The sequence below is a fragment of the Cupressus sempervirens genome, chromosome 11, assembly GCF_028749045.1.
Source record: "Cupressus sempervirens isolate cs-2001-9-10 chromosome 11, ASM2874904v1, whole genome shotgun sequence".
Taxonomy (NCBI): Eukaryota; Viridiplantae; Streptophyta; class Pinopsida; order Cupressales; family Cupressaceae; genus Cupressus; species Cupressus sempervirens.
In genome coordinates this window covers 705,341,916-705,486,094 of record NC_143128.1, presented here as the reverse complement: position 1 = coordinate 705,486,094, position 144,179 = coordinate 705,341,916, and the positions used below count along the sequence as shown (strand labels likewise).

Genomic DNA, 144,179 nt, shown 5'->3' with positions numbered 1-144,179 from the left:
CCTTCAGGTGATATAACAAATCCCAAATAGACTAACTCCCTTTTTGCAAAGACACACTTCTTTATATTAATTAATAGTTTCTCTTCCCTTAGCCTTTCAAGGACACTACGAATATGCAGTAAATGTTCTTCCAAAGTCTTGCTGAAAATTAAAATATGATCCAAATAGACAATAAAAATTTTTCCCAAGAACTTCTTAAGTACCTCATTCATGAGCCGCATGAAGGTGCTTGGGGCGTTCATCAATCCAAAGGGCATGACTAACCACTCATAAAGACCCTCCTTGGTCTTGAAGGTTGTTTTCCACTCATCTCCTTCTTGAATCCATATATGATGATAGCCACTTTTCAGATCTATCTTTGTGAAGTACTGAGCTCCACTCAAGCAGTCCATAAGATCATCCATCCTTGGTAAAGGAAATTGGTACTTGATGGTTATCCTATTTATAGCTCGAGAATCTATACACATCCTCCACTCTCCATATTTCTTTGGTGCAAGTTCTGCAGGTACTACACATGGACTCAGGCTCTCTCAAATCAAGCCCTTCCTCAACAGCTCCGGAACTTGTCTATTTAGATCCTCTGTTTCAGTAGGAGTCATCCTATGAGAAGCCTTGTTAGGAAAACTAGCTCCTAGAATCAGATCTATCTGATGACTGATTTGCCTTATTGGTGGCAATCCATCTGGAACATTATCAGAGATATTATCTCCAAATTCCCCTAGTAAATTTGAAACTTCAAATGGTATTTCACTACTACCTTCTTTATCTTTCCTAGGAATCAAAGCATAGCACATACGCTGATGTTTCATGCCATCTAAAAACTTCCTTCCATCAATAAGACAAATCCTAGCACTGCTATATACCTTTTCACCTTCCTTTTTCATGGGCTTCAATTTGTGGCAAACTCCATCCTTTGTCAGAGAGTACGTGTTTGCATGTCCATCATGCATTGCATGTCTATCAAACTACCATGGTCTACCCAATAATATATGGCAAACATCCATCGAAATAACATCACAAAGAACTTCATCATGGTAACTCCCAATTTTGAATTTTACTAAACATTGTTCACTTACCAGGACCTTATGATCATCTTTTACCCAAGAAATCTAATAGGGCTGGGGATGTTTCTCCCTCTTGAGCTTCAGCTTAGAGACCATCTCTTCTGATACCAAGTTATCAGTGCTACCACCATCAATGATCACATCACAACATTTATCCTCACACTTGCATCTGGTACGGAACAAACACCTCCATTGTCCTGATTCATTTTCACTACTTAGTAGGACTCTTTCATTTACCAAGGTCTCTCCTCTTTCTGCATCCTCTGAATGTGATGATTGTGCATCCTCATCCACATGAGCAACCCTAGCTTGGCCATCAGTTCTCCTATCTATCCTTCCTTGTCATTGAGGGCATTCAAAGGCACAATGGCCTTCTTCATTGCAATGGAAATAGGTACCACGGAAGACTCCTCTTCCTTGTCCACATCCTCTACCTCTTCCTCTTTGATTTCCAAAGTCTTGATCATGGGAGCGGTTGAAACCCTCATTCCTCTGGTTTTTGCTATTACCCACATCTTCATTTTTCTTTTGGGTTTCATTGCGGCCTCCAGATGATCTACCGCTTCCCCTTCCTCCTTGACTGCACCCTCTTTGTCTTCCTTCAAACCTTTTATTCAGCTTCTCTTCAACTCGTAGGGCAAACTGGTATGCCTCTTCAATGCTGGTCATTCTTACCAGACTTAATTCCTCCTGGATGCTAGGTCACAACCCCCTGATATAACGAGCAACCTTCTCCTTATTTGCTTCTGTATGCCCCGCTCTAATCAAGAGTCGGTGAAACTCCTCTGTATATTCTTGGACTAATCTTATTGCTTGCTTTAACCCATGCATCTTCTTAAACAGATCAAGCTCATAGTCCACAAGAGTGAACTGCTTCTTCAATTTGTCCACCATGCGATCCCATCTTGTGATCTTCTCCTTTCCTCTTCTAAGTCTTTCTAGTTGAACCTCTTGCCACCAAATTTTGGCATGGCCTTTCAGTTTGGCCTTTGCAAACTTAACCCTATCTTGGTCCCTTATATCCTCATACTCAATGTATTCTTCTAGTTCATTGATCCAATCGATCAACTCATCTGGTTTCAGATTTCCTGAAAATATACCCACTTCAATTGTAGGTCTTTTTCCAAACTTAGTAATGGCCCTAAAAAGCCTTTCCTCTACAGGATTCAGAACTTCCTCGTCAACTTCCTCTTTTGGTCCCATTACTTCCTCTTCATTGTCATCCTCACTATTGTCACCTATGGCAACATTTTCTCCTCTACGAAGCTCCTCTTGGAATGCTTGTACCTGCCTCTGGAGGGCTCTAACCTCCTCAAGATCAATAGCTCTAGCCCTTCCACCATGCTCTCTTCATGGAGGCATCTTCTAACTCGATCCCACAACCACACAGTCCTGGTGCAAACTGCCTCACAGTCGGCGCTCTGTCTACACACTTAGGAAAACCCGCTCTGATACCACTTGATGGAGACACAACCCAAGAACATAATGGAACCAACAGAAAGGGAAAATTATATTAACTGAGAAAATAAGCTAGTACAAATAGTGTAGAGAAAATAAACTTCAAAACATGCCGAAAGGCTTATAATAGCATAAATCTGGAGAATATTTCTCCTTTTAGCACCCCCTCTCAAACTCCACTCCGAACTGCCTTTTACAATGCCATAAATCTCCTTAAATAGACCCCAAAGGGTTAAGGACTAGGAGTACATTCTAGAAAGTGCTAGTAGGCATGCACTGATGAAATAGAAGGTTCTGAAAGCTGCGTTAGAAGTCGGTGCAAATCTAGAAGAATCCAGAAACGGTAATGAACTTCCGGGAGGTATAACTTTTGAACCGTAGCTCCGATTGATGAACTGTTTACCTTTTTGGAAAGCTCTCAAAGTGCTCTATAGCCCTATGGACTAGCTTAGCTCGTCCCCCATTTTTTGACCCTTTTTGAGGTCATTTAATGCCCCAAACCTGGCTTTGAAGCATTCTTAGGAGGTCTCCAAAACTCAAAAAATTGCAATAACTTTCAAACCGTGGGGCCTATTGACCTGATTCTTTTTTTGGAATGCTCTAAATCATGATTAGATTCATCTAGCCAATTCACACCTTCTAGTTTACCGAAATGATGACCCAAATACATGCTCCTATTTTTTCAAGATTTTCAAACACACCGATAGTTGAACTATGGGAGTTGGAATCTTTATTTGAGCCAAATGGGTATCCAAAAATGTAAAGACATGAAACAAAAACTAAGTCTAATTACACTTTTTTGGGTGACACAGGATTGCCCTTATACCTCTGGATGCTCCTGCATCAAAATTACAATTCTTGATTCATAGATATATAACTAATTACATGTAATATCCCCAGCTATAAGGCCTTCTCAGTTAAGGCCAAATATAATTAGCAATTAAAAAATACAATCAATTTTTCAAGATCCAACTTACAACAAATCTTAGCTAGTCTAGATACACAACTAGATAAGAACACCAAGAAGAATCCACACCAAGAGATCCTCTAGTTCTTAAGCCACAACTCTAGCTCCTCAAATTTGCATCTATCCATCATTCCATCCCCAAACTCAATAATGAGTAAAAGAATCCAGAAGACTCCTAATTATACCAATCTAAGCCACAAGTTAGCCTAGAACACAATTAAATACAAATACATAAATTAAATGCCACAAGTCGGCTTGCAACAACAATTAAATGTCTAGAGATTGATATCCAAGTAAAATCATGATATATCCTAGCTCCGATTGAATTAAAACTCATGCTTAAAATTATTAGTAGAAATCTAGGTCCTATTAATTAAATGTAAAAAGTCTAATTCCCCAAGGAAAAGTGTGCATCCATCTTGAAAGTTACACATAGCATATTGTCATGTGCAATTGCCAAAAATTGATACTTTAGGAGAATTGCCATATCTCACAGCCTATAATAAATTAGAACATGTACTATTGATAAAAGGAATTAATCTAGGCCCTCCTTAGTACCTAAAGTGTTCATACTTTCATTCATTAAGGATAATTAGTTATACACTCTACAATAGGCACCCAGAAACTAGAAAAACACAGTTCCAACAACAAGGTAAAAATGGTTCAAACTTCAACTCAATCCATCCAATCTCTATGCAATCATGAGGAAAGGTTCTCCAATGTGTCTCAAATACATCCCCAACCATGAAAACATAGCTGCACCAAAATCCAAGCTCTATGCTCCTCAAAACTTGACCAAAATCTCTCCAAACATGTAGGATCATAGGAAAGGCTAGGATGCTCTTGCATTAGGCACCCTAGGTTCAAAAATATGTTCTAGTAATTGGAAGAAAATTATTAGGATTCAATACATAAATCCAAAACTGATTGTTCACATACACATCCTCCAAGTGTTCATCTTGCACACTCTTTCACTTGTTTTTCTTCTTCTTTTTCTTCACATCCACCACAAGTGTTCCATAAGTCTACTTTCCATGTTGATCTCCAATCTTCTTAGAATCTACCAACTCAACTTGATTGCTAGTACTTAGGTGCCTCCTAACAATATCTTCATTCTACAAAGGAATTAGCAAAAAATTCCTACCACCTTTCTCAACAATAAACACATTCCTAACACAATCATGCACAACCCTGCAATCATACTGCCAAGGTCTGCTAAGTAACACATGACAACTATTCACATCAACAATATGACACAACACTTGATCCTTATAATACCCAATCTAGAAATCAATAAGGAATTGGTCCCTCACTTCCAAAGCATGCTCACCTTGATCCTATAAGGATAAGGATGTTTTATATTTTTTAAACCAACTTTTTGAACCATCTCTTCAACAATAAGGTTATCAGTACTACCACCATCCACAATCACCTTGTAGATTTTGCCACCAGACTTACAAAAAGTCCTAAACAAACTAGTCCTCTGACAAGAATCTAATGTCCTCTCACCAACTAGTACTCACCAAGCCAAAAAACTCTCTCCTTGCTTAGGCTAACTATCCTAGACTATAAACTCATTCACAACAATAGTTGTCCCCACAATCGGACATTTAAAAGATCTATGCCCTTCTTGACCACACTTGAAACAATTACCTCTAAATCCACCTCCACTTGTCCTTCATTCCTATTCAATAGGTTTCGGTTCACCTTCAGCTTTCAGTTTAGCTTGTACTGAACTATCCTGCTTCTCCTTCCCTTGGGAACTACCTTGATTCTTCTTCTTTAGCTTCTCCTCTACTCTCAAAGCATACTAACAAGCATCCTAAACTAAAGAAATATTCAACATACCAACCTCATCCTAAATATTGAATCTCAAACCATTAATATATTGAGCTACCTTCTCTTTTGACAACTTGTAGAGCTCCCCAGTATAATCTTTCATAGTCATATTCTTTTATTTCAGATTCCACAACCTCTTAAACAACTAAATATCATAATCAATAGGAATTAACTTAGCCTTCAACTTAGTGACCATCAATTTCCATCTAGTGATCTTCATTTCAGCATCCTCTTCTCTATCTCTTTGTAGTTCTTTCCACCAAAGAGTAGCATGTCCCTTCAACTTAGTTTGTACCAAACTTACTCTAGGTGGATGCTCAATATCATCAAGCTCAAAGTAGTCTACCAATTCACCAATCTGATCAATCAAGTCTTCAAGATTCAAAGTACTTGAAAAATTAAAAACCTTCATCTTATGCTTCAACTTCAACTAAGATCTAGGCCTAGCAAAATGACCAGCCCTAGTTTCAATAGGTCTCTCCACACAATCATTTTTGTACTCACTAATAGATCAAATAGCTTCAAATTCTTCAGCAACTTCCTCATGACTTCCTTTAGTACCCACATGTCTAGGTAAACCACCTAAAACACTTACAATTTCAACAATCACGTCACTGTTCATCAATGCAATCTTAGATCTAAATTTTGCTCTCATCTTCTCTAAGATCTATTCTTCTACAACATCACTAAGAACATTAATTACCCTAGGGTCCAATATTATTGGAGGCATCTTCCAAAATTTTAGCAAACCTTAAGCAACAAATAGACCAATCAAGAAGATCAATTGGCCACAATATCAACCTTCTTCAACCCAAGTCCTGGTGCAAACTACCTCAACTTTAGTGATTTGCCTACACACTCAGGAGTAACCTTCACTTTGATACCACTTGAAATAATGAAAGGTAGTAGTATCCCCAAATAATATTTCCAATCCACCAACTATACAACCACACAATGGAAACACAACAACAAGAAACAATAATGCAAGATCTAAAACCAAATTACAATTCTTGATTCATAGATATATAATTGATTACATTCAATATACCTGACTATAAGGCCTTTCAAGTTAGGACCAAATACAAACATAAATTAAAAAATACAATTAGATTTATAATGTCCAACAAGATCCAACTTATAACCAATCTCAGCTAGTCTAGATACACAACTAGATAAGAACACCAAGAAGAATCCATGCCAAGAGATCCTCTAGTTTCTAAGCTGCAACTCTAGCTTCTTAAATTCTCATCTATCCTTCCTTCCATACCAAAAATCAATAATGAATAAAGACTCCATAAGACCCCTACTTATACCAATAGGAAAAAATTTAGCCCAAAACAAAAATTAAATACAAATACATAAATTAAACACCACAAGTCATCTTGCAATAATAATTAAATGTCTAAAAATTGATATCCAATTAAAATCATGATATCTCCTAGCTCCAATTGAGTTAGAACTCATGATTAAAAATATAGGTACAAATCTAGTTTCTCTACAACTTATTAAATGTGTAAAGGATAATTTTCTAAGGAAAAGTGTATATCCATCCTGAAAGTCACACAAAGTAGACTATCATGTGAAATTGCCAGAAATTGATACTGGAGAATTGCCATATCTCCCAAGCTATAATGAATTAAGGTTTGTGATTCTGGTAAAAGGAAATAATATAGTCCCTCTTCAATTTTTTAAGTGTGAAGCCTTTATTTCATTAAGGATAATTAGTTATACACTCTACAATAGGCACCCAAAAACTAGAAAAACATAGTTCTAGCAGTAATGTAAAAACAGTTCAAACTTCAACTCAATCCATCCAATCTCTATGCAATCATGAGGAAAGGTTCATCAATGTATCTCCAACACATCCCCAACCATGAAAACATAACTCCACAAAAATCCAAGCTTGATGCTCCTCAAATCTTAACCAAAATCTTGCCAAACATGTAGGATCATAGGAAAGCCTAGGATCCTCCTGCATTAGAATTCTATAGTGAAAGGTATTTCATGATCTTAGTTGATGATTCTTCTAGAATGATGTGCATTACATTTCTTAAAGAAAAATTTGAGGCATTTGATAAGTTCAATATATTCAAGAATAGAGTTGAGAATGAGTCAGGTATGAAGATTCAATGTTTGAGATCAAATGGAGGAGGAGAATTTACTTCAAATGAGTTTAACATCTTTTATGAAGCTAATTGAATAAAAAGATAGTTATCAACTTTGAGAACCCCTAAATAGAACACTATAGTAGAGAGAAGGAATAGATCAATAATAGAAGCAACAACAACTATGTTAGCTAAGAATGATGTATCCAATATATTTTCAAGAGAAGCTATGAATACGATAGTCTACACTATAAATAGAGTGAAAGTCAGGAAAGACACAAACAAAAACCCTTATGAATTATGGTTTGGTCACTCACCTACTATTAAGTATTTCAAAATTTTTTGTAGCAATTGTTATATCAAAAGAGATTATGATATTTGCAAGTTTGATGCTAGAATTCATGAAGGTATATTTCTCAGTTATTAATTGAAAAGCAAGGCTTCTAGATGTTATAATCTAAGAACTAAGACCATTATGGAAAGTGTTAATGTGAGAGTTGATGAGAAATTTAGGATACAAGAAAGAATAGTTGATTACAATTTAGATGATGAGAATGTTGTTACCAAACCAAGGAATGATGAAGTATTCTTTGAGAATAATGACAATTTGCAGAATTAAGGAGAGCCAAGGCAGGAACAAAGCTTGGAACCTTCAATAAACCTAAGAGTTGAGATAGCAATTCCTACTTTAGGTAAAAATATGACAAATAATCATCCACCTGAGTAGATCATCTGAAGTAGAGATAAAGGTGTGATGATAAGAAGTAGAATCAACAAAGAACTATATTTGATATCTCAAGTTTAACCTAAGAATGTAGATGAAGCATGTAAAGACAAATATTGGAATCAAGTTATTAAAGAGGAATTGTATTAGATAGTAAAGAATGAGACATGAGAATTGGTCCCTAGACCAGAAAATAAGAATGTGATAGGGACTAAATGGGTATTCAGAAACAACATGAATGAACAAGGTAAAGTTGTAAGGAAAAAAAAAGATTGGTATTTAAAGGATACTCACAACAAGAAGGAATATATTATGATGAGACCTATGGTCCTAAGGAAAGAATAAATGACTTAATATTATTCTTAGCATATGCAAAATATAAGAAATTCAAAGTATATTAGATGGATGTTAAGTCAAAATTTCTAAATGAAGAATTTGAAGAAGAGGTATACATAGAATAGCCTGAAGGTTGTCCTTTGATAGATGACAAGGACATAGTATGTAGACTCAAGAAAGCATTGTATGACTTGAAGCAAGAACCTAGAACCTAGTATGCAAGGTTGGACAAGAATTTGACAAAGCTTGGATATGGCAAAGGTATGTTAGGTAATAATCTATATTGGAAAGAAATTGATGATGAATTGATGATTTTGGTAATTTTTTTGATGATATCATATTCAGAGGAAATGATGATGAAAGTGACAAGTTTGTAGAAGAAATGAAGAAGGAATTTGAATGAGCATGATAGGAGAGATGAAATATTTTCTAGGATTACAAATTGTGTAGGACAACAAATGAATCTTTATTTCTAAAACTAAGTATTTGAATTATTTATTGAAAAGGTTTGGTTTAAAAATATGTAAACCCATTGGAACACCTATGGTAACTAGACATAAGTTATCTACAAAGGATGAGACACCTACTATTGAGAAGAAGAAGTAAAAATCTATGATTAGAGGATTGCAATATCTAACTCACACAAGGCCTAATATAGCAAATGTAGTTGGAATTGTTGCAAGATTTCAAGTTGATCCCAAAGAAGCACATGATGCATTAGTCAAAATGATATTTAGATACCTAAAAGGAACACCATAGTTTGGATTGTGGCATGATAGATCTTATGATTTCATTCTATATTCTTATACTGATACTGATTGGGTACAGAGTATGGTTGACAGAAAGAGCACCAGTGGTGGAGCCTTCTTTCTTGGAGGAAGACTAGTTTCTTGGCTAAGAAAGTAGGACTACACCTCACAAAGAACAATGAAAGTAGAATTTGTTGAAGCAAAAAACAATTTTAATCAATTTTTTTGGATGAAACATGTTGGAAATATATGATAAGCTAAGTTACTAAGAGGGGAGGAGTGAATCAGTAACCTATAAAACTTAATCTTTTATTACCAATTAATCCTTCATGTGTATTCTAATCTAATTACATGCATGAGAAACTAAAAGCATTTACACATTCATAAAATTTTGACACATAATATGGTGACCTAGACACCTTCCAAATAGAAAGTAAAACTGGGGTGGGGATGATACCCACAATCTTTAGTACTATAGTATAAATTTTGCCTATTAAGGCTTACAATGATCACTTTTGATGATTTGCCCTTTTAGGAGAAATAAGGACTACTAGGTCCACCTTGTAAAAGGACTTATAAACATACAATGAAATATGCACACTCAATAAAGAGAATTAAAAAATATTGTTAAGTCTACCTTGTGAAAGGATTTAACTTATCCACCTGTTAGGATAAAATAGTGGCTAATCTCTAATCTGCAACTTAGTTTGTTGAATGAGTTACCTTTAGGTCTAATAATTACCTTGCTATGATAGATAAATCTTTACTGCTACTTATATTATTGTTGCCTTGTACTTCATGTTGGTGTTTGAAAATGTTATCCAGTTTTCAATTACCCTGATGAGAACAAAACACATCTAGGGGTAGCTAACTCCCATTATCAACATGCCCATTCAGACACTAGGCCAACTATAAGACATGACCCTTCTTCTTCTTCAGGCTTTGCAAAACCTAGGCGGGTAGACCTATAGATTCTTTATATGGTACCAATTATCAAAGCATATACTGAATTTATTATGATAGTAGATGAAACCCCTAATATCTCCTAGTGGCTTATGAAACAACATAGATTCTACAATAGCTAGGTACAAACCTATATTATTCATAAACTAATTGAGGGTTTAAACTTTTATGTCCACTTCAATATGAAGAGAAAAATGACTGACTTATATTGAGAAAAGACAACATGTCCAATATGCAGAAAAAACTTAATGATCCTACAAATGACCAGTGCCTTATCCATTAGGGAAATCCTATACTTTAGAATTACGCATCCTTGAACATCAATCAACATATGGCATATGTTGAGACATTTATGTTCGGTCTATTCACCTTATGAATTAGACAACAATATCCAATATAACCCCATATTTTCACACATCCTTCTTAATGAGTCTGTAACCTTATCTGAAACCACAAGCAATTATATGACTCCTTGAGTCAAAGGCAAGCAAACTTCAAACACACAACCAGGAAATTGCAAATAGGTTCAAGCACTTTGTTCTTGAACATATAAGATTACAAATTCAACAAGAAAGGAGACATAATCATATTGAAATTCAAAACCTTCTGCACATTGTATTTATCTCCTTGAAATAAGTACATTAGGAATGCATAAAACAAGATACAAGATCACACTACTATATTAGAACTATATATGAAATTCATATGCTGTTCATACAAGATATACTGGGTGTGTGGCTTTCACAGCCTGAGTAGAGCTCCAAGAACTGGAAAAAATAGAAAACCAACCAACAACCTACAACAGAGAAAGAAAAGAAAGATATAACAAAGAAAGAATTCTCGAATTCATTATATAGCTAACATCTATCCACTGGGAAATCAATCTTTTTCAACTGAAAGCCTCTTTCATTTCTTTACCCATCTGATCTGATTTGATCTCATTATTACCTTGTAACTGATTTGCAAAATATCCCCTGCTGAATGATGAAATCCCTTATTTGCTAAATATTTGATTTGCATCAAAATGCTGATAAAACTTAATTTAACTGACTTAGAAATGCCCCCAATTGAATTCTCCTTGTCTTTTATGCACATTAAAGCTATTAACTTGCCAAAAATCACAACTAAACATTGACACCTAAAAATGGTTGCAAGATAAGAACCTAAGACAAAACCTTCTATAGTAGGAACCAATAGCATTTTGTGTAGAAACTGACTCCAAAAATGGATAGCTCATCTTTTCTCATTTTCGACGGTATATAATATTGCCCATCTGGCCTTCAGGAAACTCCCTGAATCTCATTTTAAAAAATGACTCCTCTGCTAGAACACTCAGGGTCTGCAATTTTGAATTTAAAAATTTTTGAAAAATTTTAAAATTTTCTAAAGTCCAACTTTAGAAAAATACCTCTTAGATTTAAAATGACTGAACGTAACACATTTTCTTAAAAATAATAATAAAATATTATTATTTTTTATTTCTTAATACTGCCCTTGCTTTATAATTTGGGTCAACCCATGTTTGACTGAGCCTTTCTACCATGTAGCAGCCTTTGATTGGCCAACCACTACTCTCAGATGCCATGTCAGCATCGCAGGGACCCAATGCCACGTGTCAAAAATGCGCTTCCCTTCATTATTTAAATTCCTGCAACTCCATTTTGCAGGGAAGCGCCGCTCGTCCCATCTTGCCATGTGTCAACATCTGGTGAACCTGCCTAAACCTGCCTGAACCTACATGTCCTCGCCATGTCACTACGTCTAGGACCTACGATGCCACATGTCAAAAATGTGCTTCCCTGAATTATTTATCTCGTGAGCAACTTGGAAATGCGGGGATGCGCACACTGTCAGATGTGGCCACATGGTGCAATCTTGAATAATCTCCATTCTGAGCCCCACATCTTGCTGATGTCATCCATGGGTACAGGGCACCCACCATCGATTGCTACCTTTACAAAAAGCTTGTGTCTTAAGACAATGTTCTTGCTGCAAGCTATTGTATTTAAACATTTGAAAAGTCACCACATAACCAATATGGGACAAATGCTTTGCCCTTTTGACTATTTTCGGCATGGGAGGAACTCTCTGCGGCTTTGAATCTTCATGTGGACGCTGGTTCTTTCAATTTTCTTGGATGCAGCTACTCAATGACGTCTCCCCTATTGTTTTGTTTCATGTGAGTTCTTTTGATCACTTTGGACTCTTCTTTTGCATGAGCTTTATTTCTTTAAACTTGTTGGCGGTTCATACTTCTCAAACGTGGGTGGCTCTATTTGATTCAAACTATGACCTATCCTTTCCTTTGCCTGTGTGGGATATTTTTCCTTATTGATTGCGAGGTAGAATATGTAGGTCCTTTTAAAATTCACTTCACCTCCAACAATGAACCTCCTACTACGTGGGCTCCCTCTTCATTCTGGGTGGCTTTGTGCTATGAATGCTCCTTGGAAGACTGCAGCTTCAATGTTTTTAGCACCTTGCCCTGTAATGGACGCATCTCTTTGTGTTTGTTTGGTGGTTTGATTCCCAACTCACATGGCTTGCTCTCATAGTAAGAAACTAAATTCATAGACCCTATTTTTTCTCCCTGCGATAACATCATTCTTCTCTGCCTTTGATTGCTGAAGGGACATGTTCCTTAAAACCTACGGGTTCCTCCTTATAGCCTACGTGGTCTTCTTATTCATTGTGCTATTCTTTGCCCCTCTGCTCACGTGGGTATTTTCTCTGTCAAATCATTTCCTATGAAATTTCCTTCCTCTCCTTCAACGCGATCTGCTACTTGATGGGTTATTTGACTTGACATTATCTCCATTTACCATGGTGGGTGTTGCCTTATTCTTCTTTGAATATCCTATGTAGACTTGTCTTTAACATGTGTGGAATTGGGACATCTTTGAAGTTCTACTCTTTCTTATATGGTATTCTTCGTTTGTTCCTTTGAAACACATTTGTGTTGCTAATTGTAACATCTCCCCTATGGCTGCTTCCCTATGGTGTGGAGTGCTTCTTTTACTCTATGCGAGCATGGCTTGTTTGTTTCATGCAGGGACTATCTTCCTCTGCATGTGAGATGCTTGGTCTACATGCTTTCACATCTTGTAATAATAAAAGTCTTCTCAAGAATATCCACATACCTATTTTACTCCTTTATAAACTTTAATTTGCACAAAAACTCAATCAACCTGATGAAACCAGTCGAGGGGTCCGACTAAATTTTTTTTTGTTTACGAACAACTGATCTGGAAAAGTGATTCATTGACATCCTCGAACTGAATGGAATCAAATTTGATGACTGAATCATTGCTAAAAACTTATTATAATTATTTCCACGTCACTGTGAAATCATTGTCAAGAGGCCTGTTGCCTACCTTTAAAAACTAATTCAAACATCTGACAGAGACCCGAAACTCTAGATATATCATTTCTCTGACATGTTCAACAGGCCTGCAAGATCTCATTGCATGACAACATCGGGGTCAAAAGATATCAACCTCCGAAGTTGCCTCCTTAAAATTACCTATAGAGAAACATGTCAGAAAGCTAGAAAGTGCATTTGGAAATGGCCTAGGAAACTAGGAAAATGAGCACATGGGGAAATGAAAACTGGGGCGTTAAATATTTTTCATGAGGACATTATGAATCTACAATTTGGGCTCATGAAAAATAACTAGGCGAAAATGGCGAGCGTTCAAATTGGGCTACTTGGATTTGTAGGGCAGAGGACATCAGTAAAATATCATTTTTTACGAATGGAATGACCCTGGAAAAGTGTGCAAACGGATTCATCAAGATTTGGAAACTGGCACACTTGGAGTATTTTCAATATAGAACATAGGGAAGCAAACCATTCGATCTCACCTATCACGAATCAGGAGATATGATGTCATGAATAGGGGTTTCAATCAATCTACAAATGCTGACACCAGTAAAAAGTTAGAAATTCCATTTGGAATCGCATTTGAAAACTGATCACATGGATTTTTCATAAGCTAAAACTTGAAACATAACAAGTCTCTGATGTGTACAATGCAACGCAAAAATAAATTCAAGATTTTGGTCAACTGGATCAAAGTTATAGCGTGTCAAATAGGGACTCCCAGAATTAGGTGCAAATTGCAAAAGCATGAAAATAGTAACTGACCAACTTCGAGGGATTCAAAACTTAGACAAATGTATTTGAAATGACTCAAAATCTAAAACATAGGTTCTTAGGTATGGATTCTAAACACTCCCAAAGTATAAAGTCACAAAACATTTCTGGGTGCAAGATATTCAGTGGAAAATAGGGCCTCCTGACGCTGTTTGATACTTAGGGTGAAATGCTGATATGGCAAATGCTCAAAATAGGACTTTGTCAAATGACTCGGAGTGATAGATTATTATCATGGAACACCATTAGGGGTCTGAGATGGATAGCTAGGTACATAGGCATTAAAAGCGTTTATAGGGCTCAATTCATTAATGGTGCTCAAAATTGACCATGCAATTTTGAGGGCCAACACTTCACACTTCTACTTCTTACTTCCTATTACATATATTATTATTCCATATTGTTGGATGTGATACAATACATTAAATATATACCAATCCAAATTACAATTTATCAAAGTTGGCTACAAAACAAGATTATACAAAATACACAAAGTTAGCCCAACTATAGGAACTAGGGTTTTGAAGACAAACTCAATGAGGTTCTAATACTTGGCATCCATTGTCAATGCTTGACATCATCATGCTCTTGGTAGACATAGAAGCTTAATCCATATTGATCACTTCCAAGTAGTCTGAACTTAGTCTGCATTAGTGACTTAATGAATACTATGAAACTCAACATATAAACTAAATCACTTAATTCACACTGCATAGCTTGGTCAATTCTATTACTATGAGCTTGGTATAAAATAAATCATTTGTTTGACACTAAGTGGCTCGGTCACACTGGATTCACATCCCTAAAACTATGAACTCTGTAAAAACTATAGAACTTGGTTTGCATTGAGAAACTTAGTAAACATTAAGAAGCTCAATTTACATTGATAATCACCAACCTTGTAGAAATTGCTTGACAGAAACTAAATATTGTTCCTAGTATTCGGCAACAACTATAGAACTTAGTACAATCTAAAATAGTTGGTTAACACTATTAACTATACAATAAGCTTGGTAGATACTTATGATCTGAATGAGTTTGTGTCAATAATAAAAAAACTTAACTAAAATGTTAACAATCTCCCCCTTTGGAATTAGTGACAAAAACGCTTATCAATCAAAATTGAATTCTCAAAAAGTTCCAAAAATAATATTTATTCTTCAAACTATGTCTTCAACTTAGTAGAGTACTCTATTTTTGACATTTTTCAAAATTATTTTTGTAAGAGATGTTTATTTGAATATCTTTACATATATAATATGATGCTATTCCCTCATACATATATATTCAATTTATTATATACATCTTCTCATGTCTTATATTCTTCTTCATCTTTATAACACATCTTCTCCCCCTTTGTATATTATGTCTTATATTATATCTTCTTCTCTTTTACAATATGCTATATACATATTTCTCCCCCTTTCTGACATAAATGCCAAAGGTCTATTTTACATAGTTGTTCCAAAATGTGACAAGAAATTAGAATGTACCTTTAGAATTAGTATCATTGTCTTTTCCCAATTTTCTTGCAACACATTGCTTGTGTGCAATGCAATCTAAACTTTTGCTAAACGTTCTATCATGTGATCAGTAATAGAGAAGTTGTTATCATGGGTGAGGGTTTTAACATGTGAAATATGTTTCTACAATGCATCAATGTTAGGGAGAATCATTCCTTCTATATCTACAAGTGTAGCTGTTATCCTAGCTTCTTCTCTTAGCAATTCTTCCTGTATATCAGTTATAAATCTGATCTTTGTATAGAGAGAAAAACTATAGCTTAGGTCAAGTGTTAACTATTGTGCATTTTCCTTTAGATATTCATCAATCTTGGAAAGTTTGTCTTTGATTTCCTTGGTGAAAATGGATGTATCAAAGATTTTACTAAATAGAGAAGTTACATTGTTGCAAGAGGTTTCTAATGAGCCTAGAATAGAAGACAAATCTACTTGGTGTATTGTAATCTTTTGTGCTACTAGCTCCAAAACTTTATTCTCAAATTTCTTCTTTGATCTCTACAAAAATTTCTCTTGTCCATTCAAATCTACATTTAATTTTTGGACCACTTTTGCTAACTAAGCCAAAATTGATTGAGAAGTGTCAACCTCTATGTTGAGTGCCTCTGCAAGAAAGTTCTTTGCATTTTCAATAACTTGAAACTCTTTGTTCCTTTCCTTTCTAAGCCTCTTCTACTTAGCTTTCTTCTATAGTAGCTCTCTCGCTATATGTATCTAATCAAGATTTAGGTTGGAGATATCCCAATTTGGGATAACTATATCCTCATCAAGATGAATTTCTTCTTCCCTTTCTTTTCATTTTTTGAAAACTTTTTTACTCTATTGAGGCTTGGTCTCAACTATCTTTGTACTTATTATTTGCATGCTTGGAATAGGAATAATGCTAAAAATAGTAGGACTAGTAGTAAATGTAGATATAACACTCATTGAAAAAATACCTTGTGTGACCAAAATTAATGGAGGAGGAAGTGTTGATTGCTTGGTAGATGAAGTGCTTGTCACTTTTGTCAATGAAGTACTAAGATAAATAGGTGTAAATATTCGTTGAGTGTTTGAACTATCAATGTTTGACACAACTAATTCTATAGTAGCTTTCTCTAAGCTTGATGTCTTCAATGCTTCACTCAGAGAATGAGAAAGTGAAGTTATGAACACTACCACAATCTTCTTAAGGTTGGGCTCTTCAATATTCTAAACCTCAATGAGATCTTCCTTAGTAGCTTCTTATTCTTGTTCCTCATCATCTATATTGTTATAATGTGTTACCTCTTCATTATTAATTTCCTCTTCCTTGTCATCTTCACCATCATCTTTATCCTTGTCACTGAAATTACAAACAAAATCACTCTATTTGTGAAGATTATAAATGTTCTTCCATGTGTTGGTGTCATTTCTTACCACATGTTTAATGTCATTTATCAATATTAGACAAGTGTTAAATCTCAAAGTAAGCTTCTCTTCATTCTTTTTGATGGTTTCTTTGACTTCTTTATCACTTAGACTTGACATGAGTTCCCTTAGAGTCTACTCATAAATATCTTTTGTAGTTTTTTTTTGCATGCTCCCATCTTGGCTTAATTTTCTCTATTAATTCATTGGGAAACTACTATAAAAGTTGGTTTGGAGAGTATTTCCATTTTCTTAGCTTTGACATGATTATGTCTTCAACATTTTTCTTCTCCTCTATATTTCATATTTTATATCTTAATGATTTAAAATTTTTTATGCCAGCTCCCAAATCAATTTCTTTCAATATTTCTTGAAATACGGGTGGAGGCTTTTTGAAAATCACATCTCCTTCTTCTTCACCCAACTTCAGTTTGTTTCTGGATGTCCTTCTTGTAAACACTATAGTAGATGCCTTTGTAGGTTTGGTTATAATAACCTTACATTTCTTCTTTACTGGATCTTCTTCTTGTGAATTTTTTTCATATTCTACATCATCTTCTTCTATGTCATCTCCTTTACCCTTAATCAATAAGAGAGTAGAACTTATTGTTTCAATTTTACTATCCTCTTTTTACCTTTGTTGACTACCCGAGGGAGTTTTATCTCAATTTCAATTCTTAATTTAGGTTCCTCATATGTGCCAAAATATGTAGCTTTTGGATCAACTAGCTCATTTAATAATGCTTCAATAATATGCTTGGTTTCATTAATATTAACCTCATAACCTAGAAGCTTGACCTATACAATTCTTGGTTTTACTACTCATATATACACTTTATCACAATCAATCATGAAAAAAATATCATCTTTGTAGTCTTCAAAAAGTTTCTTTAGGATTCTAAATCTATTATTCATCTTATCCTTAAATGCATCAAAATAGTTGTCCATTATACTGACATAGTTTTCACCCATTTTTGCTATGTACTCATTGATTTGGTAAAGAATAGGTGCATCTTTTCTCCATATAATTGTACCTTTTGATGGGAAGAAAATTTGGACAAAGAAAAATCAATAGGTTAAGAGTGAGCCAAACTTACAAGGGTTATTCTTTGAAGTTCTGATGCTTTCCATATTTTTGTTGAACTGATTCAACATCAACATGGCAAGGTCAAATGACATGTAATTCTTGACCACTTTGAACATGAGATCCACTGCTTCACATGACACACTGTTTAGATAACTAAAGTTTCATATCATATGTACAATTACATGTATCAAAATTTTAGTTCCATATCAATGATACAACTAATATTCATGCCCCTTTCATCCCATCTAGTAAGGGTTTTCTTCTCCAATTCCACCCAACTTCGGGTTTTGGTGGTTTTCTCATTGGCTAGCATTTGAAGCCCTGTAATCTAATGGATCATTTTATTTTTTATTGCTTATTACAATAGGTTGCTCCAATCCTAACTTCATATTATTCACATGGCTAAGAATAAATCTTATCCACTTAATCTGAAAATCTTGTGGCATGTGTGGAATGTGAGTGAAACCCTTCACTTCTAGGTGTTGATATTCTGGTTTTAACATGCCATTCACAGACAACTTCTCCAATGATTCATCCATTTCTATGGTTCCTATGTCTTGTATAGAAAATTGAAAATGTTTCATCAAAAGTACCTTTGGTGGAATCTAGGATTATGCTACGGTGGTATCAAGGGTTTTTGCAATAGCTAGAGTAAGCTTGAAATTAGGTGCTTTCCATTCAACACCTTGAACCAACATCTCTGACCCTTTCTTTGTTTTGCTACTTGAGTATGCCATTGCTTGGTAGGGTTTTCAAAAACACAAAAAATATTTCAATAGTAATTTGCATAGTTCACTTGGATGCACTAAAATCACTCTGTACAACTAGCTTTTGAAAATTTATGGTGACAAATGAATTCAAATTTTCCCTTTTAATCAAATTTTTCCTTTCAATTGCCATAAATGCCTAGTACAATCACTTTCTTAATGATAGACTTTCTTCCACTTGGCTTGCACTGATTTCTTAGTAGAGTCATCCATGACTTAGTGTCAACACAACAGTTTTAGTAACTCCTAGCCTTGCTTGACAGGGTATTGCAACTTGACCTCACTCGGTAATGACTAGCATTTTCTTTAGATGTTTAGTGATACCTTTTCATATTAAATGCTGATATGGATCTTTCTTTTTTGTTGACTAGAATTGATGCAGGATGTCTGCTTTAGAATCCTAGTTCTAGTTCTCCTTATGGGAGATCAAGTAGAAATTCTTGAGTCATCCAATTCTTAAGTGATATGTTCTTCATTACTCAGACTTGCATTCTCAAAAAAATTTGGAATCCATTGCTGTCCCATCTTCATTCTAATGTTATTAGCCTTGGCTTTCTTTTCATCTTCAATTCTTCCAATATTCATATAGGTCTTGGCAAGATGACCAAGTTCTATACAAATAAAACATCTCCTAGTGCTGTATTATGTCCTCATGTGATGTTTTACACAATTCATTCCAATGTGTCCAAATTCTCCATAGTAGTGACATTTGCACCAAGTGTTATATTCCCAACCAAATAAAGCTTTTACAAACTATTCTCTTGGATTCAATATCTTAGTTTTGCATTCAAAAGATGTGTGCCCATGCTTCTTGCATTTGTGACATTTTCCCTCAAATTTAGGTTTCTCTTTGCATTCATTAGCTCTATGACCATGTTGATTTCAATTGTAACATTTTCTATTGAATTTAGCTTTTCCATTGCTCCAACATTTGTTTGATGTATGACCTAACTTACCACAGTGACTACAAGTAGGTCTTTGATTCTTTTGAGCTCTTTGCTTGGATGATTCACCTTCTTCTATGTATCTAATTCCTACTTTACCCTTTTTTCTTTATTAAATTTTCTCATTCAATTGATTCATGTCTACTTGAGATTTCATCATCCTCTCATTGATTTTCCTTTCCCTGTTTAGATCATTCTACAATCTTTCATTATGTAATATTAAACTCATGATATCTTCATACGCATTGGTGATCTAATCAATAAAGTCTATATATTAAAGGGATAGATGCTGAATTTCATTACTCTTATCCCTCTAACTCTTCTTTTATTTTGTTTTTCTATTCCATGACTTCACACAGTCTTATTGACTAAATTTATTGCTCTCTTTTTAGTATTCTTACTTATTCTTGAAGTGTACCATTCTTTTCTAACATTTATTTGATTTCTTCATTGACTTCATTTGAATTACTTTCTAAATGAATGTCTTCAATTCTTTCTTTGATGTAGAGTTTTTCATTCATCTGTACTACAAGATCTTTTCTTATTTTCAAGGATTGAGAGAGTTGCTCCTTTATTTTCTTATGTTGCCCAATAGCCAATTCAAAATCTAACTTTTCATTGTCAATAGCCTTATCAAATTTGAATACCTCCATTGCCTCTGATCTTTTCTCAAGTTGTTAAACCTATTTTATAGGAACCACAAAGCTTTAATACCAATTGTTGGAAATATATGAGGCTAAGTTACTGAGAGGGGAGGGTTGAATTAGTAACATATAAAACTTAATATTTTATTACCAATTAATCCTTCATGTGTATTCTGATCTAATTGCATACATGAGATACTGAAAGTATTAAAACATTCATAACACTTTGACACACAATATGGTGACCCAAACACCTTTCAAATAGAAAGTAAAACTAGGGTGGGGATGATACCCACAAGCTTTAGTACTACAGTATAATGTTAGCCTAGTAAGGCTTACAATGATTAATTTTGATGATCTTCCCTATTAGGAGCAATAAGGACTACCAGGTCCACCTTGTAAAAGGATTTATAAACATACAATGAAGTATACACTCGATAAAGAGATTTACAAAAGATTCTTAAGTCTACCTTTTGAAAGGATTTAACTAATCCACCTAGTAGGATGAAATAATGGCTAATCTTTGATCTAAAACTTGGTTTTCTGAATGAGATACCTTTGAGTGTAATGATCACCTTGCTATGATAGATAAATCTTTGCTACTCCTTATACTGCTATAGCCTTGTACTTTACACTTCTTCTTCTTATTGTTTATTACATATATTATTATTCCATGTTATTGGATGTGATGCAATACATTACATATGTACCAATCCAAATTACAACTTATCAAGGTTGACTATAATAAAACTTTACATAAAATACACAAAGTCGACCCAACTACAGGAACTCGAGTTTTAAAGACTAACATAGTGAGGTTTTGATACTCAACATCCAATGTCAATACTTAGCATCATCATGATTTCAGTAGACATAGAAACTTGGTCCATACAATCACTTCTAAGTAGTCTAAACTTGGTCAACACTAGTGAGTTGGTGAATACTATGAAACTCAACATATCAATTGAATCACTTGATTCACACTACATAGCTCAATCAATGTTATTATTATGAGCTCGATATGAATTGAATCACTTGGTTAACACTGAATAGCCCAGTCAACACTAGATTCATATTACTAAAACTATGAACTCGATAACCACTATAAAACTCAATTTTCACTAAGAAACTTGGCAAACACTAAGAAGATCGATTCATACTGATAATCACCAACATGGTAGAAGTTTCTTGATGTAAATAGAATACTATTCCCAGTAATTGGTAGTAACTATAGAACTTGGTAGAGTCTAAAATAGTTGGTTAACATGATTAAGTGTACAATAAGCTCAATAGATACTTACTATTTGAATAAATGTGTGTGTCAGTAATAGACAAACTTGATTGAAATGTCAATAGAAATAGATGCTAAAGGAAATAAGGATAGAATTCAATGAGCCTATTACCATACATTATGAAAACATAAGAAAATTAATATGTGTAAGAATCCATTGTTGTATTCTAAGACTAAGCACATTTCTATCAGGTATCACATATTGAGAGAGAAAGTTGTAGAAAAGGAGATTAGATTGGAGTATGTAAGCACTAAAGAGAAGATTGAAGATATCTTCATTAAGCCTCTTCCCAAAGAGACTTTTGAGTATTTATGAGGTATGCTATGAGTTATACACCTTCCTACATTAGAGTAGATGATGCAAGAAGTGTATTAGTCCAGTGTAATAGAGCACTATTATTTGTCTAGACTAAATGGTGATGCTTCCTATATAGGGGAGTATTGTTAGTGTAAATAATTAATTATTATTACACTTTACTTAAGTTTAATTAGGTTAATGCATTATTTTATTTATTAGATTAGACACCTTGGAGTATGCATACTCATATAAGTTATCTTGTAGACAACATATGAGTTAGCATCTCTAATTTAGCACGTGGTTTCTACAACACAGGAGTTTGCATATTTATCTAATTTGTCATGAAGACAACATAGTTGTTCACACTCTAATTAAGCACATGATGTCTACACCATCTCTTTATGTGACACACCTATGTAAGCATTACCCTCTCATCATTGCACTAAATTTTGTGTTCAATGGAGGATAATTCACTCTTGGTTGACATGTGCTTAGTTGTGAGTCTTATCATTTCGTTGACTCCTAGTCATTCTAGAGGCCTTTATATTTAGGTACTCCTAGTATATATGTACATCAATTCATTTTGATATTTTTATTCTAATCATACTTTATTGGTCCATATTGTGCTAGTGCTTGAGCTTCTTGATCCTGGGTGATTTTTCCCTAAGAAAATTTCTTACATAGTATTAGAGCTAAGGGAGCTTCTCTTTACATAGCCATTGGAGATCATTTTTGCTTCACCTCTCGGAGGACCATGATTTAGATCTAGAGTATCTACAATTATTGGGAGAATCTATAGCCAAAGAGGGCCTCACCATTACATTTGAAGTGTTTATTTGGTGAATGTTGACTATAAATTTTCCTACCCTAGGCCATAGTCAAATCTGAGGCAAAATTTTTTGCAAACTGGAACTCAAAGGCCTGATTTGCAAAATTGGTATGATCTCTTTAGATCTCTACAATTAATTTTCAAATCTACATTTTTATTGGCTTCTCTAAACATGTCTTATTTGAATCTGCATTTTTTCTTTTTCAATTTGAATTTTTATTTTTGAAATTTTGCGAAAAAATTGGCCTTTTAGGCCAGTAGGAGATTTTTTTTGCAGGACAAGATTGGAGCTTGCTAGTGCAAATCAGATATTGGCATCACATTCAAAAGGTCAAAAAACCCCCAAATTAACTTTTGTTTCATGAAAATTGAACATCTGATGTGAAATCTAGAGTCAATTGATTGTTGGAGGTGTGACGATGGTGATTCAGGAAAAATAATTGCATATGTGATTTTCAAACAATGATATCTCCCTCATACAGACTCCTTTTTCCGAGAAATTTTTTATTTTGGGTAGAATTTTGTGATCTACACATTGGTGCATGATGTTTGAGATCTCTGTTCCTAAATTTTTATATAAATTGTAAATCTTAATCTTGATTCGTGCAACTTCAAAGGCTTAGTTTGGGCTCATCTAAACACATATGCATGTTCCAATTTTTTTTAAGTGTATAATTTTTTGTGTACTTTCCAGATCTATAATTAGATTATAGGATTGTGTGGATAGAAATTCCACTTTTAGAAATAGGTCTATTTTTGCATTGTATTACTTTGACTAAACTTCAAATTTGTTGTATATCTAAGCTATATTACTAAGTACCATATTTGAACTCCAAAAGGAGGTTGTAAATAGAAAAATCACAAGCCCACTTTTGTCCATTTTGACAAGTGGCCTATTGTAAATGTACTACATATAAATTTCCAAAAGAATCACTTTTGGGGGGGTTCTTTTATTGAGTGAATGGGGGGGGTTGTGTCTTGTGTTCTTATGTATCTCTTTCTCTATTGTGCTCTTTTAATTTTTTGCATCATGGGTTCACCTAAAACTCTACTTTTAACTTCACAGAATTATACTACATGGAAAGATATTGTATGGAGTAGACTAATAGAAAAAGGTTTAAATCTATATGTTGATGGTACAATTGTAAAATCTACTGACATTGGTGCACAAGTTGATTGGTAAGTTATAGAAAACTAGGCTTTAGGAATTATTACGAGTTGTGTTCATAGAGATCTCTTCTTTCACATTTCCATCTTTAAGGATGCCAAGGGTGCTTGGGAAAAAATTGAAGGCTTGTATGGTAAGGTGGATGAGGAAAAGGGATTCCCAATTGAGGATGATCTACTTCTATTGGATCCTAAGAATTTTGACACAATTCAAGACTATGTCAACAAAGCCAATGAATTGAGAGCACTACTTAAGGATTGTGGTAATCATATGAAGGATGATAGATTGATTTATCACATCTTGAAGAGGCTAGTTTTAGAGTATGCATCTTTTGTTTCAAGTTACAATGCTCACAAGTTGACCATGGGAAGTGCCTTCACTAAGCCTTCATTTGATGCATTTGCAACAATGTTGATGTTGGAACAATCCAAGTTGATAGATATGGGAATTCTGAAGTCATCCAAGTCTATAGCATTGGTCGCTAGTAATGAGAACCAAACAAATCAAGGGGGAAAAAGATTCACCAACAACAAGAAAAAGCAGTGGAAGCCAAAATCACAATCAAAGACACAAGAATCTTCCTCCTCACAATAAGGCAATTCTTCTTCCAACAAAAAGGGAAATGACAAGAAGAAGGATAAACTATTTTTTGCATATTTCAAGAAACCAAATCATGATGAGCATCATTGCAAGAATAAGAGAATAGATGAGCTGGAAAACTTACTTAGGAAGAACAAAATCAATGTGCCACACATTTCCAAGGATTCAAATCCATCCACTTAAAAAGGAAAAAGGCAAACATTTATGACAATTTCAAGTTAATTAGGGGAATGGATTCTTGACTTAGGTGCTTCACATCATATGGGTTTTTCAAAAGGACACTTTTCTTCATTGAAGTAGTCTAAGGTACCTCACATTTTTGTAGGGAATTATATAAAAGTAGAAGTTAAAGGGAAAGGACAAGTTGAGATGGAAAATGAAGAGTTTAAAGATGTTCTCTATGTTCCCAACCTTAGCACTAATCTCCTTTCAATTTACCAAATCACTCACTATGGAGGTGGAAATAAAGTTGAGTTCCTTCTTGATTTAATAATGGTGTGAAATCTTAAGGATGATTCATTGCATGTAGTGGGTAAAGTCAATCATGACACAAGGCATTATTATTTCTCCTAGATTGTGCCTAAGTCTCCTTCACATTCCTTTTTGAAACATTCACAATCACAAAGTAAATTATGGCATGAGTGGTAGGGACATCTTGCCTTCCACTATCTTCATCAAATTAGCTCAAAAAATATGATCAAAGGTCTACCTAAAATTAGCTTTTCTAAGGGTGAATGTTAAAATTATTCAATGGATATGCATCTAGAAGAGAAGTTTGATAAAGGGAAGTCTTGGAGAGAATCAGTTGTTCTTGAGTTGGTTGACATGGTTCTAGCAGGCCCTTTTTTAGTAACATTAGTTAGCCAAGGTCGCTATGTTCTCACTTTAATTGATGACTTTTCACACTACACATGGGTCTACTTTCTTAATCATAAGAATGAAATGTTTGATAAGTTTCTAGCCTTCAAGAGTCATGTTGAGAAGAAATCAAGTGAAGCCATCAAGTTTCTTCATATGGACAATGAAAGTAGATATGTGAACTCAAGACTTAGAAATTTTTGTGAACTTGAGAGTATTGTTCAAATTCAGAATCCTATAGCATTTAGTGCATAAAAGACAAGTGTTGTAGCAACAAGGATTAGAACTCTTAAGTCAATGGCAAGTTGCATGATTCAAGCTATGTCTCTTGACCCATCAGTTGAAGTAGAAGCTATAAGTAATGCCAATAAAATCATTAATAGGTCTCCTCATAATGTCTTAGATGGAATGACTCATTTTGAGGCATGGTGCAGAAGAAAACCAGTTGTGAAACACTTTAGAGTTTTTGGTTGTCTAGCATGGGCACACATATCTTCAAGGAAATGCAAGGCATGACCACCATGGCATTCTACTTTCATTGGATATGACAAAAATGTTAAGGCATATAGACTTATGGATCCTAAGACTCATGAGATATTCAAAGAGAGGAATGTTCACTTTGAGGAAAGTTCACCTAGCTTATCCTCTAATCCTCTCTATACTTCATACATTGTTGAAACTGATAGTGACAATAGTGATAGTGATTCAACAAGTTCACTTGTGGGGATCCTATTGACATATGCAAGATGATGTCACAACATCAAAAAATTCCATATGCATACATTGCTATAGTGATAGGTCCATGCAATTCAGTATAGTAGCGTACACCTTGTCTTCCAGTTATAGAATCAGGGGATTACAACATAAAAGATATTTTGGGTTTGTTTGTGGAGTCCTAAAAGATAGATTTGAGAGACACTATTGATGATATACATCTTCTCCTTGATGAAGAAGATCCTTCTTTAGTTGTTGTGAGGGTACACTTTATCCCTCTTGTCCATTCTCTACATGATTAGTCTTACAAGGTTGATATAATTGTGGATCCTTATGAACAACAGCTGTAGGAGGTCTCTTTATCATTTAAGGAGATGGTTCTTTGGGATATGTTCTACATCCATCATTTCTAGATTTGAATTTGTTCTTTTTAGCAGTGTTGGAAGGGGTGACTGTTAGTATCGACATAGGGACAATTGAGTAGGTTTCAAATACACCATTAATGTTCAAGATTCTTTCTACACATTAAGGAAGCATCTCATATGTACCTATGACATTGTTTGAGCCTAAAGGGAGGAACATTATTCAGTAGTCATGGACCAGCTTCTTCATTCATCTTGGAGCAGCTGTCATTGATTGGCATTCTACATTTGGTGGGGGGGGGGGAGACTACTTGTCTCCTCTCTTCTTCTTCTTCTTCTTCTCTTTTATGGGGGGACTTTTTCCTCTTATGGGGATTTTTCCTTCTCATAATTCTCTATTGCATATACATGATGTATGTTGTAAAGGGGGGGGGTGGTCTTAATTACTCCATCCATCCATGCATCTTGTTTTTCTCATCTCTCTTTTTGGGGAAGGGTTTTTCCCATGAGGTTTTCCCTCTTTCTCCATTTTTAAAGAGATTGCATTGCATTTGTACATGGGTACCTAACATGGCATAGTAGCTAAGACCCATCATGCATTTTCATTATAGCTTTAATAAGTTTAAGTGTATTCCACTAAGTTGCGCTTAGGGGGGGTGTTAGTGTAAACTATTAATTATTATTACACTTTTCTAAAGTTTACTTAGGTTAACACATTATTTTATTTATTAGATTAGACACCTTGGAGTATGCATACTCATATGAATTGTCTTATTAACAAAACATGAGTTAGCAATTCTAATTTAGCACATGGTGTCTACAACATCTCTTTATGTGACATATCTATGTAAGCATTATCCTCTCATCATCGCACTAACTTCTATGCTCAATGGAGGATAATCCACTCTTGGTGGACATGTGCTTAGTTTTGAGTCTTATCATTTTGTTGACTCCTAGTCATTCTAGATGCCTTTATATTTAGGCACTCCTAGTGTGTATGTACATCAATTAATTTTGATATTGTTATTTTGATCATACTTTATTGGTCCATATTGTGCTAGTGCTTGGGCTTCTTAATCTTGGGTTGTTTTTCCCTAAGAAAAATTCTTACAAGTATCTATGATGAACAAAGTTATTTAGAAATATTATTGGATGTTGTTTTTGAATAGTGTCTTTGGACAATTGAGCTAGTCAAAAATAGTTGTACAAATTGTTGGTTACTGAAACCTTTGACATTGATGTCAATGGGGGAGACGTTTAGCATGAAAAATAGTTTGGAGAAGTATATCATGGAAAAATAAATTGATGTAAAGAAAATTGAGGTATATCAATTGGGGAGAATGATTGATGAAGAGAATTTGAAATGAAAAATTAATAGTCTTTTGTAGTTGGTATTCTTGGAACTAGATGTTTTTCATCTATGGTGCCATCAATGCCAAAGGGGGATGTTGTTAGAAGCATGAATGCTAATATTATTCCTCTAGGGAGTATTTTAGGAACATTATTAGATCATTATCATGATGATACGTTGCATTAATGATTGTGTTTTCATTGATGTCAACATAGAAATATTCCATAGTATTTGACAAAGGAATAACAAAAAGATCAAGTTGGTATGGATTGATAGTTGAGCATCTTCACTAAGAGAGGCTAAAGGGAGATACTACTAAGTGTCTAGTATATGTAGCTAATTTCAAAAGCATAAGATAATAAGTTTGGAATAAGTTATGTAAGTTTTGGTAAAGACTATTCTGAGATAGAGTTTATAGAGGCATGTTCTTGTAAACTTGTTATATATCTTAGCAAGTTTATTACTCTGAGAAGTTGAAGTTACCTATGTGAAGAAAACATGTTGAAGATGATGTGGCCAAGATCTCTTGTTATAATGACACATGTATAAAAAGATATCTAAGTTACAAGATGGAAGATTAATGTTATCGCTAAGTGTAACATGTTCTTAAGGTGGTCCTATAATAATTAATTGAGAAGGTGTAATAGCGAACTTAAGGAATTGTTTTATGGACTCAATATAAAGAAAGGACATTTTCCTTTATCATGAGAGGAGAATAGATAAATGAATATGTGTGATGTAAAAATGATTGTAAGTAGCACAAGAGTAGAATAAAAAGTTGAGTAGAGTAGAGTGAAGGTGAAGGAAAATTTGTTGCTGATGCTTTATTTTGTGATCCAAAGTTGGATACTTGGATACAAGGTTTGTGACTTGGTCTACAAGGTTTGACAGTGATTGGTCTAGTTGATAGGACAAAAGAAAGAAGTTAAAGTACAATTCATACAATTATTTTGAAAGAAAAAGTTGAGAGATAAGTTGGACTTTGATTTTGGTGATCTTTCCCCAAAAGCTATTTGAATAGTGGGTCCTTCTATCTTCTACACCTCCTAACAGATTTGGCACAACTCATAATAGGGTTTGAATCTTCTAACAAGGATTCAAAGTCTCCTAATAGGGACTCATATGTACTAAATATTGTAATAGACTCCTAATAGGGTCCATCTTCTAAAAGGGAACATTTATATTAGTACATCATCCTATGGGTTGTTGGAATTAAAGATGGAGTAACTGAGAGGGGGGTGAATCAGTTACTCACAAAAATTAATTCACAAATCCCTTAGCTGTCTTAATGATCTAGTTACTACTTTTTCTTGGTAAGCAACTACTATAACTTGGTAAATTAAACTATTACTTTCTTTTCAAGCATTCATGCATGTAACTAAAAATAAAGTAAACACAATAGACACCAGATTTAACGTGGAAACCCAATATGGAAAAAACCACCAAGTAACTAGTCACCAATTTTTCACTCTTTTGAAGTGAGCCCTATTAGGAGCCAACTCTATTAAAGGTTACAATACACACTATTAGGTGTGATCTTGTTAGATGATTTAATCACCCTATTAGGAGTGGCCTTGGTAGAGGTCTTTAGATCAATTTAACTAAATTGTCACCTTGTTAGAGGATTTACAAAATGGCTATTAAACCAACTTTGTTAAGAGATTTGAAATCACTACTACAATGGTTAGAAAGCAACAATGAATTGACCTGAACAAGATACAACTAAATTTACTAGATACAGGTCTCTGTTCAGCATCATTAGATCCTTCTTGATCAAATATGGCTCTACTACTCCTCAATGATCTCTGATCATCCTTCAAATCTACTTCCATAACAATTAGTCTCCATATCATATTAATTCCACATTCTTCCACATCATACTCCTTTGAATTCGTAATTTGACTTCTTACTTATATCATTCAAGTTGTCAATTTGGCTCATTTACATGTTACATTTACCAATAAACCATTCATTAGTTGACTATAGATATTATTCTTAAACAAATAAACATCCTTTACTGGCAAACCCTGGTCGATAAATACTGCTTCCAAGAATTTCCAGAGTTAACCTTCTTGAATCGGTTAACATTACAATATCTTAAAATCCTTTGGTTGCCAAGTTTACTCAATAAGAACTGCTTTTACCAAATTACCTTTGATGATCGAGTGAACTCGGTAAGAACTATTTCTATCATATTTTCTTCGATTACCGAGTGATCTCAGTAAGAACTTATTTTGTCATGTTTTCTTCGATTACCGAGTGAGCTTGATAAGAACTAAATTTATTTGATTACCTTGAAAGCTTGGTAACCAACTGTCTACTTGGTAGACACTGCAAGCTATCTTTACTAACCTTTTGGGCTCAGTAGACACTATCTATGGCCTTGCTAACTTTCTGAGCTCGGTAGACACTATCCTTTGCTTTGCTGACTTTTTGAATTTAGTAGGCACTATCTGATGACTGATATGAAATTTGTGTGACATCAAAGACAACACACAATTGAACAATTGTATCCAACAATCTCCCTCTTTGGCATTGACGGAAACACAACATGGCATAGCAGAATGAAATTTGAAAACAAGTCTTTTAATGAAAAAACTCCCTCTTACATATAATTTCTCCCTCTTACACAAACTCTTATTATTTGAAAATTTTAGAAAGATATGCCAATATATATTCTCCCTCTTTGACAACACATGCCAAAGATAACTCAAAACAACTTAATAGCATTGTACCTGATGTGCAATGTCTTCATTGGTTTGCTGCATCCATTGATAGATCTTCAATTCTATTCTTTTTGATGCATCACTAAAACTATATTTTAGTGAGCTTTAGATAGGGGAATGACCCCTAACTTACCTCTTAGATACAAGAATGCATCCTTAGGTAAAGGCTTTGTAAATATGTTAGCAATTTGTTCCTTTGTATGCACATATTCCAATCTTATTTCCTTTTCTTGCACCAATTCTCTAACAAAGTGATATTTTATGGCAATATGCTTAGTTTTTGAATGCATCACTAGATTCTTGGAGATCTTAATTGCACTGGTGTTATCACAAAACATAACAACTAGTTCTATGATTTATTTCTTCATACCTTTCAATAATTGTTTGAACCACACAATGTTTGAGCAATTTACTACTGCTACAACATATTCAACATCTGCTATGGATTGAGATGTACAATTCTACTTTTTGCTTGTCCAAGAAACCAACCTTTTTTTGAGAAAGAAAGCTCCTCCACTTGTGCTCTTTCTATCATCAATATTTCCTACCCAATCTGCATTAGCAAACACCTTTAAATCTAGTTTTCCTCCAAGTTTATACCATAATCCATAATCTTCAATTCTTTTTAAGTATCTCATGATCCTTTTGATTGCCATCATGTGATTTTCTTTTGGTTTTTCTAAGAATCTTTCTACAATTCCTACTACAAGGGTAATGTCTTGTCTTGCATGCACTACATATTGCAACTTTTCAATCATATATCTATAAAATGTCTAATCCACTTCCTTTGATTCATCATCCTTAGTGAGTTTTAATCTAGTACACATAGGAGTCCCAACTGGTTTGCAATCTTGCATACCAAATTTTTTTCAGTATCTCCTTGATGTATTTGGATTGAGTGATGTAGATTCCATTCTTATCCTATTGAATTTGAAGACCAACAAAGAATTTTATTTCACCAAACATTGATATTTCAAATTCTTTGTTCATTTGTTATGAAAATTCTTTGCAAAGATCATCATTTCCAGTGAACAAAGTATCATCTACAAATATTTCTGCCAAAACAATCTTATTATTTGGTCCTTCCTTTATGTACAAACTGCTATTGTCATTAGTTCTTTGAAAACCAATCTGAATAAGATAGTTATGAAATCTTTCATACCATGCTCTAGGGGATTTTTTTAGACCATATAATACTTTATGCAACTTGCAGACCATGTCCTTCTTGTCTGGATCAACAAAACCTTCAGACTTCTCAATTTAAACTTCTTCCTCCAATATGCCATTGAGAAATGCTAACTTGACACCCATCTGATAAACTTTGTATCCTTTGTATCCAACATATGCAAGTAAGGTTCTAACACCTTCCAATCTTGCAATAGGAGAAAAGGTTTCTCCATAGTCTACACCTTCTTCTTGAGAGTATCCTTTGCATACCAGTCTAGCTTTGTTCCTTGATGCCTTATCATCTTCATTTAGTTTATTTCTGAATACCCACTTTGTTCCAATCACATTCTTGTCTTTGGGTCTAGGTATAAGAGTCCATGTTTTGTTTTTCTCTATATGTTCTATCTCTTCATTCATAGCTTCAATCCAACTTTCATTGTCTAGTGCATATTTGAAATTTCTAGATTCAAAATTAGCAAGTAAACAAGTGCCTTTCAACTTACTTCTTGTCATTGTTCCTTCTGATTTATCACTAATGATTTGATCTAGTGCATGATGCTTTCTAACATATTTGGCAAACATAGGCTCCTTTCCTTTTGAATGACTTGCATTGTTATCCTTCTACCTCTCAACTTCTGGTTTTAATTCAGGTTGCTCGAGCTTGGTAGATGCTAACTCGGTAGCTTCTATTTGCAACTCAAGTTCTTGCAACTCAGTAGATGCTGACTCAATTTGAACTTCTTGTGACATGGTTAATGAAGATTCTAGAGTTGAGGATTCTTGATTGATTGGTATACTTGGTATTATATTAGGTTAAATGTAAAAAAATCTTCTGTAGTCTTTAGGTTCCTTTTTTCTTTCTTCTTCTATTCTTTCTACAAACTCATCAACTTTCACATGTGCACTTTCTATAACTTTGTGAGTAGATAAGTTCAAACATCTATATGCTTTGCTTTTGCAAGAGTATCCCAAAAATATTCCTTCATCACTTTTCACATCAAATTTACTTTTTCTAGATTCTTTAAGAATGTAACATTTGCTTCCAAATACCTTTAGATAACTTAAATTGGGTTTATAGCCATAACATAATTCATAGGGTGTTTTGAATGAGTCTTTTTTCAGCTGTACTCGATTCAAAGTATGAATTGTAGTGCTGATAGCTTCCTTCTAGTATTTGATAGCAATGCCTTTCTTAATCATTAAGGTTCTTGCACAATCCATTATAGATCTATTCCTTCTTTCTGCTACTCCATATTGTTCAAGAGTTCTAGGTGCTGAAACTTATCTTTTGATTCCCCTTTCAATGCAAAAGTTATTGAACTCATGTGAAATGAATTCACCACCTTTTTCAGACCTTAAGAATTTTAGTCTTTTTCCTATTTCCTTTTCTACTCTGGCCAAATACCATTTGAACTTTTCAAATGCTTTTGATTTCTCTCTAAGGTACATGACAATCATCATTCTTGAATAATCATCAACAAACAGAATGAAGAATTTTTCATCAATGTAATTTTCAATGCCAATAGGTCCACACAAATTAGTATGAACAATTTCTATAACTTCTTCAGTCTGATAGTTCTTGCTTTTAAAAGTAGTCTTTCCCATTTTACCAATTTGACAATTTTTGCATAGACCAACCTCAGGTTTCTTTATGTCAGGAATACCTCTTACTTTCCTAAATTTACTGATTTTTATTAAGTTGTCAAAGTTTACATGACAAAACCTCCTATGCCATAACCAAATTTCTTCAATTTGAGTAATGAAACATGAACATTCACCAAGTTCAAGATAAAATAAGTTACCTTTTGTTTGAGTGCCAGATTCAATCAGCTTCCCTTTGCCATCCAACAATCTTACTTTTCCATGCATGAATTCTAACTTGAATCCATTATTGAGTAGCTATGCCACACTCAAAAAATTGTGCTTTAGTCCTTCTACCCAATATGCATTATTACACACAAGTTCCTTAGTTAGAGAGATTCTTCCTTTTCCTCTTATACAACAAGGTTCATTGTTACCAAATCTTACACTACCACCATCATAGTCTTCAAAGTATTCAAACATAGTTTTATCATCAATCATGTGATGAGAACAACAACTATCTATGATCCATGTATCATTTTTGCTCATATGAGAAATTAGTGTCATTTTCTCATCATTATCAGATTCATCTTTTACAATAATGTAGACAATTTTATCTTCTTCTTCATCATCAGAATCATTGGAATCTTTTGCCATAAAACATGTTTTCTTATGTTTATCCTTGAATGATTTGAAGTATTTCTTGCCATTGTACTTGTGACCTTTCTTTTCATCTTTGTTCTGCTTATTTGGGAACCTAGCATCAATATGTCCAATTTCTTCACAAGAGAAATAGATTAGAGGAATTTTACCTTTGTATTTTCCTTTGACTCTTGAATATTTTCTTGCTAGTAGAGCTTTAACCACTTCAAGATCACTGTCTGAAATTTTTTCTAATTCTTCATCACTTTTTGATTGTGGTTCCTTCATCTTTTTCCCTTTTTCTTTGTGTGAAACCTTGGCTTCAAATGCTGATTCAACATTCTTGGTTGTTGGAACATAGTTGGCATAGTTGTCTAGCTCAAATGTAGTCAATCTTCCAACTATGGCCTCTAAATTTTTTTTATGATTTGCCTCACATCTACTTTCTTGAATTGTAAATATTATGATTGCATAAATAGGAAGTAGGGTTCTAAGTACTTTACTTATAAATGTCTCCTCACTAATATCTCCTCCATATGCTTTGATTGCACTAACACATGCTTTAACTCTTTCAACATACTTTGCAATATTTTCATCCTCTCTCATCCTCAATTGATAAAATTCTTCATAACTCAGAGCAGATGCTATATCTATCATCATGTTATTGTGAGTCTTCTTTTTAGAAATATCATTGACAGATAATGTACTAGAAGGTTCTTCATATTTTTCATCAAGGTACTATAGTCCTGTATCACCAATGGAAGCCAAATGAAGCCTCATCAATCCTTGCCATGTTGAGAAGTTGTCCCTGTTAAGTCTTGGAATTTCCCTTTTGTAAGACATCCTAATCTTTACCTTAGATCCTTGAAATATTTTCCTATAAGCACCAAAAGCTTTGATACCCATTGTTGGAATTAAAGATAGAGTAACTAAGAGGGGGGTGAATCAGTTACTCACAAAAATTAATTCACAAATCCCTTAGATGTCTTAATGATCTAGTTACTACTTTTACTTGATAAATAATTGTTGTAGCTTGATAAATTAAACTATTACTTTCTTTTCAAGCATTCATGCATGCAACTGAAAATAAAGTGAACACAAGAGACACCAGATTTAATGTGGAAACCCAATATGGGAAAAACCACCAAATAACTAGTCACCAATTTTTCACTCTTCTGAAGTGAGCCCTGTTAGGAGCCAACCTTGTTAAAGGTTACAATACACACTGTTAAGTGTGACCTTGTTAGAGGATTTAATCACCCTGTTAGGAGTGGCCTTGCTAGAGGTCTTTAGAAAAATTCAACTAAACTATCACCTTGTTAGAGGATTTACAAAATGGTTGTTAAACCAACTCTCTTAAGAGATTTGAAATCACTACTACAATGGTTAGAAAGAAACAATGAATTGACTTGAACAAGATGCAACTAAATTTTTTGGATATAGGTCTCTGTTTAGCATCATTAGATCCTTCTTGATCAAATATGGCTCTATTGCTCCTCAATGATCTCTAATCATCCTTTGAATCTACTTCCACAAAAATCAGTCTCCATATCATATTAATTCCACATTCTTCCACATCATACTCCTTTGAATTCATAGCTTGACTTCTTACTTATATCATTCAAGTTGTCAATTTGGCTCATTTACATGTTACATTTACCAATAAACCATTCATCAGTCAGCTACAAATATTATTCTTAAACAAATAAAAATCCTTTACTGGCCGGCCCTACTTGGTAAATACTACTTCTAGGAATTTCCAGCGTTAACCTTCTTGACTCGGTTAACATTACAATATCTTAAAATAATTTGGCTATCGAGTTTACTCGGTAAGAACTAATTTACCAAATTACCTTTGATGACTGAGTGAACTTAGTAAGAACTGTTTCTATCATATTTTCTTCGATTACTAAGTGATCTCGATAATAACTAATTTTGTCATGTTTTCTTCAATTATCGAGTGAGCTCGGTAACAACTAAATTTCTTTGATTACCTTGAAGGCTCGGTAACTATTTTTCTACTCGGTAGACACTACAAGCTATCTTTACTAACCTTTTGGGCTCAGTAGACACTGTATATTACCTTGCTAACTTTTTGAGCTTGGTAGACACTGTCCTTTGCTTTGCTAACTTTCTAAGTTTGGTACACACTATCTAATGACTAATATGACATTTGTGTAACATCAAAGACAACACACAATTTAACAATTGTATCTAACATTGGTATCATTCCCATAGGGGTTTTCACTCTAATAAAGGGTTTCCCTACTTAACATATATGGTGTAATTGTCTATTTGCATGTTGTTATGAATTTTATTTACTTTGGTTGAATGGATAAGATTGTCTAAAGTTGATAAATGTTTTAATTATTGGATAACTAATTCATCCACCTGCTTTCAATTATCTTGGTGGACTATTGTTTTTAACAAACACTTATACATCTGCCTATCCATATTGCCGACAATCCTATTTTATCATAAGAGGGTATCTAGTAAAATATTTTTCATCAATTTTCTCACTACTGGTTTAAAGCCTTTCTAACTATTGTTTAGCTTATGTTAGTTCTCCTTTTACAATAATTTTTTACTTTTCTAATTCTATATGTTCTACCATAATAGAATCTGATTCAGATGTTACTTGACTTAACTAGAATCTAAGGTCTACATTCTTACATTTTAGACCTAGTTTAGTTTTTTTATCATCTTTCTTATTACTTAAGTTCAAAAATTTTCAACTCATGCTTAAAAATATCATTTTATTTCTTTATATTTTCTAATTCATCATTCTCTCTAGTCTGCTCTTTTGATTCCTTTCTAGATCTTAGAACATCAATCTTGTCTTTTAGTTTTCCAATGTAAACTTTTGCATCATTATACTTATCTTTTAGGTTATCTCTTTCTTCAGTAAGAAGATCAATTTTATCAAGAGCTTCTTCAAGGTTTCTCTTCAATTCTTCCATATTAACAGGGAACTTACTAAAAATTTTAAGCCTCTTATGTGTAATTGTGCTCTAATACCAATTGCTAGAAATAGATAATACTAAGAGGGGGTGTGAATTTGTATTCTACAAGCTTTCTCACTCAATTGGATATTGTTAATTACTTTATAACTTGCATATGAATGTAAACCAACAACACTAAATAGTAAATATAACCATACCCAAAGAGAACTCATTACACCATTATTTGTTAAATAGGGAAACCCTAGCCAATGGAAAAACCAATGGGAATAATACCCACAAGGTGATCCACTAAACAAAAATATATTGTTAAAGATATTTATTAGGAGTGTATGAAATACATATAGTGTCTTGAGTCCTTGTTAGAGGACTAGACTCTGCTAAAAGCCTCAACCCTATTAGGAGTTGGTAGAGAAATTGCAATGAATACAAGAAGATCCCACTTCCCAAACATGTAATATGCAACTAAGTTTCTTCACAAGAATAGATATGCATACAATACTATTTTATTTTTTTACTTTGCAGTTGCTTGCATCATACAAAGCTTACATAAATAACCTTCACAATAGTTCACATCACATACATATCACATTCTCTTGATTATTTCACATCACATCACATTACATCTTAGCTGCACAAATATGCTCTTTACTTATACCTGGCAAATAATAAAACTCTTGATTAGATGGGCTTGATGCTTTCACATGCTTGACTGATTATAATTGCCTCACCAAGGAATTTTTGGAGCCCATTATAGTGGACTCATGCTAGCTAAGAATATTATTAACTACTAACCTTTAATGGAAGAAGATGCATATCATTTTTTCAAACATTGTATTCCTTGTCAATAACATGAATATTTAATACATGCTTGTGCCCAAGACCTCCAACCATCACACCTTAGCCCTTTTCCAATTGGGTTTTTTTTATATTGTTAGGAAATTATATCCTAATATTATTTCTACCATTTGGCATTTCAAAAAGTGAGTTGATGTCATTCTACTAAATTACACAATGAGAAAGCATATTTTAAAGTTAATTCTGAATTACATTATTTTTTTTATGAAATTCCCCCAGAAATCATGACCAATACAAATAATTTATTAGAAAATAAGGAAGTTTTCACACTCTAAAAGAAGTTTAGAATTACATACCATTTCTCTTCAAAGTACTTCCCCCAAGGAAATTGTTAAGTTGAGGCTACAAATAAAACCATATTGAAAATCCTCAAAAAGATAGTCAATGAAGGTTGATCATGGCTGCCATCTTCAAATTACTTACTCCCTTTGGGATTACTACACCTTCATCCATAGTTCCATAAGAGCCACTCTATTTTCCCTTATTTTTTGTACTAAGGTGGTCCTACCCTTTAAAATTGAGCTCCCTTCCCTCAAAATGTCCCTTAAGAATATGATGTCCAAAGAAGAATACTAAGTTGCCTTCTTATAAGAGCTTCAAATCCTCAATGAGATGAGATTTAATTCCCTAAATGACCTCCACATATATAAAAATTACCTTCAACTACAATTTCACACAAAGGTAAAACCTTGAGATTTTGAGGTTGGTGATCTAGTTCTATAACACATAATGAAAAACAATAAAAAATGAGAAAAGAAAGGTGTAAGAATTTGGTATAGCTATGATACCATGAAAGAATTTTCCTAAGGAAAGAATGAAATGCCAAGATCTTGAAGCTCAAGAGATAGTGAAAGAGAGACATGATATGTTCAAATGAGAATGGATTGATTAAATAATTGGATAATTACATGATCTCTCTAGTCCCCAAGTCTCTGATAAAAACTAAATCAGGTGTGAATTCCACAATCCTTTTATCTTCATTAGTGAGCTAATAGATGGAAATAAGATTATGATTTAGGTCAGGTGCACACAATGCATCTTTGAAATATCCCTCCCCCTTATCAATATTTTCTTTTCCAATCACACTCATGTAAGTATGATTTCCCATCAAAATAGGTGGAGTATGACAAGGACCAAAAGATGAAAACATAGATTGTGAAGATGCCATATGATCAGAAGCCCTTTAATCTAGAAGCCATCTCCCTAAATTTTGACTTGAAGTACCTACTAAGGCTTGATCTTTTACCATGTGATTCTTTCCTCTATCAAGATCATATTTTGAAGAAGAGGGTGAAGTCATCGTTCTTGAAGGTAGACTAATTTGACTATTCTTGAGAATATTCTTGAGTTCGTCAATTTCCTTCTTGTAAAAATGATGTCCTTCATGCCCATTATTTTTACAATATTTACAAGTATGAAACTCCTTCTTGGATGATTTTCCCTTATTTTTGGAGTTGTCTTGTGGTGAGGAGGTTAAGTGTTCTTTCTCTTGTTATGAATTTTGTTGCCATGATTTCTGCTTCTTGTTAGACCTTTTTCCTTGATTCCCTTTACTTGCTACCAATGCTTTGGACTTTGAAGAGTTTAGAATCCCCATGATCATCAAATTTGATTTTTCTACCATCAACATTTCTATGAAGGAATCAAATGAATGCATGGTGTAGGAAGAACCTAAGGTCAACTTATGAGTGTTGAATCTCAAACAAATGATGCATACTCTAGAGGAAGTTTTCTCATCAAATTATAGATCAATTTTTCATCCTCTATAGTAATTCCATAATCATTGACCATTGACCTTAGCTCATGTGCCTTGGTGATATAGTATTGAATTGTGTGAAACTCCTTTGGATATAATGACATGAGATTTTCATCAAGTTCAAAACCCCTAGCTTTGTCAACTTTTGCCTACAAGCTAGAAAACTTATCCCATGCTTCCTTTATTGTTTTAAAATTATCAATATGGAAGATAAGATCTTAATGTACATACTTCCTCAAAGTACCAATAGCAAACTTATTTTTATGATTCCATTGATTTACTTTATCAAGATAATATTTTTCAACCATGGTTCCATTAACATAATCAATTAAACCATTTTCCATCATTTTACTCCATGCTCTAATTTTCCATGTAGCATAATTATGTAGAGTTAAAAGTGGAAACTTAGGAGAACCCATGATGCAAAATAAAACTCAAGATACCCCTCCAAATCACTCAATCAAAGAAACCCCCAAAATTGATGATTTTGGAAATTTATACTTAGTGCATACAACTGCCACTTGCCAAAATGAACCAAAGTGGAATTCTTATTATAATGATTATAACAATAAGTATGAAGCTATATAAGACTGAAAAAGATAAGACACAAGACCTCTCAAGGATCTAATTAATTATAAGTGCCATTACAAGCCAAAATGACCAAATTCTAAAAGTACTATGTCTACTCAAAATTAATCCAAACTAATACCATATCTAGAAAGTAGACAAAAAAATGCACTTTAAAAAAAAATAGCACCTAAATATGTGTTCATATGAGCTTCAATGAAGCCTTTGAAGTTATAAAAATTAATATTTTCAATTTTTTAAAAGACTCAAGAAAAATGATCTAAAACCTATTCCAATGTGATAAACAAAAAAAATTACTCGAAAAAATGAGTTTGTATGAGGGAGATATCATTATTTGAAAATCAACTCTATAATTATTGTTCCTAAATCATTGTCATCACACCTCCAAAAAAAAAAAGACTCTATATTTCACCTTAGATGTCCACGTTTGACAAAATAAAAGTTTATTTAGGAGTATTTTCACCTTTTGAATGTGATGCCAATATTTGATTTGCACCAGCAAGCTCCAATCTTGACTTGCAAAAAAAATCTCTCCAATGGCTATGTAGTGAAACTCCTATGTCTCTAATACCATGTAAGAATTTGGTATAACTATGATACCATGAAAGAATTTTCCTAAGGAAAGAATGAAATGCCAAGATCTAGAAGCTCAAGAGATAGCACAAGAGAGATAGGATATGATCAAATGATAATGGATTGATTAGATAATTGGATGATTAAATCATAGAAGAGCCTTGTATATAAAGGAAACTGATATGAATAGGAGTTAGCAAAAAGATAAGCATAACAACTAAGAACATGTCCACCAACAATAGATTGTCCTTCATTGTGCATGAATGTACATGCAATAATAAGAGGATAAGAATGCAAAGGTGTATCTCATAAAGAGATGCAGTAGACAACATGTGCTCAATTGGAGTTCAAACTACTACATTGTCTACATGAAAACTCATATAAATATGCAAACTCCTAGGTTTCTACATGACAACTAATATGAATATGCATTATCTTAAGTAAACTTAAGTAAATTATAAATAGTAAATACTTATCTACACCAACAAAAGGAAAGTTTTATCCTAAATGGCTTGGACCATTTATCATTAAAACTAAGTCTAATTCTATGGAATATCATAATATTACTTTAGGGGGAGATATGTTAGAAATAGATAATACTGAGAGGGGGGTGAATCAGTATTCTACAAACTTTTTCCCATAGCTGAATATTGTTAATTACTTTATAACTTGTACATGAAAGTAAACCAACAATGCAGAATAGTAAATGTAACCATATGCATAAGGAACTTATAACACCATTATATTTAAACTAGGGAAACCCTGGCTAAGAGAAAACCATAGTGGGGATGATGCCCACTAGATGATTCATTAAACAATAGGATCTGGTTAAGGATATTGACCCTATTAGTTGTCTATGAAGTACATAGAGTTTCTCAAGTCCTAAGTAGAGAACTAGGCCTTTTTAGAAGCCTCAACTCTATTAGGAGTTGATACAACCTTGTTAGGATATGGTAAATCAATTACAATGTATGCAGGTAGAGCCCACTACCCAAACATGAAATTATACAATTCAGTTCCTTCACATAATAGATATACATACAATATTTTCTTGTTGTTGTAACTCACACTTGCTTTGATGTTTACATCAGATTTCACATCATATAAGACTTGCAAATGGTTCTCAAAATACTTCATATGTCACATATAATAATGCAACTTCCATAGTATCTACACATCACATCTATTCACTATGCAACGAAACTTAACACACTATTTGTGCATCATAAGATCTTTACTTATACCTTGTGCATTCACAAATTATTTCTTGATTGACTTCCATGTCTTCACATGCTTGACATAATATAAAATAATATCCACATATTTTTCTTAACATGACTTAGTAATTATTTTGATGTCAAAATAATTCCTAAAGTCATACAACGTTGTTTTCTACAATGCTCTATTCTACACTTTTAACTACTAGAACAACTAAACTAACTATAACTTGCACCATAATGATCATACACACATGAAAAATCATACATATCATCATGAAAATTCTACAAACCTTCCTTATATGTGCTTGAGATTAACTCTTTGTGCATCATCCATACTATTAAGATCTATATAGTGTACTCCTGCAAACTGTCTAATACTTAGACAATTTTTTATCTCTGAATACATAACTAAACTGCTAAGCATATGTCTCCATAAATAAAAATTATTAATACATCTAACTAACTATATTTCCAATAATCTTCCACTTTGGAATTGATGGAAACATTTGAGAAAATTGGCCAAGTCCCAAAATGATGTCATACAAAATAAAAACAAATAAAATAACTATAGACAAATTTCCTTCAAAATATAATAATTTTAATCATGTTTTGATGGATCATTACATTCCTTTTCATCCTTTATATTGATACATACATAATATCCCCCTTATATATATTTACATTTATAAAATTTTCTCTACATAATACTCCCCCTCTGACATCAATTGGAAAGGTGTCAAAAAAAAAATTGTATCACAAAAACTTGTTTTGTATTGTTGATTAGCTCATCAATCTGGATATGCAACCTACAAAGTCAATCTTCAATCTATCAAAGTCCTTCTTTCTATTTCCTTTGACTGTATATGATATATTGATGAGTGTGTAAAGTGCATAGGATTCCACTTCAACTGCACTCAAGTTAGTATAGGCAAATTTGTCATAAGAATTCTTTGTTAAAATACATTCCTCCAATTACATCTAAAAAATTACAAATTTGGGTGCTAGATATTCTCTAAGAATAGAGAATCTTCTTATTACCTTATGCTTGTCATTTTCAATTGTTTTGACAACATTGTATATCTTCTTAATCTCATTCTTAGAATCTTTAATTCTAATCTCTGGTTGCTTCAATCTTATAGTGAGTGACTAAAGCTCACTCATATGAATTTTAATCTCTACATCAAAATCAGATAAATAAGTATAGGAAATTGCACACTATCTATATAAATTCTTACCTTCAACAATACACTATCTCAATTCCTTGATGTTTCTATCAAGTGCCTTCAAATCATTGCACATTGTGTTGAATAGTATTGCATCATGATTTCTCTATGCTTGTGCTACTGCTACTTCAGCTAAGGTTGTGAATTCCCCATCAAAGGTCTTCACCAACTCTTTTTCCTTACCTTGCAAGTCTAGATTAGCTACAATTGTAGAAATTATATTCTGCATGCACTCCAAGACTTCAACAAGAGTCTTCTCCAAAGACTTTACAACTTTTTTTTTCTCAAATAATTTTCTCAAAGTACCCAATAGTTCTTATTGGTCTTCATCATTGGATGGAATAGGTGTTGCTATTGATGTTCCACTTGCTAATACTACTAAAGATACAATATTATTTCTCATCTATTCCTCTATAGTCTTTCTTCTTCTTCTATTTTTTTGCTAACTTTTTCTTTTCCTCTTCTTCTTTCTACTTCTTCTCATGTTCTTCTTTCCTTTTCTTTTCTTTTTCTAATTCCATCTTCTTTTCTTCATCTTCCTTCCTATCATGCTTTTCAAGTTTCTTTATCTCCTTTTCTTCTTCTTCCTTCTTCTTTTTCTCTTCCTCTTTATCATTAGAACTGGTATAGGCAGTGATATTGCCAATAATATTTTCCACATATGCTACAAATGGATTTTCCTTTATGTCCATAGTTATGTGCATACTATCCACTTGCATGGGTTTAGTACCAATAACAATGTGAGGTGGAGATAGTGTTGAACATGTCCCTTCTGCCCATTCCTCTTCACTAGAAGGTGTGTCTATCTATACATACATTGGACTATTAGCCTTTTCTTATGCACTCTCCTTAGGTACCAAGGACATACATTTCATTATAGCCTCCTCTATTTCTTGACCAACCTCATAATTTTCTCCCATTAGAAGAATTTCTCTTCTTTTGTTCCTTAGCAAGGGCTCGATACCCATCAAAATTTTCTTAGATTAATCATTTGATCCAACATCACATTACCTATTTATGGATAAGATCCTCATATTTAGATCTTCTTCTACTACCCTTCTTCTCCTATTGATCAACCTATTGTATAGGTCTTCTAGAATCTTATTCTGAATACTATCAAATCTTTTGTTCCACAAAATCATATTTCTAATTAAAGCATTCTCTAATTGCCTCTTACCCATATTGTTGTACACACTCTAAAATTTATTGAACTAAACAATATTGTCATCATTTATAATCTACATATTTAGATTTTCTACCTTAGGTTTCCATGCTTTCTTTCTTGTGGCTATCTTGACTTCCTGTGTATCTTGCTCAATAGGTTTATCTTCATCATCATCCTTTGAGCTTTCAAAACTACTCACTTGCATGGTTTTCCTCTTTTTTCCAAGCCCACTATTGATTTTCTTTACTCATTTCTTTTGTTGGGGTGTAAGTTCTTGCTTGAACTTTACTACTCTTCTTGACTTCCTTTGCATAGTAGGTGCTACCACCTCTGATTACCTCATTGATTTCTTATAGGTTTCTCTTATAGGTTGCACTTGCACAACTATTTCATATGGTGTAATGGGAACTTTAACACATGGTTGTGCCACTATTACACCTTTTGAAGGTCCTATCACTATAATAGGTGTTTCTATCAACACTTCTGTCTATGCAATAGCCTTGATTTCTAGTGCAATTCCCTTTATCTCATTGAATTCCTATCTAGTCATGCCAAATTCCTTGAGTATGCAATCTATCTCCTTTCTATAGAGCTCAAAATCTATAATTATTCACCTTTCATTATACATCCCCCATCTAGGATATTTTGTATCCTTCTTAGACTTGAGTATGATCTACACATACCCTTCAATAAGTTCTACACTCATCTCATAGCCTATAGGCTCAATGAACTTTACTCTAGGTGTCATTGCTTCCATGCATGTGTTATTAGTTTCCACCATGAAGTACAAATCATCCTTATACTTCTCTACCATAGAGGTAGGTATCCTATACCTCAATTTCAGCTCAGATTAAAAATGCTTCATCATTTTGTCAATATCAATGTCTCTAACATTCTTAGGTTTAGATCTATATCTTTGAGTTATAATATTCATTATGCACTCACTTCTATCCCAACTATTTACTCTAGGAAACTTCTCAATAACATAAAATAATAAGTCAATCGAGACTCAAATCTAAATATTGCACTTTTAGGTTTGTTTATATTCACAATATTGTTAAAAATATGTACTCTAAAAATGCTGCACAAATTTAGTGTTCTCCTTTCAGCAACCATCACATATGTTGTATGAATGAATCCTACTAGTATAGAGCTTACCCTTGATCCATGATTCAACTTGTACCCTAAGATTTTAGTCAACAAATTGATTGCTTTGTCCTAAATAGGATCAACCCTATATTTCTTCCATCAAACTTTGTATTTAGGTTTGTCTCTACTAATTTCTTGGCACTTTTCTCATTAACAGGATTGCAACCATCATTTATGAATCTTATGACCTTGCGAATTAGGTCAATATAAATGACACTATATGTATCACCTAACCCAAAAATATCACCATGAACTTTGATTAGTATAATTTGGGTCCACTCATGATTGTCAAATTCTATGTAGAACATATACTTCACCAAATTCAAATCTTCAAGGTGCACATACTTAGACTTCAAGGACAAGTCATTATTATGCATGACTCCTAAGTCCTTAAAAATCTCATCATCACCTATACTCCAAATTTTGAAATGCATATAATTCCTTATATCCTCTACATGTAACATAGTTTTCAAAACTTGTGAAAATACACCTACAGGATCATCTAGTAAAGAAAAATGTGGGTGTTTCTTGAACTCATACCTTGATCTATCACTAACATCATGCACTCTTTGACTAGCCATTATTTAATAACTATAAATACTTTAAGAAATTGGATTCAATATTTCGTAAAATACCTCAAATTTATGATTTTAGGGCTTCTACAACTTTTCACTTCACAAACTTGCTTCACACTTCAATTGCTATCAAATCACTCTTCAATTTTCTCAATAGACTTCACATGAAAAATGGTAAATTAAATCTTGTTTGTGATCCTTAAATCATCAAGTCACACTATGTAATAAATGCATATCTACCACAAACTCAAAATACTATCTCTATGTACTAGTGACCTTGATCTTATAATTCCTGCTTATTGAGATCACATAAAGACTTGAACATTGAAACATAGATTTATCTCTATGTCTTCTTCCTTTCATTAACTACAAAATATGTAACTCACTCTCTAACATTAGTTCTGGCCACTAATGCTCTGCTCCTTAATGCAGTAGCTTAATTTAGGAAAGTTGAGTCATAAACAATCTGTAACTTCAACTTTCCATCAAGTGCATCAAAGAATTTCTCTTCCAAAAGTGTCTAGATCACAAGACTTCATAAATGCTTCTTTTAATTCCTCAACATGTTTCTTGACTGCTTCTTTCTAACTATTTTTGTCTCCATTTTCATTTCATCTATCATTCCTATTTTTCCTTCTATGATTAAGGTTCCTATTAAAGTTCCCTCCATCCATTATATAGAATCTTTATATGCATCCAAAGTTATTGCATTACTAACATATAGATGCATTACTCCTATGATTTTTTCCATTTTGACTCTCAGGTGCTCTATAATTCCTTGTAATATGTCTAGGATTGTTACATTTGTAACAAACAAACTACTTCCTTTCACCATTAGTTTTCTCTCCATCATTAGATTTGGTCTGTGATCTACTTCTTCCTTTAACTATAGGATTAGTATTCATAAACATTCTACTATTCTTATTATCATCAAAAAAATTGGTTTCTTACATTCTATTGTCTTATGTCCATAACCATGACAATTATAACAAAAAAAATTAGTAATCAATTTAAAAGAATTACCAATATGATCTATCTTCTTATGTAAAACTTCATTGCATGTGACACCTACCTTTGAATTCATATCTTACCTCTTTGGATGAATCATCTTGCTTAGGTTCTTAAAATTTCTCTGTTGTTCTAAGGTCATCAAATTTCTTTATCAATTTCATTTTCTCAACTTCATCAGACCACTTAAATTTTTTTAGAGATTTCTACTATAGAATCTTCTTCTATCCAAATCTCATCTTTCTTTCCTAACTTCTCTCCAAGAAGATATCCAAAGCCTATCTTGTCAAAGAAAGTCTTTGATGAAATATCTATTCATCAATTTTCTCAGGATTGTGTAAAGTTTCTCTAACTCTTGTTTTTCTTGTGTCAATTCTCCCTTCATGATGATGTTGTATTTTTCCAACTTAGCATGCTCTATCTTGATAGAATTTAATTTAGATGTCACTTGACTTAACTAGGATCTAAGGTCTACATTCTAAAATTTTAGATTAGGTTCACTCTTATTGCCACTAATCTTAAGACTCAACTTAAGTTCAATAATTTTTAGCTCATGTCTCAAGATCTCATTCTCTTTCTTGAGATTTTATGTATTATCATTAACCTTAGTCTACACAAATGACTCCTTGTCAGATTTTAGATCATCAATATCATCTTTCAATTTGCCAATGTAAACTTTTTCACCTTTCTATCTATCTTTCAAGTTGTCTCTCTCTTCAGTAAGAAGGTCAATCTGTTTAGGAGCTTCTTCAAGATTTTTCTTCAACTATTCCATAGTCACTAGGATCTTACTTAAGTTTTTATGTCTCTTCAAAGTAACTATGCTTTAATACCAATTGTTAGAAATAGATAATACTAGGGTGGGTGAATTAGTATTCCACAAACTTTTCCCACAACTGAATATTGTTAATTACTTTATAACTTGCATGAAAGTAAACCAATAATGCTAAATAGTAAATATAATCATATGCATAAGGAACTCATGACACCATTATTTGTTAACTAGAGAAACTTGAACAATGGAAAACCATGGTGGGGATGATACCCACTAGATGATTCACTAAACAATAGGATCCAATTAGGAATATTGACCCTGTTAAGAGTCTATGAAGTACATATAATATCTTGAGTCTTAGTCAGAGGACTAGGCCTTGTTAGAAGTCTCAACACTATTAGAAGTTTCTACAAACCTATTAGGATTTAGTAGATCAATTACAATGAATGGAGGTAGAGCGCACTGCCCTAACATGCAATTATATAATTCAGTTCCTTCACATAACATATATACATAAAATATTTGCTTGTTGCTATAACTCATACTTTCTCTAAAGTTTACATCAAATTTCACATCATTTAAGCCTTGAAAATGGTTCTCACAATAGTTCACATGTCACTTCTAATTATGCAACTTCAACAATATTTGCACATCCAATCTATTTGCTTGCAACAACACTTACACACTATTTGTGTATAATAAGATCTTTACTTATACCTTGTGCATTCACAAATTATTTCTTAATTGGCTTCCATGTCTTTACATGATTGAAATAATATAAAATAATATCCACATAATTTTCTTAACATGAATTAGTAATTATTTTGAAGTCAAAATAATTCCTAAAGTCGTACAACCTTATTTTTTGCTATGTTCTATTCTGCACTATTAACTATCGACATAGTTAAAATTATAGTAACTAAGTGACATACTAACCATACACACATGCAAAATGGTACATATTATCATGAAAATGTTACAAACCTTCCTTGACTATGCATAGTCTTAACTCTTTGTGCATCATCCATACTATTAAGATATGTATATTGTACTCCTACAAATTGTCTAATATTTAGACAATCTTTTGTCTCTGAATACATAACTAAAATGTTGAGTATATGTTTCCATAAATGGAAATCATCAATATATCTAACTGACTATATTTCCAACAAGATCCTCTCCTTGATCCTATCAATTTCAACACCTTAAGTGCTTCTATGCTTGATTCCAACATTTCTTTTACAATGTAAATTAGTTCAATAAAATAATAAAAGTTAGAAAATCTTTAAAAGTCCTAAAAAGCATAAAAGATTAAAAATTTCAAAATAGTGCAAAAGTGAAGAAAGACTAAACATTAAAAAAGGCTCCTAAAATATCATTTCTATGGTAAAAACCTTGTAAATAAGCTCCTCAATAATATCAAAAAACTCAAAATAAAGCAAAAAGAAAAGAAATTGAAACACAAATTAATCATCCAATAGTGAAAACTTGGGAATAAAGCACTCTTGATAAGTACCATTATGAAAATCTATCTTAGGCACTTGACACAAGGAGGGTATGGATTAACCAAGGCCAAAGGCACACTCAAAAATCCTAACCAACCTTGCAAAGTTAACAATAGAAGCAAACACACAAAGAGAACAACACCACATAGAGAGAGAGAACAAGATACTTTTTAGATTCATGAAAATATCAACATACGTGCCCAGCTGTAGGGCATTCTAGGTCATGGCTAGATACAATATACATTTAAGATTAAAGATCTAGCATCAAATTTGTAGCTCTAGAAACATTCCATAAACTCTCCAAACTTTTACATTTTCCCCTTAACTCCCTCTACTTTGCCTTAGCTTTGAGTCTAATCACTCTACTTATATTTTCCAAATGGCTTACAGATCATTCTAGAACATTACATAATAGGAAGGCTGATCCAACCATAGTCTAGACACATCCCAATAATAGATCTCATCATAAATATCATGATCAAAAGAAAACCTATAAGTTGTCTTGTACCACAAACATGGAAACCACATCCAAAATACTAACACTCAGGATCAATAGAACAACTCAGCACATGAAGGTTCACTCGACATCTACTAAGTAACTCGAAACATGAAGAATAGCTCGACATACACTGTGGAACTTGGAACACACTACAAAGTGAGATGGGATAATACAAGAATAGGAGTGTTAACATGACATGGGATAACCTCAACTCATCTTTAACTAAAAAATTACTTGTACTCAACAATTGTTGCAACTCGGCAATGTCTTAAACTTGACAACAACTAGTAGAATAAAAATAAATGAGTATGATAACATGTCAACCTAGGATACTCCTACATCAAACAACCAGGGTAGAAAGAGCTGATTCTCCTAAATCATGCAAGTGTCACAACTTGAGCTAAATCTAAGTCAAATTGAGAAATCCATGTAGTATCTTCAATTGGTCTATTTTTTCACTTCACCAAATTTTCATATTAGTCTTTTCCTCTTGTGCTTTTATCAACTCTCTAATCCAATATCTATTCAACCTCTTCAATATGCTTCTTAGGATAATCATTAGGTATCACAACCTCATCATCTAATTCATGATACTTATATATATTAGCAACATTGAATATAGAAAATATATCCATGTCATTAGGAAAATCAACTTCATAAGCATTTCTACTATCAAACTTCTTCAAGATCTTAAAAGGTCCAAGCTTCTTTATCTTCATCTTACTGTATGTTCCAACTAGAAATCTTCCTTTCTTCAAATGAAGGATCACCTCATTACCAACTTAAAAAATATGACATCTTCTGGACTTATCAGCATTGTCCTTGTACTTTTGATTACTTTGTTCCAACTTCAGCTTCACTTCCTTATGCAAAGACTCTATAAAATCAGAAAATTCTTCTCTTGCAACACTTCTCTTCTCTTTACCAACAATATTTCTTAAACTTGATACTCCTCTAGGCTTTATTCTAGTAACAATATCAAAAGATATCTTCCTTGTACTCCTATTCACATAATTATTATATGCAAACTCAAATTATGCCAATACCATCTCCTAATTATGTGTTTCATCTCCAACTAAGCATCTCAAAAAATTACCCAAGATTCTATTCATAACCTCTATTTTTCCCATCAGTCTATAGATGGAATGTAGAACTAAAATTTAGCTTAGTAACCATCTTCTTCCAAATTTTTTTCCAAAAATAGCCAATAAACTTACTGTCTCTATCAAAAATAATACTTTCCAATAATCCATGCAATCTAACAACCTCTTTGAAGAAAAGCTTAGCAACATGCTCAACATCTTATGTCTTTTTACATGGTATAAAATGAGCCATTTTAGAAAATCTATTCACAACAAAAAATATAGAATCATACCCCCTTTTTTTTTTAGGAAAACCAATAATAAAATCCATACTAATGTCACTCCAAGGTTTCTCAAGAATAAAAATAGGTGTATACAATATAGTATTCTTACTTACTCCTTTGGAAACTTGACAAACTCCACAACTCTTCACAAATTTTTGAACATCCTTATACACCTATGGCTAATAATACTTCTCCTTTAGAAAACTCAATGTCTTATCAATTCCAAAATATCTAGCCAACCCACCACTATGCCTTTCCCTAATTAGATTCAACCTCATAGAATGTCTAGGAATACACAACTGAATACCTTTGAACAACATATCTTCTTGAATGAAATATTCACCATACTTACTGATGTGATCTATTAGATTTGGTGCTTTGCACTCTCTCCACACCTTAGAAAAATTAGGATCAATATCATACAACTCTTTCATTTCATCAAAACCAAAAACTTCAACCTTCATTTCAATCAAAAAGAACTTCTTCTACTTAATGCATCAACAATTCTATTAGTAACTCCACTCTTATGCTTAATCAAAAATGTAAAACTTTGCAAATACTCAACCCACTACATATGTCTTTGGTTCAATTTATGTTGACTTCCCAAGTACTGTAAATCTTTATGATCAATATACAATACAAACTACTTAGGAATCAAATAATGTCTCCAGTTCTTCAATGCTTGAACAATAGCATAAAAGTCTTGATCATACACAAAATACTTCCTTTTAGCATCATTCAAAATCTCACTTAAGAAAGCAATAGGATTACCTTCTTGACTTAATATGGCTCTCATTGTAGTAACAGTTACATCACACTCAACTTTAAATACCTTAGTAAAATTGGGCAAGGCCAATACAGGAAACTCAAAAACCTTTTGTTTCAAAGTCTCAAAACTCTTATCAGCTCCATGGGTCTACTTGAATTTCTTTTTATCTCCTCTGATTGTCTCAGTCATAACATTACAAATAACACTAAAATTTTGTATAAACTTGATGTAAAAACTAGCCAAACCATGAAATGATCTTACCTTACCCACATTCTCAAGTGTAGGCCACTCCAAAATTGCTTTAACCTTCTCTAGGTCCATTCTCAAACCATCAGCTAAAATAACAAATCCAAAATACACAATCTCTTCTCACATAAAAGAACACTTTTTCAGATTAATCAATAACTTTTCCTTTTTCAATCTCTGCAATATTCATCTAACATGCTCAAGATGCTCTTACTTAGTCTTTCTAAATGTTAGAATATCAACCAAACAAATAATCACAAAATTACCCAAAAATATTTTCAAAACTTCATTCATCAACCTCATGAAAGTGCTAGGTGCATTAGTCAAACCAAAAGTCATAAGCAACCATTCATACAAACCATTTTTTGTCTTGAAATCAGTCTTTTATTCATCACCTTCTCTGATTCTGATATGATGATAGCTACTCTTCAAATCAATCTTGGTAAAATACTTTTCTCCACATAAAAAATCCATTACATCATCCATACTCACCATAGGAAACCTATATTTCAACGTGATCGTGTTAATAACTCTAGAATCAATACACATTATCCATTCTTCATTCTTCTTTGGTGCTAATATAGTAGGTACAACACATGGACTTAAAATTTCTCTGATTAATCCCTTCTACAACAACTCATGCACTTGTCTGTTAAGTTCTTCATTCTCTATAGGTGTCAACCTATATGGTGCTTTGTTCAACAAACTAGCTCTAGGAATCAAATCCATATAATGACTTATACTTCTTACTGGTGGTAGACCATTAGGGATATCTTTAGCAATGATATCCTTATACCCATTTAGCAATTTTGTAATTTCTACTAGTACTCAGCTACCACTAGATATTGTTACTCAATCATTACCAACTTATGTTGTCACTTGACTATTATTACCAAAACTTGGTCCTCTAGGAATTGTGGCAAAATATACTTGATTCTTCTTCACTTCTTTTTCAAATTGTTTTCCATTAAGCATGCAAACTTTTATTGTAGTACAATTAACCTCATTTGGACTTTCAATCAAAGGAAACAATATTGTCTTCTTCCCATTCACCCAAAGAGTATATTCATTTAATCTTCCATCATGTACAACATATCTATCATAGTTCTAAGGACTACCCAAAAAAATATGATAACAATCCATAGGCATAATATCACACAATACTTCATCAAAGTGATGTCCAATCTTGAACTTCACAACACATTGTTCACTTACCAATTTATTATTCTCATCTTTGATCCATGAAGCATGATAGGGTTTGGGATGCTTAAACCTCTACAACTATAGCTTTTTAACCAACTCTTCTAATAATAGGTTCCTCTTCACTTCTCTTATTCCATAAGGTTCTTCTGACCATCAAATTTTCTCCAGCCTCAGGTCCACTTGGTGAACTCTCAATGTCTCTTAGAATCACAACATTTCTATTATTCTTCCCACTTTTAGAAGATCTACATTCAAAAGATCTATGCCCTTCTTTACCACATCTAAAACAATTACCACAAAAACCACCTCTAGAATAAGAATTACATCTTCCTTAGTAAGAACCAATACCTCCTTTTTAAGAATTACCACCTTTCCATTGATTCTTGTCTTTATCATCATTCTTCCATTCAAATTTTCCTTTATCTTGCACAAAACTATTAAATCTACCACCTTCACCATAAGATCATCCTCTACCTCTTTGGAATCTACCATGTCTACCTCTTTGTCAAGATTTCCTTAGCTTTCAATGAATATTGATATGCTTCTTCTACACTTTCCAATTTCACAAAACTTATCTCATCTTGAATTCCAAATCTCAATCCATTTATGTATCTTATAATTTTCTCAACATTATCATCTACATGTCCTAATCTAATGTCCAGTCTATAGAATTCCTTAGTATACTCTTTCATAGTCATGTCTTTTTTGCTTCAAATTTTGCATCTTTCTCAACAAGCTAACTTGGTAATTATCAAAAAGGAATTTTTTGATTACCTTGCTCACCATTTTTGGCCAATTCTTGATCTTCTCCTTCCCTATCTTTTCTCTATTAGTTTGTAAGTGTTCCCACCATAGTGAAGCATGATCTTTTAGCCCAGTAACTAAAATCTTCACCTTTCTATTATTAGGAGTGTTTTGATACTCAAAGAACTTCTCCATATCTGAGATCCAATCCAACAGAGCATTGGTGGCTAACTTTCCATCATAGGGAGCAACCTCTACAATAAGCTTTGAATGTTCCCTAGACAACACTCTCAGTGATATTTCCTCATCTTGATCTTCTTCTAGTTTTAGGTTAGGGGTTGGTGTTACCACTTCCTCATTACTCACATCCTCAAGATGCGCTCCTCTCCTCTAGACTATCTCCATAACATCTAATCTAGCTACAATTTGTCTCAATTGATCCAATATAGAATTATCAGTACTTCCTCTACCATAACCATCTTTACAAACCTAGTTCCGACAAGATCATAACCCTTTGCAAGTTATAGGTAAAATCTACAGATTTGTAACCCTACAATCAAATCTAAATTAGGGTTCTACACAATCCAAAGTGCTAGTACAATCTACCTCACACTTTGGAAATTTACTTACACACTCGAGAACAATAACACTCTAATAATACATGGCACAAGTAGGGAAGGGAATAACTAAGGCCAAAGGCACACCCAACAATCCTAACCAACCTTATAGAGTTAACAATGGAAGTAAACCCACAAAGAGAATATCATCATAGAGAGAGACAAAAAGATACTTTAAAGATTCATGAAAATATCAGCATACATGCTTAGCTTTAGGGCCTTCTAGGTTATAGCCAGATACAATATACATTCAAGATCAAAGATCTAACATAAAATTCATAGCTCAAGACACATCTTCCATGAAGTCCCCAAAATTTTGCATTATGCTCTTAACTCCCTCTAATCTACCTTAGTTCTAAGCTTAAACACTCTATTTATATTTTCCAAAATGGCTTATAGATCATTCTATAACATTACATAATAGGAAGGCTGATCCAACAATAGTCTAGATAGAACCCAAGAAAATATCCCCTCATAAATGTCGTGATCGAAAGAAATCTTGCAAGTCAACTCATACCAAAAACATAGAAACCACATCCAAAATACTAATGCTCAACATCAATAGGATAACTTGGCACATGAAGGTTCACTTAGCATCCACTAAGTAACTTGGCACATGAAGAATAGCTTGACATACACTATGGAACTTGACACACATTGAAAAGAAAGATGGGATAACGTGTGGACCTAAGTGTTAACATGATGTGGGATAGCCTCAACTTAGCTTAAACTACAAAATTATTGGCACTCATCAATTGCTGCAACTTGGTAATGTCTAAAACTCAAAAATAACTGGGAGAATGAAAGAAAATGAGTAGGATAACATGTCAACCTAGGATGCTTTTGCATCAGCACCATGTGTAGTAAACATTATCCATTATCTATGATTAGGTGTACCATTTGAAATTGGATTGATTTAGAGCATCCTAGGTAGCTAACAAACCATCGAGCTTAGATTTGTGGAGTTATGCTTTGCATAGTTGGTGATCTATTTGAGGCATATTAGGGAGCCATGCTCTAGGTGAACATAAATATTGGAGTTATCATGTTAGAGTTAGAGCCACTTTTGTGGCTACTAGTATAGTGTTCTTTATCTACTAAAAGACCTTGGAGATTGTATTCATGAGCTTTGACACAAGGGAGTTGGCTCACAGGTGTAATGCTCCACCTAGATATCCTTATAGAAAGGATTCAATACAAGATAAGATAATTTTTCTTTTTAAAAATAAGTATGGATGTATATGACACTCAACATATGAGGATCAAAAATATCTCAATGAAATAATTAATCACAACTTTGGCAACCAACAAATCTCCAAACACCACTACCAAATTGACACCCACTAATAGAGAAACAAAGTCCAAAGATGATAACAAAAAAAAGGAACCTAAGATCTATCAAAGCATGGAAAATTAAGTAAACCTAAAGAGTACTTAAAACACCAAACACTAGTATAAAAACAATATTATGTGACTAAATAAACTACTTAAAATTGAGGATATATGACTAATTTTGATCACATGACCACTACTAGTTTATTGGTGGACATTTATCTCATGATCAAACTTATGACTAAACTATTTTAGTCACTGATGTGATTATGAATTATTGTTAACTAGTAGTTTACTTGGTCATTTATTATTTTTCCTAGTAGTCTATTTGGTCATCCATTGCTGTAAGTGGTTATGTATTAGTCATTTATTTGGTAGTTTATCTGATCATTAATTTGATAGCTTATTTAATAGTCTACTTGGTTGATTATTTGCTAGTTTATTTGATAGTTTATTTGATAGTTTATTTAATCATCAATTTAGTCATATTAGAGCACGATGTAGTCAAACCACCATCCTCCTACTTGTATAGTAGGTGCTCTTTGATTGAGCTAGTTACCTTTAAAGAATAAGGGAAAATTTTTTAAAGTAAACATGAGATAAAAACTTAATTAATGCAAAATATCTATTAAACAAATTTAAAATATCACAATTCTACCTAAACATTAGTGGAGAAATAGAAAAGAGCCTACAACACAATGGTAACTTGGGAAACTCCCATATGAGAGGTTCAGGGTTCAAGGATACTCAAACTATTCAAAGATTGAAACTTAGTTGAAATATTTAACTTTACTAAGTAATTGCACAATCCATATAGCTTTAAATTATCTATTTCTTTGTTTGGAAGTAAAAAATTAAATTTAGTTCTCCAAAAACTATAATTTTATATATGTATGTACAAATGCTTTAACAATCACATTTCTAAAATAAACATGAGTAAATATTAACTATGAATTTTTTTTCTTCAATTTTAAATAACATTTTAATGTTATATTCTAAAATTTTCATATTTACTTTATGTAAAATAACTCATTTGTATTTTACAAAGTGTTGGAAATATAATAGGAAAGGTAAACTCTAGGGGGGGATGAATCATTGCTTTAAAATTTAACCCATAAAACATTCACTACACATCCATCTCACATATTCAATAATTAAACTAAAATACCATGTAAAGCATATACACCTAAAGCATGTAATAAAGGAAGCATTCACATGTAAATGACACAAGATTTGATTACCTAGAAACCCTCTAATGAGAAGGTAAAACTAGGGTGGGGATGACACCCACAAATCTTCACTACTATAGTGATAAAGTGTATCCAATGAAGGTTACAATGTTTGATCATGAAACATGATCTACCTTGTGAAAGGTCTATCCTATTAAAATCTTACAAAGATGGTTAGGTCTTACCCTATTAAATAATTTCAACACCTTGTTAGAAGTGTGCCTAGTTAAAGAACTTCAACTCACAATTAAGCACCTTGTTTGAGGATTTAAATACATCCTATTAGGACTAATCTATTAAGATATTTAATTGATTCACTTGTTAAAATGTCTTAGCAATGATCTTGCAATTAGCACTTTATTTCTTGATGCTATATCACCTCTATACTATTGTATACTTCATCCTTCTTGATTAGATGTCTCTTTGTTGTTCACTATTTCCTTCCTCTATTCTCCTTGAATTGATTGTTCAATGCAATTTAGATAATAATTACTTGGTCACCATGAATATCCTAGTTTGTGCATGCAAAACTTCTCCTTTTTCATTCATTCATTCCTTTTCCACATATAAGAATTTTAGGGTTTTCCCTCCTTAAGAAGACATAGGTGACTTAAGGTTAGGTATGAATCAATGGTTGTGATTCATTCATATTACCACTTAAACATTCCCTCTACCTAATTGGATGCATGTAATACATAAGGATTCCCACTTACAATTCATTCTTCTCACCAAAATATAATAATTCAATCTTTAAATTGGCCAAAAAATTGTTTACATAGTAGTTTGTGCCACTATAAACAACTATTACAAAATTGTGTTACTCAACATTTGATGTCCCTGATGCTTGACACTAACTATGACTTCAATGTTGTCACTTGGCATCTAAATGAATTGGCACACACTACTTGCTCAACTCCTGAATCACTTGATACATATTTTCTACTTGGCACTTGAGTGACTTGGCACATGAGTAACTTGACACTCACTATTTACTTGACATGTTGTATTTTACATGTTGTGCTCTACATATGTTACTTGTTTGGCATGAACTAAATAAATGACTTAAGTGTATAGACACTCACTTGCCAAAATCAATCTAAGATTAACAATCTACTTCTTTGACATGAGTATCAAAAATAATTTGTCATACATTAATATTCTTATTCTTATGAGTATAACATAAATGATTATTTAGCTTCTATACAAAATTTCAAAGCATCAAAATTATGCAACATGACTTTTACCTCAAAATATTATAACTCCCCTTGAGCTGTTTGATATGTTCTATATTTTATTGTACTATGTATCAAAATATTTCTCCCATTGAGTAAATTTTCCTCAACTGGTACTATTTCTCAATTTTCTACTTGCTTTCTCTCTCACTTGCTCTTACTCCCCCATTCTTGCTTCCCATTTCTCTTACTCTCCCTTTTTTACACTAGTGTCAATGGGTTATACACTAATAGTGTATTTTTCCAAAAAGGATTCATGGAACTCAAGTATAATTTTAAGAGCTTCATCTCAATTATCATATGCTACCTCCAAAGATTAATTTGGATGGCCATCTTGGCAGTAAGGTGTACTAATCCATCTAATGTAGAAAGATTGGGGTCTTTCTTCATAAGTGTTTTTGCATAGCCTAGCTCCTTGTGTAAAATTTCCATGTAAAGAGTCAATTTAGACTAAATGCTAATTATTTTAGCCCTTATGTTGGCTTCATCTACTTGTAATGATGATAACTAACTTTGGTATTGCAAAAGGGTCCTAAAGTGTTTCTCACTTTGAGTTGGAGACATGGGTAAATTTGCACTAGATGATTGCATTTGACTCTTCAAACTTAGAATGTGATTCCTTATCTCTTGTGTGAAGAATATAGGATTACACAATTTAGTATATAGAGAGAAAATGTTATCTAGTACAATCTTCACACTATCTATCTTTGTTGCCAATTTAACCTATGTTAGTGCAATTTCACTAGATGTCTTCTCATTCACTTTATTTTGGAACTTCTTTTCTACCCATTCTAATAGTTTGACATTAGTATCCAAGTTAGTGTCACTTACTTTTTGCACTATATTGGTCAATTGTTCAATGATTGGATTTGTTTCATCAAGAGTAGGTAGACTGAATGTACATAATAAAATTCCTTTGATGTCAATCAAAGCTTACTTCTTCCTATGCTCCTTTTTGAGCAGTTCTTAATGTTTCTTCCTTACTAGGGCCTCTTGTAGTATACCCATCTATTCAATTGTTATTATTGCATAATAAACTTAAACAATACAATTTCTTAATCTATTCTAACATCTCCATATGTAATTACCTCTTATGCCTTAGATGAGCTAGGAATTAGTGCTAAGAATTGCAATGGTATAGCATCTATTCTTGGCCTTTGAAGTGTTTGAATGGAAGGAGTTCCTAATTTTGGTAATGTCACCAGTGCTTGAATTGCTACTAGCTCCTTTAGCTTAGGTGTCAAACTTGTCTCTTTAGAACTTTCCTTTTTTGCCTCTTTGATTTTAGTTACACCTTGACCTTGTGCTAGAGGTGCAAGTGTATCTACCTAACCTATTTGTCTTTGTGTCCCATCATTTACTAGTGTTTCCACCTTATCTTCTTCAACTATCTCAACCTTCTCTTTTTCAGGTCTTTGTACATTTTTTGAGATTGGAGTGCCTTCCATGAATGTGCTGATAGTGCAACATACTATCTTCTTCCTTTGATATACAACCAAGGGTTGTGAAGGTTGTACACTTGTGACTTGAGGAGTGATTGTAGGTAGTTCTTGTGTCCTCACTTCCTCCCCTATAGTTATAGTCTTTGTCTTCTAACATTCATCTATTCTTACCAATACAAGGTTGTCACATAATTTGGCCTATATTGTAGATTATATAAGTTTCCTTTTGAAATATTTCTCTATTAGGGGATTGATGTTCTAATGAGTAGGATCAGAGACATCCTTTACTTTGATAGTTTTAATGTTTTCACTTATCACATATAGAAGGTTAGCACTTGGAATTTTTTTATCTTGTACACTTTGATCTATTCTTTTCTCTTTCTCAACTCTTGATCATCAATATTATATTAGTGCCTCCTTTTGGGACTCAAAATTGAACCCCCAATTTTGAGTACCATATAAAAATCAAGCCCTATAAATTCTTTTTGATGCATGTGTACCCAGCTATCCTTTTGAGGACTAAGAGTTATTTAATATTTCTAACACATTGCATTCACTATATCTATGTGTTACATGATAATAAATTGGCATTCTAAGCTATTTCATGAAGTCCCATCTGAGCAATGTCCAATTCTACATTTTTGCTTGCGTCAAAAAATGATAGGAGGCTACGCTTCATGACTTGCCACTTTGGAAGTGTTTAGTGTCCATATTATAGAGCCTATGTTTTAGATTTTGAGTCATTTCAAATCTATTTGAATAGGTTTTGAATCCCTCAATGTTGATCATTTATTGTAGACATGCTTATATAAATTATTTGGAACTTTGGAAGGCCTTGTTTGACTTGTTCTAACTTTGACCCAATTGAGAAAAATGCTAAAATTCCTATTGCATCATATTCTAGAGGTTAGAGACTTACTATGTTTCAATTTTGAGCTTATGAAAAATCTATTTGATCAATTTTTAAATGCGATTCCAAATGCAATTTGTGATGTTTTACTAATGTCAACAAATACAAATTGGTTAGTACCTCTATTTGTGATGCCATAACTCGAGATCCATGATAGATGAGATCAAATGGATTGTACCATTATTTTTTACTTAAAAAGTACTTTAAGTGTACCAATTTTCAAATCTTGAAAAATTCCATCTGCACACTTTGCCAAGTCCATTCCATTTGTAAAAATCACTTTTCATCACTGTTCCTAGTTCTACAAATTCTAAGTAGCCCAATTTGATAGTTCACCAAATGTGTCTTGTTATTCATCATGAGTCCTAATCACAAGTTTATACTCTCCTCATGAGAGTGATCCAATGCCCTCGTTTTCATTTCCCCAAGTATCAGTTTTCCTAGTTTTCAAAGCTAAATCTGAACATGTTTTACTATTTTTTGATATGTTTGTGTGCAGGTAGTTCTGAGATGACAACTTCAATAGTCAATATCTTTTGACTGAGAATTTTTCATGAGACAAGATTTGACAGGGTAGGATTATGTAGATTAGAGAATTAGTGTGTTTGATTTTGGAGCCCAATCAGGTGTTTATGTCATTTTTTAAAACCAGTCAAAGAACCTAAGGCACAAAGTTGACAATTTACATAAAAGGTTAAAAGTTAGTTTTAATGATTGAATCAGTGGTACAAGTTGACTTCATTCATTAACTTGAGTTTAGTTGATTAATTTGAAAATTTAGTCACATGAAAATTATTAATTTTTAACTAGACCCACTTTAGGGGCCTAACTAATTGCATTTGATTGAATAGAAATGTGAGGGTATGAACATTTTAAATAAAGAGATGGTTTAGGCTTAGAAGTGTGCATCGATTGATTAAAATGAGAATCAGATGACTTAAATTAAATGGTGTATAAAAGGAGAAGCCCATGACATATCATCCAAGTGGTCTCCATGAGAGAGCATCAAAGCATTCATTTCAAAAAACAATCCATGCAATTCTATGCAACAAGCATATAATGACATTCGACACACTCTTCAACTTTGAATTGAGAAACTAAAATTAATGTATATAGGATCATCATTTTGTTGTCATGGAAAATGATAGCATGTCAGATGGTACATTGATACCCTTAGTCTAGGAGATTTCTATGTTGCATCAATGAATTTAATATATAAATGGGTAATGTGTGAGTCCACATTTCAACCATGGAGATGGGAGCATTGTCTAAAGTTACCTTCGAGAGCATCTCATAGTGAAAATGGTTATTTATTGCTTGAAAATGTCCATGTTCACAACTTAAATTTTGTTGGAAATATTCAACATATGACAAGTTACTAAGAGGGGAGGGGTGAATCAATAACTTTAAAACTTTCCTTTAAATTTACCACACATCCACCTATGCTACTACATACATTTGTACTAAAAGATAAAACATTCATCACACAAAAGAACACAATATTTTGATGACCCAAAAACCTTCCAAATAGAAAGTAAAATTAGGGTGGGGATGATACCTAGAAAAATTCATTACTGTAGTATAAAGTTGGCCTGCTTACATTGACCACTTCTAGTGATTTGCCTTGTTAGAAGCACAAAGGACTACTAGGTCCACCTTGTTAGAGGATTTACAAACATACAATGAAGTATGCACTTGGTTAAGAGATTTATACAAAGACTGTTAAGTCTACCCTATTAAAGGATTTAGAAACTAATTCACCTATTATGATGAAGCAGTGGATCTACTTACAATTGATTGGTGATAAGATCCTTTATGCATTGATCACTTTATGTGATGGATATAACTTTTTTGCCTTTGTATTGAACTTGTTGTATTCCTTGAATTGCTACTAATAATCCTTCACATGTACTTCTCAAGAATTTTCACATTACTTCTCTATTTCTTGATACATAATGATATCTTACAATACACCTTACATATATACCTTTCAAATTCAAAAAATTGCAAGGTTAGCCAAAACACAAGTGAACAAAATATTACAAAGTTGGCCTAATAGTAAATAACTCAGGTTCATTAAACTAACTTAGTGACCTCCTAATACAGAACATCTACTGCATTAGTTAGCATCATCATGCACTCAGTTGAAGTGAAGGCTCGGTCCATACTAATGTCTCAATGTAGTTCTAAACTTGGTAACCATTAGTGACTCAGTAGATTTAGTGTCACTCGGTAGATACTACACACTAAGTTTACCTTACTTCACTCGGTAAACATTACTTCTTCCAATGCTTAGTTTATACTGAATCTTCATGACACAAACTTATTGCTTGGTAGACACTATGAAGCACAGTAGACACTGAGAATCTTGGTAGACACTACTGTTCTTCATATTGCCTGTATTTACTCAGTAGCTTCAAGAATGCTTGGTGTAAACTACTAGACTTACAAGGTAACCACTGAATGCTCAGTATAAACTATAGACTGATTGATGAGCTTGGTAAGCATTTAGAATTGAATAAGTGTTGTCACTAATGACAAATACAATGTAATGCCAACAATCTCCCCCTTTGGCATTAGTGACAAAAACACTTATGAACCAAAACTTATGTTCACTTAGATTTTGATTTTGATTTTTCAAAATTGATCTCTGTAAAGTTGCTATATATACATATCTTACATATCTCCCCCATACATATGGCATAATGTATACATACCTTTTATCTGTACATATATTAATTTATTTTCTTTCTTATTTCTCCACAAGTCTCTTTTACTCCCTCTCTTCTCTTCCCTTGTTCATCTCATACTCCCCATTTTTGACAATAATGCCAAAGAGTATATACAATGAATTCAAATAGGGACATTAAAATGTGAGAGAAATTTAGAGTGTACCTTGAGAATAAGAGACAATGTCTTATCCCAATTATCTTGCAAAATTTTGTAGGTGAAGAGTGCCACTTGAACTTTTGTAGAAAGTTCAATCATATGATCTGCTATTGAAAAATTGTTGTCTTGGATCAATGCTTTTGAATAATCAATATGTTTCTACATTTGGTCTATAACTAGAAGGATCATATTCTGGATGTCAATCAGTGTAGACCTAATCCTTGCTTCTTCTCTGAGTACCTCTATCTATATTTCTGACAAAAATTTCACCTTCATGTGATGTGATGAGCTTGAACTAGGGTCAAGCTATAACTTTTGAGCACTAGCCTTCATGTCCACATCAATCTTATTTAATTTTTCTTTAACATCCTTTGTATACTTGGTAACATCCGAAAGTTTGCCAAAAAGTAATGTTACATTTGTAAAGGATTGTTTAAGGTTGCTCAAAATTGTGGATAATTCTACCTACTTTATTGCAATGTGCTAAGCAATGTGCTCAAGCACCTTATTGTTAAATTTCTTCTTTGCCTTTTCAATGAGCTTATCTTGGCTAGAAGTGTCCTCATTGAACTTATTTACAACCTCTTCTAATTGTAACAAAATGTGTTGAGATGGATCAACATCAACACCTATAGCTTCAGTAATTATGTTTTTGGCATTCTCGATTATTTTGAATTCTCTATCCCTCTCTTCTCTTAGTTTCTTCTGCCTTGTCTTTTGCTCTAAAAGTTGATTGACCAATCTCATTTCGTTGGCTGAGGCAGTCTCCAAATCTATCTTGGGGATAATAATTTCTTTATCCAAGTCTATATCTTCATCAATTTCCTTACCAATAAGAAAAAGTTTCAGAGGAGTCTTTGGTTTTCCTTCAGTGCTTACTTCCTTGGATTTAGAAATATAAATAATAGTTGATATAGATGGACTAGTACAAAAAACCTTAATTGGTCCATCTGGAGAAAAACTATGAGAAGTACCAACTATATCCAAAATTAATGTGCTTCCCAAAAATGATGTACCAATAGATAATGTACAGGCTGGAATATTTACAATTTAATAACTAATAGAAATTGTTGCAGTTAGAGCTGTGGTAGAAAAAATTGTAGAATGAACCGGTAGACTTACTGTACATGGAGCAGAAGAAGTTGATACAGTTGTGGAACTAATAGTTGTATATATTGCTTTGATAGATTGCTCAGGTGTTGATCAAGAGGGCTATAGATCGGTAGATGAAGTAATTGATACTTCAATTGAAGATACTTGGAGCTATGAGGTGGTAGGAGCAAATGATATTTTTGATGTAGATGAAATCAATCCGGTTGAAACTAACTCCAACCTTGATGATGTTGCCAGCTTAGGTGGAAAGTGAGGAAGGGAAGCAATGACTTCTGTTGCAAACTTCATTGGATCATCTTCTTCATCCACTTCCACCTTGTCTTCCTCTTCAAATTCTTCCCCTTTCTCTTCATCATCAGCCCTTAGTGCCTAATAATATTTAGCATCAAAAATAGTACATGGAGTGCTGCCATCTTCTTCATCATCACTGTCACCATCATCATCATTGATCTCAACTAGATCATCACTAGGCTTATGTAGATGATATATATTCTTCCACATGTTTGTTGAATCTCTTACAACATGATCAATGTTATTAATTAAAATAAACATGTGTAAAATATGATCATCATTTTACCTTCATTATTCTTCATGGCTGCCTTTACTTCTACCTCAGTGAGATTTGGCAATAGTTTCTTCAAGGATTGTTCATAGTTGTCCTTGGCTATCTGTGTGGTTGACTCTCATCTTAGTTGTAATCTTACTAAAAATTCTTTTGAGATCTAAGGAGCAATTTGGTCTAGGGAATACTTCCACTTTCCTATTTTAGTGAGTACCAACTCCTCAATCTGCATCTTTTTGGCATCAGTTTTGGTTTCAAACTTTAAAGCCTTGAATTGTGTGATGCTAGCTCCTTATTTCATCTATTTCAGGCTTTCTTGGAGGGTAAGTTGGGGCTTATTATATATTATTTCACCTTTATCTTTTCGTTTGCCTCTCCTAGTGAAAATAGCTATGGAGGCCTTTGGAGGTTTAGTAATGATAAGCCTTCCTTTCTTCTAAGCTAGCTCTACCTCCTTTTTTGATTCTTGCTCTTCATCTTCTTATTCTTGATCCTTTTCTTGATCCTCTCCTTTTCCCTTAGTAAGCATCAAGGGACCAGTGGCTATTTTCATCTTAGCAATCTTCCTCTTGCCTTTGCTAATTGCTTGAGGTAGCTTAATTTCCAATTCAATTCTGGCTTTTACCTCATCATAAGTGCCAAATACTAGTTTCTTGGGATCTATAGGCTCATTTAACAATGCTTCAATGATGTTCCTAGTTTCATCAATATTGACCTCATAAGGGAGAGGTTTCACCCATGCAACTCGGGGCCTAACTGCCTAAATGTATACTCTATCACAGTCTACCATGAAACATACATCATCTTTATAATCCTCAACAAGTTTAGCAAGAATCATGAACCTATTGTTCATTCTTTCTTTTAAGTCTTCAAAATAATTATCCATTATACTGTCAAAATTTACACCCATTTATGCAATAAACTCATTTATCTGATACAAAATGGGAACATCCTTTCTCCATATGATAGAACCTTTGGATGGAAAGAATTTTTGCATATAAGAGAAAAGACATGTCAATAAAGAACCAAATTTGTAGGTATTATTCTTTGATGACCTGATGCTGTCCATATTCTTGTTTAGTTGCTTTAGTAGTAGCTTTGACAGGTCAAATTCCAAGTTTTTCTTCACAACTTTGAATGCTAAATCTATTGCCTCACATGGCACACTATTTAAATGATTGGAACTATAAATTTTTTGGGCAATTACATGAATTCTGAGCCTTAACACCAAATCAATAATAGTGCTAATTTTCAAACCTCTACCATCCCACTCAGCTAGGGTTTTCTTTTGGAGTTCATCCTGACTTAGGGTTTTGGTGGATTTAGCTTTGCTCAGAATGGGAAGCCTATTAATCTTGTGAATCATCTTTCTGGTGATCAATACAGGCTGCTCCAACCATAACTAACCATTGTGTATATGGCTAAGAATATACCTAATCCATTTTATTTGAAAGCTTCTTGGTAGGTGTGATATGTGTGTCAACCCTTTTGTTTCCAAGTGCTTGTGCTTGGGTTTCAATCAGCCATCAATACACATTTCTTCTAAAGCACTATCCATTTCTAGGGTTCCTATCTCTTGAATTGAACACTTAAAATGAGTGTGGATATCATTAATCAGAAGTAGCTTTGGTGGAATTTTTGATTGTGTTTGATTAGGGTCGAGTGCTTCCACCATTGCTAGAACTATCTTGAAATTTGGTGCTTTCCACTCTACATCCTTGACCAACATCTTTAATCCTCTTTTTGCCTTGCTACTACTATGCTTCTAGATGCCATTGCTTCTTGGTAAGTGATGGAAATATTTGAACAAATTCCCTATTTATAAATTTTCTCAAAATTGCTTGGAATCGCTTGAATGCACCTAGAAATCTCTTTTCTCTAAAGACACGATGAAAATTGAAGTCGAATTCTACCCTTTTTGATGAAAATTCACCATTAATGCTAGGTACCATACTAACGTAGTGTGTGATAGACTATCATCCACTAACCTAACTAGGAAGGAGTATCAACTTGGCAGATGAACCAAATTCCTTTTACTCCTAACCTCACTTAGTAAGGTCTTTAACTAACTTTTCTTGGTGGAGTCTAATGCAACTTGGTGAAAGATAAACTTTCTGTGATCTTGATGTATCTAGAATACTAATTGGATTATTTGCATTCCTCACATTTCTTGAAAATGCTTATGATTTTCTTGCTAAGTATAGCTCCAATACATTCTTAGGGATTTAGTTTGAGGGGATGGAGTCACCCACTTCTTGAGTGAGTTTACTTTCATGATTTGAGCTTGTATCCTTAGTAGATTTGGGAATCCATTGCTACCTCATTTGTTTCCTTATGTTGTCAACCCTTGCTTTATTTTCATCTTCAACTTTGCCTATATTCATGCAATTTTTAGCTATATGACCAAGTTCAGTGCATGTGTAACACCTTATAGTAGTATCCTTCTTCCTTAGGTGATGCCTTGCACAATTTATGCTAGTGTGTCCATATTCTCCACAATAATGACATCTGCACTAGGTATTGTAGTCCCATCCAAATATTGCCTTTACAAGTTGTTCAGTTGGATTAAATGATTTGGATTTGCATTGAGATGCCTTGTGACCATGCTTTTTGCATTTGTTACATTTACCTTCAGATTTTGATTTCTCCTTGCATTCGTTAGCTTTGTGACCATGCTGATTGCAGTTGTAGCACTTTCCATTGAATTTTTCTTTTCCATTGCTCCAACATTTGTTTGATGTATGACCAATTTTTCTAGAATGATTGCATGAGGGTTTTATTCCTTTTTGCACCTTTCTTGGAAGATTCACCTTTGTTCTTCATTGTATCCAAGCCCTATTTTACCTTTTTTCCTATGAAGATTCTACTCATTTTGTTGATTAAACTGATTAATGTCTTCTTGTGATTTCAACATTCTTTCATAGATTTTTTTTTCAACATTTAGGTCATTCTTCAATTTTTCAATGATTTTCTTTTTACATCTCAGTTCTCTTATTGTTCTCTCATTAATTTCCCTTTCATAATTTAGATCACTTCTTATTCTTTCATTCTGTTATTTGAGAATCCTAATTTCTTCATTTGCTCCAGTGATTTGATCAATGAGGTCTTCATGCTGATTGGATTGATTCTATTCTTCATTGTTTCTTGCTTCCAAGTCTTCATTTTCCTTATTTATTTGTTCCAAAATTTCACATAGCCTGATTGATTGAATTCCTTGTCCTCTTTTGAGTTTCCTCACTTCTTTTTGCAAAGATCCATTCTTTGCTAGGAGTTCTTTGATTGCCTCTTGAGCTTCATCTGAGCTACTTGATGGGAAAAAGTCTTCAATATTTTCTTCAACATACTGATGGTCATCCATTTCTCTTGCAAGTTCTTTTCTTCTTTCCATGGATTGGGAAAGATGCTCTTTTTCTTCTTTGAGTTGAGCTATGGCCATATCTAGATGTAGCTTTTCATTTTCAATTTCCTTATCAAGTCTAAATATCTCCATTTGTCCTTAGATCTTTGCTCAAGCTATCAAACTTTTATCCTAAGAACCACAAAGCTCTGATACCAATTTTTGTAAATATTTAAGATATGACAAGTTACTAAGAGGGGAGGGGTGAATTAGTAACTTAAAAAATTTCCTTTAAATTTAACACTAATCCATCTATGCTACTGCATACATTAGTACTGAAAGATAAAACATCCAACACACAAAAAAACACAATAGTTTGATGACTTAGAAACCTTCCAAATAGAAAGTAAAATTGGGGTGGGGATGATACCCATAAAACTTCACCATTGGAGTATAAAGTTGGCCTATTAAGGCTTACATTGACCACTTCTAGTGATCTACCCTATTAGAAGCACAAAGGACTGCTAAGTCCACCTTGTTAGAGGATTTACAAACATACAATGAAGTATGCACTCAGTTAAGAGATTTATACAAAGAATGTTAAGTCTACCCTATTAAAGGATTTATAAATTGATTCACCTATTAAGATGAAGTAGTGGATCTACTTGCAAATGATTGTTCATAAGATCCTTTATGCACTGATCACCTTATGTGATAGATATAACTTTTGTGCCTCTTTATTGACCTTGCTTTATTCCTTGAACTAATGATAATAATCCTTCACATGTACTTCTCAAAATATTTTACATTACTTCTCTATTGCTTGATACAAAATGGTATCTTACAATACACCTTACATATATACCTTTCAAATTCACAAAATTGCAAGGTCGGCCAAAACACAAGTGAACAACATATTATAAAGTTGGTCCAATAGTAAATAACTCGAGTTCACTGAATTGACTCATTGACCTTCTGATACATGGTTTCCACTACATTACTTAGCATCATCATGCACTCGATAGAAGTGAAGGCTTGGTCCATACTAATCACTCGATGTAGTTCTAAACTTAGTAACCATTGGTGACTCAGTAGATGTAGTGTCACTTAGTAGATACTGCACATTGAGTTTACCTTGCTTCACTCGGTAATCACTACTTCTTCCAATTCTTGGTTTATACTAAATCTTCATGACACAAAATTACTACTTGGTAGACACTATGAAGCATGGTAGACACTGAGAAGCTTGGTAGACACTACTAGTCTTCACATTGTCTATATTTACTTGGTAGCTTTAGGAATGATTGGTGTAAACTACTAGGCTTACAAGGTAACCACTAAATGCTCAGTATAAACTATAGACTAAGTGATGAACTTGGTAAGCATTCATAATCAAATAAGTGTTGTCACTAATGATTTTTGGTCAAGTAAAAATTATTGACAAATGAGTGTCAACACACTTAACCATTTTCATCATACATGTCAAGTACACAATAGATGCCGAGCAAGAATTTTGATAGGTGTCAAGTCATAGTTAGTGCCAAGTAGATTATAGTATAGTACATGCTGAGTGATCCAAGAATTATTCATATGCTAAGTAATAGAATCATTCAGGTGCTGAGAAAACCAAGAAACATAGTTGATGCCAAGCAATCTAGAAATAGTGTGTGCCGAGCATCAACAATACTCCATGTGTCGAGCAATGTAGAATCAACATAAGATTTTTTACTTGCACAAACTATGATGTAAAACATTTTCGGAGCTAACTTAGAGAAATTTTGTAGGAGAAAAATTATAAGGATGAGTTGTTTTCATTCCCTATGAAATCTACATGCAACTAATTAGAAAAATGGTGAAGGCATGAAACCAATAAGAAAAATGCAAAGTATGAGCGAGAATTTGAGATTCAATTTGGATCATAGATCTATACCTAATCCTAAGTCTTTGCATTCTTTATAAGGAGAATGAATGCATCATTGTAAAGGAGGAAAAAAGGGGAGACTATAGTGGAATTTTAGTGTGAAGAGAGAAGACTTAGTGAAAGGGATAGCATTTATATATCCAATTAATTAGAACAAAACATGGGACATACTTAGAGATCAGATCTAGTAGAGATCAAAAGAGAAAGAGCAGATCAAGTGCCTGAAACTAGCAATTCAAGATTGTGTCCAATCATGTTAAATGTTCTAATACTCTTTCACAATTGTATTAGAGGATAAAATTTTATGGTGATAGGTTAGCTTAATAGCTAGGTAGGAGAGCCTTTGGAGAAGGTTAAGAAAATCCTATGTATTAGGTGGGTTTAACAGCCTGTATGTAAATCTTTTAACAGGGTTACACTTCTTGTAAAGTGTTTGTAAATCCTTTCAATAGGTCACTATTAACATAGTGTAAAGCCTTTTACAAGGTAGGCCTTTAATAGGGAAAACCATCAGAAGTGGTTGAACTCATTGCCGTAGTAAATTTTTGTGGGTGTCATCCCCACCCTAGTTTTACCTTTTTATTCCTAGAGGGTTTCTGGGTCACCAAAATCACTTGTATAATGTGTTGATGCATGTTCTCATTTTATGTTTATTTACTTGCATGAATGTTTATTTCATTTAAATTTTGTTAAAGAATTGAAAATAAAAATTGGTTACTTCTGATTCACACCCCCCCTTTCTTAAAAAGTACACTTCCCATTTGAACATTCCAAAAATTGGTATTAGAGCTCCTAGTTCTCACAAGGAGAAGCCTAACATCTTGGAGAAAAAGGTTAGAAGATGGAAGTTTTCAACCTTGGGAAGATAATTGACAATCAGGTGATTGATGTGCAACTAAGGGAGGAACTAAGAAAATCTTCGAAAAGAAGAAAGGATATAGACATAGCTTAAAATGACATACACTACAAGGATATTGACACCAAACACATATTTTCTAAGGAAGATTCCAAAGAATTTGATGCAGCAATATCAAAATTAATGGAGAAAAATAGAGCACAAGCTAAAGAAATTGAATTACTCAAGCTTGAACAAGAATCACAAGCCATATTGCTTTGTGAAGTGACTGAACAAAAGAAAAGAGATATTGAAGATAATGCCATGGTAGAAGATGACAAGAAAAATAACATCAATAAGCTGGAAGAGAAGACAATTAAATTTGAAAAGATTTCAACCATGCAGTTAGAAACCTTATGTTAGATGATGAATACTCATCATGAGCTAAACATGAAAGATATTGAGATCTCCACCTTGAAGATACAGAATGAACAATTAAAGAATGAATTGAACAAAGAAAAGGAAATAATAGAAAGTTACAACAAACCCAATGAGGCCATCAAGTACTTTGAGCAATTGTTGAAATCATCAAGGGCTAGTAATAACAGTATAGGACTTGGCTACATCAGCACTGAACAAGGAGAATCATCCAAAGCTACAGAAGAAAGAAGCAACAAAGGTAAGAACACTAAACCTACTTGTCATTTCTATGGTAAAAAGGGACATACCTATAATGTGTTCAAAAGTAATAGTAGTCATCATCATGATAAGCCTACAGATGCAATTTTTTGTCACAAGTGCAAAAAACAAAGACACTTAGCACAAGACTACAAAACCATGACCATGAGAACACCAAGATTTGAGGGTCACTGCTACAACTACAAAAAATATGGACATAGAGCATCTTAATGTAGATCAACGCCTATGTGGACACCTAATTAGCCTACAAGGAAAAAAAACTACGCATATCACTACAATTGGGACTATAATACAAGGCAAAGTTGTCACTACTGTCAAGAATATGGTCATGTACCTCAGAATTTCATAAGAACACACTTCAAGGGAAACTACAGTAGATGGTTGAGTCAAATTACTTGTTTTAGCTACTTAAAGACTAGACATGTTAGGAGGAACTATCTAATGAAAGCCAAGGCACCCAAGACTAAGGTTAACAAAGGAAAAGAAAAAGTTGATGTGGAACACATTATGAAAGATATGAAGAAGACATGGAAAAAGAAAGGTGAATGTAGCACATCAAATGGAGAGATCACTTCACCCAAGAGGTCAAGTGATCACACCTAAACAAACTAAGCACTAGAAAGGCATATGGGGCTGATACATATTAAGATGTATCATAAATCAGCCCAAAAAGAACATAGGAACACTACAAAGAAGAAATTTGCATAAGTAAAGATGTCAGGATAAAAGTTGAAAGACGATGTTGAGTTTCTTTTGGTTGCCTAGTAAAACTACAATACATGCTGAGCTGAATAGTCTAGTAGCTACAGAGTAAGACTTGATAGTGGTTGCCAAGCAATTAACAAGATTAGTAGATGTTGAGTGAAATGATATAGTAGCTACTAAATGAATGAAATATAGTTCATGTCGAGTTGGAAAATCCTTTGGAAGTCGAGTGATAGTTGTAAGCATGAAAGCAATAAATGTTAGGTTTTAAGCCTAATAAAAGGTAAAAATCTTTTATTTTTTATCATACAAACAAAGAGCAAAGACAAGAAGAGGGATTAAGTGATTTCCCAGAAATCATAAAACAATTTATAGCAATTCAATATCAACCCAACTCAGTTTCATCGATTTACCAGGTATTTCATTCAAGAGATGAGTTATAGTTTGAAAATTTTGTTTAAATAGTAAACCCTAGTTTAGTTAAAGATGGCATCTGGTTCTAAATCTACAAAGGAAAAGGAAGGATTGGAAATCCAACTAGTTAGTAATGAAGTTAAACAACTAGAGTTTAGAACCATTCCTAAAGTTGCCTACAAAAACTATCCCGATGGTGCCCTATCCGTGATTCGTGATAAAGTGGTAATGGTTCAGGATGTACACAAATGCTATAACTGTAAGCTAGGTGCAATAGGAGATTTGGATATTTTCAATGCATTTGATAAACTCTATGAAAATGGAATACTTAAAGATGAATTCTTTATAGTTGAGAAGAAGGGTCTAACCAAAACCCTAGTTTTCCCCATTGTCTTTAAAACATAATGGATATAAATTGTGCTGAGTAAAATCCATGATTGAGCTTTTTGCTTAGAAACTCAGCTAGTAAGGTTCATGAAGAGGATTGTACATAGGGTTACTGGTATTCCAACGCTAGATTGGCTCAAAACCCTAAGGAGTGATAATAGGGAGGCAATTGAGAAAAACACTAGTGCCAAGTGGAACAATAGGGGTATGACAATTGACACCATCAAAGACCCCCTACTAGATTTTGCTGTGAGGATTATATCTCACAAATTTTATCAATCTAGTAGGTTAAACAATATACCCTACATAGCTATAGATGTTTCCTATAAGCTAGTAAAAAAGGATCACACTTATGATCTTGTAGAATTAATGATGCAACAAATAAATGAGAACTTGGGAGCCATAAGGAAATCCAAAGGGGCTCAATGCAAATTTGGTGCAGTATTGATTTGCATGTTTTTATACATTATGAAAGAATTCCCCTCAATAGGAAAGGTGAAATGAGATTCAAATAAGACAATTTTTGATTAGATAAATGGTTTCATCGATCAAATGGGTGAAAATTTTGATGCCCAAATGACTAGCTATTTTGAGGATTTCAAACAATCCATGAAATAGAGAGTAAGACATCCAGTCTCATTAGTGGAGAAAGATGAAAAAGACATTTGTTTTCTAGTAGATATTGACTATACCTACATACAAGTATTCATCCCTAGAGTTAGATGGCTTAGACCACTAGGCTATGAACTTGATGTGGATCAGGCATCAGTAGCTATTACAACATTGCTTGTAGAAGAAATTGATAAAACCAAAAAGCACTTTAGAACCCATGATGTTGTCAGATCAAGGGTGATAATAGACCTCAAAATAGCCACAACAATAAAGAATAAAGATAAAATTGTTAAGAAGATCAAAAAGAAATTTGGGGCAGAGATTGGAGAAATAGGTACTATAGAAGAAGCATAAGAAATAAGTGATGAAAAAGAAGAAGATGACAATGAAGGAGATGAGCCTAAAAATGAGTCTCTATAATTGACTCAAGGATTAGGAGAGGATGAAGAGGAAGATGCAGAGAAATAAGTAGTTAAGGAAACACCCATCAAAACCAAGGCCACCAAGAGAAAAGCAAAAGCACCACCTACTTCTCAGCCCAAGCCAAAGTAGGTGACAAAGCCTGCACCCAAAAAGCCTACAACTAGAGCTACTACAAGGACTAATAAAGAAAAGGAAAATGAAGAGGTAGCTAAGAGGAAGGAATTTTCCAAGAAGACTAGAGATGAGCCAAATAAAAGAAGAAAATGTGTGGCACAACTTGATTTAGAGGAAGAAAAGACAAAATTAGAAGACCACAGTCAATTTAAAGTGGTGAGTCATTCCCCAAAGTCTTCCATTGATAAATTATGTGCTAAGATTAAGAATGGAGACTTACATGATTTGAAGAATGTAAATTTTAATAAGCTCACAAAATATGAGCAAAATAAAATAGAGATATCTATCTATAATATGATGGCAAAATATAAGCATACACCTCTTGAACTAGATAGTTCATTGCCAAAGGAATTATATAAGATTGTAGAGGAAAAATGGCATTTTTGTTTGCAAACTAAGAAAGAAATAAGGGAGTCTACCTTAGCAAGGATGTTGCTTGATTTGACTAAAAGTTAGATAATAAATGCAGTCAAAAGGCACAATAGTAGATTTACTGCCATATACAGAGCATTTAGTATTTTACAAAATAAAATTGAAGAGGTTGTGAGCAAAACCACAAAAGTATGGAAAATTATTTACAAGAAAATTGATGATGTGTTTGATTAAGAATACAAGGCAGAAGCAAGTGCCAAAGGAAAGGAAATAGAAGAAGCAAGAATAAAGAAGGTAGAGGAGAAGGAAGTAGAGGAAGAAAAGAAGGATGGAGAAGAAAAGAAGGAAGAAATTGGTAAAGAAGAAGAAAAGGGGACAGGTGAGCAACAGGAATAGATTGTATAGGACACACAACTACCACCTCCTAGCCCTCCTCATTCTACAATCACACTTGTAGAGACAATCAAGATAAAAGATGTCATTGACACTTCTGGTCAAAACATCAATCCATTAACTATAGAGGATCTAGAAAAGATCCTTGACCAATCAACACAAGTGGCTAGGCTATGTTCATGCCCAATATTGGCCAATGTTGATGAACTCCAAAAGGAAGTAGCTAAATTAAAATAAAACAAGGTGCAAACACAAGAACCACCTGTGACTATACAATCTACTGGACTTTTACTTCTTCCACCACCATCTCCACCAAAAGAAGTCATAGTTGCACTTCAATAGCTGAGTGCAGTAGTAGGGGATGATAAAGACAAATTAGTACAGTCAATAGGTACACCCCCAACCAAAATGAAAAAAGTGGAGAAACAAACTAAAGAGAAAGAAGAGACAAGAAATAAGGAGGAATCTGCAATACAAACTTTGGTTAAACTACCAAAAATAGGTACTCCAACAAAAACTCTTCAGCAACCAAGCACTGGAACACTAGAACTACAAATTAGAACACTAGGCTTGAACTCCACTAGGGTAGTCATGACAATTCATTATGGAATTCCTAAGCTTGATGAAGAAATAAAGATACCCTATTACGAATCTAGTACTCTCACTAAGGAAAAGATGAATGAAATTCAGAGTGCATTAGATAGAAGAAGGAGACAAGAGGCACTTAGAAAGGATTACAAATACATGCAAGCAGTGACTCAAATTGATGGGGACACAAGCCGAGCACAGAATGGACACAACAGGAAAAGAGAAATTGTATTAACTGTAAAAATAAGCTAGTACATTCAGTATAGAGATAATAGACTTCAAAACATGCCCTAAGGGCTTACAATAGCACAAAACTGGAGATAATTTCTCCTTTTGGTACCTCCTCTCAAACTCCACTCCGAACTGCCTTTTACAATGCCAGTAATGTCCTTAAATAGACCATAGAGGGTTAAGGACTAGGAGTACATTCTATAAAGTACTAGGAGGCATCCATCGACCAAGTAGAAGGCTCCAGAAGCCACGTTAGAAGTTGGTACAAATCTAGAAGAATCCAAAAATGGTAATCGAACTTTCAGGAGGCATAACTTTTGAACCGTAGCTCCGATTGATGAACCGTTTACATTTTTGGAAAGCTCTCAAAGCGTTCTATAGCCCTATGGATGAGCTTTGCTCCTCCCCCATTTTTATGCCCTTTTCAAGGTCATTTAATGCCCCTAACCTGACTTTGAAGCATTCTTAGGAGGTCTCTAGAAATTGAAAAAATGTAATAACTTTCAAACTGTGGGGCCTTTTGACCTGATTCTTTTTTTTGGAATGCTCTAAATTACAATTACATTCATCAAACCAATTTAAAACTACTAGTTCACCAAAAATATGGCTCAATTACATACTACTATTTTTTTGACATTTATACGTATCCCAAAGTGTTCAAATACTTTATCCTAGAATATTGATAGTGGAACTATGAGAGTTGGAACCTTTATTTGACCCAAATAGGTATCTAGAAATGAAAACACATGAAACATAAACTAAATCTAAGTACATTTTTTTTTGGGTGACACATGATTGCCCTTATACCTCTAGATGCTCCTGCATCAGACACCCAAGGTAGATTAAAAAGTGACCCTGTCACTTTATGAATGGTAGAGGAAGTCCCAAATGGAAGACCTCAGGTGCTGAAATCCAAGTTGAGTCCTCTATCGGCCATCCTTTCCACTTGATCAAATACTCTTCATACTGCCTATTTTTGGTACTCCTACCCACACAATGATCTAGAATGTCTTCTATTTCCTCCTTCTTAGAAGCAGGAGTTAGACATGGCTCTAACATCAGTTCCTCATCTACACCATCATCATGATACTCTGTTAAGTCTACAATTTTGAAAATAGGAGAAATGTGAATACCATCTGGAAACTCCACCTCATATGCATTTCTTGAGTCATGTTTCTTCAAAATTTTGTAGGGGCCAAATTTCTTCATTTTTAGCTTGTTGTAAGTGCCGGCTAGAAATCTTTTTTTTTGTAAGTGTACCATGACTAGATCCCCTACTTGGAATTTCTTATGTCTTCTCCATTGATCAGCCCTAGCTTTATGCTTTTGATTCATCTTGGTAATGTGTGCTTGAACCTCCTCATGTAGACACTTGATATGTTTAGCAAATTCTTTAGCTTCAGCACTTGTCCTCTCCCCTTGCTCTATCTTCCTCAATTTTGGTGTAGTCCTTGGGCTACTTCCATATAAAATTTGGAATGGTGATCTACTACTACTCCTATTTACAGAGTTATTTTAAGAAAACTCAGCTTGTGGTAGAATCAAATCCCACCCTTTGGGCTTATCCCCAACTAAACATCTCAAAAAATTGCCCAAACTTTTGTTTACCACTTCCATTTGGCCGTCAATCTATGGGTGATGTGTGGAACTAAATTTCAAGTCTATTCTCAACTTTTTCCACAATGTTCTCCAGAAATACCCTACAAATTTAGTGTCTCTATCAAAAACTATACTCCTTGGAAGACGATGTAGTCTTACCACCTCTCTGAAAAACAAGTCTGCAATATGGACAACATCATGAGTTTTGTGGCATGAAATGAAATGTGCCATTTTGGAGAACATATCAACCACTGCAAATACTGAGTCATTACCCCTTTATGTCCTCAACAATCCAAGAAAAAAATCCATACTTATGTCCTCTCATGGCTTTGATGGAACATGTAATGGCTGATATGGTCCAGTATTGTGGCTAAATCCCTTAGCAACTTGAAAAACCTGACAACTCTGTACAAACTTCTTCACATCTTGTGAAATTTGAGGCCAAAAATAATATTCTTTAAGAATGGAAATGGTCTTATCTCGACCAAAATTTCTTGCCATCCCTCCACTGTATTTCTCTTTAATCAAATTTTCCCTCATGGAACTCCTTGGAATGCACAATTGGCTACCCTTGAATAACATACCATCCTAAATCAGATAGTCTAACCACTTAGTTCTATCTATAGTAACAGGCTCTTTACAAGCTTTCCACACTTTAGCAAAATCAGGATCTTTAGGGTATAGATTCTTGAGTTCATCAAACCCAACTACTTCAACCTGCATTATTGTAAGCAACAACTGTCTCCTGCTTAGTGCATCTACAACCCTGTTAGATTTTCCACTTCTATGTTTCAACACAAATGTATAGCTCTGCAAGAACTCTACCCACTTCATATGCCTCTGATTCAATTTACCTTGGCTATTTAGGTATTGTAATGCCTGATGATCAGTATACAAAACAAATTCCTTTGGCAATAAATAATGCCTCCATTTCTTTAAGGCCTAAACTATTACATAGAACTCTTGATCATAAACAGAATACTTCTTCTTTGCATCATTCAATTTTTCACTAAAATATGCAATAGGCTTACCTTCTTGGCTTAATAAAGCCCCAATAGCACTGCCACTAGCATCACAATCCACCTAAAATACCTTTTTAAAATTTAGAAGTGCCAACACAAGTTGTTCTGTCACCTTCTTCTTCAACATTTCAAAACTTCTCGCAGCTGCTGCAATCCATTTGAACTCTTTTCTATCCCCTCTTATTGTGTCAGTTAGGGGTGCACATATGCCACTGAAATTCTTAATAAACTTCCTGTAAAAACTAACCAGACCATGAAATGATCTTACCTCAGTAGAAGACCTTGGAGTAGGCCATTCCAAGATGGATTTTACCTTCTCTGGATCCATTTAGAGACCTTCAGGTGATATAACAAACCCCAAATAGACTAACTCCCTTTTTGCAAAGATACACTTCTTAAAATTAATTAATAGTTTCTCTTCCCTTAACCTTTCAATGAAACTATGAATATGCAATAAATGTTCTTCCAAAGTCTTGCTGAAAATTAAAATATCATCCAAATAGACAATAACAAAATTTTCCAAGAACTTCTTAAGTACCTCATTCATAAGCTGCATGAAGGTGCTTGGGGTGTTCATCAATCCAAAGGGCATGACTAACCACTCATAAAGACCCTCCTTGGTCTTGAAGGTCATTTTCCACTCATCTCCTTTTCAAATCCATATCTAGTGATAACCACTCTTGAGATCTATTTTTGTGAAGTACTGAGCTCCACTCAAGTAGTCCATAAGATCATCCATTCTTGGCAAAGGAAACTGATATTTGATGGTTATCCTATTTATAGCTCGAGAGTCTGCATCCTTCTTTGGTGCTAGTACTACAACTACTGCACATGGACTCAGGCTCTCTTGAATCAAGCCCTTCCTCAATAGTTCTTGAACCTGTCTATTTAGCTCCTTAGTTTCAAGAGGAGTCATCTTGTGAGAAACCTTCAAAGGAAAACTAGCTCTTGGGATTAAATCTATCTGATGACTAATTTTCCTTATTGGTGGCAATACTTTTGGAACATTATCAGAGATAATATCTCCAAACTGAACTAGTAAATCTAAAACTTCAAGTGGTATTTCACTACTACCTTCTTTATCTTTCCTAGGAATCAAAGCATAACATATACGCTAATGTTTCATTCCATCTAAAAACTTTCTTCCATCAACAATAAAAATCCTAGCACTGCTACATACCTTTTCACCTTCCTTTTTCATGGGCTTCAATTTGTGGTGAACTCCATCTTTTGTTAGAGAGTATGTTTTTGCATGACCATCATGTACTGCATGCCTATCAAACTACCATAGTCTACCTAACAATAGATGGCAAACATCCATTGGAATAACATCATAGAGAACTTCATCATGGTAACTCCCAATTTTTAATTTCACAAGACAATGTTCAATTACCAAGACCTTATGATCATCTTTCACCCAAGAAATCCAATAGGGTTGTGGATGTTTCTCCCTCTTGAGCTTTAGGTTAGAGACCACCTCCTCTGATACCAAGGTATCAGTGCTACCACCATCAATGATCACATCACAACATTTATTCTCACACTTACATTTGGTATGGAACAAAGTCCTCCTTTTTCCTAGTTCAATCTCACCACTTAGTAGGATCATTTAATTTACCAAGGTCTCTCCTCTCTCTACATCCTCTGAATGTGATGATTGTGCATCCTCATCCATATGAGCAACCCTAGCTTGACCCTCAGCTCTCTTATCTATCCTTCCTTGTCATTGAGGGCATTCTAAGGCATGATGACCTTCTTCATTGCAATAGAAATAAGTAACATGGAAGCCTCCTCTTCCTTGTCCATATTCTCTACCTCTTACTCTTTGATTTCCAAAGTCTTGATCATGGGAGCGGTTGAAACCCTCATTCCTTTGGTTCTTGCTAGTACCCACATCTTCATTTTTATTTTGGATTTCATTTCGGCCTCCAAATGACCTACCACTTCCCCTTCCTCCTTGACCATGCCCTCTTTGTCTCCCTTCAAACCTCTTATTTAGCTTCTCTTCAACTCGTAGTGCAAACTGGTATGCCTCTTCAATGCTGATCATTCTTACCAGACTTAATTCCTCCTCGATGCTAGGTTGCAACCCACTGATATAATGAGAAACCTTCTCCTTATTTGCTTTTGCATGCCCTAATCTAATCAAAATTTGATAAAACTCCTCTTTATATTCTTGGACTAATCTTCCTACTTGCTTTAGCCCATGCATCTTCTTAAACAAATCAAGCTCGTAGTCTTCAGGAATGAACTGCTTCTTCAATTTGTCCACCATGCGATCCCACCTTGTGATCTTCTCCTTTCCTCTTCTATTTCTTTCCAATTGAACCTCTTGCCACCAGATTTTGGCATGGCCTTTCAGTTTGGCCTTTGCAAACTTAACCCTATCTGGGTCCCTGATATCCTCATACTCCAAGTATTCTTCCAGTTCATTGATCTAGTCGATCAACTCATCTGATTTTAGATTTCTTGAAAATACACCCACATCAATTGTAGGTATTTTCCAAAATTTAGTAATGGCCCTAAAAAGCCTTTCCTCTACCTAATTCAAAACTTCCCCATCAAATTCTCCTTCTGGTCCAATTTCTTCTTCTTCATTGTCATCCTCACTGTCGTCACCTACGACAACATTTGTTCCTCTATGGAGCTCCTCTTGCAATCCTTGTACCTGCCTTTGGAGGGCTCTAACCTCCTCAAGATTAACATCTCTGGCCCTTCCACCATGCTCTCTTCATTGAGGCATCTTCTTAACTCAAACCCACAACCACACGGTCCTGGTGCAAACTGCCTCATAGTCAGCACTCTGTCTACACACTCAGGAAAACCAACTCTGATACCACTTGATGGGGACACAAACCAAGCATAGAATGGACACAATGGGAAAAGAGAAATTGTATTAACTATGAAAATAAGCTAGTACATTCAGTACAGAGATAGCTTACAATAGCACAAAATTGGAGATAATTTCTCTTTTTGGTACCTCCTCTCAAACTCCACTCCCAACTGCGTTTTACAATGCCAGTAATGTCCTTAAATAGACCTTAGAGGGTTAAGGACTGAGTACATTCTAGAAAGTGCTAGTAGGCATCCACCAACCAAGTAGAAGGCTCCAAAACCCATGTTAGAAGTTGGTACAAATCTAGAAGAATCCAAAAATGGTAACCAAACTTTCGGGAGGCATAACTTTTGAACCGTAGCTCTGATTGATGAACTGTTTACATTTTTGAAAAGCTCTCAAAGTGCTCTATATCCCCATGCATGAGCTTTAATTGTCCCCCATTTTCAGCCCTTTTTGAGGTCATTTAATGCCCCTAACCTAACTTTGAAGCATTCTTAGGAGGTCTCTAGAAATTGAAAAATTGTAATAATTTTTAAACCGTGGGGCCTTTTGACTTGATTGTTTTTCTGGAATGCTCTAAAATACAATTACATTCATCCATCCAATTTACACCTTCTAGTTCACCAAAATGATTTCTCAATTACATACACCTATTTTTTTGGCATTTACACGTATCCCAAGGTGTTCAAATAATCTATCCTAGAACACTGGTAGTGGAACTGTGAGAGTTGGAACCTTTATCTTACCCACATGGATATCCATAAACGAAAACATGTGAAACATAAACTAATTCTAAGTACATTTTTTTTTTGGGTGACATGGGATTGCCCTTATACCTTTGGATGCTCCTGCATCAAAAATCAAGGACATAGTCGTGAATGCCTTTAGTTTACAGTCTCCAAATGAATCAAGACCAATTATAGAACAACTATCAAATGTAGTTGATCAAGTAACAAATGAGTACCATGACACCAATGCCAAACTAATGGAATGGTCGGAAAAGAAATTCCAAGGAAAGGTAAATGAGAAGATAGCAAATACTATCATACTGGGACAAGTTGATCTGGGTAAGAAAATAGATAGGTTTAAAATTGTATTAGGGAATATATTCTCCCTTTACAATAAATTATATGATTTTTCAAACTTCACACATGAGACTAGCCAGAAAATAATTAGCTTGGAGAGAAATCTAAAGATTTTCAGTATGCAACTCCAAATCAATCCAGCTCAGAGTGAGAAGCATTTTGCTCAAATGCTTCATACTCAAAGGGAACTAGCTATATTATCAGTAGAGGAGGCTAATATAAAAGCTAAGTTAATGCAAATTCAATCCTCCATCACCCCTCACTTAGAAGTACTTCACAAGGAGCAAATGTATGTAGAGACCGTCCTCAAGAAAGATCCCAATATTTATGCACATGAAGGACTTGTAGACATAGTAGTAGAGCTTGTAATCCAACAAAAGTCATTGGATATTGAATTTAAAAATTGGGATACAACTCTAAAGATACTCCTTGAGGTCAACATCTCATTTTTGGCCAAACATGGTATTACTCCATAAAACCCTTTGTGATGCAGGAGCATCCAAAGGTATAAGGGTAATCCTATGTCACCTAAAAAAAAATACCTAGACATAGTTTCTATTTAATTTGTTTTCATTTTTGGATACCCATTTGGGTCAAATAAAGGTTCCAACTCTCATATTTCCAGTATCAGTGTTCTATGTTAGAGTTTTTAAGCACCTTAGGATAGGTATAAATGCTAAAAAAATAGGACTATGTAATTGAGCCATAATTATGGTGAGTTAGAAGCTATAAATTTGAGGGATTATTAAAATTTTAATTTAGAACATTCTAGAAAAAGAATCAGGTCAAAAGGCTGCACGGTTTGAAAGTTATCACAATTTTTCAATTTTTGGAGACCTCCTAAGAATACTTCAAAGTCAAGTTTGAGGTATTAAATGACCTTGTATGGGTTTGAAAAATGGGGGACAAGCAAATCTAGTCCATAGGACTATAGAGTGCTCTAAGAGCTATCCAAAAATGTAAACAGTTCATCAATCAGAGCTACGGTTCAAAAGTTATGCCTCCCAAAAGTTCAGCTACCATTTTTGGATTCTTCTAATTTTGCACCAATTTCTAAAGAAACTTTTGGAGCCTTCCATTTTGGTGGTGGATGCCAACTATCACTTTCTAGAATGTATTCCTAATATTTAACCTTTGGGGTCTATTTAAGAACATTCCTGCCATTGTAAAAGGCAGTTCAGAGTGGAGTTTGAGAGAAGGTACTGGGAGAAGAAATTATCTCTAGATTTATACTATTGTAAGCCCATAGGGCATGTTTTGGAGTCTTTTAACTCTACACTAAGTGCATTAGCATATTTTCATAGTTAATAAAGTCTCTTTCCTATTGTGTCCATTTTGTACTTGGGTTATGTCTCCATCAAGTGGTATCAGAGCAGGTTTTCTTGAGTGTGTAGATAGAGCACTGACTATGAGGTAGTTTGCACCAGGACTATGTGGTTATGGATTTGAATTAAGAAGATGCCTCCATGAAGAGAGCATGGTAGAAGGGCTGGAGCTATTAATCCTAAGGAGGTTAGAGCCCTCCAAAGGTAGGTTCAGGCATTGTAGGAGGAGCTCCATAGAGGAACAAATATTGTTGTAGGTGACGAAAGTGAGGACGACAATGAGGAAGAAGAAATTGGACTGGAAGGGGAAGTTGAAGGGGAAGTTCTAAATTAGGTAGAAGAAAGGAATTTTAGGCCCACTACTAAGTTTGGAAAAAGACCTACAATTGATGTGGGTATATTTTTAGGAAATCTGAAAACTAGATGAGTTGATCGACTGGATCAATGAATTGGAGGAGTACTTTGAGTATGAGGATATCAGGGATCCAGATAGGGTTAAGTTTGCAAGGGCAAAACTAAAAGGCCATGCCAAAATCTAGTGGCAAGAGGTTCAATTGGAAAGAAATAGAAGAGGAAAGGAGAAGATCACAAGGTTGGATTGCATGATGGACAAACTAAAGAAGTAGTTCATTCTTGTTGACTACGACCTTGATTTGTTTAAGAAGATGCATGGTTTAAAGCAAGTAGGAAAATCAGTCCAACAATATACGGAGGAGTTTTACCAACTTTTGATCAAAGTAGGGCATGCATAAGCAAATAAGAGAAGGTTGCTCATTATATCAGTGGGTTGTGACCTAGCATCTAAGAGGAATTAAGTTTGGTAAGAATGACCAGTGTTGAAGAGGCATACCAGTTTTACCTACAAGTTGAAGAGAAGCTAAATAAAAGGTTTGAAGGGAGAAAAAGAGGGTGCGGTCAAAGAGGAAGGGGTAGTGGTAGGTCATCTAGAGGTCAAAATGAGACCCAAAAGAAAAATGAAGATGTGGGTACTAGCAGGAACCAAAGAAATGAGGATTTCATCTGCTCTTGTGATCAAAACTTTGGAGATCAAAGAGGAAGAGGTAGAGGATGTGCACAAGGTTTAGGAAGAGGAGGCTTCCATGGTACCTATTTCAATTGTAATGAATAAGGTCATCATGCCTTTGAATGTCCTCAATGACAAGGAAGGATAGATAGGATAGCTAAGGGCCAAGCTAGGGTTGCTCATGTGGATGAGGATGCATAGTCATCACATTTAGAGGATGCAAAAAGAGGAGAGACTTTAGTAAATGAAAGGGTCCTACTAAGTGGTGAGATTGAGTCAGGACAAAGGAGGAGTCTATTTTAGACTAGGTGCAAGTGTGAGGATAAATGTTATGATGTGATCATTGATGGTGGTAGCACTAACAACTTGGTGTCAGAAGAGATGGTCTCTAAGTTGAAGCTCAAGGGGGAGAAACACCCCCAGCTCTATCAGATCACTTGGGTGAAGGATGATCATAAGGTCTTGGTAAGTGAACAATGTTTAGTGAAGTTCAAAATTGAGAGTTACCATGATGAAGTTCTCTATGATATTATTCTAATGGATATCTGGCATCTATTTTTAGGAAGAGCATGGAAATTTGATAGGCATGCAGTACATGATGGTCATGCAAACACATACTCTCTGAAAAAGGATGGAGTTCACCACAAACTAAAGCCCATGATAAAGGAAGGTGAAAAGGTATGCAGTAGTGCTAGGAGCTGTCTTGTTGATGGAAGAAAATTTTTAGATGGCATGAAACATCAGTGTATGTGTTATGCTTTGATTCCTAGAAAAGATAAGGAAGGTAGTAATGAAATAGCACTTGAAGTTTCAAATTCATTAAGTGAGTTTGGAGATATCATCTCTGATAATGTTCCAGAAGGATTGCCACCCATAAGGCAAATTAGCCATCAAATAGATTTAATCCCTAGAGCTAGTTTTCCTAACAAGGCTACTCATACGATGACTCCTACTGAAATTGAGGATCTAAAAAGATAGGTTTAGGAGCTAGTGAGGAAGGGTTTGATTTGAGAGAGCCTGCATCCATGTACAGTACCTGTAGTACTAGCACCAAAGAAGGATGAAGAGTGGAGAATGTGTACAGACTCTCAAGCTATAAATAGGATAACCATCAAGTATCAATTTCTTTTGCCAAGAATGGATGATCTTATGGACTGCTTGAGTGGAGCTCAGTACTTTACAAAGATAGATCTCAAGAGTGGCTATCACCAGATATGGATATGAGAAGGAGATGAGTCGAAAACTACATCCAAGACCAAGGAGGGTCTTTATGAGTGGCTAGTCATGCCCTTTGGACTAACAAATGCCCAAAGCACCTTCATGCGGCTTATGAATGAGGTACTTAAGAAGTTCTTGGAAAAATTTGTTATTGTCTATTTTGATGATATTTTAATTTTTAGGAAGACTTTGAAAGAACATTTATGCATATTCATAGTGTCCTTGAAAGGTTGACGAAAGAAAAACTATTAATTAATATGAAGAAGTGTAGCTTTGCAAAAAAAGAGTTAGTCTACTTGGGTTTTTTTGTATCACCTAAAGGTCTTAGAATGGATCCAGAGAAGGTAAAAACCATATTGGAATGGCCTACTCCAAGGTCTACTATTGAGGTAAGATCATTTCATGGTCTGGTTAGTTTTTATAGGAAGTTCATTAAGAATTTTAGTGGCATATGTGCACCCCTGTCTGACACAATAAGAGGGGATAGGAAAGAGTTCAAATGGACTATGACAGATACAAGAATTTTTGAATTGCTGAAGAAGAAGGTCACAAAACAACCTGTGTTGGCACTTCCTAATTTTAGTAAGGTGTTCTAGGTGGATTGTGATGCTAGTGGAAGTGCTATTGGGGCTATATTTAGCCAAGAAGGTAAGCCTATTGCATATTTTAGTGAAAAATTGAATGATGCAAAGAAGAAGTATTCTATTTATGATCAAGAGTTCTATGCAATAGTTCAGGCCTTAAAGAAATGGAGATATTATTTATTGCCAAAAGAATTTTTTTTATATACTGATCTTCAAGCATTATAATGCCTAAATAGACAAGGTAAATTGAACTAGAGGCATATGAAGTGGGTAGAGTTCTTGTAGAGCTATACATTTTTGTTGAAGCATAGAAGTGGAAAGTCTAATAGGGTTGCAGATGCATTGAGTAGGAGGCAGTTATTGCTTATAGTAATGCAAGTTGAAGTAGTTGGGTTTGATAAACTCAAGAATCTGTACCCCAAGGATCCTAATTTTGTTGAAGCATGGAAAGCTTGTAAAGAACCTGTTTCTATAGATATAATCAAGTGGTTAGACTATTTGATTCAGGATGGTATGTTGTTCAAGGGTAGTCAATTGTGCATTCCAAGGAGTTCCATGAGGGAAAATTTGATTAAGGAGAAACACAATGGAGGAATGGCAGGACATTTTTGTAGAGATAAGACCATTTCCATTCTTAGAGAACATTATTTTTGGTCTCAAATTTCACAAGATGTGAAGAGGTTTGTACAGAGTTGTCAGGTTTGTCAAGCGGCCAAGAGATTTAGTCACAATTCTAGATTATATCAGCCATTGCCTATTCCATCAAAGCCATGGGAGGACATAAGTATGGATTTTGTTCTTGGATTTCTAAGGACACAAAGGGGTAATGACTCAGTATTTGTGGTGGTTGATAGGTTCTCCAAAATGGCACATTTCATTCCATGCTACAAAACTCATGATGTCATCCATATTGTAGACTTATTTTTTAGAGAGGTGGTGAGATTACATGGTCTCCCAAGGAGTATATTTTTTGATAGAGACACTAAATTTGTGGGGTATTTTTAGAGAACATTGTGGAAGAAGTTGAGAATGAACTTGAAATTTAGTTCCACACATCACCCTCAGACTGACGGCCAAACAGAAGTGGTAAACAAAAGTCTGAGAAATTTGCTAAGATGTTTAGTTGGGTTTAAGCCCAAGGGATGGGATTTGATTCTACCAAAAGCAAAATTTTCTTACAATAACTCTATAAATAGGAGTACTAGTAGATCACCATTCCAAATTGTATATGGAAGTAGTCCAAGGACTACACCAAAGTTGAGGAAGATAGAGCAAGGGGAGAGGACAAGTGTTGAAGCAAAAGAATTTGTTGAACATATCAAGCATCTACATGAGGAGGTCTAGGAATACATTACCAAGATGAACCGATAGTATAAAGCTAGGGCTGATAAAAGGAGAAGATATAAGGAGTTCCAAGTAGGGGATCTAGACATGGTACACTTAAGAAAGGAAATATTTCCAGTAGGTACTTACAACAAGCTAAAGGTGAAGAAATTTGGCCCCTACAAAATTTTGAAGAAACATGACTCAGGAAATGCATATGAGGTAGAGTTGCCAAATCCAATTCACATTTCTCCCATCTTCAATATTGCAAACTTGATAGAGCATCATGATGATGGTGCAGATGAGGGGTTGATGCTAGAGCCATGTCCAATTTCTACTTCTAAGAAGGAGGAAATAGAAGAGATTCTGGATAGTCATGTGGGGAGGAGTATTAGAAATAGGAAGTATGAAGAGTACCTAGTTAAGTGGAAAGGAAATCTAATAGAGGACTCAACTTGGATATTAGTAGCTGAGGTTTCCCATTTGGGATTTCCTCTACCATCCATAAAGTGATAGGATCACTTTTAAATCTACCCTGGGTGTTTGATGTAAGACCATCCAGAGGTATAAGGGCAATCCTGTGTCACCCAAAAAATTATACCTAGACATAGTTTCTATTTCATGTGTTTTCATTTATGGATACCCATTTGGGTCAAATAAAGGTTCCAACTCTCATAGTTCCACTATCAATGTTTTGGGTTAGAGCTTTTAACCACTTTGGGATACATGTAAATGCCAAAAAAATAGGACTATGTAATTAAGCCATAATTATGGTGAGTTAGGTGTAAATTGGAGGGATGATTAAAATTGTAATTTAGAACATTCCAGAAAAAGAATCAGGTCAAAAGGTTGCATAGTTTGAAAGTTATCACAATTTTTCAATTTTTGGAGACCTCCTAATAATGCTTCAAAGTCAGGTTTGAGGTACTAAATGACCTTTTATGGGCCTAAAAAATGGGGGATGAGAAAAGCTGGTCCATAGGGCTATAGAGCACTCTAAGAGCTTTTTAGAAATGTAAACGGTTTATCAATCAGAGCTACGGTTCAAAAGTTATGCCTTCCAAAAGTTTGGCTACCATTTCTAGATTCTTCTAATTTTGCACCGATTTCTAAAGCAACTTCTGGAGCCTTCCATTTTGGTGGCGGATGCCAACTAGAACTTTCTAGAATGTATTCCTAATCTTTAACCTTTGGGGTCTATTTAAGAACATTCCTAGCATTGTAAAAGGTAGTTCAGAGTGGAGTTAGAGAGAAGGTACTGGGAGAAGAAATTATCTCCAGATTTATACTACTGTAAGCCCATAGGGCATGTTTTGGAGTTTTTTTACTATGCACTAAGTGTATTAGCATATTTTCATAGTTAATAAAGTTTCCCTTTCTTGTTGTGTCCATTCTATACTTGGGTTGCATCTCCATCACTATGACATTAGTGTCCAAAAGGGGGAGATATATTATTGGGGGAGTAATGAGCAAAGGAGGAGATATGTAGATACTATGGGTGAATTACCAAATTTTGACAAATTTTGATCATTATGATTACATTCTTTCACTCCATTCCTTCATTCATTACATAACCAAAAAGGGGAGACAAGGAATAAAGAAGTGAAGAAGAGATGTAAACTTGTGGTAATCACAAGCAATGCAAGCACATCACATAGATTAGATATAGTATACACGGTCAGAATGCAGAAACAGGTCAAAGGATAGAGAGGATTAGGCACATTGGGACATAATTTTAATTACAAATGCATAATCAACATAGGGGAGTTATAAGGTATATTGCTACTCACAATTTTTGAAAATTTGCATGTAAATCGAGCAAGTAAAGAATGTACTCAATTAGAATAAGTTCATAAATGCTTAGTTAAGTGTTTTTGACACTCATGTCAAAGGGGGAGATTGTTGGTCAAGTAAAAAGTATTGACAAATGAGTGTCAACACACTTAACCATTTTCATCATACATGCTGAGTACACAATAGATGCCAAGCAAAAATTTTGATAGGTGCTGGGTCACAGTTAGTGCCAAGAAGATTATAGTATAGTATGTGTTGAGTGATCCAGGAATTATTTTTATGTCGAGTAACAGAATCATTTAGGTGCTGAGAAAACTAGGAAACATAGTTTATGTGAAGAAATCTAGAAATAGTGTGTGTCGATCATTAGCAATACTCCATGTGCCGAGCAATGCAAAATCAGCATAAGAGTTTGTACTTGCACAAACTAAGATGTAAACCATTTTTGGCGCCAACTTAGAGAAATTTCATAGGAGAAAAAGGATAAGGACAAGTCATTTGCATTCCCTATGAAATTTGCATGCAACCAATAAGAAAAGTGCAAAGTATGAGCAACAATTTGAGATTCAATTTGGGTCATAGATCCATACCTAATCCTAAGTCTTTGCATTCTTTATAAGGAGAATGAATGCACCAATGTAAAGAATAAGGAGGAAAAAAGGGGAGACTATAGTGGAATTCTAGTGTGAAGAGAGAAGACTTAGTGAAAGGGATAGCATTTATATATCCAATTAATTAGAATAGAACATGGGACATACTTAGAGATCAGAGCTAGTAGAGATCAGAAGAGAATGAGGAGATCAAGTGACTGAAACTAGCAATTCAAGATTGCACTCAATTAGGTTAAATGTTCTAATACTCTTTCACAATTGTATTAGAGGATAAAATCTTACAGTGATAGGTTAGCTTAATAGCTAGGTAGGAGAGCCTTTGGAGAAGGTCAAGAAAATCCTATGTATTAGGTAGGTTTAATAGCCTTTATGTAAATCCTTTAATAGGGTGACATTTCTTGTAAAGTGTTTGTAAATCCTTTCAATAGGGCACTATTAACATAGTGTAAAGCCTTTTATAGGGTAGGCCTTTAACAGGGAAAACCATTAGAAGTGGTTGAACTCATTTTTGCACTAATTTTTTGTCAGTGTCATGCCCACCCAATTTTACCTTCTTATTCCTAAAGGATTTTTGGGTTGCCAAAATCACTTGTATTGTGTATTGTTGCATGTTCTCATTTTATGTTTATTTACTTGCATGAATGTTTATTTCAGTTAAATTTTGGTAAGGAATTGAAAATAAAAATTGGTTACTTCTAATTCACCCCCCCCCCCCCCCCCCCCCCCGGTCAGAATTAGACTTCCATTTGAACATTCCAAAAATGACAAATACAATGTAATGCCAACAAAATTCACAACATAATGTGGCTGAAGGGGAGTGTGAAGTGGAGTAGGGAGAAGACCCCTTGGATCCTGCCACATTAGTCAATAATCTTCATTTTGAACCTCATCTCTACACCTTTCATATTGTTTATCACCATTCTTACAAAAGTTCCCATACTTCTTTTTTGTGGTTATAGTACTAATGGGAGACCGCTCAAGTTGGAAGGGATTAAGGAAGCTCTTCCATCACATTCTTTTCAATTACTTGAGAATTCAAAATGGACATTTCTTACCCAAGAGGAACATCCCTATTTGAACTAACCATGGTATGCACTTCATCCTTATGGAACTAGCAAGTAGATGGGCTTTCTTTTCTCAAGCAAAACATCATCAAATGTTAATTCAAATACTATAGTTGAACTCCCTACCCTACCAAGATCCATGATTGGTCATCTTGAGTGGAAAAATTCCAAACTTTTTAAGAATTCAAAAAAATAGGGTGCCATATTCCTTAGCTAATAGAATGTCTCCATGCACCAAGAAAGGAAAAAAGTTGGCATTGAAAGAAGGTTTGTGGATGCAATGAGCACCAAAATTCCATGTTGGACCAAGGGTGCCAAAGAAGAGCTCCATGTCAAAAAGAACCCCACATGGAAGCCTTCACAATATTTAACATCAATTAGTAGGAGTGCCAGTCATCAGCATGAAGACCATCTCGACAAAGAAACAAGCTATAGGGATAGAAGGCATTAGTGGTGAAAGCCCACGACATGGGCAAGAAGTGAAAGAAGACCGTGTGAGGAGGGTGCAACCAAAAATGTTTTTGTTTTCATGGTAATGTTTTTACTTTCCAACCTACCAACTTAGGCCAATGTGAGATCTCTCCCTGACCCATCATAGCATAGACTTATTATTACATTTTAACATTCAAGACTTTGATATTTTTACAACTATTCAAGACTTAGATGGGAAGTGAATTGGTTTATCTATAGATTTTGATACTATAGTAGCATTTTACATTATGGTATGCACTAAGAACTTGTTATTGTATGAAATGATCAAACACATATGGATGTAGTTTTAGGACATGATACTATTAGATTTTTATGCAATGCAAAATGTTAATTTGATTATGATGATTTATGAGATGAATGATTATGATATGTAGATAAACATTAATTTGATAATGATGACTTATGACATGCAAATTTTGATATTTTAACATTTCTAATGGAATAATTGAAATGACTAGGAAAGGAAAATTTATTTGAATTATGTTAATATGGATTTCATAAAATTCAATTATGTATTTATGATATACATTTTATATGACCTCCTTGGACTACTGATGCTTGAGTTTAATCGGTAGGAAGTCAAACCATGGAAATTATTGGGGGAAACAAGTTCCAGACCTTGTAAACACAATTTAACTAAGGTGAATATTTGGAAGATTCAAAAGTCTTGTTGTGAAAGTATTTTTCTTTGTAATTGTATGGTTGCTTGCTTGTGAATATGTTTAATCATAATTTAGATGTATTAAGGGACATGTCAAGGTGAAGTGTACTATATTTTTATGTGTCATTTGACACTTGTATTTGTCTATGTGTTGATGACATGTCACCTAGAGTGTTGGTTACAAGGTCACTTAATCTTGGTCCTTTCCTTTTCTTCCAATTAATGTTTAAGTACACCCACCAGGGAGAGAGTGTTAGGGTGTGTCACCATAATGTTGATTTTAGAATTCAAACTTGTTAGTGATATTAGGGGGCCTAAATGAGATCATAGAGTGCCATTTTATTGATAAAGAGCCACCCAAATGGTAGTATAACATGTTAGGGGCATAAATTCAACTATTTCAATGATTTCCTAACTTAGGGAACCCCTTAAACAAAGCCATATTGAACCAATTCAAAAATTTGAGTTTTCCCATGAAAGTATCCTCACAACCCCACTTGGTCAACTTTCTTATTTTGGGGAAACAACAATGTAAGGGGAGGCTTGATGTTCCTACTAAAAAAGGCTTAGTGGTGAGTCTTTTTAGTGGAGGGGTGAAATTTTTTTGGATGTTCACCTACTCTCTAATTTTATAGATAGTTAGGTTTGGAGGGAGGTTAAGTGAGCTCTACTACAACTATCATTACCCTATCTTGGACCAAGGTTGGTGTTTCAAACTATGTTTCATTCTCATTCTTGAGTATCATAAAGTAGATCTACAAGTATGAGGAATGTGTCAATGGAGTATGCATTGTAGTGGAAGTCTTGCATTATGGATCTTGATATTATGTTGTGGCATTGTGAGACAGTGTTGTGCTCTTGTTTCATTATGGATATTGATAGTGTGTTGTGGCATTGTGAGAATATGTTGTGTTCTTGAAGATATCTTAGTTTTTCTTCTTGGTTTTGTTTCTTGTTTGGATTGGAATGTGAATGTTATCATGGATGTGAGGGTTTCACTCACCCTTGTGGGAAGGGAAGAGAAGTCTAGGGTGAAGGGCATAGTTGGGCTTGCATAGTTGAGAACCTTGGAGTATGGGCTCCATTGTATGCCATTTCATTCATATTCTTCTTTGGGGGTGATAAGGAAAAAATGGTAAGGAAAGGAAGTAAATGAAGTATGGGTTTCAAGGAAGCTAAAGTTGTTTGTAGTGTGTGGTGGAGGATGTTTATGAAGTCATGAACGGGCATGATATTTTGTTGATTTTTGAAGCACCAAAAGGGCATGATATTTTGTTGATTTGTGAAGCCCCAAAAGTGCATGAAAGTTTTTTATGGTGATATCATATGATATGAAAAACCTCCATTGGAAAAGGACACCTTCACCCTATGTTAAAGGTTCCATTGGTGAACCTTTGTGAAATACCTTGGAATGGGATTGTCAAGTGTTGTAATGTGATGATCATGCATTTTAAGATTGGAATGATACCCTATTTGGTTCTTGTTTCCCTTACTCAGTGGGTGGCTTCATAGAAGCCTAGGTTGGGAGGTGAGCCTCCATGGTTCCTATTTTGTGTGTGTTATGTGCAAGTTTTCCAAAGATTCATGCTATAAAGTATTAGGGTTTCACCCTTGTTAAAGTGGAGAAGATCCAAATGTGTAAAGAAAGCTCATTGTTCATGTTTTATCACTGTCATGATTGTGAAAGTCACTTCTATTGTATCAATGTGATGTAAAGATATTGTGCCATTTTCACCATGTGAAGATGTAGAGGGAAGAATTTGTGAATTTTGTGCATATATGTTTCCTTGTAAAAACATAATCATTTGAAGTTTTATGTGTTATGGAAGCATTAGTATGAGTTGTAGAATAGATTGGTATCATTGTATATCATCTGATATTGTGGAGGAAAAATAAATATTGATAAGTTGTATACATATGCTTTACTTGTAAGGAAATCTCCCTTGTGGAATTTGATGTGTGTAAAGAAAGATTTCTATGAGTTCCTTCTATTTGGGTTATTTGTAGAGGATTGGTAGATAGATACATATTTCAAAAATGTTATGTTGTAATATATTATAGATGGAATTAGTCAATCTAAAACATAGGTGTTGCATTGCAAATTTATATGTTATGCATTCAATAGCACAGAAGAAAATCATCATGTATGATATGTAATTACAAATTCATGGTTATTGATTTAAATGGGATTTTAAGTTCAAACCAATATTTTATAGTTAACACCATTGAATCATCAAATATATTCACCTAATTCTATGCTAGGACAAAAAAAAAATCCATGAGAAAGGGGTGTTGTAGGTGCACTTTTTCCCTCTCTGGAAAATGTATGGAGAGTGAAAATAATCCAATCCCCTATTATAGAACAATTAAATATTGGAAAGAATATTCCTAGAATCTAACTCATGAAATATTAGTAGAGGTACATTTTTCCTATGAAGAAAAAGGAAGAAAGAAAATATTATATACATATATATACATACATATATGTATATATATATAAACATACATACATACATACATACATACATACATATATATATATATATATATACATACACACACATATACATACATAGATACACACACACACACACACACACACACACACACACACACACACACACACACACACACACACACACACACACACACAATGCAACCAAAAAAAACCTACCCTAGATCTATTGCACCAAAGGACTCATAAGAGTGATGTCACTTGTTGTCACCCTCAAACCATTTTTTAAACCCATAGGATAATGTATTCTCAAATAAATAAAATAAAATATAAACAAGCCAAATACTAGTCCTCACACACATGGACTTAACAAAATACAGTTAAAAATAAATAAAAATTAATAAAGCCACAGGGAACATCCCAAGGCCAACCACCTTCGGAGCCTCCCCATCCCTCCTCTTTCCTTATATGTGGAGGACCAAGTCTTAAAGGAGGGAAAGCTGAAATAAAATCAGCTTTTAAGAACAAGTCAAAAGCCTTCCTTGCTGCCCACTCTTGGGTTCTTAAAAAATGTCTTCCTCTCACATGGGAAATGTAACCATTGGGTAAAAGCACAAATCTTTGTCACCATTTATGATACAAAAACTTGTTTTGGTCAAATCTTATTTCTCTATCAAAACTCATTTTTTTTCAAAAACTAAAAATACCATTTTATAGATCTCAGATTAAATATCATCATTATATAATTTTTTGAGTGTTTTGATTAGTTATAATATGTTATAATATAAAAATATTATAAGTTGATATTTCAACATTTAAGAAAATGCTCCCTCAATAAAGGAAAAAAATAGTAAATCATATCAAAAAAATAAAAAAATAATATTTATCTCTAGAGGAGAGAATCCTCTTCATGAATATGTAATATTTTTTCAAGAAGGTATAGATTTGATAGGGAAGTTTTCATAGGAGTAAAAAACTGTTGGATTTTGATAAGGTCAAACTTGAGTACTTATAACAAAGAAAATATACATCAAAAATAATTATTTCTTTTTTTGTTCACTAGCTATACATGTTGTCTATAAGATATTTTCAAATTAGAACAAAAAAAGATGATTTTCATATACTTGTTTGACGGGAACTACACCCTATATTTTTTATAGTTAAAAGAAGGACTTCAAAATAAAATAAAATAAAATAATTCTTACTCAAAAAAATTATAAAAATTATGGGCATAAAATTCATCCAATTCTATACATTTCATCAGTTTACATCATCTTCATATTCCAAACATAGATACCATTTTTTTTTATCATTAATGTTGAACTATCACATTTTGATATCTTGTTTCTTTATGAAAGGTGAACCATTTATTTTATCATTAATGTTGAACTGTCACATTCTGATATCTTGTTTCTTTTTAAAAGGTGACATAAGTTTGTGCTTTTACCCCATTTTTCAGCATGATTTGACTAGTCTTGGAGGATGGTGTTTTTTTCGAAAAGGTGGAAAGAATTATGACAAAAATAAAATGAAAAGTTTCTTTTCTTCTTCACCTATGACATGACATGATCCTTGTCATTTCTCTTAGGTAGCTAGCAAGATGAGACAATGTGCAACTTGAAAATTGATTTTACTTCTCCCACCACACCTTGAAGGAAGAAACCATGCATATTGGAAAAAGAAGAAGAAGAGATGTTTGATTTAAGAAAATTGTTTAAATAATGGGATGTCAGCTTGTCTTGTCTTGGATTTAGAGTCTTTAGACTAGCTTGTGGACGAGTAGAAATTTATTAATTTTAATTGTATGAGCAAAGGTTTAGGAGGTGGTTAAATTTTTGTATTCTTTTATAATCATAGGATGATTTAAAGAGGGAAATGATTGTTAAGGTATATCTTAATATTTCAATATAAAAAATAAATAAATAAAATTTAAATTTAAATAATTATATATGACTAAGTCATTATTATATCGTTTTTTTAACTGATTAATGATACAAGCAATAAGGTATGGGGTTTATGAATTTTTAAATTGAAAACAAACTTAGTAGTATCTTAAAAAAATGATGTTGGAAACCTAGTTAGAATTAGTAATAATAAATTGAAGGTTAAGTTTATATATATATATATATATATATATAAAAGAAGAAGAAGAAGAATAGTAATAAAATAAAAGAAGAAGAAAAAATAAGATAGGTGTATTCATTCAGAAGGTGTCTGTATGTAGGAATGTAGAGGATAATTAATAAGGGTTTGTTAAATGATAATACATTTTAGATTGGGATAGAGAAACAATGATAAACTATAATACCTAGTTACATACATCTAGTTGGCTAAGTTTTGAAAGAATACAGTACTAGATTTTCATCGAAACAGTCTTCTATAAAGTTAAGGATCAAAGGGAACATTGAATGTAATGTGGTGCAAATCTTTAACTAGGAAAATCATAAGTATTCTTCATGAAAAAAATTAAGAAACCATTATAACAACAACAATGCAAAAAAATTTGTTCATAATTACATAAGCAAGGTTTTGTTTTCCTTGAGGTAATATAAATTAATTTTTGAGCTACTCACCTTCAATAGAACATTCGTAACAAGCATTGGACCATACATAGAATTTATAGTACACCCAAAATGCACTTTAAAAAATAAAAGTTTTTGTGTTTTATCTAGAAAATTTTAGGGCATGATAGCCAAAGCATAGGCTAAGCCTAAAAACAAAACTAGATGAAGCATGGTCATGAGAAGAAGGCCACAGGCAACCTAGTGTAGTGTACTAGAGATTACAAATGCTTTTGTCATTATCCATTGAATGAGGAGGCTGCATGGAGATTTCAAAGGAGGACTCCTAGTTTCTTTATCCAACATATGTTGTGCTAGGAGAGTTTTATGTTTTTAAATACTTTTTGACTCACAATGCATAATTTCTATTAGACATGAGCCTCTTGAAAGGAAAGCCTATGTCTTGGGGCCCATACTCAATGACAACTGGTGTGGGATAGATAAATTTTGACTAACAAAGTAAAGGAGGAAACTTGCTAAAAAAGGGCTAGATTTTGGTGGTCGCTATGTCACCCCCACAAATTGGGAGGTTTTCTGGCAAGTGACATGGCAACCTCCTAGAAAATTAGTAATCTAACAAGAAGTTTGGGGCTAGGCAGCAAAAGGACATGGCAATTAGGTGCTATGGTAGTGATGTGTTAGGCTAAGGAGGAAAAACTATAATCTTCCAAGTGGAAGCATTTGAATGGACAAGGAAGGAGTTTTCTAGAAAATGGCCAAAATTTGGTGGTCGCTATGTTGCCACTGGAAAATGAGAGGGTCTTTGTGCAAGTGACATGGAAATCTCCCACAAATTTGAAAAATATGGCGAAATGTTGTAGAGGATGTGAGAGCTACCAGTGACTGGAGAGCCTATCATAGGTTGACACAAGGTGCTATTTTTAAATTTTTCAATCTCATCCATTTAAAATTTCCCTATTCATAGTTGGGGGCCTAATTTTTCAAATTGCTACTAGAGGGGCATTTTTTGTCCAAAACATGCACTCCAATATATTGTTGGAATTGGGATGAGATAAATTTACCAAATATGAAGCCACATTTTGCATAGATATTCATAGGTTCACTCTATAAGTAGATTTGTATTTTTTGGGGCATTCTCAATAGAATGGGAAAAATTCATCATTGAGCATCAAAATTAGTTGAAGGGCAAATATTGAAGTTGGTTGAAGTCTAAATGAGTTTTGAAAAAGTTTTCTTTCTTCTAGATGTCATTTTAAACTTATTTTTTGCCTTTTCCTTGATTCCAGATCTAGCATCAAAAGCAATTATTGTTCCATCATGTATCTAAGATAATTTTTATGCTTTTGGGAGGCCAAATGATAGAGGATTTGATTTACCAATTTATGAGAAAGATTAGATAGATATTTTTTTCACTTCTAGGAGATGTTTTTGAAATGCACACATGTCAGATGCACAATAGATCTAGGAATTCACTCTTCTCTATATCATTCTCTTTCTCATTATTTGTAGAGGTTCCAATTTTTCATTGTGAAACTAGTTGGTTCCAGTTCTTGATATGTTTTCATGACTGTGATACCATATTCTTCATCATAAGTCTCTTGTATGAATAGTATAGTGAAGATAATATTGCTAGTTTTGATCTGTCAAGTGTTTTTATGTTTCAAATTTCATGCATCTGAATATATAGTTTCAAATAAATGAATACAAATGGGCAAGAATCTCTTAGTTTCATTCTAATTCTTGTCTCCCATCTATGTAATCTGCAATCTTATGTGGTTTAAGGACAAAAAAATTGAGACCCATTTGCATTCCTTTAAGGTTGTATGTCTGATATGTTTTTCTATTAGAACAAAGGGCCAAATAAATGCTTGATGTATTTGATAGGATTTCTAGTTATTTTGAGAAGGATACTTAATAAGAATGAGGTTTTTATGAACATCAATATTTTATCTACAAAGTGATAGGATAGATCTAATGTCTATGTGTATGAAATATGTCCTTAATATCACAGATATATGTATTTAATTCATGGAATTGTCCAATAGATAAGGCACAAATCAATTATAGTATCACTTGTTCATACTATTGCATATTTGGGGTTGTGCTAATATTCAACATCATTAATCAATTGTATTTCCCTTTTATGTTTGAAGAGCTATAATAGAATGCCCTCACTTGGCTCATGAATTGCATTGTCTTGCATTTAGCTATTGCAGATCTATGTTATTCTATTAGTCAATGGAAGAAATAAGGGATTCATCTACTATTGATAGGTTTAGATTATATGTTTAATTGCATTGGCACCATATAAGTGAATTTGAGGTGCACTCTCCTAAGTTTTGCAGAGCATGAAGTAGAAGAACAATCTATCCTTATAGTTGGCCCAATGTCTAAAATGATATGTTGAAGATGGGAAGTAGTTGCCCCTAGATGTATCTTATTCTTATTAGGGTAATTTGAAAATGTGTTGTTTCAAAACACTAACAAAATGGTGACTCTACTGGGGACAAAGGTTGTAAATGGTTAAATTATAGAGTTGGAAATCTCTAATATATTTTGTATATTCAATTTTGCATGCAAGGCTTTGTGTTCCCTAGTTAAACTTTATGCATGGATAATAATGGCTTTGAAGGATTAAACATAGATTGTGTTACTACTAAGTTTTATTTTTAATCAATTCAGCCGGTTTGGTTTTTAAAGTGTTGTTGTAAATTAAGAGTTAGAATTGTTTAAAAAAGGATTCTTTTCTAAGTGTTCAATGATTTGCAAAGTTCTATAAGTTGAAAGTTTAATTCATATTTTTCATGTTATGAATTATGTTTTAAATCTTTCTCATGATTATGAGTGGCAAATCTCTGAAGGATCTTTGTACCAGTGTAGATTGGCTCTATATAAATGTTTTCAAGAGTTTTTAGCTTGGTTGTCTAAACCTAAAAGTTATGTTAAAGTTTTAAGAAAGAAGAGAGATATATAAGTTCTTGACTGATGAGTTTTAAAGTGTTTTGATTTGATGTCATAAGAAATTTGAATGTAAAAATGAATCACAATAGTGATTTCATTTGGTTCTCCTTGAGCAGATGGTGGCTCTACAAGGATTTGATTAGTGGTGTGAAGAATTGAAATCAACACCTATGCCAATCAGGAGATTAATGTTTTTAGTAGCAACACTAAATGTATTTTCCACTTTCATGTGATTTCATTTCCATGAAAGTAAGCTTTACAAAGGATTCTTCATCAAATGGTATTTTCAACATGAAATAGGAGAATGGTTTAATACTTCTCAACATATTTTGTGAGAGATAGATTCAACAAAAGTGTGTTTGCATTTTCAAGTATGTTCAGAGTTTGAATTGGTAGAAAGAATTTAAGATCTACTACAAGTAAAAATTTTTGAAAATAATTATGGTGAATGCATTTTAAGTATGTAAGAAATGGTAAATGTCTTTTGACCTAGTATGTAGTCCATGAATAAGAATGCTAGATCTATTTCTACCAAGAGATCATACCATTATTTTTTTATCATATTAATTTCCCAAAACCTATGCCATATGATCTTAGAAAGTATTTTCCTAAATTTGGTGGGAACCAAGAAATTTTAGCCAATCATCATGTTCAGATATTCAGTGATTTTATTGGTGATTTTGAAATTTCTAATGAAGATGTGTATATGAAGTTGATTGTTCAAACTTTAGAAGGTGATGCCAAGGATTGGTTTTCCTTTTTACCAACATGTTCTATTTCATCTTGGGATGAATCATTTTCAGCCTTCATGAAGTAGTAAGGGGAAAGAGTAAGCATATTTGTTTATTTTTATTAGTTCTTGAAGATTCAAATCATGAGTAATAATTAGTTCCTGAATTAAATATCAGATTTGCAAACATTTTAAATGAGATTCCTAAAAGTTGTAAACCAAATGATCAAGTGTGTTTAGTGGTTTTGATCTAATTTCTAGTATCTAGGACTATTATAGAGAAATGCTAATTGATTACTTAAAGTTAATTTAAACCTTTAATGAATCAAATTAACATAATTGAAATAAGAGAACAACAAGATTAAACTGATAAAAGAGAAAATGAGAGAAAGAAGATATAAACAATTTGATCTCGGAGTTTGTCCATATGGACTACATCTCTGGGTCCTACTCCAGTAGGGGGACCGATTTGATTATCTCCAAAATTAGGTACAAATGTTTACAAAATCACTCCTTTCAAGTACAATAGCATCATGCTATTCCAAAGTACAAAAATGATTACTTCACAAATTTCCCTTGCTCTCAGCACTTGGATGTTCTCTTCATTTTTTGAATGCCCTCTAAGAGTCTCATAACCCCTTTTTTATACATGAAATTAGCCAAAATAAGGCTATAAATTTTTTTTTTAAAAATAACCCTTTAATTAATTCTCCCCCTTCAAATTAACCTTTAGCCATTTTTGAAATTTTGGCTTCATGTCAATTTTGGGGCCAAAATCTAACCATAAACCACATTTTACTAAGGTTAGGTAGGATTTAGATAAGAGATAAATAAATTAATGCGCATCGTTATCTTTAAGTGCTGAAGTAGTGAAATGATGGATAAATATCTTGAATGGCTAGTGGTCAGCAGTTCAAACCTCATCATTGGTGACCTCCTTCATTTGAAATTAGTGACCAAACCTATTCAAACCTATATTGCGCACTAGTATCTCAAACACAACTCATGGTGAGATGGCCACGGGGTAGTTTTAGAGGCTGGTGGTCAAGGTTTCAAATCTCGCTAAACCTTTTTTGCCACCCACTACCCAAGCTGTCATGTCAGCATGATGATGTCATGTTGACATCATCCAACTTTATATTTTTACCTAAATTTCAAACTGCAATATCTTTCACATATGGAGTCCTTTTTTTTGATGAAATGAACACCATTAGAAAGCTCTCAATGAGCTCTTTGATTTGAAATCCATTGTTGACCAATTTGGAGATGATTTTTTTCACCTTTTGGTGACCTTTGTACCTAGTTTGACCAACCTTTGACTGGCCATAACTTTTGCATACGAAATCTATTTTTGTCCATTCAAATTGCATTGGGCCCAAAATTTCAAGGATTTTAATCTGATGTTGATTGTTGGAGTTTTGGAGATACTTCAATTTTTGACAAAAATATCCCCTCGGATCAAGCCTCCCCACTGAGAAGCTTTCGAACCATCAAAAGTTTGGATTACTTGAAAAGCAAGTCAAGAGATTTTTCCCTAACTTTACTAATCTCCATCCATTTTTCCTTGCTTGGATGCATTCCCTTAAATCCCACTCTGAGGTATTCAACTAGTCCTCTTTGTGAAGTTCTGACATTCTTGTCTAGGGCAACATCTTATAGTAATTCTGACATATAATCTGGTGAAAGATCATCAACTGATGGAACTTGAACATTGATGTCTTCATCCAAGATCATTGGAGGCTCATACAACTTTAGATTCTCAATGTTGACAACTGAGTAAATTTTCTGTATGGAGGAAGGTTAAGGTGGAAAGCATTGGTATCGATCTTTTCCAAGATCGTAGAAGGACCATACCGAATATTCTTGAGCTTACTTCCTTCACCTTGCATTCTTTCCTTGCTGATATGTAACCAAACTCTGTCACCAACTTGGAATTGGTGATCAATGCAATGCTTATCATGGTGAGCCTTGTATTTTTCTTGGCTTTGCTCTAACTGTGCTTCTACTGCCTAATAGATTGCTTGGACCTTTTGGATGAACTTTAAAGCCTTTTCTACATCATGGCATCCATCAATAATTTCATCCTTCCCAAAAGAAAAATCCATTGGTGTCTTAGGCAAGTAACCAAAGCAAGTCTCAAAAGGAGACCTCTTTGCAGAAGAGTGTGCCGCATGGTTGTAAACATGCTGCACATAGTGAAGAATTTCATCCCACAACTTAGGATGTTTACTACAATAACCTCTAAGTAGATGCACAACTATCCTATTCACTACCTCTATCTATCCATCAGTCTATGGATGGAAGGTTGTACTCTTATTCAGCTTGGTGTCCATGAGTCCCCACAAAGATGACCAAAATTCCCCTAAGAATCGAGAATCTCAAACTGATACAATAGAAATGGGTAACCCAAAATGAACCCATACATTTTAAAAGTACAAATGAGCAGTCAGTTTAACTTTCTTTTTACAAGGCATTAAAATACACATTTTTTTGAACTGATCAACTACTACATACAAATAATCATGATCCTTCCTAGACATAGGTAAACCTCCCACAAAGTCCATAGACACACTTTCCCATGGATAGGATGGTACAGGTAATGGTGTGTACAAACCCAATTTCCTATTACTTGGTTTGCTAGTTGCACACATTACACATCCTTTTATATACTTGGTGATAGTTTCATGCATGCAAGGCCAGTAACAATACTTTTGTAATTGAGCCAGTGTCTTACTTACCCCAAAATATCCTACAATCAAAGAGGTGTGTGCTTCATGGATTACATGTGCATGTTCATCTTTAGGAATGCATAGTTTTCCCAAGTGGTACAAAAAATTATCCTACACATAGTAATCTTTCTCTCCTACATGTTTACCTTGGATTAAAGTTGCATAGATATCCTTAAATTTCTCATCATTAGCATATTGTTCTTGAAAACTTTCATGAATCATAGAACTATTCTGAAGGATTAACAAAGCATTCTTAATAGGAGACCTAGAGAGCATATCTACTACTTTGTTATGGGAACCCTTCTTATATTTAATTACCAAATGAAACTGTTGTAGAAAACCCATCCACCTAAAGTGCCTACTTTGTTGCAACTTCAATTGTGAGTGAAAATATTGTAGTGGTTGGTGATCAGTGTGGATTATAGTTTCCTTTCCCATTAAGTAGTGCTTCCATTTTTTAACACTCGAAACTAAAGAATAAAGTTCCTTGTCATAAGTAGGATAGTTACTTACTGCTCCTAAAAAAGTTTTAGAGTGATAGTAGACTATTTTACTTCCTTGCATGAGTACAACTCCCATGAAAAACTCACTTGCGTCTGTCTCAATCTCAAATGGTTGATGTAAATTAGGTAGAGCCAAAACTAGTGCAATGCTCAACTTTTACTTTAAAGTATCAAAAGCCTTTTTTTGTGGACCTCCCCACTAAAAATTTGCCTCAGTACTAGTTAATGCATGTAACAGTGATGCAATAAAAGAGAAGTTTGCAATGAACTTCCTCCAATATTGAATTGCACCTAAGAAACTCCTGGCTTCTATAACTATACTTGTCTTAGGCCATTTTACAATACATTCGACCTTCGCAAGGTCTACTTTCAATTGACCATTCCCTATGACATAGCCTAAGTACACTAAGGATGTCTTTGCAAATTCACATTTTGACATCTTTACATATATTTTTTATTTTCTCAATATATCAAGAACTTTCTTTACATGAATTACATGATCATCCCAAGACTTACTAAATACAAGAATATCATCTAAATAGACTATGACAAAATCATCAATAAAAGGATGAAAGACATCATTCATGACTCTCATGAATGTAGCTGGTGCATTACAAAGCCCAAATGGCATAACTAACCACTCATAAAGTCTATGTTTCATCTTAAAAGAAGTTTTCCAAATATCACTTTTTGTAATTCTTATTTGATGATATCTGCTACGTAAGTCTAGCTTAGTGAAATAAATTGTATGTTTCAACTGATCAAGTAAATCATCAATTCTAGGAAGAGGGTACCTGTTCTTTACCCTTATCTTGTTCAAAGCCCTGTAATCAATGCACATTCTCTAAGTCCCATCTTTCTTTGGAACCAACACAATTGGAGAACCACAAGGAGAAGCACTAGGATGGATAACTCCTTTCTCGACCAGCTCTTGAACTTGCTTCTTGATTTCTTCATTTTGCAACACTGATAAGTGGTACATGCCAATATTAGGAAGTGGTGCTTCTTTTTGCAACTGAATCTCATGTTGTATCTCTCTCTTAGGAGGCAATCCTTTCAGTTCCTAAAACAAGTCATCGCAGGCAAAAACAACTTTGACCAATTCAGCCTTATGTTTCGGATCACATCCCTTAAATGCCTTAGATGTTTCATCTTCTTTGGCTCTTACAAGCATTAACAAAAAGTTCTCACTAAAGTTGACTAACCTTTTCATTTGACCAACATTGACTAATACCAGATTAGTCTTAACATTATGTGCTTGTACATTTTATTCAATATTGTCTTTAAACAAATGATACTTATTTTCCCCCCTATAGAAGATAGCCTATTGATCATACAAATAGGGACTCCCAAGTACAAGACCACACATATCTAAAGGGAATACATCAACTTCTACCTCATCCAAAAAGTTTACAGTGATAGAAAATATTAACTTGCATTGTTTAGTTACCTATAATTATGCATCATCGCAAACCCATCCAAGAGGATATGGTTTTGGATGAGGTGTTGTAGTCAAGTTAAGCTTTTTAAAAAATTCCTTAGATATCAAATTAACTTGAGAACCCATATCAAATAATGTATCGACCTTAGTATGCTTGATAACAACTCGGATGTGAAATAATTCATTCCTTTGCTTATCATTCTTAGGAGTAGATTCCTTACTTGCACTTGCACTAATGCGAGAAGAACTTGTAGCTGATGAAAGAGATATACCTTTTCCTTTACCTTGAATCTTGGTAGCAACAATCTTTTTCTCATCTCTAGAGTTAGATCAAAGATCTTGTTGAGTTATAGCAGCAGTCTTTTGTTTGCCTTTGTTTCCACCAAATTACTTCGACCTCTTTTCAGGATGCAGCTTCCAACACTTAGAATCATCATGCCCTTCTTTCTTGCAATGTGAGCATGTGGGTTTCTCACCCTCTTTCTTTACTATTTCTATCTTTTTACCCTTTCCTTTTCCTTTGGACTTTTCCTCAGACTTAGATGGCTTTTTATCAAACTTATCAATGAAAGTACCCTTACCCCTTGATTCTAAATGTGTTTCTTGGACACATACTTCATCAAAATTACAAGGATTCAAAACAAGAATAGAATGCCTTAGGTAAGAATGAAGACCACCTATATACATGAGTAAAGTGTCCTGGGTATATAATAGGACATTTAATGAAATAACCTTTTTATGAAATTTTTGGTTGTAATCCTAGATAGGCTGACCTTTCCCTTGCCTAAAATGTTGCTAGTTCATCATTAACTATTGCATATGGCCTAGGGGATAAAATCGCTTCTTTAAAGCAGTAGCAAATTCTGACCAAGACAAATTGAACTTACCATGCTGTGAAGTTTCATCCCAAGACCTACTCTCCCACCAAGTTAGAGCTACACCACCTAATCAAAGAGTGGTTAATTGAATTTTGTCAACATCATCTATAAGCTTCTGAACTCTACAGTAGACTTCTACTTATTGAATCTAGTCATCTAATTTCATGACATTTAACTCCCCACAACATTTTGGCAAGTCAAACTTTACATCCAACTTGATTCAAGGCTTATGTCCACCCTTAAAAATATTAGAAGACTCAAAATGGGTAGAAGAAGGAGAAGAGGGGGGAGAAGGAGATGAGGGAGAAGAAGGAGAAGATGGAGGTGTCTTTGGAAAATCACGATCATCACCTTTCTTTTTCCCTTTTTCCTTTCAAGCTGCACGTCTTTGCATCTTCTCTTCTCTTTCTTGTACCAAAACTTCCACCATTTTTTGCAAATTTTGAAGAGTCTTCTGAATCCTCTTATCTTGAAAAGCTTGTCCACCACCTTCATCTGCCATTTGTGATGATGGTTTAGTCCTTCGTTTTCCAATTTCAAGATTGTATTCCTCAAGTTTTCCTTTGCCTTTCTCAATCTTGGATCTTGTTAGCATTCAAATCTGTAATACTAGTCCAGCAAAAGCTCTTATACCAAATTTGATTTAATTTCTAAGATCTAGGACTATTACAAAGAAATGCTAACTATTTACTTAAAGTTAATTTAAACCTTTAATGAATCAAATTAACATAATTGAAATAAGAGAACAACAAGATTAAACTGATAAAAGAGAAAATGAGAGAAAGAAGATGCAAACAATTCGATCTCGGAGTTCATCCATATGGACTACGTCTCCGGGTCCTACTCCAATAGGGGAACCACTCTGATTATCTCCAAAATTAGGTGCAAATGTTTACAAAATCACTCCTTTCAAGTACAATAGCATCATGCTATTCCAAAGTACAGAAATGATTACTTCACAAATTTCCCTCGCTCTCAGCATTTGGATGTTCTCTTCATTTTTTGAATGCCCTCTAAGAGTCTCATAACCCCTTTTTTATACATGAAATTAGCCAAAATAAGGCTATAACAACATTTTAAAAAAATAACCCTTTCCCCCCTTTGAATTAACCTTTAGCCATTTTAAAAAATTTGGCTTCATGTCAATTTTGGGGCCAAAATCTAACCATAAACCTTATTTTACTAAGGTTAGGCAGGATTTAGATAAGAGATAAATAAAATAATGCGCATTGTTATCTTTAAGTGGTGAAATAGTGCAATGGAAAATAAATATTTTGAATAGCCGGTGGTTAGTAGTTCAAACCCCATTGGTAGTGACCTCCTTCATTCGAAATTAGCGACCAAACCTATTCAAACCTATATTGTGCATTAGTATCTCAAACACAACTTGTGGTGAGATGGCCGCGAGGTAGGTTTTAGAGGCCAGTGGTCAAGGTTTCAAATCTCACTAAACCTTTTTTGCCACCCACTGCCCAAGCTATCATGCTGACATCATCCAACTTTATATTTTTACTTGAATTTCAAACTGCAATATCTTTCACATACAAAGTCCTTTTTTGATGAAATGAACACTATCGAAAAGCTCTTAACAAGCTCTTCAATTTGAAATCCATTGTTGACCACTTTGGAGATGATTATTTTTTCACCTTTTGGTGACCTCTATACCTAGTTTGACCAACCTTTGACTGGCCATAACTTTTGCATACATACTCTATTTTTGTCCATTAGAATTGCATTGGGTCTATAATTTCAAGGAGTTTAATCTGATGCTGATTGTTGGAGTTTTGGAGATACTTTAATTTTTTTATGAAAATATCCCCCCGAATCATATCTTGACACATTTGATAAAAAGATGAGCTACCTATTGAGAGATAAGGAACATAAGACTTTGTATCAGGCATTCATGACAGCAATAAAGATTGAAAATACCATAAATTATGGATTGACTAGGAGTCATTTCTCTAGAAATGTTTGTTGGAAATATGAGATTCAAAGGAAGAATCAATGTCATAAAGAGTGTTTGATTTTAGATAAAAAATAGGTACCCCCGATGTTGTCAATAATCTTGCTAAAAATTTAGAAGTAAAAACATGTGAACATGAAGTCTCTTTGTTGCAAAAGGAGTTGAGTCTATCCTTGTTGAATTGAATGCACATGTTTCCAGTATTATAATAGCAAATAAAAAAGTTAGTTCACTTGATTAGTTATATATACAAGATATAAATTCAGTCATTCCTTCTCCTATTGATGAACCTTATTTTATTGAGAATGTGGTTGACTTTGAAGTTGAAAGGTATTCATCTCAATATGAGGACAAAGAAGCTGAAAGTTATGTTTCAAGTAATGAAAGTAAAGTTGTTGATCTGAAATATTATAAAGAAGCATCATGTGAAGTCAATGATGAGAGTTGTTACTCAAGTCAAGAAGAGGATAGTGGTAGTAGATGTTTTTCTTCATGTGAATTTGATGCAAAATGGGAAGAAGAAAGCAATGATGGAAGTGAACTTTCATATCAAGGTAAAGGTATGAATTCATTTTCTAAATCTAAAAGAGAAAATGCATCTCAATTTTTGCATTATACAAATCAGTTAGTCAATGAATAACTTGAGAGTGATTTATCCTCAAGATATGAAGATAAAGATATGGTTAATCCAATTGATGCTAATAAATTTGAATATGAAGATCTCAAGGAAGGGTTGTCAAGTGTATTTACATTAGACAATAAATTTGCAGCATGTAGTGAGGTGTTTAGGAATGAATCATGGTCTACCCATAATGGTTATCGTAAATAATATAATGAAGAGAATGTAATTATAGATACTATATGATTGGTAGAATAAATAGAAAGTGAGTCTTCATATAGTTATGATTTTTCTTCATATGCTAAGAGTCTTCATGAATATGAAATGGGTAGTGAGTTTAAAGTGTATACTAACACTTTATATGATGAAGATTTTGATGATGATCAGCCCATCTTTTGTGCAAATGTTCAAAGAGAGTCATTACATGGAGTTAACAATCCATTGTTTGAAGAAAACATGGAATTTCCAGATTTAATCAAGAATGAGTTTAATGATGACACATTGTCCTACTACTATAAGAGATTAGATTTTTCTTCTTCCAAGTATAACAGTAAAAATGATAATGATGTTGCATCTCATGATATGGATAACAAGGTGTTTTATGAAGTTATTAATGAAAATCAACATGCACCTTGTAATGAGTTTTATGAAAAATACTTTAAAGTGACAATTAATCCATTTGTTGCTTTTAAAGGACCATTTGAAGACTCTGCATTAGTTTTAGATTCTGACATTGATGATAGTTGTGAATATAAGTCTAATTTCTCATTCAAGTACCATATGGTTATACATAAGGATACACAATTTCATGGTATGTGTGAACCCTTTCTCCAAGTTGAGTATAAAGCTTTCATATTCAAGACTGATAGAATGCAATATTCATTAAATGAAGAGGATTTTCAGTTTGAGTCTGATCTTTTTGAGCATGCTGATCAGAACTTTCATAATGAGCAAGTTGTAGAAAATGAAGCTAGTATTTATGTGCTTTATGAAAGTGAAGATGTAGATTGAGTTTGGCCAAGTGAGTCAATTTAGAATGTTAATATGATTGATCAAACTAATAGAAATAATGTTTCCAATTTACCTCATGCACATTCAGATGAAAATTAAATTTATGATAGAGGTAAAAGCTTTTGTTGAAGTTTAGTGGCCTGGGGCCATCATGTGTACATAGTAGGAGTAGTTATTCCTTACTTTCAATAAAGTTGTTTGCGAGAATCTTTTTCTATCAGGGGAATGGTATGCTTCTTCCAAAGATCTAAATCCTTGCCATGCCCAAAATGGACATGCATCCCCAAATATAGCCACTGTTGGGACTCAAAATTGAAGCTCTAATTTTGAGTATGATTGAAAAATCAAGCCCTATAAATTCTTTTTGATTCATCTATACCTGACTATCCTTTTGAGGCCTAAGAGGTTTTTCATGAATTCCCATTTTGAGCAATGTCCAATTCTACATTTTTGCTTGAGTGTCAAATAATGATAAGAGGCTATGTTTGCAATTGATTATATTGCACCTAGTGATGTTTCATGAATCACCACTTTGGAAGTGTTTAGTGTCCATATTAGAGAGCCTATGTGTCAGATTTTGAGTTGTTTCAAATTCTTTTGACTAGGTTTTGAATCCCTCAAATTTGGTCATTTATTGTTGTCATGCTAATATGAATTGTTCAAAATTCTGGAAGGCCCTGTTTGACTTGTTATAAAATTGACCTAGCTGAAAAAAATGCTAAAATTCTTTTTACATCATATTCTAGAGGTCAAAGACTTACTATGTTTCAATTTTGAGCTTATGAAAAATCAATTTGATCAATTTTCAAATGCAATTTGTGATGTTTTACTAGTGTCAACAAATACAGATTGGTTAGTACCCCTATTCGTGATGTCATAACTCAAGATCCATGATAGATGAGATTGAATGGATTGTACCATTTTTTGTACTCCAAAAATATTTGAAGTTTATGAATTTTGAAATCTTGATGAATCCATCTACACACTTTCCTAGGTCCATTCCATTTGTAAAAACCACTTTTTGTCACCGTGCCCAATTCTGCGAATTCTGAGTAGCCCAATTTGATCATTCACCAAGTGCATCCTATTATTCATCATGAATCCTAATCATAGAATTATACTCTTCTTGTGATAGTGAATGAGAACCCCAATTTTCATTTCCCCAAGTATCAGTTTGCCTAGTTCTCAAAGCCAAATCTGAAGACATTTTATTTTTTTGACATGTTTGATAGCCAATATCTTTTGACTAAGAATTTTTCATGAGACAAGATTTTGATAGGGTAGGAGTATGTGGAATAGAGAATCAATGTGTTTGATCTTAGACCCCAGTTGAGTGTTTATGTTAGTTTTTAAAGCCAGTGAAAAGACCCATGGCACAAAGTTGATAGTTTGCATGAAAGGTTAAAAATTGGTTTTAATGATTGAAGAAATGGTAAAAATTGACTTCATTCAATAACTTGAGTTTAGTGGATCAATTTGAATAGTCGCATGAAAATGAATTTTTTTTACTCAGACCCACTTTGGGGGCTCAACTAATTGCATCAAATTGAATAGAAATGTGAGGGTGTGAGCATTTTAAATAAAGAGATGGTTTAGGCTTAGAAGTGTGTGTCAATTGATTAAAATGAGAATCAGATGACTCAAATTAAATGATTTATAAAGGGAACAATGCATTACATGTCATCCAAGTGGTCTCCATGAGAGAACATCAAAGCATACATTTCAACAAACAATCTAGATAATTCTATGCAACAAGCATATAATGACATTTGACACACTATTCAAATTCTGTTTGAGAAACTAAAATCAACATATGTAGGATCATCATTTTGTTGTCATGGAAAATGATAGCATGTGGGATGGTACCCTTAGTCTAGGAGATTTATAGACTATATCAATGAATTTAATAGATAAATGGGCAATGTGTGAGTCCACATTTCAACCATGGAGATGAGAGCCTTGTCCAAAGTTACCCTGGGGAGTATCTCATAGTGAAAATGGTTATTTGTTGCTTGAAAATGTCCATGTTCACAACTTAAATTTGCAACATAATGTAGCTGAAGGTGAGTGTGAAGTTAAGCAGGGAGAAGAGCCCTTGGATCTGGCCACAGTAGTCAATAGTCTTCATTATGAACCCCATCTCTACACCTTTCATATTGTCTATAACCTTTCTTATAAAGTTCCCATGCTTCTTTTTGTGGTTATAGTATTGATGGGAGACCACTTGAGTTGGAAAAGACCAAAGAGGATCTTCCATCACATTCTTGTTAATTACTAGAGAATTCAAAGTAGACATTTCTTACCTAAGAGGAGCATCCCTATTTGAACTGACCATGGTATGTGCTTCATCCTTGTGGAACTAGCAAGTGGATGGGCTTTCTTTTCTCAAGAAGAACATCACTAAATGTCAATCCAACTACTATAGTTGAATTCTCTACCTCGCCAAGAGTCATGATCAATCATCTTGTGTGGACAAATTCCAAACTTTTTAAGCATTCAAAAAAATAGGGCACTATACTCCTTGGCTAATAGAACATCTCATTGCACTAGGCAAGGAACAATTTCAACATTGAAAGAAGGTTTGTAGATGCAAGGAGTGATAGTATTCCATGTTGGAGCAAGGGTGCCAAAGAAGAGCTCCACATCAAAGGAACCCCATGCGGCAACCTTCACAATATTTAACATCAATTACCTAGAGTGCTAGTTATAAATACAAAGACTTTCTTGATAGAGAAACAAGCCATAGGGGAGGAAGGTGTTAGTGGTGAAAGCCCATGGCATGGGAAAGAAGGGAAAGAAAATGACATGAGGAGGGTGAAATCAATTTTGTTTTTGTTTTCATGGTAATGTTTTTACTTTCCAACCTGCTGACTTAGGCAAAATCATAGGCTAAGCCTAAAAACAAAACCAAATGAAGCATGTTCATTAGAAGAAGGCCACAGGAAACCTAGTGTAGAGTAGTGTAGATTAAAAATGCTTTTGTCATGATCCATTGAATGAGGAGGCAACATGGATATTTCAAAGGAGGACTCTTGGTTTCTTTATCCCACATATGCTGTGCTAGAGAGTTTTATGTTTTTAAATCCTTTTACACTCATAATGCATAATGTCTATTAGACATGAGCCTTTTGAAAGGAAAGCCTATGTCATGGGGTCTATAGTGGATGAAAGTTGGCATGGGATAGATAAACTTTGACTAACAAAGTAAAGGAGGAAACTTGTCAAAAAAGGGCCAGATTCTAGTGTTCATTATGTCACCACCAGAAAATGGGAGATTTTCTAGCAAGTGACATGGGAACCTCCCAAAAAATTAGAAATCTAGCAAGAAGTGTGGGGCTAGGTGGCACAATGACATGACAACAAGGTGTTGTGGTAGTGACATGTCAAGCTAAGGAGCATGAAGCAGAATCTACCAAGTGGTAGTGTTTGAATGGACAAGGAAGGAGATTGTCAAAAAATGGCCAGAATTTGGTAATCACTATGTTGTCATTAGAAAATGGAAGATTTTATAGCAAGCAACATGGAAACATCCTAGAAAGTTGAAAAACCTAGTGAGATATTGTAGAGGATGTGGGACCCACCAGTGACTACAGGGCTTATCACAATCTGACACATCGCGCCATCTGAATGGTGGAGGGAGATATAAGAAGATGTTCTAAAAATTAATTATTTTATCTCCTAAGTTTTAAGCATTCAAATCTCCATAGATAAATATTTTCTTTAAATCGTGATTTCTCTATAGTTTACACTATAATTTTTTTTTAAAAATTTCAATCTCATCCATTTAAAACTACTCTATTCATAGTTGGGGACCTAATTTTTACAATGGCTACCAATGGGGCACTTTTTGTCCAAAACATGCACCCCAATATACCATTGGAACTGGGATGAGCTGAATTTTCCAATTATGAGGTTAGATTTGATACAAATATTGATTAGTTCACTCTATAAGTAGATTTGTATTTTCTAGGGCATTCTAAGCAGAATGGGTAGAGTTCATCATTAAGCATCAAAGTAAGTTGAAGGGAAAATATTGAAGTTGGTTGAAGCCTAAATGAATTTTGAAAAAGTTTTCTTTCTTCTAGAGGTCATTTTAAACTTATTTTTTGCCTTTTCCTTTATTCTAGATTTGGCATCAAAAGTAGTTATTATTCCATCAAGGATCTGAGATATTTTTTATTCTTTTGGGAGGTCAAATGATATAGAATTTGATTTCCTAGTTGTAGAGAAAGATTAGAGAGATGTTTTGTCACTTCTAGGAGATGTTTTCAAAGTGGACACATGTAAGATGAATTGCAAATCCAAGAATTCACCCTCCTCTATATCATTCTCTTTCTCATTCTTTGTATAGGTTCTAGTTTTCACTCTGAAACTGGTTGGTTCCAGTTCTTGATATGTTTTCATGACTATGATACCATATTTTTCAGCATAATTCTCTTGTATGAACAAGAGTACTTAAGATAATATTGCTAGTTCTGATCTATTAATTGTTTTTATGTTTTAAATTTCATGCATCTGAATGTATAGTTTCAAAGAAATGAATACAAATGATCAAGAATCTCTTAGTTTTATTCTAATTCTCATCTCTTATCTTCATAATATTTAATCTTATGTGGTTTAAGGACAAATAACTAAGACCTATTTTCATTCCTTTAAGGTTGTATGTCAGATATGTTTTGTTGTTGGAACAAAGGGCCAAGTAAATTCTTGATGTGTTTGATAGGAATGTTGGTTATTTTGAGAAGGATGCTTCATAAGGATGAGGTTTCTATGAACACCAATGTCTAATCAAAAAATTGATAGGATAGATTTGATGTTTGGGTGTATGAAGTGTCATGCCCGACTCCTTCTTTTGGTTATTCTATTTTTATGACTTAGCTATGATCTAATTTCTTTCAGTTTGATACGTTGATTGTTCAATCAGAACTTGGTTATATTTCTTTTAGCCAGAACATAAAACTTTTGTTGAGTGTGTTTCCGGTATCAGCACTACTTTATCTAGATATGATAGATGACTTATGATTTTAATATGTTTCATTAAGAGGTTTCAAATACCTGACTTTTTCAGTTGCATATATTAGATTGCTTTAAAGGAGTAAACGTTTTAAGTTCTTAATTTAATTTGAGTTTTTAAGGTTTGAAAACATGATTATAAGAAGTTATAATGTTAGGGTATCAAGTATTCATGAGGATAAACTTTACAAGGTTTATGCATATAAAGTTAAAAGATTAATTACTTCCTTAGAGGTGATTTTGACTTGGTATATTTGCAGATGTTGTGAATAGGGTTAAATATATTTTATTGCATCTTACCCTAAATTGGTTTTGGTTTCATGTCAATGGTTCACTTGTTTAAGCTAGGGTCTTATTAACCGCAGATGATAGAACATGCATATTAGTTTGTTTTGGTGATTTAGTCTTTAATGCTTACAAGATGTGAATTTCACATTGTTTTCAAATGCCAAAATGGCGGTGGTAATGGGTCTATTTTATTGTACCCAGTATCACTATGTGTCACTGTAGCATTAAAAGCAATATTAAAGAGGTATTATGGCACTCGGTGTTCTGTTGATCATTTCCTTTGCAAGAGGGTTTTCTATTAAGGTTTGGCCGGAATCATGGCCGCCGTGCTTTGTTTGGCATACACTTGTGATCATAGTTGCAGTGATTTTCAGAAACATGAAAGTATTTGTTGGAACTATTTTCATGTATATGAGGCTGAGCATCGAGATATTACTCACAACTAGTTTGTTTATTAAGCTCTTCCATCTCTGCATTTTGAACTTTGGTCAAATTCGACATTTTGGGCTTTGCATCAAGTTGCATAGCAGGGACTGTGTTGAATAGTTGTGTCTTCTTACCTCACGTAGGGGCAATTTCTTACCCTTCACTCTCTTTTTATTTGCATTTCTAATTTGTCTTGTTGTACACACATGTTTATTATTTACATTGTAGAAGTATCTATCATTTATGTGTGGGGAGAGGCAGAGTTGGACTCTATGTTATGGCGTAGCTCTGTGTGTGCCCATACCTAAATGGGAGATTTAGTAATGTGTTTCAGATTTGTCATAGTTTATATGTTTATGCGGTATTTTAGATTTGTTATGTTGACATTGTTAGCTTTGTAAGACCGAGGGTTAAGTCTTAGGAAAAGGGATGTTTATGGAATTCTCGACATAGTCATTTCGTCATACAGTTTGCTTGAAGTAAGGTTTAAGATGCTTCAATGATATGCTAGGTTTAGCGATTCGAGTTATCTTATAATTTTATCACTCTATTGTCATAAACTATACTATTGTGAGATAAATAGTATAGAATTCTATTTTGGTTGCATAATATAGGAAATTGTGGATAGTCGGTAATAAGGTTTTGACAATGTCACTATGGAAAAGACCGTTTGCATACTCTGCAATTTTTGTTGTGTTTGGACAAATAGTCGTATCTCTATCGATATGTGTTGTTTTAAGTAGAGAATGGTGGTTTCTTTGGATTAGGGAAACTAGGGATTTGGTTGAGATAGTTTTCAAGAACTATCGATTTGGAATGTTTTAATTAGCTGTCGAAAAAAAATTCCTTATTTATTTCACCATCTATGATAGCTAGCTGATAGTTGAACATTTTCTATATTGAATAGGATATAAAACGGCTTATGATCATTTGATAGTCATATGATAATTGGGAAACTTTTAGTTGACAGTGATTATTGGAGAACAATTAGTAAAATGCTGATATTTAATTTATTTGATATAACAATAGATTTTATTTATTTGATAATTGTCGATTCTTTGGATAGTTTTATTTCACTCATTTATAAATAGTAGACTGGATAGTATTGTAAAGACGAAGAAAATAGAGGCTAGTTATTGAGATAACAGCAAGGAATTTTGTAGGATGGTGTTGTAAGTTTTAAAAAAAGTATTATTTGTATTTGATCTTACTTTCTTGATATTTCAAAAGATAAATTTAGATTGTTATGACAGTGGGGTTAAATAGTATAGAACTAAGATCAGTAAGTATCATTAGGTTAAGATGACAGTTTAATGGTATTTACTGGTACTTATTATTATATTATTTGCTTCCATTGTTATAGTAGTCTAGATTTACCTTGGAAATAGGCAAGTTAAGATGTGCTCAAATGTATTATAGGATGTAGTATCATGTTGAATACTGAATTATAACTCAAGCATGTACATTCTTAGAAAATATGTTTGACATGTATTTATAAGAATAGCTGTGGTGAACGTATATCGAGGTGGCTGAATTTGGTTTATCCTATTTAGTTAATTAATTCAGCAAAAATTATAAAATGAATTATTACATATAAGATAATTGGCCTTACCTATGACTTAACCCATAAGGTTAAGGACGGAGTAAAAGGTCTATCTCTATTCTGTCATGGACAAGTAAAATAGAAAAACCCATTATGTGTTGACTATGAGCATACCATACATGAATGAAAAATCGTAGTGCCATAATGATGACACCTTAGTATATATATGTTTCATTTATGTGTTATTGTTAGTGCAAGTTTAATTTTGCATTGTTAAGTAATTGTTTAATTCTTGCATAATAATATCAGATTGGCATTACATTAGATAGATTAGAGATATGCTTTTGGATATCTATATGTTGGTACTAACATTTATGCAGATGGATTTCGCTTTTAAACTCAGTATGTACTGAGCCCCTATTTGTGTTATGTTGTATTCTGTGTGATTTTTAGGTGCTTCGAGTTTCAAGTAGCTAAGGATGTTTATTGAAGTTACTTCTTGAATCAGTATTTAGGGTTCATATGTTGGACATAGGTGTCTAGAGATGAAATTTTACTTCATGATTGTAATGAACTCTTTTTGTATTCTTATTGTAATGGTTATGTATTTGGACGACATCCTATTGCATATTGAGATTTTCAGATTAAGATGGGTTCAAGCTATGTATTGGTACTTGAATTAAGATGATTTCTAAAAAAAAATTATTGCAATCATTGTTCATTCTTTGTTGTCATTTTTATGGTGGTGTGTTTCATTTTGGTATCAGAGTGCCAGGTTAGAATAACCAGGACTCTTGGGTTATAGGGTTTAACCTGTCATCGATGCGTTATTAATAGAACTTTTGTTTTTAGGTTGCTATTATGCCTCCCATCACTAGAGGAACACGTGGACATGGCATTCCTGAGGATAACCTTGCTGGCAGGGGCAGGGGCAGAGGCAGGGGCAGTGTTCGTGATAGAGGACCTAGGTATCAGAATGATGCTGCAAATGATTAGCTTGATCAAAATGCCGGGGTTGGAAACAACCAGGATAACCAAGCTGACCAGGCTATGGTACTTCAGAGGATTTTGGAATACCTTGATAATATCGAGGCTAACAACCAGATTCCTGGTGGGGGAGCAGATGGAAGGAGACCTCTTGTGCAGAGTATTAACCTTCCTATTGAGGAAGATCCAGTGGCAAGAGCCCAGCTCAAGGATTTGTCCAAGATGAAAGGGCCACTATTTTTTGGTACAGAATAGGGTATAGTGGCAGAAACTTGGCTATTGGATATTGAGTGATGTTTTGTCTTACACCATTACATGAGTAACATGAAGGTAAGATGGACGGTGATGCATTTGAGAGGATTTAGTTCCTTGTGGTGGGAACAGGATTTGGAGAAGCTTGGCATTGATATCTCTGTAGTTACTTAGGAGCTCTTTGTTGAGCACTTCAAGGAGAGATTCATGTTTGAGTATTGGCATCAGGCCTGTGCTGAGGAATTCTTTCAGATTATGTAGTCTGGCTCTTTAGTGGAAGTTTATGAACGTAGGTTCTTTGAGCTTAAGAAGGTTTCTAGGTGGGCTGAAAATGATAAGACCATGATTCATCATTTTATCAGAGGGCTTATGCCCAAGATTGGGGAGGAAGTGAGGACTTTCTGACCTTTGACTATTTAGGAACCATCAAAGCAAGCAAAGTTAATAGAGATGAAGTTTGGTTATCATGGGGCTGCTTACAAAACTAGTATGAATCCACCTTATTTGGATGTCAGTAAAAATGAGAAGCTTCCTCAGAACAGTTTGAAATCAGGATTTTCTGGAGGGAGATTCAAGAAGAGGAAGTTTGATAAGAATTCCAAGGTTTTAGAACAACTTAAACCATCTCAACCACCTCAAAGTGTGCAGAGTAATAAGCCATTTCCTAATCCTTCTGGTCAAAACACAGGATTTAGGAAATTTGTTGAGTGTTTCCATTGAGGACAGCTAGGGCATTATCAGTCTCAGTGTCCTAATTGGGATAAGCTAAAGGTTGGACCTAAGCTAGCTAGGTCTGAAACAACAGTTGGTGATTCTGCCAGGAACCATCGTATCTTTGCAACTTTGGATCAGAAGCAGGCCGAACACCAGAACTTGATTATAGAAGCTCTAGGTAATACTCAAGGTATGAAAGTTTCTATCTTATTCGACTCAGGAGCTATAGAATCATTCATTTTTTCTATTTTAGATACTCATAGTGGTATTCCTGTGGTTAAGGCAAGTAATAGTTGGCAAGTGGAGTTAGCGTCAGGTTCTAGGGTGTGTACTGATTTGATTACCCCTGACTGTAAGATTCTTATGAAATCTTTTTCTACTTCAGTGAACCTTAGGGTTATACCTTTAGGGACATATGATATAGTTTTGGGAATGGATTGGTTAGAACAACATCAAGCTATTTTGGATTGCAAGGATAAGACAATCAGCTGTGTTGATGATCTTGGATCAGCTAGAATTATTGCGAGAATCAAGAGACCTATCTCTTTGCAAACTATTTCTGCCAAGAAATTGGCAAGGTGTGCTCAAAAAAGCTATAGTTTGTTTGCCATTTTGGTAGATGACTTAGAAGATTCTGTAGATGGAGGTTCTTCTCTCGATTATCTCGTCTTGCAGAGTTTTTTTGATGTTTTTGTTGAGGAGATTCCTGGGATACCACCGAAGAGAGAAATTGATTTTTGAATCGATTTAGTACCAGGAACAGAACCAATTTCCAAGACTCCATATAGAATGACAGCTCAAGAGCTAGTTGAACTTAAACTTTAGTTGGAGGAGCTTTTGGAGAAAGTTTTGATTCGTCCTAGTGTTTCACCTTGGGGTGCTCCAGTGATCTTTGTAAAGAAGAATGACGGTTCCTTAAGATTTTGTATAGATTATAGGCAATTAAATAAGGTCACAATTAAGAATAGGTATCCTTTGCCTAGAATTGATGACTTGTTTGATCAAGTCAAGGGTGCCCGAATCTTTTCGAAGATTGATTTGAAATTTGGGTATCATCAACTTAGAATCCAGGAAGCTAATATCCATAAGACACCTTTCCGCACCAGGTATGGACACTATGAGTTCACAGTGGTACCTTTTGGGTTAACTAATGCACCTTCTTTATTCATGAGCTTAATGAATGGTGTATTTAGGATTTACCTAGATAAGTTTGTAGTGGTATTTCTGGATGATATTTTGGTTTATTCCAACTCTATTGAGGAGCACAAGCAGCATTTAGAGCAGGTTTTGGATTGTCTTTGTAGGAACAAATTGTATGCCAATCCTAAAAAGTGCGAATTCTTCAAATCATAAATTTTTTACTTGGGGCATATCATTTCTGGTGATGAAATTTTGATGGATCCATCCAAAATTCGAGCTATTGTTGATTGGCTCGCACCTACAAATGTATCCAAGGTTTGAAGTTTCATGGGCTTAGCAAGCTATTACCGTAGATTTTTATTAAATTTCTCTAGAATAGTGCATCCTATCACATCTCTTCAGAGAAAAGGGAAGAAATTTGTGTGGACAGTTGAGTGTGAGGCAGCATTTCAGAAACTGAAGGAATGTTTGACCAGCGCACCAGTTCTAGCGGTCCCTGATTCTGCTAAGGAGTTCGTGGTTTGCACTGATGCATCATTGGATGGCATAGGGGCAGTTTTGATGCAAGAGCGACGTGTCATAGCTTATGAGTCTAGAAAACTTAAGAGTCATGAGGTAAATTACCCTATTCATGATCTCGAACTTGCTGCGATTATGCATGCTTTGACCAAGTGGCGGCATTTTCTTCTGGGTCAACATTTTGAGTTACATTCGGATCATCAAAGTCTTCAGTATCTTTTCACACAACTAGACCTCAACGCTAGGCAGTGAAGATGGATGGAATTCCTGTGTGAATATGACTTCAAAATTAAGTATGTGCAGGGGAAAGAGAACATAGTTGCTGATGCTCTTAGCAGAAGGCGTCATGAATTATCTTCTTTGATCCTAACAGTGGATCTGAAGGATAAGATTTTGCAAAATCTTTCTGTAGATCATTAGTTTCAGGATTTTAAGACTATTTTGGACAGTGGCAGCATCTTGGAAGGACGTTTTGAAGGGTATTCAGTGGATTCTAAAGGTTTTATGTTGTATAAAGGAAGCATGTACGTTCCTGATTTGGGTGATTTGAGGAATCTGGTTATGGTTGAGGCCCACGAGCACCATACTTGGCTCATTCGGGTGTCAAGAAAATGCATGCTAACCTTAAGCAACATTACTATTGGCCTGGAATGAAGAGAGACATAGCAGATTTCATGGCTCGATGCTTGGAATGTCAGTGAGTTAAGGATAAACATCAGCACCCTACAGGTTTATTACAGCCACATAATATTCTAGAATAGAAATGGGACACCATTTCGATAGATTTCATTACTGGATTGCCTATGAAAACTCGAAGGCATGATGCTATTATGGTGGTAGTGGACCGATTTTCGAAGGTTGCTCATTTTATTCTTGTTAAGTCATCCTATAATGCACTAACGGTTGCCAAATTTTATATGGAACAAATAGTTAAGTTACACAGAATTCGTAAAAGGATTATTTTTGACAGGGATCCAGTGTTTACTTTGTCTCTTTGGAAATCCTTGCAGCAAGAATTAGGTACTTAGCTAAATTTCAGTTCAGCCTATCACCCTGAGACGGACAGACAAACTGAACGTGTCAACCAAATTCTAGAAGACATGCTTAGGATGTACATAATGGATAGACAAAATAAATGGGAGGAGTATCTACACTTGGTTGAGTTCGCATATAACAATGGATATCACAGTTTCATAGGTATGGCACCATTTCAAGCATTGTATGGAAGACCCTGTAGGATGCCTCTCAGTTGGGATAATTTGGAGGACAAGACTCTTCTAGGACCAGATATGTTGCTAGATTTTGAGCAGCAGGTTAAGAGGATCAGAGAGCATCTTATTATTGCTCAGGATAGGCAGAAGAAATATGCTGATAAGCATAGAATCGACTGTCAATTCTTGGTTGGTGATAAAGTGTTTCTCTGAGTTAGGCCATGTAAGAGTTTGATTCGTTATGGAAAGGGGTCCAAGTTAGCACCTCGATTTTTTGGTCCATTTGAAATTCTAGAATGGATTGGACCTATTGCCTACAAGGTTGCCTTGCCACCGAGTCTTTCACACATTCATAATGTTTTTCATGTTCCAGTTTTGCGTAAGTATATTCTTGATATTGCTCACATGCTTGACTAGAAAAATTTACAGATTTTGGATGGTCAAATCATGCTGGAACCAGTGCTAATCATGCAAAGAAGAACTATGAGTTTAAGAGGAAGAGAAATAAGATAGGTAAAAGTCTTATGGGACCCTAATGATGAAACATCTGCTACCTAGGAAGATACTAAATTGATGAGAATAGCTCATCTGCACTTATTTGTTGACTTCCAGGAGAAAGTCAAAGCTTAGTGGGGAGGGTGTCATGCCTGACTCCTTTTGGTTATTCAATTTTTATGACTTAGCTATGATCTAATTTCTTTCAGTTTGATACGTTGATTGTTCAGTCAGAACTTGGTTATATTCTATTTAGCCAGAACATAAAACTTTTGTTGCGTGTTTTTTCGGTATCAGCACTACTTTATCTAGATATGATAGATGAGTTGTGATTTTAATATGTTTTATTAAGAGGTTTTAAATATCTAAATTTTTTAGTTGCATATATTAGATTTCTTTGAAGGAGTAAATGTTTTAAGTTCTTAATTTAATTTGAGTTTTTAAGGTTTGAAAACATGATTATAAGAAGTTATAATGTTAGGGTATCAAGTATTCATGAGGATAAACTTTACAAGGTTTATGCATATAAAGTTAAAAGATTAATTACTTCCTTAGAGGTGATTTTGACTTGGTATATTTGCAGATGTTGTGAATAGGGTTAAATATATTTTATTGCATCTTACCCTAAATTGGTTTTGGTTTCATGTCAATGGTTCACTTGTTTAAGTTAGGGTCTTATTAACCGCAGATGATAGAACATGCATATTAGTTTGTTTTGGTAATTTAGTCTTTAATGCTTATAAGATTTGAATTTCATATTGTTTTAAAATGCCAAAATGGCGGTGGTAATGGGTCTGTTTTATTGTACCCAGTATCACTATGTGTCATTGTAGCATTAAAAGCAATATTAAAGAGGTATTATGGCACTCAGTGTTCTGTTGATCATTTCCTTTGCAAGAGGGTTTTCTATTAAGGTTTGGTCGAAATCATGGCTGCTGTGCTCTGTTTGGCATACACTTGTGATCATAGTTGCAGTGATTTTCAAAAACATGAAAGTGTTTGTTGCAACTATTTTCATGTATATGAGGCTGAGCGTCAAGATATTACTCACAACCAATTTTTTTATCAAGCTCTTCCATCTCTGCATTTTGAACTTTGGTCAGATTCGGCATTTTGGGCTTTGCATCAAGTTGCATAGCAGGGACTGTGTTGAATAGTTGTGTCTTCTTACCTCACGTAGGGGCAATTTCTTACCCTTCACTCTCTTTTTATTTGCATTTTTAATTCATCTTATTGTACACACATGTTTATTAGTTACATTGTAGAAGTATCTATCATTTATGTGTGGGGAGAGGCAGAGTTGGACTCTATGTTATGGCGTAGCTCTGTGTGTGCCCATACCTAAATGGGAGATTTAGTAATGTGTTTCAGATTTGCCATAGTTTATATGTTTATGTGGTATTTTAGATTTGTTATGTTGACATTGTTAACTTTGTAAGACCGAGGGTTAAGTCTTAGGAAAAGGGATGTTTATGGAATTCTCGGCATAGTCATTTCGTCATACAGTTTTCTTGAAGTAAGGTTTAGGATGCTTCAATGATATGCTAGGTTTAGCAATTCAGGTTATCTTATGATTTTATCACTCTATTATCGTAAACTATACTATTGTGAGATAAATAGTATAGAATTCTATTTTGGTTGCATAATATAGGAAATTGTGGATAGTCAGTAATAAGGTTTTGACAATGTCATTATGGAAAAACCATTTGCATACTCTGTGATTTTTGTTGTGTTTGGACAAACAGTCGTATCTCTGTCGATATGTGTTGTTTTAAGTAAAGAATGGTGGTTTCTTTGGATTAGGGAAACTAGGGATTTGGTTGGGATAGTTTGCAAGAACTATCGATTTGGAATGTTTAAATTAGCTGTCGAAACATCATTCCTTCATTATTTTGCTATCTATGATAGCTAAAACCCCCAGCTGATAGTTGAACATTTTCTATATTGAATAGGATATAAAATGACTTATGATCATTTGACAATCATATGATAATTGGGAAACTTTTAGTTGATAGTGATTATTGGAGAACAATTAGTAAAATGTTGATATTTAATTTATTTGATATAACAATAGATTTTGTTTATTTGATAATTGTCAATTGTTTGGATAGTTTTATTTCACTCATTTATAAATAGTAGACTGGATAGTATTGTAAAGATGAAGAAAATAGAGGCTAGTTATTGAGATAACAGCAAGGAATGTTGTAGGATGATGTTGTAAGTTTTAAAAAAAGTATCATTTTTATTTGATCTTACTTTCTTGATATTTCAAAAGATAAATTTAGATTGTTATGGCAGTGGGGTTATATAGTATAGAACTAATATCAGTAAGTATCATTAGGTTAAGATGACGGTTTAATGGTATTTACTAGTACTTATTATTATATTATTTTCTTCCATTGTTATAGTAGTCTAGATTTACCTTGGAAATAGGCAAGTTAAGATGTGCTCAAATAGATTATAGGATGTAGTATCATGTTGAATACTGAATTATAACTCAAGCATGTACATTCTTAGAAAATCTGTTTGACGTGTATTTATAAGAATAGCTGTGGTGAACGTATATCGAGGTGGCTAAATTTAGTTTATCCTATTCAGTTAATTAATTCAGTGAAAATTATAAAATGAATTGGGTGGGTTAATTACATATAAGATAATTGGCCTTACCTATGACTTAACCTATAAGGTTAAGGACAAAGTACAAGGTCTATCTCTATTCTGTCATGGACAAGTAAAATAGAGAAACCCGTTATGTGTTGACTATGAGCATACCACACATGGATGCAAAATCGTAGTGCCATAACAATGACACCTCAGTATATATATGTTTCATTTACGTGTTATTCTTAGTGTGAGTTTAATTTTGCATTGTTAAGTAATTATTTACTTCTTGCATAATAATATCAGATTGGCATTACATTAGATAGATTAGAGATCTGCTTTTGGATATCTATATGTTGGTACTAACATATATACAGATGGATTTCCCTTTTAAACTCAGTATGTACTGAGCCCCTATTTGTGTTATGTTGTATTCTGTGTGATTTTTAGGTGCTTCAAGTTTCAAGTAGCTAAGGATGTTTATTGAAGTTACTTCTTGAATTAGTATTTAGGGTTCCTATGTTGGACATAGGTGTCTAGAGATGAAATTGTACTTCATGATTGTAATGAACTCTTTTTGTATTTTTATTGTAATGGTTATGTATTTGGACGACATCCTATTGCATATTGAGATTTTCAGATTAAGATGGGTTCAAGCTATGTATTGGTACTTGAATTAAGATGATTTCTAAAAAAAAAATTATTGCAATCATTGTTCGTTCTTTGTTCTCATTTTTATGGTGGTGTGTTTCATGAAGTATGTCCTTGATATCATAGATGTATGTATTTAATTCATGGAATTTCCCAATAGATAAGGCATTGATCAGTTACAAGATCACTTGTTCATATTGCTACATATTTGGGGTTGTGCCAATATTCAACATCATTAATCAATTGTATTTCCTTTTTATGTTTGAAGAGATAGAATAAAATGCACTCACTCAGCTTATGAATTTCATTGTCTTGCATTTAGCTATTATTGATCTATGTTATTGCTTGAGTCAATGAGAGAAATAAGGGCTTCATCCATTGTTGATAGGTTTAGATTATAGCTTTAATTACATTGGTACCATTTAAGTGAATCTGAGGTACACACGCCTAGGTTTTAAAAAGCTTGAAGTAGAAGAAGGGTCTAGCCTTATAGTTGGCCTGATGTTTGAAATGGTATGTTGAAGATGGGAAGTAGCTACCCCTAGATGTGTATTGTTCTCATCGAGGTAATTTGAAACTATGTTATTTCAAAACACCAACACCTCCCTATGACTTTCTCATTATCATCTTCTACCTCAATAGGTTCTTGTGCATCACTTTGGTTGTGGCTAGTCCATATGTAATCTCCACATTTGTTTGGAATTTAGTACAACATCCTCTATGTTGTTCTGTATTATGCTAAATGCCCTATACATAGGTAAAAATATCTCGACATATTTCTATATGGCTTTGGACATTTGTGCCTTGCTAAGTTTTGGCATAACATGAGTGAGGGTTATCTCCCTAATTTTCTTCTTTGTGTCTAAACAATAGTGCCATTTTTTCTTAATTTTATCATATAAACTCTTAAGTATGGAGTTGGTAATTTCTAGAGGATTTTTCTTAAAGGTAGCATCATAGAATATATTTCCTCCTCTACTTGGTTCTTCTCAATCTTTCCAAGGTTATCAAATTGAATGTGAGAGAAACCTAACAAATCAACATTATTTCTAATGTTATCACATAAATTATCTAGGTTTGAGGAGGGATTGTGACTCACCACTTGGAATTGGTTGTTGTCATTAGATTCAATCTTCTCCTCATTAGATTCAACCTTACCAACATACTTTCTTCTTGGTATTTTATGTGCTCCACCTTCCCACTCTTTAGGCTTGGATACCTCTTTAGCATTCCGTGTAGTGACTCTTGTACTAGCCCTTGTGATAGGTGTTTTTTTAGGTTGGCTTTGTTTTGCAACCTTTTTGGTTTTATCATTGAATGAGTCTTTTCCTTTCTTTTCCTTTTGTCAATAGAAATAGGTGCTTCCTTAGCTTCTTCTCCCTCAACACCTTTTGCAGTTTCTATTTCCTTTTCTTGTTGATCCTCTCCCTAACCTTGTGTCAATTCTAGTGGTACTTGAGGCTATGTGTCTTCTTCTTCTTCTTCTTCATCCTCTGCTTCCTCTTCCTCGAGTCCTTCACCAAAATTTTCTTTCATTTTCTTTACCAATTTTTCCTTCTTCCTTGGTGATTTTTTATTTGGCCAAGTCATAATTGCCAAAAGCTTGGGCTTATTTTTCAACTTCCTCTATAAGTAATGTTTTCAATACTATAGAGGCCTCATCAACATTCATCTCATATCCTAATTTCTTTAGCCATCTCACAATAGAAATTGTTACTTGTACATATGTGTGATTAGTATCAACTAGAAAGAAAACATCATCATAATGTTTTTCCACTAGTGAGATTGGTATCCTTAATCTCTTCTTCATATATTGTTTAAAATATTCAAAATAACTAGTCATTACTAACTCAAAGTTATCATCTAATTTTTCAATGAATTCTCCTATCTATATTGCAATTGGTCTATTTATCTTCCATGTAACTTTACTAAATGTAGGGAATGTATTTTGTATATAGAAGAAAATACATACCAGAATAGATCCAAATTTACACTGAGCACTCTTTGTTTTCCTTATAGCTCCTAGATTTTCAATCAATTTCTACAATTGCAACTTGGGAAGATCATACGTATGATCTTTCTTCACAATTTTATATTTCATATCCACTACAATGCAAGGTGCACTATTTAATATACTTGACTAATAAAACTTGTGTGCTATTACCCTCACTACAAAAGCTATTAGGGGATCTATGATTGTGTCAATTTCCATTCCCCTTTTGTTCCATATGGCCCTTGTGTTTTTTTTAATGACTTTTTTTAACTAACTTCTCATAGCCTTTGGCTGATCTAGGGTTGGATACCCTATTATTCTATGAACAATTTTCTTTGTGATTTTAACTGGCCCATTCTCTAACTATATTGGGCTATCATGAATTCTTCTTAAGACAATCCTAATTCACTCAGTTTTGAGGACATTTGGAAAATCTAGGGCATAAGTTAACCCTTTCTTTTTGACATTATTGTATTCTTCCTTTAATGCTTCACTTTCACATAGTCTTCCATATTCTTCTTTGATTTCCATGTTGACTATGCTTCCAATCTTGTAAGTGTAACAATTACTGACATCTTGAATCATCAAGACTCATGGTGATATCATTGATAATGCTCTGGAGGGTTCCTACTTATATGCTATATTTGGAATAGCCTTGAAAATGGGTTGTTTAATCTCATTACTAATTAACTAAACATTTAAAACCTATTTTCCCACTATACCTTTTTCTTTAGAAGAACTAAACACCATTACATATATCTAGGCTTTACAAAATTTGAAGCTATGTAACTTGACACATGGTAAATACCTTACAAATCTTGATGAAATAGTTTTGAACAACCATTCAAATATCTTAAAAATGCTCAAATAAATTTCTCTAGATCACCTTTAGCTCTTCGTGTTCTTTCTTAAATTCAAATGATGTTAAATGAGTAGAATCAATCATATAGTCCTTAAAACATTGCATTTAATGCTAAGTGCTTTCACAACTATAAGCTCAACATCAATTAATTTCTAGCTAACTCGACATCCACATGTCTTTTCATTTTCTTGATAACCATTACAACATCAACCTCAATGAAGCAACTTTTTTAGCTTAGCATCCACTAACATTTTACTTAGAAACCATAAGAGGCTTTTCATGCTTGACAGTAACATGAAAAAGATAAAAAAACTTTAAAGATTTTTTTCTTGATTACTAATAACACTTTGCATCTTTAATCATGCAAAACTAAATCCTTGGAACTGATGTATGGCATATCTTTTAAATATCAGTCCCTTCTACCTCTTGATTGCTTAGTTTGAAGAGGTGTGATCACCTGACCCATTGGGTGAAGTGATCCTATTTGCACTTGATGTGTTGCAATCCTCCTTTCTCTTCCATGTCTTGCTCATCTCATTTCTAACATTTTCAATATCTACCTTATCTTTTCATTTGTTGAACTCACAACTTGGTGCCTTTGACCTTGTTGGACAATATTGACTAATGTGACCCATCTTCAAATAACTAAAACATGTGGTTTGAACCAACCACATTTTGTAGTCACTTCTGAAGTGTGTTCTAATATAGTTCTTAGGAACATGTCCATACTCTTGATAGTAGTGACAACTATACCTTGTATTATAATCCCAATTATAAAAGTTTCCATTGTTCTTTACCTTTGGTTTTTTGTTTGATGACCACTTAGAGTTGGATCTACACTCAAAAGCTCTATGTCCATACTTCTAATAGTTATAAAAATATCCTTCAAATCTTTGAGTGTACATGGTCTTGGTTCTACATTTACATTCCTAATGACCTTGTTTGTTGCATTTATAGTAGTGACCCATGCTCTTCTTCTTAACATTATGATTTTCAATCTTGCTCCTATACACATAAGAAATATGTCCTTTCTTACCATAATTATGACAAGTAAGTTTTGAGTTCTTACCTTTTTTACTTCTTTCTTCAACACTTTTGGATGATTTTCCTTCTTTAGTACTTGTGTATCCCAGTCTAGATGTATCATTGTTAGATGTAGGAGATCTCATCAATTATTCAAAGTACTTTATAGCTTCATTGGGTTTATTGAAACTTTCAGCAAGCTCTTTTTTCCTTTTTAAATCATTGCTCAACTATTCATTCTACAACTTTAGTGTTGTTATCTCAATGTTTTTACTATATATTTAATGATTAGAAATCATGACTTGATTCATTGTTTCCAATTACATGTGAGCAATCATGTTTACTTCTAATGATTTATCTTCTAGTCTATTGGTCAAAAATCTTTTGTCATCTTCAATCATAACTTTTTCTTCTATAGCTTTCTTTTTCTATTTGGTCACCTCACATAGTAACATGGCTTGTGATTCTTTATCTATCTTAAGATTTTAAATTTCTTCAGCTAGATTTCTATTCTTTTCCATTAGATCTACAACTACTACATCAAATTCATTGGAGTTTCCATTTACAAATAGCTTAGTAGTGTCCATCTCTCAATATTGTGTGTCATTATCCTCAATATAAATTTCCTTCCTTCTTCTTAATGATTTCTTTAGATCTTCTCTTGCTTCATTCAATTGATGTAGAATGAGTTAAATTTTGATCTCCTAGTTCTCAATGATCTTCCCCACCTTGTAGACTTCCATTCCAAGATCTTTCCTCAAAGATACAAAGCTTTACTTTTAGAGAACACTACTCTAATACTAATTGTTAAAATTACAATAGGAAAGGTAAACTTTAAGGGTGGGTGGATGGTGGGGGGGTGAATCAATGCTTTATACTTTAACCCATAAAGCATTCACCACACATCCATCTCACATATTCAACATGTAAACTAAAATACCATGTACAACATATACATCTAAAGCATGTAAACAAGAAGCATTCGCACATACATGACACAAGATATGATTACCTAGAAACCCTCCAATGAGAAGGGAAAACTAGGGTAGGGATGATGGCCACAAATCTTCACTACTATAGTAATAAAGTGTATCCAATTAAGGTTACAATGTTTGATCATGAAACATGATCTACCCTATGAAAGGTGTTCCATGTTAAAGGCTTATAGAGACAGTTAGGTCTTACCTTGTTAAAGGATTTCAACACCCTATTAGAAGTGTTTATGGTTAAATGACTTCAACTCACAAATGAGTAAGTACCTTGTTAGAGGATTTCAATACAACCTATTAGGACTAATCTGTTAAGGGATTTAACTTATTCACTTATTACAATGTCTCAGCAATGATCCCATAATTAGCACTCTATTGATTGATGATAGATCACCTCTATACTATTGTGTACTTCATCCTTCTTGATCAGATGTCTCTCTATTGTTTACTATTTCCTTCCTCTATTATCCTTTAACTAATTCTACAATGCAATTCAAATTATAATTCCTTGGTCACCATGAATGTCCTAGTTTGTGCATGCAAAACTTCTCCTTTTTCATTCATTCATTCCCTTTCCATACACAAGAAGTTTAGGGTTTTCCCTCCTTAAGAAGATGTAGGTGACTTAGGGTTAGGTATGAATCAATGACTATGATTCATCCATATTTCCACTTAAACCTTCCCTCTACATGATTAGACTCATGTAATACATATGGATTCCCACTTAAGAATCATCCTTATCACCAAAATATTGTAATTCAATTCTTAAGTCAGCCCAAAAATGGTTTACATAGTAGTTTCTACCACTGTAAATAAGTATGAAAAAATTGTTTTACTCGACATCTAAAGTTCATATTGCTTGGCACTAACTATTTTAATGCTACCAGTCAGCATTTGAATGACTCAACATACACTACTTTCTTGGCTCTTGGATAACTCAACATGTACTATTTGCTTGGCACTTGAGTGACTTGAAACATTAGTAACTTGGCACTCCTTGTTTACTCAACATGTTGTAGTTTACATGTCCTCGACATATGTTACTTGTTCGACATGAACTAAGTAAATGACTTAAGTGTATAGGAAATTGCCAAAACCAATATGAGATTAACATAAAGTAGAAACATTTAATAATATTTATAAATAATATTTGTCTTTATTATTTATGATGTATCATGTATAATTTAAGCCCTCTAATTTTTCTTTTTAATTTAAATGATTGCAAAAATTAGAAACATACAAGATAAATATGCATAAACCTAATAAATTTAATATTTAACATGGCAAAATGGAAAGAAAATAAAATTTATTTTTCTTTCCTTTTTGTAATGTTAAAATTATTGGATATTTCTTAGATGTTTCTAATTTTTGTAATCATTTAAATTAAATTATTTAGTAAATTATAATAAGTTTTTGTTTCCCTATGTTTTTATATAAAAATCAGCAACAAGAAAGGGTGATAATAGAATGTTTTTTATAATTTTTTGTTATGTTAAAATTATTAGATGTGTGTTAGACATTTCTAATTTTTGTAATCATTTAAATTAAAAACTTTTTAGAGATTGAATAGATAAATGGAATTGAAATTTTTTATTAGATGTTTCTATTTTCTTAATCTTTTTAAAGTTTACCTTTCTTGTTATGTAGTGTCTGCCCCTAGCTTGCATTTATGTTATCAATGCCAAACTCTTTTAGGCTAGTTTATGCTTGATGTTTAGTGGTGATGTTTTAAAATTATCATATATTGTTTTAGATTTAGTTGGTTATATGATGAGATTACTTGGTATGCTATATTTCATATATGCATGATGATTATTCAATACTTTTAGTTATTTATGATGATTAGTTAGATGGTTTATTATATGTGTTTTCTTATGGATACTTACCCCATACTACATGTGTATGGCGTGTGTGTTTGTTTTCTTTATGTATGGCATTTCTGATGTGGTTAAGGAAGGGAGTTGTAGTCACCTGCTAGTCAAGATCTACACGATGCACCACTTCCTGCCATTACCTGTTTAGCTTGGAATATATTATGTATGTACATGCATGGATTTTATGTAGGTTGTAGGTATTGGGTATTGACTTCCCTAAATTTTTAGGATGAGCATACCCTATCGCATTAGCTCAATGGTAAGAGAGGGAAGATAAATTTTGAAGTCCAAATCCTAAACCCCTAAGCCATTTGTCCTAATTGATAATTAGGACAAGTATCTAAGTCGAGTACCCTCTAAATGCGTCAAATGACATTAATTCGTGATTATAACCCTTTAGTTTGATTTTGTATGTGTTTTTCTATGATGGGTTTTTGTATTTTACTTTATGAGTCTTTGGTGAATTTTCTATTAAATAAGTCTAATTAAAAGATTAAATTAATGAATAAATTTAATGGAAATTATTATGACACTTTAATATTTAATTGTATTTAATTAATTGAGAAATTAATTAAATAAAAAGAATTAAATTTGGAGATAAAAGTTATAGGAATAAATTTAGAACGTAATAATATTTATTTAATTTAATAATAATATATTTAGAGTTTATTTTTTAATAAATGCTAAATATTATTGTTATTTAAGTTAATAAATATTTATCAAATTTCACATTCGAAAATAAAATTTAAAAGTGGAAAAAGGTATTAATTATTAAAAAGTTTAAGATTGCATGATTTATGCATGAGTTTAAAATATAAGAAATTAATTAAAAAGATAAACAACTAAATTTAATAAACATATTTTAATTGCATAAAGTGCGTGCATGGGATTAAGTTAATAAATTATTTGAAAGCAAAGTCAAGTGAAAATTAAATTAAATTATTTAATAATTCATTTGAGATGCATGGAAAAGATAAAAGAAAAGACTAATTAAAGTTAATTTAGAGTTTGAGTCTTGTGTGCAAGGAATCCTCTTGGGTGAATGCACAATTAGTGCCCCGATTTGAGTAGAGAACTCCTTATCACCACTTGAGGGTTCATTTTCGAGAGAGACAAATTTGGACAAAAAATTTATAACAAAATTTGGAAGTGATTTTTGGAAGGGAAATTTTGGGAGAATTGTTTAAGAGAAGTTCTTAGAGAGAAGCGAATTCTCTCACAAATCTTTTGGGCATCACAATTTTAGCATCAGAACCAGGTAGGTTCTTGAGTTTTATGTACCCAGTTAGAATTATATTATTTAGGTAATCCTGTCTTCTTTGTGATTGGTGAGATCAAATTCTCTGGATTTCATTGTATGATTCTTTCATTCTCTTGTCTGAATCTTATGATATTCATATTCTATCTCTTCTATATATTAAGATTGAAAGAAAAATAATTCAATTTGGAAGCTCATCCATAGGTAAAAGAAAATTAGAATTATATTCAAGAAGGGTTTGAATAATATGAGAATTTTATATTGTAAGTTCAAATGGTTCATTGTATTTTGCCTATTAGAATACATGTGGAAATTTATGTCAAAAAAATTAAATATAAATAAAATATAAATTATTTTATTATAATATATGGAGGTTGGATTGTTTAATTATTAATAAAAATCTTCTTTAATATATATATATATATATATATATATATATAAACTTGGGGGAATGTTTTAAAAAGTTTTTTATTTAGAAATTAAAAAATAAATTATTTGGGGAGGGGGTTTTACCCACCCCCCTTTTATCTCCTGTCAGTGGTTGACTGTTGTATGTAGTTGTACGTGTGACTACGGTCGTAGTACGACTACGACAACAGTAAGCACACGACCCATATACATGGTTGGCGACTATTATTAAAACAACACCAGTTTTAATTAATCTCCAAGGTGTAAATATGTTAAAATTATTTTTTAAAATTTTGATTAAATGATATTTAATATGAATTGTTTTAAATATGGTTTGTTTTATATAATTAATTAAATATAGTATTATATATATGTTAATATTAATTCATTTAAAATAATATAATTTAGTTAATTAAATTAATTTTATTATTAATTTTAATTAATAATTAATTAATTAATTAATGAATTAGTAAATGATATTAAAAAAAGGTGATTTAATTCATAATTTAAATATTAATTGTTAAATTAATTAATATCATTTATCAAGGAATTGTGTCAATAACTTTGACTATTAATTAATTAATAATTATTAAATAATTATTAATTATTACTGTAAATTATTATTAGAGTAAGATTGAATTAATAATAAATATCATTTAATAATGTTAGTTATATTTATTATTTAATAGCTCGATTATTAATGGAATTGAAAGTATTGTATTTAATAATCAATAAATTATTAATTTAATAAATGATTATTACTTCTAAGTCATAATATGATTTTCTAATTATAATAGCAAGAATGGGTTTAATTGTAATAGTATGTGATTTTTTTTAGTTACTGGAAAACTAGAAATTTCATCCACCTGAAATATATATTGAAAACGAAGAAACTAAAACATTACTTTTCACTAAACTATGTGTTTTCAAATCAAACCAACTGTGAGACTATTATGATATCTATGTATTGTCTATGATTTGGGTTATGGGGTTTGTCCTAGTGTTGACCAGTTTAGGTTATTACTAGAGGCTTGGGAGTTATGTGTTTGTGATGTCATGTTGATGTTTTGATCTCGATCTTTTAAAAACCCAACCATGGTAATGTGATGGCATGCTCTATGATGTGTTTTGAATATTGAATTGTTATTGCTTTCTAGTATTTGTGTGAAGCTGAGGTGTATGTATGACCGTCTTGACCTAACCATTTATGAGTCCTCGATCATTTATACTTGGGTCACTTTCCAGTCGCCTTGATGGAACTAAAGTGTTTGCTTTGTTCTTGATAATGACATGTTGTGACATGTTTGAATTGACCATTTTGGATTCTTCGATCAGTATTATTTGGATACTTTCTGGTTGCTCATTGAGAACTGATGGATATTGTGATTTATCATTTGATGTCTTTTAGTTGCTCACTGAGAACTGTTGTGATTATTATGATTATCATTTGATGCTTTTCAGTTGTTCATGGAGAACTGATGTGAATATTTTGGATTATATTTTGATGTTGTTTAGTCACTTGTATAGGATTGAGGTGATTTTATATGATTCCTTGATTTGTGATTTCATGAGCTTAGGGTAGGTTATCTATATGTAGTGTTGGGAAGTGGCTTGCAATGGGGGATGGGGGCCCTAAGTGGCTCTAGGGATAACCCATTGTAAGTTTTTTTAATAAGTGAAAACATCACACTAAATACTAAATTTAATGAACCTAATAAGAGTTAATTGTATATTCTCACCCATGTCTCGAGTACTAGTACAGAGTAGGGTGGGAGCAGAGAGAATGCTTGGTTATGGCCTTGCATTCTGTAGTGTGCCTTGTTAGTACAAGAGGATACTAGTGGTTGCATAAAGATCACTAGGGACCCTGGAGTCCTAAGCTAACTTCCAGGGTAACTTCTACATGATTCATGTGATGACACTTTCTCACTTACATAGTAGGTTTCCTATGTGTCTTGTGTGCCTCTAGGTCTAGATGTTGATCTATGTTGGAACCTTTGAGTTTGTATACTTTTGGGATTTCCTAGACTTAGAGAGTATTTGTGTTATGTGATTTGATATCCTATTTGGGACTTGAGACTATCTCCTCAGTGCATTGGAAGTGGGCCATTTAGGTTCCATATGATTAGGTGGTAGTGTTTTTTACTCTTACCATTGAGATCCATCTGTAGTCACTGTGGCTGAAGCTTCTTGGGATGCTATTTATCATGTTTAGGTGATGTTATTTATTGATGCATTTCTTTATATTGATGATTAGCATGTTAGATTTCTTTATGTGTATGTTGTAGCATGTTTTAGTAGTGATGTCCCTATTACTATCATACCAACGATCTTATTGGTGGCTTGTGATGTTACACATGGGGGATGGCTACGGCCCACAATGGTCTAATGATGCTATTGACAATTGGGAGGAACTGTGCACTTAGTTAGTTGTGTTTTATGATGGATAGTTGTATTTCATTGTATTTCATGATTGATGTTTATATCTTTTATGATGGATGGATGTATCATGTATGGTGGATGTTTTAATTTATTTTAATGTACTTTGTATCATGGAATTTGAGAGGATGGTGTATCTTTATTTCTACATATGTATATTCTTTAGCCTTTCAAACCTTGTGACATGTATAGTGGATGATTGAGCATTATGAATTAATTTTCCAAGTGGAATTTGGAACAAATGTATATTATGGACTTTGGACTTTCTAATTATTCTTTCATGTGGATGTGGTAGTGTTAGACTTATTATTAGATTAAATTTAAATGTGATTCAACATCATGGGATTCTTAAGGAATGTAACCTGTTATGTATGCTTTTAGTTGATTGTATGTTATTGCTTCCACTACTATGTGATTGATGTGAATTATCTATCTTTCTTATTTTATTTTTTAAAAATTGTATGGAAACTTAGTAAAACTTTGGTTAATTCTTTTGGATCCCTTGGTGGGGTGTTACATGTTACCTACCTTACCTACATATTTCTTATTTAAAACTATAAAATCATTTTTAAAAATGAGGAGTTACAAAATTTGTGCATGTTAAGCAGTGAGATAATTAGACTCATTCTTGAAATATTACTTGTGGTGAACATGTTAAGGTAAATATAAAGAGTTTTCAAGCTATATTCTAGTTTTTGAACTATATTCTTTCAATTTATAGGCCTATTGAAAGAATATAGCTTGAAACCTCCTTTAAATTTTAAGAAAACTCATGAGTTTTTATTGTTGATCTACAATGTGATGCATGGCATTTTTCACAACAATTTTTGTTGGTGAAATAAATTTATTTAATAACTAAGAGTATTGAAAATATAAACAAGCAAGAAATATAGTATTGAGATTTTTTTGATGTCCAATACATTTCTTTTATCTATCTTGTATGAATTTTCCATTCCATTATCTTATTTTTGTAAATGGGAAGTAATCATTTTTATAATTATTCAGTGGTAATCTTATATGATCATTTATGTTTTTGTTGTGATTATTCACATTTGGTATAATTGTATACAATTTTTTGTTTATGTTATTGTATCGAGTTAGGCCGATCGGGGTTATTAGTAGGGAATGCATATATAAATATATATTTGTATCAATAGTGTCCCTATAGAATTTATCAATCTTATTGACTGTGGAATTTTATTTGTTCTATGGTGGAGTGGATGTGTTTATTTGCTTCACCTACGTCTATGTATCATTGTTTAAATATGTAGGTCTATACAAATTTAGTTTTTTTTTGAAGCTAATGGATTTCATTTTCATGTCTTCTTAAATAATTAGAAAATAAAATCTATTTTATTAATAATCTAAGTGGTGTATGTAGTAATGTCTAACATTGAGGGGTACAAGAGGATCTATGTGGCTTATATGTACTTATTAAACTTCCTCATATCTACATGCATTTTTCTATTAGATTTCAATACCATCTAATTGCAAATGTAAAATAGATCTAACATTTTAATTTTTTAGATGTTGGTAGGAGCCTTTAGCAAAAGGTAGGGGTCTATCATAGTAGCAATAATAGGAAATATTATTATTTCTAAATGATGAGAACAAGCTATCAAAAAAACTTTTACATAAAAGAATCTATGATCCATATATATATATTTAAAATAATAGTCTTTATGTGAAAAACTCACCAATGGTGGAGATGAAAGTAAAAATTTATTTGAGCTTCAACTTGTAAAAAATAGACCTATCATTAAATTGTACATTTCCTTTAGAAAAAAATATGCTGGAAAGTTGCTAAATGCGAGCACCATCATATACACTAGTCAATCAAAAAAGACTAATGAACAAATTCTAGAGATTTATTAACAAGTGTAGTTAATTTAAACAAGATGTAACAAAACTGTTATAATGTTAGATACTGCCATTACAAACTACAAAAAGGATTAGAAAGTAATAATTGTTGGAAATATCAGAGGAGTAACTGAGAGGGGAGGGGTGAATCAATTACTACTAAAATAAATCCTAGATCCCTTGGATATCAAATAAAATTCAGACTGGTAAAGCTAATTACTATTGATACTCAGTAAGCATTTTGAAATTATTGTAACTCAGTAAATGCAGAGTGTGTATTACTTTAATAGATCTTAAGATATTTTCAATAATTTACTTGAAAGAATGAAAGAAATAACATGAATACATAAGACACCAGGATTTAATGTGGAAACTCAATTTGGGAAAAACCACCAAATGTGACTAGTTACTATTTTTCACTCTTCTAAAGTGAGCCCTGTTAGGAGCCAACCCTATTAAAGGTTACAAAAAACACTATTAGATGCGAACCTATTAAAGGATTTAATCACCTTATTAGGAGGTTCCTTGCAAGAGGTCTTGAAATAATTCAATGGAATTGCTACCTTATTAGAGGATTTTACAAATGGCTGTTAAACCAACTCTGTTAAGAGATTTTAGATTACTGCTACAATGGTTAGAGAGTAAAAATGAAAAGGCCTAATTGTGATAGAACTAAATTACTAATTACAAATCTCTATTTTAGTTCATACTTGATCCTCCCTAATCAAATAATACTTTTCTACTCCATAAGGATACCTACTTATCCTTCAAGTTTGCTTTCTCTCTTCTTATCTATTTCAATCGACTTATTTGACTTGCATGTCACACACTTTGAAATCACAACTTGACCTTTTACTTATACCTTTCAGATTGTCAAGTTAGCTCAAATACAAATTATAATAACCAATATTCATCACCTCAGTTGGGTAGAATCAATAGGTAAAATAATAAAGCTATATATACCAAAATAAGAAAATCCTTTGGTAGCTAACCCAACTCGGTAGAAACTAATTCTAAAGTGATTTCCTATGTTAACCAATAGAAGCTCAGTTAACACTAAAAACTTACAAAATCTGTTAGGTAATCAAGTGAACTCTGTTAATACTAATTCTATTCAACTTTTCCTTAGTTAACTAAGTCAGCTCATTTAACACTCTTTTCTGCATAACTTATTTCATTGCCCAAGTGAGCTCAATAGATACTACCTTTTGTATAGAGTAAAATCATGAGTGCTTGGTAGACTAGGAAAGTTGTCTTCATTGACCAAGTGAGCTTGACATGCACTAATTATCAACTGATATGACATTTGTGTAACATCAAAGACAATAGACAATTAATCAATTGTATCCAACAATCTCCCTCTTTGGCATTGATGGCAACACAACATGTCATAGCATAATGAAAATTTGAGAATAAGACTCCCCCTAGTAGAAAGTTTCTCCCTCTTTGATTTTATTTCTCCCTTTGTGAAGAAATTTCTTAACTTCCTCCTCTATAAAATTTTAGAAAAATATGACAATAAACTTCTCCCTCTTTGACAACACATGCCAAAGACAATTTTAATTAGTATTAATTTACCTTGAGTATAGATTCATCTATAATATGTCCTTGTCAATACTGCATCAACTAATTTATCTTCAACTTAGTTTTTGTTGATGCATCACTAAAATTTATTTAGTGAGCTTTAGATAGGGGAATGGCCCCTATCTTACCTCTTAGATACAAAAATGCATCCTTAGGTAATGGCTTGTTGAATATATCTACAATTTGTTCTTTTGTATGCACATATTCCAATCTAATTTATTTGCCTTATACTAATTCTCTTACAAAGTGATATTTTATAGCAATGTGCTTTGTTTTGGAATGCATCACTAGATTCTTTGATATATTGATTGCACTAGTGTTATTGCAATACATGACTATTGGCTCTTTGATTTTAACCTTCATTCCTTCCAACAATTGTTTGAACCAAACAATGTTAGAGAAATTCACTACTACTACTACATATTCTATTTGTATTGTGGATTGAGATGTATAGTTTTTCTTCTTGCTTGTACAAGATACTAGCCTTTTACCTAGAAAGAATGCTCCACCACTAGTGCTTTTTTTTTCATCAAGATTTCCTACCCAATTAGCCTTTGTAAATACTTTTAGGTCAAGATTGCCTCCAAGTTTGTACCCATAAGCTATAGTTTTTAGTACCTTTCAGATATCTCAAGATTCTTTATATAGCCATCATGTGGTTTTCTTTTTTTTTTTTTTTTTAAATATTGCCACTATCCCAACTGTTAAGGCAATATCAGGCCTTATATGTACCACATACTATAAATTTCCAATCATTGAGCTATATAAGGTCTGATCTACTTCTTTGGATTCATCATCTTTGGTAAGCTTAAGTCTAGTACACATAGGGGTTCCAACTAGTTTTGAATCCTCCATTCCAAATTTCTTAAGTATCTCTTTGATATACTTAGATTGAGTAATATAGATACCATTTATGTTCTATTGTATCTGCAATCCAACAAATTTTTTTATTTCATCAAACATGGACATTTCAAATTCTTCATTCATTTGTTCTAAAAATTCTTTGCATAAGTCATGATTTATTGTAAATAGAGTATCATCCAAAAATATTTCCACAAACAAAATCTTCTTATTTGGTCCTTCCTTGATATATAGGCTACTATTATCATTTGTTCTATGAAAACCAATCTGTATCAAATAGTTATTTAGTCTTTCATATTAGGTTCTAGGAGCTTATTTTAGACCATAAGGGCTTTGTGTAATTTGCAAACCATGTCCCTTTTTTCATGATCAATAAAACCTTTTGGTTATTCAATGTGGACTCCTCATCAAGAATTCTATTTAGGAATGCAAATTTAACATCCATCTAATATACTTTGAATCCTTTGTAAGCTGTATAAGCTAGTAAAGTCCCAACACCTTCTAATCTTGCAATAGAGGCAAAAGTTTCACTATAATCAATACCTTCTTCTTGAGAATAGCCTTTACAAACCAATCTTCCTTTGTTTCTTAACACTTTTCCATCTTCATTCAGCTTATTTCTGAATACCCATTTTGTACCAATCACTTTTTTATCTTTGGGCCTAGGTACAAGAGTCCAAGTTTTATTCTTTTCTATCTATTCTATTTCTTCATTCATAGCCTCAATCCAACTTTCATTTTCTAGTACATCTTTAACACTTTTAGGTTTAAATTTAGCAAGTAAACATGTACCTTTTAGTTTTCTTTTTGTCATTGTTACATCTAATTTGTCTCCAATGATATGATCAGGTACATGATGCCTTCTGACATATTTAGCCAATAAAGGTTATTTGACTTTTGAATGAACTGTATTGTCTTCATTTTGAATCTGAACTTCTAGCTCATGTCCTTCTATCTATGGCTCGAGTTCTTTAGACTTGGTATGCACTAACTCGGTAGCCTCTAAATGTGACTTGGGTCCTTGTGACTCAGTTTGCACTTCTTGCAACTTGGTAATTGATGGAGACTTGGAGAGCTCTATAGATGAACTCACCTTTTTGTCAAATTTATTTGGAAATGTATCCGGTTCATAGTATACAAATCTTCTTTAATCTCTTGGCTCCTTTTTTCTTTCTTCTTCAATCTTTTGTAAAAACTCATCAATTATCACATGTGCACTTTTTATGATTTTGTGAGTGGAAAAATTTAGACATTTGTATGCTTTACTTCTGCAGGAATATCCTAGAAATTTTCCTTCATCACCTTTTACATTGAATTTTCCTTTTCTAGATTCTTTCAAGATATAACATTTGCTGCCAAATACTTTCTAGTAACGTACATTGGGTTTGTAGCCATATCATAGTTCATAGGGATTTTTTTTTGAGTCCTTCTTTAACTGAACTCTATTTAGAGTATGAACTATAGTGTTGATAGCTTCCTTCTAGTATTTGATAGCAACATTCTTCTCAATCATTAGTGTCCTTGCATAATCCATGATGGATCTATTTCATCTTTCAGCTATTCCATTCTACTCAAGAGTACCATGGGCTGATACTTGTCTTTTGAATCCTCTTTTAATGCAAAAATTATTGAATTCATTCGAGATGAATTCACCACTTCTATATGATCTTAAGCATTTCAATCCTTTTCAAGTTTCTTTTTCTACACTAGCCAGATACCATTTGAATTTCTCAAAAGCTTTTGATTTTTCTTTCAGATACATAACAATCATCAACAAAAAGAATGAAAATATTTTCTCCACTATAAGTTTCTATTCCAATGGGTCCACATAAATTAG

At 33.5% G+C, this 144,179-nt stretch overlaps 3 pseudogenes; all 3 read left to right on the top strand.

Moving 5' to 3' along the window:
* The first annotated feature begins 62,377 nt into the window (after positions 1-62,377).
* On the top strand, positions 62,378-92,582 carry LOC149531649 (ubiquitin-like-conjugating enzyme ATG10; annotated as a pseudogene).
* Positions 92,583-113,028: 20,446 nt separating this feature from the next.
* On the top strand, positions 113,029-119,617 carry LOC149531648 (ubiquitin-like-conjugating enzyme ATG10; annotated as a pseudogene).
* A 3,533-nt stretch (positions 119,618-123,150) lies between these two features.
* Positions 123,151-144,179, top strand: part of LOC149531647 (uncharacterized) — a 33,713-nt pseudogene continuing 12,684 nt past the window's right edge.